Source organism: Callospermophilus lateralis, chromosome 2, assembly GCF_048772815.1.
Source record: "Callospermophilus lateralis isolate mCalLat2 chromosome 2, mCalLat2.hap1, whole genome shotgun sequence".
In the NCBI taxonomy this organism is placed as follows: domain Eukaryota; kingdom Metazoa; phylum Chordata; class Mammalia; order Rodentia; family Sciuridae; genus Callospermophilus; species Callospermophilus lateralis.
Window position 1 is genome coordinate 61,567,155 of NC_135306.1, and position 111,281 is coordinate 61,678,435.

At 36.9% G+C, this 111,281-nt stretch overlaps 1 protein-coding gene and 2 pseudogenes across 2 annotated transcripts; all 3 read right to left on the reverse strand.

The window, feature by feature from the left end:
* Nucleotides 1-3,846: 3,846 nt before the first annotated feature.
* LOC143386159 (acidic leucine-rich nuclear phosphoprotein 32 family member E pseudogene) lies at nucleotides 3,847-5,851 on the reverse strand (annotated as a pseudogene).
* Nucleotides 5,852-35,911: 30,060 nt separating this feature from the next.
* Nucleotides 35,912-37,266, reverse strand: LOC143386169 (fumarate hydratase, mitochondrial-like; annotated as a pseudogene).
* A 10,195-nt stretch (nucleotides 37,267-47,461) lies between these two features.
* Il33 (interleukin 33) lies at nucleotides 47,462-93,081 on the reverse strand. 2 transcript variants are annotated; one of them, XM_076843430.2, is made up of 9 exons: nucleotides 93,013-93,066; nucleotides 62,409-62,497; nucleotides 58,996-59,104; nucleotides 53,032-53,157; nucleotides 52,438-52,560; nucleotides 50,797-50,904; nucleotides 50,203-50,253; nucleotides 49,182-49,279; nucleotides 47,462-47,731 (listed from the first exon to the last, which is right to left on the reverse strand). In XM_076843430.2, exons 3-9 carry the CDS (start codon nucleotides 59,090-59,092, stop codon nucleotides 47,540-47,542), a joined length of 795 nt encoding a protein of 264 aa, XP_076699545.1. In that variant the 5' UTR covers nucleotides 59,093-59,104; nucleotides 62,409-62,497; nucleotides 93,013-93,066; the 3' UTR covers nucleotides 47,462-47,539. The 2 variants fall into 2 exon arrangements, with proteins under 2 accessions (XP_076699545.1, XP_076699546.1); XM_076843431.2 differs by lacking the exon at nucleotides 62,409-62,497 and having other exon boundaries at nucleotides 93,013-93,081.
* Nucleotides 93,082-111,281: the final 18,200 nt, after the last annotated feature.

Below are 111,281 nucleotides of genomic sequence, written 5' to 3' on the forward strand. Positions count from 1 at the left end.
CAGCAAAACAACGATGGTAAAAATTTTATCTCTGTGAACAATGCCTCTGAGTGCCAGAATCCTACATTCTGGTATTTATTTGACATCTGCATACAGAGATGTTACGCATCTCAAAATCAGTTTATCCAAATTGGAGCACTTGTTCTGTGAATCTGTTCCCTTCCATGATTTTACAATTTAATACACTGTATCTTTGTGTATTCAGATGCTTGAGCCAGAAACCTTAGGGATTCCCAAATCCTTTCATCGCTTACTTCTTCTTCTTCTTCTTCCTTTTTTTAAAACTTTTTTGGCTATAGAGGGATACACAATATCTTTGTTTATTAATTTATTTTTTATGTGGTGCTGAGGATGGAACCAGATCTTCACACTTGCTAGGCAAGCATTCTACCACAGAGCTACTGCCACAGCCCCCATCCCTTACTGCTTAATCTAGTGTACCAATCAGGAAATTTCCAAGGATTTGGAGAGTGTCTCCCACTTATGAAATAAAATCATACATTTAAATAGTTTACGATGGTTTTCAGAAAGCATTTGCAGTTAGGTGGAGCTTTGAATGTATGTTAGTGACTCTTATTTTCAAAACTAAAAATTGAGATAAATAGATTAAAGGTGTAACTTCAAAATTATCAAAATTATATCAATATTATGAGTATTATAAGTTACAGGTAATATAATGGAAGAGCTTCATGTTAATATAGTTATTTAATCCATTTAAAATGTTTTTTGCAAACCAAATATGCAGTCTTTCATTTAATACTTTGGTAAAATACTTCATATAGTTAGCCAAACACCTTTACATATATTATCTCATTTGAGACATTCAAAAGGGACATATAGGCTAAAATGAGTTCTTTCTCATTTTACAAACTAGGTAGGAAAAGCAAGGCTCAGAGTAGTTAATGATTTACTACTCTGTATTGGGACCAATACAGTGAACCCTATTTTTCAGATTCTAAGACTGATTTTATACTGTTATAGCACTCTGTGAAATAACAATTTTGCTACTGTCCTTTTAATAATGGTTTTTAACATATATTTTCAAATATTCATGATGAATGTCTGAAATTTATCCAAACTGTATTATTAGATCATCCCTAAGACCAACAGTTGGCTCATGACAACTAGTTATAGCATAACTGAGGTAGGAGTTAAGGGGCTGTGATTTAATAAAAGTAAATATTTGGACTTCTTCCTTGGTTCCTTGTACACAACTTCTAAAACCCTTGACTTCTCTGGACTGATAAAGAAGTAGTTTCTGTATGCTGATGAAATAACTGGTGGCTGGGTTGTGGGGACTAGTTAGCTTCAGATAGCCAGAAAGAGTAAGTCATAATTAGAGGGCTAGCACCTTAAGAGCTCTCTTCCTCTCTCCTTCCCCTCTATCACTGGAAAGAGGAGAGGATCTGGAGATCAAGTGAATCACCAATGGCCAAATATTTAACAACTCATACCTTTGCAATGGAATTTCCACAAAGACTCCTAAATTAGACAATTTGAAGAGCCTCCAGGTTGGTGAAGACATGGAGGTGCTGGTAGAAAGATTTCCCAGAGAGGACAAGCAAGTTCTGTGCCCCTTACCCCCTCCTGTTGCCCTGTGCATCTCTTCCATTTAATGATTCCTGAGTTGTAAAAAATTCCTGTCCTTTTTTTAAAAAAAAATATCTTTCCTTACTCATTTATTTTTTATGTGGTGCTGAGGATCAAACCCAGTGCCTCATATGTGTGAGGCAAGCATTCCACCCCTGAGCCACAGTTCCAGCCCCAATTCCTGTCCTTTTAAAAAATTCTTATTTTAATTTTTTGAGATAGGATCTTTCTATGTTGACTAGGGTTGTTTTGAACTTATAAGCTCAAGTGATCCTGCTGCCACCACTTCTGGAGTAACTGGGACTACAGGCATATGACACCATGCCCTGCTCTGAGTTGTATCCTTTATAATAAAATGGTAATAACAAGTAAATTGTCTTTCCTGAGTTCTGTGAGTCATTTCAGCAAAGTATGGAAACTGAGGAGGGGGTTGTGGGAACTCCTGAAATTAGCAATGCTTCAGTCAGAATTACTGGCGAGCCTGGGACTTCTACTTAGAAAAATTATACATACTGATAGGATTGATATTCAAAACATTTGGGAAGTCAACTTAAAAATTTGACTTGAACTTATTAAATTATCAACTGGCAATAATTCTGACTTTTGAGGAATACTGATGCTGCTTCCCTGCTTCATCCTCCTATTTTTCAGTCTACTAATATGGTCTTACATGTTGTCAACCAAGCAAGGTTTATGGTAAGAAGATTTTGCTTCATAACACTACCAATAACAATATTCATTTCTCAGAAGATTCTCAATTTTTCAACTTTGTTTAAAAATCAGGTCTGAAAAGGTGGTTGAGGTGTAAGACTAAAGGTTTTCTGGGTATCTAAAAGTTCTCAACTTTCCTTTAGGATGGAAAGAGGGGAATAAAACAAAAAGAAAAGGTGATCATAAAGAAATTGCTGAGAGGAGAAAGAATGGACACCTAAAACAGAACAAAATAAACAATTGTTGGCATGTCATGATCTCCAGCATGAAGAAAGGGCTCACTTGCATGTCTTTGCAATTAGCAAAGAAATTTTTCCTTCAAAAATAAAATCAATCACCATAAAATCCCTGAACTATACAACTGACTAGAATTTTCCCCAAATCCACAAACTGTGTTGCTTAAATAGAACTTTTATTATTCTGTTTCTACTTTCCAACTTAATTCATGTAATTAAAAAGGCACCCAAGGGCTGGGATTGTGGCTCAGCGGTAGAGCACTCGCCTAGCACTGGCGGGACCCAGGTTCAATCCTCAGCACCACATAAAAATAAAGACATTGAGTTGTGTCCATCTACACACACACACACACACAAAAAAAAAAAAAAAAAAAAAAAGCACCCAAATACCCTTAGCCATGGAAAAAAGTCAATGTCTTCAAACTAAAGATCCATGGATCTCCTCTAAGAAAATAATCAACTTATTCATGAGACTATTGTCATTTCATATTAGAGCTGAATGTAATTTCAGTTAATTTATAATAAGTTAAAAATCATGTGACTGGGCTGGGTATGGTAGTGCATGCCTGTAATTCCAGCAATTCAGGAGGCTGAGGCAGAAGGATCAAAAGTTCAAAGCCAGCCTTAGCAACTTAGTGAGGCCCTAAGCAACAATGGTGAGACCCTGTCTAAAAAAAAAAAAAAAAAAAAGAAAAGAAAAAAGGGCTGGGGTATGTTGTTCATGGTTAAGTGCCCCTGAGTTCAACATGGTATGTGTGTGTGTGTGTGTGTGTGTGTGTGTATAATAATCTCATGACTGAAATACACCAAACTTCATCATGTAAAAGCAATTATGTTTTAATTATTTAAATTTAATTATTTAAATTACTAATACAATGAGTGAATTAGAAAAAATTAGATTCTAAATAAATTGCTAGAGAATAAAATTTTATTTTTTAGATATATTTTGTGGCAAAATATTCTGTAAAAACATCTCTAGCGACACAATAAAATTTTAGCACCAAAAATAGTAATGTTATAATTCAGTAGGAATAATACATTTTTAAAAAAATTTTCTTTATTTTTTTATTTTTAGTTAACTATACATTGCAGTAGAATATATTTTGGCAGAATATACATACATAGAATATAACTTATTCTATTTAGGTTTCCACTCTTGTGATTATACATGATATGGAGTTACCCTGGTCATGTATACAAACACAAGCCTAGGAAAATTATGACGAATTAATTGTATTGTCTTTGCTATCGCCCCCCCCCACCTTCCCTTTTGTTTCCCTTTGTCTAATCCAATGGATGAGAATTTCTTAATGGGGGGAGTGTCAGTGAAATTTTTTCTTTAAATACAATATGATCATTAACAAGCTAGTAAATCTTAATTGGAATGATTAAGATAGCAAAATCATACTTTGCCTATGAAAAGTTATGCCTAATCTTTTGTAGGGATAGCTACCATATATGAAGAAGCAAAGATGCAGTTACTTTCTTGCACACCCAGGAATGTTAAGGAATCTGGTCTTAGAATGAGCCAGTCATCTTCTTCCTCTCCATCATCTTTAACATCTCATTTCCTCTTTTCCCCTGAAAACCTTCTTCCTCTTCTTCCTCCTCTTCCCCTTCTTCAGCATAGTCATAATCATCTTCATTCTAAATTTCTTCTTTCATCAAGTATGAGAGGCCCACTTCCATTTCTCCCTCTCTCAGCTCTGAATCTGCTTTGTCTTCCTCCTTTTCTTCCTATTCTTCCTCCTCTCCCTCATGTCCTTCAGGTGGACCAGCTTCATCTTCCTTTTTATCTCCATCATCTTTATTTCTATCCTCCTTCTCCTCTTCAGAATTTGGTGCTTCTTTATTCTTCTGATCAAATCCATTAAACTATATGTTTTGTTTCAACAGTTCACAAATACTTTCTCCATAATCTTCCAGGTTTCTGATCTCTCAATTAAACAAGTCAAGACTTTTCAAAATGTTAAGATTTTGCAGAGCTTCCAATGTAGTAAGCTCTTTTATTTTGTTTCCACTCAGATTGAGATAAGTAAAATCTGGACATTTTTCTGTGAGGATTTTCAAGCCTCATATATTTTCAACTTTCAAAGTTTATTTAAGCTGGGAAGTTGGGCCAGTGAACTTAATTTCATATTAGCCACATTTAGAACTCTAATTCTTCAGAAGTGGCATTCAGAACTTCAGTTTCTCCACTGACACACAGGACATTATCAAGAACTAACTGTCACCTTCTCTGAGGCTCTGTTCCTTAACTCCCTATTCATGTCCTCTTCCTGCTTTTCTGCTACTACTCCCTTTCCTGCCTTTCCCACTACCTCCCAACCTTAAAATTTTAAAATCTTTGGGAATGAATGAAAAGAAAGACAAATGCCCACTACCACCAGATAGGTGTGGGGAAAGAAAGAAGAATGACAAAGGAGTACAAGGAGTTGGGACTTTAACTCAGCCGCCACCACCTCCTTGTCCACACACCCACGGATGCATACATGTACATGCATATGCGTGCGCGCATACACACACACACACACACACACACACACACACCCCAAGAGTTCCTCCTGGCTTTGCATTTATATATATGTAACTTTTATGTGTGTGGTGGTGGTGCTGGGGATTGAACCCAAGGCCTTATGCTAAGCATGTGCTCTACTACTGAGCTATATCCCTAGCCTTTACATATTTTTAAACTTTTGAGATAGGGCCCAGGTGGGCCTTGAACTTGAGATTTTCCTAGTCCCTCCCAAGTAGCTGGGATTATAGGTATGTGCCACCACACCTAATGACAAATACAATTTTGTGTCAAGAGTAATAGCTGTGAAGTGGCTAACAGAACTGGGTCTACAAATCATGGACCTAATTTATAGATCATAAAATTTTTAGGGTTCTTCAGTTTAATTCCATTTGAGAATGGAAAATTATCCCATTAGCTGAGAAAATTATCCCATTATCTCTCACAGTTTTGATGTTCATTAATTATTTGTTGAATGAATGAATGAAATGTTTTGCCTAAGGTCTCACAGAGGTAGATTCTGCACCAGAACTTAACTTCATGCTGAGCTTGGTGCTTATTCTTCTGTGCTGATATACCTTGCTATACTTTGGATTTTGAATATCCTCCAAAGGCCCATGTATTAATTGCTTGGTCCATAGGGTGGAGCTATTTGAGATGGTAGTACTTTTAAGAAGTGAGCTTAGTGGGAGGTCTTTTAGTCACTGGGGGGTGTGCCCTTGAAGGGGACTCCAGCCCCTTTATCTCTATCTCTTTTCCTGCTTGGATCATGATTAGGTGAGCAGTTTTGTTCCACCATGTGTTCCCACCATGATGTAGATAGCCCAGGCTTGTCCTTGGTTTCTGACAGGAGGCTTTCTCAATAACAATGATTGGGATTTGGTGAGACAGGATCTCCAAAAATTGCTGAGAGATCAGGGTCCGGACAGTGTCCCGATTGCTACCTTCTCCTTATGGAGATTGGTTAAGGACGCTCTCCTAACTGATAATGTAAAAATTAAGGAACAACTTGCCAAGTGCGAGCAAGTCCTCAATGAGGTTCAGGAGGAGCAGATGGCCGCGTCTCTGAAGGACGAAAGTCCCTCAGAAGACCTGAATGGTAAGACCAAAAGGCGCCTTCGGGCCCCAGCTTCGATAAAGGACGATGAGGATCTTAGTTCCCTCTCTGAGGAGGAGGAAGAACTAGAAAAGGAGATAGAAGAACTAGAGGGTCGATTGAGGAAATCAAGATTGAAAGGTCCTACGGCCCCGATTACTGCTGTGCCTCCTCCTTATAACCCCGATTGGGACGAGGACAACCCCAGAATGCGGGGAGGGCGGGGGGGGGGGGGGGGGGGGGTTCAGTGGCAGCCTAAGACAGCCCAAACTTTTCCAGTGATTTAAAGCCTGGATGCCGATGGACAACCAGCCAGAGCGCATGTTCCTTTAGCCTTTAAGGATATTAAACAACTAAAGGAGGCAGTTACTAATTATGGACCCCATGCCCCCTTTACGTTGACTCTCTTTGAGTCTTTCTCTGCCAATCAACTGACACCTAGTGATTGGCAACAGCTATGCAGGGCTGTGTTGTTGGGAGGGGATTTTTTGCTGTGGAAAAGTGAAAATCAAGAGAGGTGTTGCGAGCTAGCCTGAGTCAATCAGGACGCCGGCTTCCCACGGCGTAACATAGAAATGTTAACAGGCTCGGGACAATATGCTGTCATAGATCAGCAAATTAATTATGATCCTGGGGTCTACAGCAGCCGTTCAGGCCTGGAAGGCTCTACCTGTTTCAAATGCTGAAACAAAAATTTCAAAAATTGCTCAAGGACCCTCTGAGCCTTATTCTGACTTCATTGCCCGATTGATGCAGGTGGCAGGAAAAATATTCCCTAATTTGGAACAAGCCATGCCGGTCATTAAACAATTGGCTCTTGAAAATGCAAATTCCTATTGCCAAAATGCCATTAAATCTTCCAGAGCAAAGAGTATTGATGACATGATTCGAGCTTGTAAGGATATCGATGGAGCTCACATTACTGGACAGGTCCTGGCCACTGCCCTTAAGACAGGGTTGTCAGGGTTTAGTGGTAAGGGGGCCCGGTCAAAAGGCTGTTTCCGATGTGGAAAGGAAGGACACATTAAACGAGATTGTCCCGAAGGTGGTGAGGGGAAATGTAGGGAAACACCTGGCCTTTGTCCCCGATGCCAAAAAGGAGACCATTGGGGCAGTGAGTGTCGATTCAAATTTGACGCTCAAGGCAATCTGATCCAGTCGGGAAATGGAGTCAGGGGCCGCTCCGGGCCCGGAAGCCAGAGTGTACGAGGCGGCCCAGAGACAGGGCAATGTTCCGGGGAGTGGGTGACTTCGTCACCTTCCTCAGACCAACCCCTTTCTATCTGGGAGCTTCCAAGGGGAACGCCGGGGAGTGCAGGACTGGACCTCAGTTCCACCTCCCAAGCAATACTGACTCCGCAGATGGGTCCCCAGACCCTGCCGACTGGAGCCTTTGGCCCTTTGCCGGAGGGAACTGTGGGACTGATACTGGGAAGGGGCAGCACTCTACATAAAGGGCTCAGAATTCTTACAGGTGTTGTTGATGGTGATTACCACGGGGAGTTAAAAATTGTTGCCGAGGCTACCCAAGGGATCGTTATTATTCCTCCCGGAGAACGCATAGCACAATTATTGCTGCTGCCGGCGGCGCCCCTACCCAGCCACGCCCTACAGGCAGCCCGGGGTAATGGCAGTTTTGGTTCTACCGGCACCCCTCAAACCTTTTGGGTAGCACACTTGGACTCCCGACCACAGTTAACCATTAAAATACAGGGTAAAATCTTCAAGGGGATATTATATACAGGAGCTGATGTCTCTGTTATTTCTAAGAGACAATGGCCATCTGCTTGGCCTCTCCAAGATCCCTCAGCTATATTACAGGGTATTGGGCAGACGAGACCAGAAAAAAGTGCCTCCTTTCTAAAATGGGGAGATAAGGAAGGACACAGTGGCTACTTTCAGCCTTACGTAGTGGCTGGACTCCCCACAAACCTTTGGGGGAGGGACCTGCTTCAACAAATGGGAGCTATCCTTACTACTCAAACCCTAAAAGAAAATAATAAAATTGTTAATGATATGATGCTAGACATGGGATGGCTTCCCGGAAAGGGACTGGGGAAGAAACATGAGGGGAGGGCAACACCTGTGGATCCTACAGAGGAAATCACCCGAAGTGGTGGGGACCGGAGGGGGCTAGGAAATTTTTCCTAGGGGCCACTGAAGTGCGGCCACGTCCTCTATCTATCACTTGGGTATCAGATGACCCTGTGTGGATAGAACAGTGGCCCCTAACCAAGGACAAGTTATAGGCTGCAACCCTTCTAGTCCAGGAACAGCTTAGGATGGGACATGTGGTGCCCTCCACTTCTCCCTGGAATACCCCTATCTTTGTCATAAAAAAGGGATCTGGGAAATGGAGACTCCTCCAGGATCTGCGGGCCATTAACAGCACAATGCAGTCCATGGGACCTTTGCAGCCAGGACTACCCTTCCCCACAGCTATCCCTAAAGATTGGCATCTCATTATTTTGGATCTAAAAGATTGTTTTTTCTCTATTCCTTTGGCCCCCCAGGATCGCAAACGTTTTGCTTTTTCTTTACCATCAACAAACTTTAGGGAACTCTACCAGCGGTTTGAATAGACCGTCTTACCTCAGGGAATGGCTAATAGTCCTACCATGTGTCAATACTTTGTAGCAAAAATTCTGCAGCCCTTTAGGCAGCAATTCCCACAGTTTTACCTCGTCCATTATATGGATGATATACTGTTGGCAGGCCCTGATAGAAGGAAACTTTTTCGATCTTATGAAGTCCTCCAGTCCCTATTAAAAGGGGCCAGGCTGATCATAGCCCCAGAAAAGGTACAGATTCAATATCCTTATAGCTACCTAGGGTATACTATTAACAAGGTAGGGATTACTCCCCAGAGGCCTCAATTTCAGGTAAATAAGCTTAGGACCCTACATCAATGGCAGACGTTTCTGGGGGAAATCCAATGGCTGCGACCATCCCTCCATGTTCCTACTGGTGACCTTAAACCCCTGTATGACCTCTTGAAAGGGGACCCTTCTCCCACCTCCCCATGTGAACCCACTCCAGAGGCCTTGAAAGCTCTCAGGTTAATAGAAACAGCCCTACAAGGAATGCAGGTGACACAGGTGGACTATTCTCAGTCCTTGCTGTTCATCGTCTTACCGTCAAAACTCACCTCGACTGGGGTCTTTTGGCAGACTGGTCCTATTTATTGGGTTCACTTACCTGCATCCCCCTCCTGGGTCTTGATACCTTTCCATGATCTGGTAATACAATTAGTTTGGAAAGCAAAATATCTAGGAGATGCCTTGTTTGGGAAAACCTTTGATGTTCTCATATTACCATATAATCAAGACATTCTTTCTAAATTAAGACAGGAACATGATCTCTAGTGTCTCTTCTTCTGTAGTTTCATGGGACAGGTTGACAATCACTACCCTAAAAGCAGGCTCCTTGAAAGTCTAAAGACATGTCCAATAATTTTCCCAAAGATCCTAAAACAGGACCCTATTCCAGGCGCACAAACCGTCTTCACCGACGGGGCCAAAAATGGATTTGCTGTCGTCTCAGATGGAACCCGGGTCATCCACGAAAAGGTGGCTGATTGCTCAGCCCAAAAGGTGGAAGTTGCAGCCTTGATATTGGCCTTACAGACCTACAATTCAGTGCCCCTTAACGTTTTCACAGACAGTCTCTATATTGCCAGGCTTGCCTCCACAATTGAGACAGCACCCCATATCGGAAGACAATCTACTATTATGGACCAACTACAGACAGTACAGCTTCTTATATGGGCTAGGGCAGACCCCCTCTTCATAGGCCACATTAGAAGTCATTCTGGGCTTCCAGGTCCTCTGGCGGCGGGCAACGCCATGGCGGACACTGCCACACATGCCACTAACCTTGTATATACAATAACTAAGTATGATAAGGCCCTACAACTTCATAATAAATTCCACCTAAACGCACAATCCTTACGCTTCCGCTCAGGATGTTCCCAGGATCAAGCTTTAAAAATTGTCTCCCTATGCCCTACTTGTGCACCTTTTATCCATTCCCCTTCTCTGGGAGTCAACCCAAGGGGCCTTTAGCCAAACGACATCTGGCAAACTGATGTAACTCATATTCCTAGTTTTGGAAAGTTGTCCTTTGTACATGTCAGTATAGACACATTTTTCTGGGTTTATCTCCGCTACTTTACATTCAGGAGAAAAGGCTAAAGATGTGATCCAACACTATGTTAAAACCTTTGCCTCTATGGGGAACCCACGATGTATAAAAACAGATAATGGCCCAGCTTATACTAGTCAAACATTCCAAAAATTTTGCTCACAATGGGAAATCATACATAAGACAGGAATCCCATATAACCCCCAAGGACAAGCCATTGTTGAACGGGCCCATCAACATCTTAAAACCTATTTGCAAAAAACAAAAGGGGGGGAGATATACCAGAGTTGTCAGGGACCACATGCACTGTTAAATATAACTCTATTCACTTTAAATTTTTTGCTCACTGACGCCGAAGGCCGTACAGCGGCGCAGCGTCACTTCTCCTCTCCCACCATGCAAAAGGCACAGATAAGGTGGAAGGATCTATCTACAGGAAAGTGGCAACCCCCTGCTCCACTCTTGGCTAGAGTGAGAGGAGCTGTATGTGTCTTCCCTCCAGGGACGGAAAAACCCATTTGGGTCCCGGAACGCTGCACGAGACCGGTGGACGCAGACTCGGGAAGGAGCGACGACCCTGGGACTTCAGGTTCGGCCATTTTCGCTTCTCCAAAGGAGTGACAGAATGAGTTTTGCGGGTTGGATCTTCCTTATAACAGTCCTGGTATGCAGGCCTGTGGATGCAGGAATGGGTCCCCCACCAGGTAATATCTACCAGCATCTTTTTGGGACCCCCTGCGAGTGCAGGGGAGGGATTTGGAATCAGGCCCCCAGTAGCTGGATTCAGACGGCCGATTGTGTTACTGAGGTAGCATACCTCCGGGCTGAAACTCACGCACAAATTGGGGGATTTCACCACCCTAAGTGGGTATGCGTGAGGAAGCCGAAAATTATCCCCCCTGGCCCTGCAAATATCCTCAGCAACTGCTCCACAACTTGCACTTACACCTCAGCAGTCCATGTCTCTTGCTGAGACGGCCTTGATTTGTGTACACAAGGGACGACAGTATTTTGAGGCCATATTGACCAAGACCCGGTCGGGGGAGGGGGTGGGAGTGACTTTTCACTTGGCCGTTTCTTTTCGGCCAAGGGGGAGTTGAATCTAAACTTCAGTCGGCTGGGTGCCAGGGTCAAGTTGGTAAGCCCTCCTGTTGGCCCACTAGAGCCCCCACAGGGATCTCTGATGGGGGGGGGGGTGGCACTGATTCTGTTAAACATCTTCAAATCATCAGGCTTTTGAAACCACAGGTCCCTGACCTCATATACCACCCCTTGGTGCTGCCTAAGTCTCAGCTCCCAGATCTGGATGCCAATACGTGGGATATCTTAAAAACCACCTTTTTCTTACTTAACAACTCTGATCCCACGCTTGCTAGTGACTGCTGGCTCTGCATGACAACAGGGGTGGTCATGCCCGTGCCGGTTCCTATCAATGTCACCATATCTGGTGATGAGACCTGCCAGCCCGGGCTGCCTTTCAAGGTCCAACCTATGGGCACTTTTACAGAATGTCTCCTGGGTATGATGCAAAACAACACCTATGATGTTGATCTTGGAGTGACTTCCTTTGGAAACTGGTCAATCTCAATAGCCAAGAACTATTCCTCACCCACTCCAGCCCTCTGTCCCCCTAATGGCACTGTTTTTATGTGTGGTGGGAACTCTGCCTTCCCCCGACTCCCTGCCAACTGGACAGGTGGCTGTGTTCTCGCCTTGCTCCTCCCTGATATAACCATTGTCCCTGGGGATGAGCCCTTACCTATTCCCAGTCTAGACACCCTAGTAAAAAGCCACAGGCGAGCTATACAGGCTTTACAACTACTCGCCATGCTTGGGATAACAGCTGCTGTAGGTACAGGCACGGTGGGGCTGGGTACAGCAATACATTCTTACCGCTGTCTATCTCAGCACCTTATAGATGATGTGCAGACCCTGTCCGGCACCATTAGGGATCTACAAGACCAGATTGATTCTTTGGCAGAAGTAGTCCTTCAGAATAGGCGAGGCCTAGATCTGCTGACCGCCAATCAGGGAGGGATTTGCTTAGCCTTGGGAGAAAGATGCTGCTTCTATGCCAATAAATCGGGCATAGTTTGCACTAAAATCAAGGAGCTTCAAGAAGACCTAGAGAAAAGGAGAAAAGAATTATTCGAGAGCCCTCTCTGGACTGGGATGAATGGGTTCCTGCCCTACCTTCTTCCCCTCCTGGGGCCCTTACTGGGTCTTCTTTTGATTGCAACCTTGGGACCTTGTGTTGCAAATAGGATAACTCAATTCATTAAGGACCAGATTAACATTTTAACCTCCAAGCCAATACAGGTTCACTACCAACGCCTGGAGATGGACGACTCCGCCCACGAGGTGTACTTATGACCCATCCGGAGATGAGATGTAACTGGACAGGAGCCAATACCCGAGCCCTCCTATGTATGCCTGCTTTTGCCCAGGTCCCTAATTACCCTGCCGACTTGGTGCCGTCATCCCAGACCCTTACGTTCAGAAAGCTCCCTGGTCATAGCTATCCCACTGGCAAAGATGATGACTGGGATCCGCAGTTGTGTCCTGCTGGCCATGACATTCCTAACTAAAAAGTGTCCGTTTACATAGGACAAGAGCTGATCTTGTAGTACCCAGTGATGGGCAACTTCCACGCTTGCACTGCAACCTAAGCCAGGGGAATGGGGCCTCCCCAGAGACTGGTAAGCAGTGCAGGGGCGGTGGACAACCTAAGACAGGGGCTACTTGATTCCCTTTGACATGCAAAAAAAAAAAAAAACAAAAAAACAAAAAAGGGGGACTTGCTGGTAGCAGGCCTTCCCTGGCCCCTGGGGCCCAGCCCCCAGTTCCTTGTTCTGCATGTCAAAGTGGCCAGCTCACAGGGTCGTGACGCAGGTTTGCAGTTTCCTGTTTATCTGCCTCAGACATATGTGCCTCTTTGGGAACATCTTGGCCTTCTCGGAGCTTCCTGTTAAGGGACGGTCGCGGTAACCCAAGAGTAGCAGATGTTACTCCTCCCCCGTTTTGGGTAAAATTTCCACTGCCGTTATAGAAGGTATATAAGGGAACAAACTTTGACAATAAAGTGCACACGCTTCCTCCTGGATGAAGAACCTTGGTGTCCTGTGTATTTCTTAACCTCGCCGTCCCTGGCCGGACTCGGCTCCCATAGCCGGACGCGGCATATGTGTATTTTTAATCACTCATGGTGCTAGTCTAACTGATTAGTCTTTAGATTAGCCTCATTCTAATAGCACTTATTATTAACCTGTTTTCCTCTCACTATGCCACTTGCTATTATGTTTAGATGTAAACATAATAGAACCCCTAGGAGAGTGATTTTTTATAGAGTGATTTTGTTAGAACCCCTAGGAGAGTGATTTTTTATACTATTACTTCTCTCTCTAACCTTGTCAGGAAATAGAAGTGGGCTTTTTACAAGTGAATAGTCATTATGTGTTTAGTGATAAATTGAAACTTACCATAGTAATTTGAGTATGACAGGTGATGGCTTACAATGAGTTGAAATTCTGGTGTGATCCTATTGGTATCTCATGGAAAAGAAGAATTAAAAGTATGCTTCTGGGATGATAGTCTCAGAGCTGTCAACTAACATCCTGTTATGGGCCAGGCTTTATGAGCAATTACCAAGCAGACTCCATTTTACCCTGAACTCCATCTTATGTAAGAAATGCTTCTCCCACAGGAACACCCCACTTCTATGTCCATCAGCAGTTGCTTAGCATAGCATGTTTGGCAACACAAACTGTCAATTCTTATACAATGTAAAATTATTTTCTTTTTGTTCCCATTTTTCTTGGACAATGTACCCTGTCAGAGAATTATTGTCTAGATGATAGAAACCATTCTTTAACTTGTACTCAACTAGGGTCACTTTGACCCACTTTCCTTTCTGCTTATGATTTTAGATCTCATGATGTTTTTTCATGATGTTGAATCATAGCAACAGCCACTTATGATTAATGCAGTTTTGAAATATAAAGGTGTACTCTTAAGTGCTCTAACCTTCGGAGAGGTTCAAAGAATATAGTCTTGCAGCCTTCCCCTTGGCCCACCAGCTGGTGAATAAAGATGGTTCTGGCTCCTGCTTTAAGATCAACTTTGTGATCTATTACAACCTCACAATAACAATCCCAAGAGTACATTCTTTGTTGATAAAGTTACGTCTCACTCTACTGCATCTGAGGTCTTTTGGATGCACCATGGAAACCATCATATTACCTCATAGGCCTCATTATTATTCAGGATTTCCCCTGCCTCCTGCCCTCCTCTACTCACTCCCTTACTTCCTTCTTCATAAGTACTCCTGTGAATGAATATACCTTTCTCAAACATAAGTGATAATCCTTAGATGTTAGTGATAGCTAGGGAATTTAAATCAAATTGTTTTAAAAGGCACAAATTAGTCAAATTGCTTTGTAACATATACAAATAATAGGAAACTAGGTATATGTATGCAGTTTTGAATGACTCATTCAGTCTACATTCTATTTCTCCTGAGTTGCACAGAATTTCATGTAATTTAGATGCCTATTTGAAAAATTTAAGTCACCATTAATTGGGGGATCATTATTATTATTAGAATGGCAAGTTTGGGCAGAAAGTCAACTTCATTGAAAATTGATATTGAAAAAAAAAGAGAACAGGGTTTAAAACTAAATAGAAGAATGTGTCACTTAATGATGGGGTTGAGTTTGAGAAATGAATTATGATGTTATCTTACCATTGTGTGAACATTATAGAGTATGTTCACATAAACTAAGCCACTATGATGTGCTTAGGCAATGTAATCTTCTGGGACTCTGTCATATATATGATCTGTGGTTGACTAAAACATCATTATGTAGTGTTTGACTATAGTCAGTTTAAGAAGAGATTTGATCAATAAACTGAGTTCACTTTCAAAACTCAGTCAAGCATAAGCTTAGACTGTTTTTCAGGTGACAACACTAAGAACATGAGAAGCAGTATTGTCTACAGGTTTAGTGCACACATTCTGGCTTCAAATCCCACTTCAACTCCTTACTATCAGTTGTCTTAGGCAAATTACTCAATATGTCTGCACCTCAGTTTTTAAATTTTATTTTGTGATCTATAAAAGGGAAGATGTTTTGGTCATATGTTGATATATAACAAGCCATTCAAACTTAATGATTTAAAACCATAACAATGATAATTTCATTTTCTTATGACTCTGTGATTTGGATTGGTATTGGAGAGGAATACTTTTCTATGATCCATGGAGGGGTGACTTGAAGGCTGGGGATGATTTGATAGCTGGCATCATGTGAAGACTCAGTCACTAGCATAGTATGTTAGGTGGTGAATGCTGGCTGCTGGCCAGCACCTCAGCTGGGGTTGTAGACTGGGACACCTACATGTGGGTTCTCTATGTGATCTTAGCTCCCTTACAGTATGGTGGCTGGGCTGCAAGTGTAGCATGCCAAGAAGGCAAGGCAGAAGTGCATGGTGTTTTTATGATCAAGCCTTGGAAGTCATGTAGAACCATATCTCTGAACTGTCTTGTTCTAGGCAATCACAAAGATCTGCCAGGCTCAAGGAGAGAGTAGATAGACTCCACCATTCTGAAGGAGGGAGGAGGCATCAATGGTATGTTATAAGAAGAGCACATTAGATGAAAAATACTATCATGGTGGTGTTTAGAAGATATAATCTGCCACAGTCTTTACTTTGGTTATGGCAATTCATATCCTTCCATAATACAGCCTACCTTCCTTATTCTTGCGTTTTGTATCTACAGATTCAACCATGAATTGAAATATTCAGAAAAAATCATGTCTACTGAACATGTACAAATATTTTGATAATTATTCCCTAAATACAGCTTGCCAACTATTTACATAGCACTCACATTGTATTAGGCATTTTAAGTAAGTAATCTAGAGATGATTTAAAGTATACTAGAGGGTAGGTGGGGATGTAGCTCTTGCCTAACAAGCATGAGGCCTGGGTTCAGTTTGCAGCACTGCATAAAGAAAGGAGGGAATAAGGGAGAGAGGAAGAGAGGAAAGGAAGGATAAAAGTATACAGGAGGATGTGCATTGTTATGCTCGAATTCGGGACCCCCAAAGACCACCAGAGACCCAAAATCGATGTAAGCAGCAAAGAGGTGTTTATTGTGAGCTAGCTCGGTCCTCCGCGCACACACACAGCAACTGGTGACGCTGAGAGGCCCCGAGCCCAGGGTTTGCAGCAGTTTTATACATTCTTTAGAGAGGGCAGGGACTTCACATACATCATAGCATCCCTTAGTAAATCATCACACTCCGTGGGAAAATCAAATAACAACTCTAAAACATGATTAGCACATTCACTGGCGGGAACAAGTTGGGAAGGGGTGATTGGTCAGTACAAAAGGGGTATTCGTTTGAACTGATTGGTTTGAGCCAAGAGGGGTGTATGTGCTGAACTACATAGTTTCCCAACTTGTTATCAACCACCATAAACCACTGGCATCCCAGGTATTTCCCTGTCTCATGCTGATTGGTGGCTGCTAGGGGCCTGCTATGGATCCCCACCTAGCCTGACTGAGTCAGGGACACCTGGCACAGCAGATCTTTCTTGTTATTTGTAGATAAACAACTCAGCAGGGTGGAAATGTGCTTAGGAGTGCTCTGTGGGTCTTTCCAAGGACTGAGGTCATGTCCCTTTCTTGGACAGGCTTTGCTCTGAGATAGAGGCTGGTTTTTCATGCATAGGTTATCTGAAAATATCATGTCATTTTATAAAAGTGACTTGAGTACAAATTTTTATATCACCCAAAAGAGACCAAGATCTTTTTATCTAAATCAGATCAGGTGCAGATGTGACTCTTCACTGTAGATCTTCAGGTGAAACTATGACTATCATTCTTCTACATTTCTAGACCTGTGAACTAAATTGACAAGTTATTTGCCTTTCCCTGCCCAACACCCAGCAGGAGAAGGTTAACTACTAGGGATACTTTTCATTTAAAAAGTGGGAAAGGAGGATTCACATGGCAAATTCAAAGAGAGAAAGCAGGATGCATTTAACATACTAGGCCACAGCAATTCTGAAATCCAAATGGGTATAGGGTATCATATTCTCTATTAAGGCTCAAAATATTGCTTAGGAGCTGATTAACATGACCTCTTTCTTTTACTCTCTGAGATATTGGTTCTGCCTTCTGAATAATCTTTTTTTTTTTTTTCAGAAAGTATTGCCTGTGTTCACATAAAGCCATTTTCTCAAATGTTTCTTGCCTGTAGAAAATGGGTCCAAAGGCTTTTTTCATGTTGTATTATTAATTTTCAGTCCAAACTGAAAAATTCTTTAAAAATGTTGCAAGTTTCTTTGTGTATCAACAATCTACTACATAAGTAAAGTCATCTTTCAAATTTCTTTGAGATAAGACCTTCTCTGCCTTGGGCTTACTAAGGCTGTTATGAGACATCATTCTTAAGTTTCTTAGAAGGCCCTTGTCTATATGAAAGTCCCTCTCTCTCTCTCTCTCTCTCCCTCTCCTTCCCCCCTCCCCCTCCCTCCACTCATGTCCCCAGCTTCTTTCCTCTGCCATACTCTTCCACCACCGTGTTCTGCCTCACCTTGGATCCAGAGCAATGCAGTTAGTCATCTGTGGACTAAGACCTCTGAGATGTGTCTGCAGCAGACCCCAGGAACTCACCACCAATTTCTTTCTGGGTTTGCAAATTCGAAGAATGAAATCCACGGACAACATGGAAGGCAAGAGTGAAGAGGGCAAGATTTATTTAAGTGAGATGAAAAGAAATAGAGCTCCCACAGAGCCCTAGGTTTGAGCCTTCCTGAAACCTCTATTTGGATCAGCAATCACTTCCATTTTCCCCCACTGCTCTGGAACAAAGGCTTGGATGGAATGTTTGGAATGTTTCTACAGATTATTTTCTTGGAGTGATCTTTACATTTAAAAAAAAAGAAAGAAAAAAAAAAGAAAATCCAATATTTTCATGTTGAAAGTCCAGTCTCTAAAACAAACTATATCTTTCAGGTCTTTACTAAATGGCTTAAAATTCACTCATGGATAAAGCAATGTAGTTCAGTATATCAGTGTCCTTAAAGGAATAGTGTGATATGTGTACCCTTTAGTTTGTTGAGTTACTCATGGTAAAAAAAAAAAAAATGATGACATGAAAATCTTCTTGAATACTGTTTGAATTCAGTTGGTGTTTAGAACCATGTATTAAGGTTTATCTTGGTATTCTTTAGTAAAATAGAATGTCTGGAAGAAATGAATCAACACCTATTGGAGCTTAGTGTGGACAAAAAGAAAAAAAGAGATTAAGAGTAAATGTTGAGTGTACTAGTTCAGAGCCCAAAATTTAAACTGCAATGATAAATTCCTAAATTACCTAGCATTTGTCAATGTGCTCTGAACTGTGATGGAGTTGTGCTGAATCATGAATACTGTGTTACCTAATCCCTTCTGCAACAAAAGCTTCTTATGGTAATGCTTAGCATAGCAAAGAGTTCAGTTGGTTGTGGTCTTATCTGTTAAAATCTAACTGGCAGCTGGGTGTGGTGGCACATGCCTGTAATTCCAGTGACTCATAAGGTGGAGACAGGAGGATAATTCAAGGCAGGCCTCTGCAACTTAAAGAGACCCTGTCTCAAAAAAACAAAAATAAGCATGCAAAACCCCCCAAAATGGCTGGGGATTTAGCTCAGTGGCATAACAACCTTAAGCCCAATCCCTAGTATTGGAAAAAAATAACTCACACATCACAAACCTCCGGCACAATGTGAAGGAACCCTTGTTTTTAAGCGCAGAATGAAAGTTGTGGTAACTGTGTCTGGCAGATTGTCTATAACTTCTAATCTTGATAGTTGTCTTATTGCAATTTTAGACTGGTCCAGACTTAGGATTCTCAAAGACAAAGAACATATAAATAAAGGGGATGGAGAGTAATGGTGAAAGACCCTCCGACTCCCTGACCAAGGAAGAATGCACGAGACACTGGCTGCAAAAAACATGAGGCAATTTATTGATACACAGGCGCCTGCGGGTGCTCAGCAAAACCTCAGCCGGAGCTTTGGTGAACTGGCACACCGGGCTTTGGGGTACAGGTCTTTTATAGGATAAAGGGGCAGGTAAGCAACAGGTTTCTTATTGGTTATTTTGAACCCAGCATATAGATTACCTAAAGGGCAAAGTTGTTCTTCACTTTATGTTATCAGTTCCTATTTGCCTAAGAATGCCCTGGGACCTAGTTTTTTGTTCTTTTCCAACCATCCTGTTCTTTCACAACTGGCTACCCTTAACTGATTATCAGATAAACATCTCCGGTGTTTGCGTAGGTCTGCAACATGCCCTGATGGTTTTGCAATTGGGCCTGGGGTTACTGGACTAGGGTCTTTCATTGGGCTTAAGGATAAAGATGTTTCCTAGTTAATAGAGGTTTTCTCTCTCTCTTTCTTTTTTTTTTTTATAATGACCATATTTAGAAGCTTCTTAGAATAGTTACACATTTTGAGTAAAGTAACTCTTAACTAAGATCAATATTGGGACAAAGAGCAAAGGGGTAAAAGAAGACACAAGGATACAGAGGGAGGGTCCATGCCTTTCTTGGATTGCTCTATGTACTGCCTTTGGGTGAGAAAAAAAAGTTCTTGAAGGAAATAGAGTTCAAAGATCTCTAGGAGCATAGAATGAAGCCCAAATTTCATTGATCTTTCTTCAGAGGACTGTGTGTATAAGTAGTCTTGGGAGCTCATTAAAATACAGATTCAGATTCAGATTCTGTAGAACTAGGATGAGGTATGAATTTCTCTTTTTTTTTTTTTTTTTTTTTTTTGTACTGGGGATTGAACTCAGAGGCACTTGACTACTGAGCCACATGCCCAGCCCTATTTTGTATTTTATTTAGAAACAGGGTCTCATTGAGTTGCTTAGTACCTCACTTTTGCTGAGGCTGGCTTTGAACTTGAGATCCTCTTGTCTCAGTCTCCTGAGCTGCTGGGATTATAGGCAGAGACCACCATGCTGGGTGAATTTCTAAACTAGCTTTAAACTAGCTTTCAGGTGAATATGAATGCTGCAGATCTAAGAATCATTTTTGAGTAGCAAGTTTCTAAGAGAATTATAAATATTAACACATTTAGTCTTCAAAACAACCTGATGGTGTAGTTACAAGTATCCCCAGTTTATACAGAAGAAAGATTACATTAAACCACTTACGGCCACCGCTAGCCAGAAGAAAGTGATGCAGGGCCTGAGCAGCAGCTTGAACAGTAATGTGGATTTACAGTTTCCCCATAGGAACCAGCTGAGACACCTGAAGTCCTGGACACTAGCAGCACCCAGCGGAGCTGAGCACCTGGCAAGGGGGCAGGCAGACCATACCTGAGGACACCACCAAAACTTGCACTTGGACTAGGAACTACAAGGGTGACCATTATTCAGCTGTCTCCTTTTTGATTACCTTAACTTCTGGGTCTATCAAGGTATACTTTATGATTGTCAATAATGGCAAAAAGATAAGAGGATCCAAGATGGTGGAATAGAGGATGTACTGTTTCTCTGGCTGCTGTGTGGAATTAAACCAAGAAAACATTCAGGCAGTGTCTCCACAAGGTCACACCTAGACAGAATACAACATCTCAGAACATACGACCTGACCCCTGTACAGCGGATTTTCACAGAAACCATCAGAGCCTCTGTGTTCCTGTAAGACTCCGGACTCCGGACCCACAGCCCGAGCAGTGCTAGCGCACACAGCTCTCAAGCAGCATACCAGAGTCACCTAGTCAGCTGTCCTTTGCTCCCACTCAGGCCACATGGCTGCAATCTAGCCACAGCACAAAGCCATCCCAGCTCACCAGACACCCCAGAGCTGGAAACAGACTGACTACATCTTGGAAAACTTCTCTCGCCATTTTTTGGTGGGTATGGCTATCAGCGTGGACCTCCATTTGAACAGGTACCTGGTTTCCAACTTCCTACCCCTCCTGCCTCCCCAGCTGTGATTATTTGGCACAGTGACTACCCAGTACAAAAACCACTCTCAGCTGAGCAAAACGGGGAGCAGAGTGTGACCAAGGCACCGCCCACCTGGTGCGAGTCTGAGGATGAGAGGTCCTGCAATTGGGACCTGATAAGCAAAGGAGGGGAGGGGTCTAAAAAACCTAAAATGAATCAGAGAGACCATGACTGGGAAGCTCCAGGCAAGAGAGGAGATGATACAGGGGGAGGGGGCTCAAGTCTTCTCACCCTGGTTACCTATACCACCCTGAGGACAGAGACTTCAGCTTAAAATAGACAACTCCACTTACTGGAAGAGAAGAGAAGCAGAAAGGAAATGGAATTCTAAGAGTTTTTTTTTTTTTTAATCCTTCTTCTTCCTCCTCTACCCTTCTATCCTCTGGCTCACACAACCACAACATATGTGAAACCAAGGACTTTACATGAAATAGAACTCTGATAACTGAGTCACCTGAATAATATAATATAGAGGAATAGCATAAGCCCCCCACTTTCCTTATTCTCTTTTTTCCTCTCTTTCCCTTTTTTCTTCTTCTTTCACCCTCCAAATTTTACTATTTTAACATCCTGTAATTTTCTAAATACATATGTGTTTGTTTTTATGTACTCTACTGTCCTCCCACGTACTTGTCTACCCTAAATTACCTTCTGTCATTCTCCTGCTTCTAACTCTGTTTGTTAGAGATCTCCTTCAAATTTCCTAAGTTATATTAACCCCATACCCTCACATCTTTCCCCCTTAGCATATTGTTCTATGCCTGAACCCCAGTTCACTGTCCGCCACCAGAAACTGTATACCTATTATGAAACTACTGATTATATTTTAAGTAATAATTGAATCCAACATTTCTGGACATTGCGACTAACTAAGAATGTCTTAAAAATAATAATTTATTCATAGGTGATGTACTGTTGATATTAGGATCTGTTAACACTGTCCTTCCCCACAAAGGAGGAATCTTGGAAACTTACAAGAGCACTACAAATATATAGGGTAAAAACAATAACACACCAGTCCCACAGAGCTGGGAAAAAAGAAACGCGAGCAGCATAAAAAGACAAAGGAAGAAAGAACCACAAACAAATCAAGATAACACATCATTAGAAGAACTGACAGCTACAGCAGAAAAAAAATTACAGATAAAGATTTCAGGATATACATGAATAAAATGTTTTGCGATCTCAAAGAAGACATTAAACAACAAATACAGGCAGTGAAAGATCACTTTAACAATGAGCTACATAAACAAATCCAAGAAACAAAAGATCAACTCAACAGGGAGATAGAGGTTATACAAAAAACAAACAAACAAACAAACAAACAAGCAAAAAACCCCAGAAATCCTTGAAATGAAAGAAATAATAAACCAAATTAAAAACTCAAATGAGAGCATCACCAACAGAGTAGACCCCTCAGAAGACAGGTCATCAGATAATGAAGATAAAGTGTATCATCTTGAAAAGAACATTGACAGCACAGCAAAAATGATAAGAAACCATGAGCAGAACGTCCAAGAAATATGGGATAGCATAAAAAGACCAAATTTAAGAGTTATTGGGATAGAGAAAGGCATAGAGGTCCAAACCAAAGGAATAAGCAATCTGTTCAATGAAATAATATCATAAAACTTTCCAGACATGAAGAATGAAATGGAAATCCAAATCCAAGAAGCCTATAGGATGCCAAATGTGCAAAATCACAACAGATACACACCAAGACATTATAATGAAAATGCCCAACATAGAGAATAAGGAGAGAATTTTAAAAGCCACAAGAGAAAGGAATCAGATTACATATAGGGGTAAACCAATGAGGATAACAGCAGATTTTTCAACACAGACCCTGAAAGCTAGAAGATCTTGGAAAAACATATTTCAAACTCTGAAAGATAATGGGTGCCAACCAAGAATCTTGTATCCAGCAAAATTAAGCTTCAAATTTGAAGATGAAATAAAAACCTTCCATGATAAACAAAAGTTAAAAGAATTTACAGCTAGAAAACTGGCACTACAAAACATCCTTGGCAAAATATTACATGAAGAAGAAATGAAAAACAACAATGAAAACCAGCAGAGGGAGGTAGCACACTAAAGGAAAAACTAATCAAAGAGTTAATCAAATTAAGTTAATCAAATTAAGTTAAATAACAAAAATAAACAAATATGGCTGGAAATACAAACCATGTCTCAATAGTAACCCTAAATAATAATGGCTTAAACTCACCAATCAAAAGACATATGCTAGCAGATTGGATTAAAAAAAGATTCAACAATATGCTGCCTACAGGAGACTCATCTGTTAGGAAAAGACATACACAGACTGAAAATGAAAGGTTGGGAAAAATCATATCACTCACATGGACTATGAAAGCAAGCAGGTGTTTCCAAACTCATATCAAATAAAGTGGACTTCAAGCCAAAGGGAAACATACACCAACAAGACACAACAATCATAAATATATATGCCCCAAACAATGGTGTGACTATGTTCATCAAACAAAATCTTCTAAAGTTCAAGAGTCAAATTGACCTCAACACAATAATCTTGGGTGACTTTAAGACACCTCTATCACCACTGGATAGATCTTCCAAAGAAAAGTTGAAAAAGGAAACTAAAGAACTCAGTAACACAATCAATAACTTAGACTTAACTGACATATATAGAATATTTCAACATGCATCAAGTGGATACACTTTCTTCTCAGCAGCACATGGATCCTTCTCTAAAATAGATCATATACTATGCCACAAAACAACTCTTAGCAAATACAAAAAAGTAGAGATACTACCATGCATTTTATCAGATCATAATGGAATGAAATTGGAAATCAGTGAAGAATAAAAAATAAAAATTTCTCCATCATCTGGAGACTATATACTACTGAATGAACAATGGGTTACAGATGACATCAAGGAGGAGATTAAAAAATTCATAGAGGTAAATGAGAACACAGACACAACATATCAAAATCTCTGGGTCACTATGAAAGTAATACTAAGAGGAAAATTCATCGCATGGAGTTCATTCCTTAAAAGAAGAAAAAGTCAACAAATAAATGACCTCACACTACATCTCAAAGACCCAAAAAAAAGAAGAACAAATTAGCAGCAAAAGCAGTATAAGGCAAGAAATAATTAAAATTAGAGCAGAAATCAATGAAATAGAAACAAAAGAAACAATTGAAAAAAAATTGACAAAACTAAAAGTTGGTTCTTTGAATAAATAAAGTTGACAGAAGAGAAGGAGAGAGAGAACTCAAATTACCAGCATATGTGATGAAAAAGGCAATATCACAACAGACACTACAGAAATATAGAAGATAATTAGAAATTATTTTGAAACCTTATACTTCAATAAAATAGAAGACATTGAAGGCATCGACAAATTTCTTAAGTCATATGATCTGCCCAGATTGAGTCAGGAAGATATACACAACTTGAATAGACCAATATCAAGTGAGGAAATAGAAGAACCCATCAAAAGACTACCAACCAAGAAAAGCCCAGGACCGGATGGATACACAGCTGAGTTCTACAAGACCTTTGAAGAGAACTTATAACAATACTCTTCAATTTATTTCAGGAAATAGAAAAAGAGGGAGCACTTCCAAACTCATTCTGTGAGGCCAATGTCACCCTGATTCCAAAACCAAACAAAGCCACTTCAAAGAAAGAGAACTTCAGACCAATATCTCTAATGAACATAGATGCAAAAATTCTCAATACAATTCTGGCAAATTGAATACAAAAACATATCAAAAAGATTGTGCACCATGATCAAGTGGGATTCATCCCAGGGATGCAAGTTTGGTTCAACATACAGATATTGATAAATGTAATTCATCACATTAATAGACTTAAAGATAAGAATCAAGGGATCATCTCGATAGATGCACAAAAAGCATTTGACAAAATACAGCACCCCTTTGCTCAAAATACTAGAAAAACTAGGGATAACAGGAATATATCTCAACATTGTAAAGGCTACCTATGCTAAGCCTCAGGCCAACATCATTCTAAATGGAGAAAAATTGAAGGCATTCCCTCTAAAATCTGGAACAAGACAGGGATGCACTCTTTAACCACTTCTATTTAACATAGTTCTTGAAACACTGGCCAGAGCAATTAGACAGACAAAAGAAATTAAAGGGATATGTATAAGAAAAGAAGAACTTAAATTAGCTCTATTTGCTGATGATACGATTCTATACCTAGAAGACCCAAAAAACTCCACCAGAAAACTTCTAGAACTAGTAAATGAATTCAGCAAAGTGACAGAATATAAAATCAACACCTATAAGTCAAAGATATTTCTGTATATCAGTGATAAATCCTCTGAGAAGGAAATGAGGAAAACAACCTCATTCACAATATCCTCCAAAAAATATAAGATACTTGGGAATCAACTTAACAAAATAGGTGAAAGATCTATACAATGAAAACTACAGAATCCTAAAGAAAGAAAGAAATCAAAGAAGACCTTAGAAGATGGAAGGATCTACCTAGCTCTTGGATAAGCAGAATTAATATTATCAAAATAACCATACTACCAAAAGCATTATACAGATTTAATGCAATTCCAATAAAAATACCAATGGCATTCCTCATAGAAATAGAAAAAGCAATCATGAAATTTATTTGGAAAAATAAGAGATCCAGAATAGCTAAAGCAATCCTTAGCAGGAAGAGTGAAGCATGTGGCATTACTATATAAGACCTTAAATTATACTACAGAGCAATAGTAACAAAAACAGCATGGTATTGGCACCAAAATAGGCCGGTAGACCAATGGTACAGAATAGAAGACACAGAGACTAACCCACAAAATTACAATTATCTTATATTAGACAAAGGCACCAAAAACATACATTGAAGAAAAGACAATCTCTTCAAGCTGTGTGGCTCTAATCCCATGGCTTCACACATCATTCTACTGAGGACTCTGGAAGCCCATGGCCAACTTCTGTCTGACCTCCTAGGCTTTCTTTGAAATCTCAGTGGAGACTGTCGTGACCTCATAGCTTCTGCATTCTGTGTACCTGAAAAACCCATACCATATGGACATCACCACCATATTTTTTTATATATTTGTTGATTGGTTGTGTATCACTTTCTGAGAAGTGTCTGTTTAGTTTCTTGGCCCATTTATTGATTGTTTTTTTTTTTTTTTGTGTGTGTGTGTGTTTAGCTTTTTGAGTTCTTTATATACCCTAGATATTAGTGCTCTATCTGATGTGCAAGTGGTAAAATTTTGCTCCAAAGCTGTAAGGTCTCTATTCACCTCACTGATTATTTCTTTTGCTGAAAAGAAGCTTTTTAGTTTGAATCAATTCCATTTATTAATTCTTCATTTTAATTCTTGTGCTATATATAGGAGTCTTATTAACGAAGTTGGGACCTAATCTGACATGATGGAGATTTGGGCCTACTTTTTCTTCTATTAGATGCAGGGTCTCTGGTTTATTTCCTAGGTCCTTAATCCACTTTGAGTTGAGTTTTGTGCATGGTGAGAGATAGGGGTTTAATTTCATTTTGTTGCACATGGATTTCCAGTTTTCCCAGCACCATTTGTTACAGAGGTTGTCTTTAATATATGTTTTTGGCACCTTTGTCTAATATAAGATAATTAAAATTTTGTGGGTTAGTCTCTGAGTTCTCTATTCTGTACCTTTGGTATACCAGTCTGTTTTGGTGCCAATACCATGTTGTTTTTGTTACTATTGCTCTGTGATATAGTTTAAGTTCTTCTATAGTGATGCCACCTGCTTAACTCTTGCTGCTAAGAGTCTAAATGACCATAATTTCATGATTGCTTTTTCTATATGACTAAATGACTAAGGTTTTTCAGGTACACAGAATGCAGAAGCTATGAGGTCACTACAGTCTCCACTGAGATTTCAAAGAAATCTTTAGCTATTCTGGGTCTCTTATTTTTCCTGATGAATTTCATGATTGCTTTTTATATTTCTATGAGGAATGCCATTTAGATTTTGATTGGAGTTGCATTAAATCTGTAAAATGCTTCTGGTAGTATGGTCATTTAGACAATATTAATTCTGCCTACCCAAGAACAAGGGAGATCTTTCTATCTTCTAAGGTCTTCTTCAATTTCTTTCATTAGCATTCTGTAGTTTTCATTGTAGGAGTCTTTCACCTATTTCATTAGGTTGATTCCCAAGTATTTTGTTTTTTTGTTGAGGGTATTGTAAAAGAGGTGGTTTTCCTAGTTTCTCCTTCAGAGAATTTGTCACTGATATACATAAATGACTTTGATTTATGGGTGTTGATTGTGTATCCTGCTGCTTCACTGAATTCATTTATTAGTTCTAGAAGTTTTCTGGTGGAATTTTTTGGGTTTTCTAGGTATAGAATCATATCATTGGCAAACAGTGCTAATTTGAGTTCTTCTTTTCCTATGTGTATCCCTTTAATTTCTTTCATCTAATTTCTGTGGCCATTGTTTCAAATACATTGTTAAATAGAAGTGGTGAAAGAGGGCATCCCTATCTTGTTCCAGTTTTTAGAGGGAATGCTCTCAATTTTCTCCATTTAGAATGATGTTGGTCTGGGGCTTAGCATAGATAGCTTTTATAATGTTGAGATATGTCCAGGTTATCCCTAGTTTTTCTAGTGTTTTGAACATGAAGGGGTGCTGTATTTTATCGAATGCCATTCCTGCATCTATTGAGATGATCATATGATTCTTATCTTTAAATCTATTGATGTGATGAATTACATCTATTGATTTCCGTATGTTGAACCAACCTTGCATCCTTGGGATGAACCTCACTTGATTGTGGTGCACTCTCTTTTTGATTCGATTTTTTTGTATTCGATTTGCCAAAATTATATTGAGAATTTTTGCATCGATGTTCATTAGAGATATGGGTTTGAAGTTTTCTTTCTTTGATGTGTCTTTGTCTGGTTTTGGAATCAGGGAGATATTGGCTTCACAGAATGAGTTTTGAAGTGCTCCTTTTTTTTCTATTTCTGAAATAAATTGAAGAGTATTGGTATTAGTTCTTCTTTGAAGGTCTTGTAGAATTTGGCTGGTCTTTTCTTGGTTGGTAGACTTTTGATGGCATCTGCTATTTCGTCACTTGAAATTGATCTGTTTAAGTTGTATATCATCCTGATTCAATTTTGAGAAATCATATGACTCTAGAAGTTTGTCAATGCCTTAGATATTTTCTATTTTATTGGAGTACAAGTTTTCAAAATAATTTCTAATTGTCTTCTGTATTTCAGTATTGTGTTTCATGATATTTCTTTTTTTATCATTTTATAATTTGGGTTCTCTCTCTCTCTCTCTCTCTCTCTCTCTCTCTCTCTCTCTCTCTCTTCATTAGCATGGCTAAGGGTCTGTCAATTTTGTTTATTTTTTCAAATAACCAATTTTTGTTCTGTCAATTTTTTCAACTGTTTCTTTTGTTTCAGTTTCATTGAATTCAGCTCCGATTTTAATTATTTCCTGTCATCTACTGCTTTTGGTGTTGATTTGTTTTTATTTTTCTAGGGCTTTCATATGTAATGATAGGTCATTCATTTGTTGACTTTTTCTTCTTTTAAGGAATGAATTACATGCAATGAACTTTCCTCTTAGTACTGCCTTCATAATGTCCCAAAGATTTTGATACATTGTATCCTTGTTCTCATTCACCTCTAAGAATTTTTTGATCTCCTCCTTGATGTTTTAGTAACCCATTGTTCACTCAGTTGCATATTATTTAGTCTCCATGTGTTGGAGTGGCTTTTATTTTTTATTTTATTCGTGATTTCTAATTTCATTCTAATATGATGTGATAGAATGCAGAGGAGTATCTCTACTTTTCTATATTTGCTAAGATTTGCTTTGTGGCATAATATATGTTGTATTTTAGAGAAGGATCCATGTGCTGCTGAAAGTGTATTCTCTCATTGAAGGATAAAATATTTTATATATGTCAGTTATACTAAGTTATTGATTGTATTATTGAGTTCTATAGTTTCTTTGTTCAGCATTTCTTTGTACAATCTATCCAGTGGTGAAAGAGGTGTGCTAAAGTTACCCAGAATTATTGTGTTGTGGTCTATTTGACTCTTGAACCTGAGAAGAGTTTGATGAATGTAGATAATCCATTGTTTGGGGCATATAAATTTATTATTGTTATGCCTTGTTGATGAATGGTTCCCTTAAGCAGTATGAAATATCCTTCTTTATCTCTTTTGATTAACTTTGGCTTGAATCTCCTTTTTTTGATAAGAGAATGGAAAACCCTGCTTGCTTTCACTGTCCATGTGAGTAGTATGATTTTCCCAAACTTTTCACCTTCAGTCTGTGGATGTCTTTCTCTATGAGATGAGTCTCTTGGAGGCAGTGTGTTGTTGGGTCTTTTTTAAAAATCCAACCTTCTAGCCTATGTCTTTTGATTGGTATGTTTAGGCTATTAACATTCAAGGTTATTATTGAGGCAAGATTTGTATTCGAAGCCATTTTTGTTTATTTTTGGCACTTGACTAGATTTCTCCTTTGATTAGTTTTTTATTTAGTGTAATACCTCCCTTTGCTGATTTTCATTGTTGGTTTTCAATTCCTCTTCATGTAATATTTTGCCAAGGATGTTCTGTAGTGCAGGTTTTCTAGTTGTAATTTTTTTAACTTTTGTTTATCTTGGAAGGTTTTTATTTCATCATCAAATCTAAAGCTTAGTTTTTCTGGATATAAGATTTTTGGTTGGTGTCCATTTTCTTTCAGAGCTGTATATATATTGTTACAGGATTTCTAGCTTTTAGGATCTGGGTTGAAAAGTCTGCACAGAATTTAATTGGTTTCTCCCTATTTGCAATCTGATTTCTTTCTCTTGTGGCTTTTAAAATACATAAAACAAACACACATATATATTGAGAAAAATACAAAATGTTAAAATAGTAGAAATTTGTGGGAAAAAAGAAGAAAAGTATATACAACACAGCTGTAATATACTATTCAGATGTCCTAGTCCTCAAAATCCTAATTCATGCAAAATACTTGATTTCATATATGTTGGGGATGTGAAGGTGGGAAAATAGAGAGGGAGAGGGGGAAAAAAGAAAAAAAAATTTGAAGGAAGAAACAGGATTGTTTTGGTTGGCAATCTGTGTCTTTCCTGCTTCCCTTCTCATTTAATAGGTGGGGTCATCTGTTGCTAGGTGGTATTTCCACCCTCAGGGTGGTGAAGTTAACCAGGGTGTCAGTGTGCAGGGGTAGTAGCTGCTGGGGAGTGGAAGGGAGTTAGAAACTGGGCATCTGGCCAGCCAGAGTTCCAAAACTGGGAGTTGCCCCTCACTAAAGATGGTGATAAAGGTGGCCCAAGATGGAGGCGACTGCTTTCAGTGGTGGGCTATTGGGTTGTGTGGGGGGAGCTGAGCGATGGCATTGGAAGATGAGTTCAGAGATGAGCTTGTGCAGTGTGTGTCTGTTGGCTGACTTCAGAGCCTGTGTGATGTTCTTGGGTGCAGGTAGGCTACCACTCGAAGGGGACTATCTCTGCTGCTCTAGCGTCCCAAGATGGTGGCAACCAAGGGATTACCCATGTTGGTAGATGGGGGTCCACATGGGAGTGGTGGTGGGAGTTCCTGCATGTAGGAAGCTGCCAGGTGTCCTGTATGGGAATGATATTGATGATTTCTGCTTGGGTGGGTGGCTGAAAGTTCTGCGTGGGTATTGATGGTGCCCTCTTGGGTACCCAATAGTCCTGTGTGGGCCAGTAGTTTGGAGACCCACTCTGAGATCTGGAGCCCTGGATGAGCATGGTGGCCGTGATTCCTACACAGGAGCAGGAATATTGCTCGCAGAGAAGCAGTACTTGAGTCCCAGGTCATGGAGTAACTCAGAATGCTGCCTCCCTTTGTCCTGCCATCTTGGGTCCTCAGCCCAAAAGTTTTTGAAATGTCTGAGGTCTATTTCCTATTGCCTTGATGGTTAATATCAATGCTGATGTCTTTAGCAAGCAGTTGCTCAGGCACATCCTCCTCCATCTAGGAATGTTCCCCCCAAAGCTCATGTGTTAGGCAATGCAGCAGCATTCAGAAGTGAAAATATTGGATTATGAGAGCTATAACCTCATCAGTGGATTAATCTACTTGGTGGGTTAATATTGTACCACTAGGTGATAACTGTAGATATGGGTGTGTCTGTGCCTATGACCTTGGGGACTGTATCTTGTCCCTGCCCGCTCCACTCTCTCTCTCTTTCTCTCCCTCTTCCTGGTTGCCATGGGTGGTGTGCTTTTATCTGTTCTGCCCTTCCACCATGATGTTCTGACCCACCTCAGGCCCAGAGCAATGGAGTCATCAGGCTATGCCTGAACCTCTGAAACTGTGAGCCCCAAATGAATATTCTTTCTCAAAGTAGTTCTTGTTGGGTATTTTGGTGGCAGGTGGAATGGACACGGCATGGATGACAGACAACACAACTGACCAACCCATCCCTCAAATATCAAATATGCTTTGTTTGATCTTTACATTGGCAGGCTGTGGCTTTTACAGATCTGTTCTGTTTCCTTTTATTCTTAAGTTTCATCGTAAATCTCACTAATAGCCAGTAACAGCCATGTAGCAGTCCGAATGCTTTGCTGTTTAGAAATTTCTTCTATCAGATAAACTTGTCCATCAGTCTTAAATTTAGCTTTTCATAAAGACTGGAAGACATCAAAACAGTTAATTAAGTTCTTGTCCACTTCATAACAAGGATGACCTTTTCTCCAATTTCCAGAAGATCCTCATTTCTATCAGAGACTAGTTCCCTAATCCCTTTGCCTTCTGAGCCCTCACCAGAATTGCCTGAAATGCTTCACTTAAAGCACTTAGGTTATTTCTATCCTGCTCTTCCAAAATCTTTCAACATTTTTCTGTTATTCAGTTCCAAAGCCACTTACACATTTTTCAGTATAGTTATATCAACAAACTCATTCTCAGGACTAGTTTTCTATCAATTAATTTTCTTTTGTTTTAATTAAAAATACTCGAGATTCAATAATTTGTAAAGAAAAGAGGTTTATTTATGAAGCTGCTGGTTTTAGAGGTTTAAGAGCATGGTTCTGGCTTCTGCTTGGCTGTTGTGAGGACTTTATAGTACATGGAAACACAGTGGTGGGAATACATATGGAAGGTCATATGGTGAGACAGGAAGCCAGAGTGGAGAAGGGCCATTTTTGCTCTTTTTATAGCAACTCACTCTCATGAGAACTAACTCATTCCACAAGACCAATATTAATCCATTCTGTAATGCCCTCAATAACCTAAGCATCTTCACTAGGCCCTACCTCCTAAAGGTTCCACCAACTCTGAATACTACTACATTAGAAAGCAAACTTTCAACACATGAAATTTTGGGGGCAAACTCAAACCATATCCAAATTATAGCAGTAAGATATATTTATAGAGGTTGAGGCATGGGTAAGTTTTTTATTGGCTTTAATTTTTGTTATTTTTATTAGGAAGAAATTTGTGTAAGCAACTTGGATATAACATTCATTGGTCTTAGAGACTTAAGGTAAGAGTTGGCATCAGCTGATTGTTTGAGATGACATTGATGGACAAATGTTCTATTGAGAGCATATTATCTGAATTGCTGTAGTCTTTTTTTTTTAATTAATTTTTATTGTAGGTTGTTCAAAACATTACATAGTTCTTGATATATCATATTTCACACTTTGATTCAAGTTGGATATGAGCTCCCATTTTACCCCATATACAGATTGCAGAATCACATCAGTTGCAGAACCATTGATTTACATATTGCCATTCTGGTGTCTGTTGTATTCTGCTGCCTTTCCTATCCTCTACTATCCCCCCTCCCCCCTCCCCTCCCCTCTTCTCTCTCTACCCCCTCTACTGTAGTTCATTTCTCCCCCTTATATTTTTCCTCCTTTTTCCTCACTTCCTCTTGTATGTAATTTTGTATACCCCTGAGGGTCTCCTTCCATTTACATGCAATTTCCCTTCTCTCTCCCATTCCCTCCCACCTCTCATCCCTGTTTAATGTTAATCTTCTTCTCATGCTCTTTGTCCCTACTCTGTTCTTAGTTACTCTCCTTATATCAAAGAAGACATTTGGCATTTGTTTTTAAGGGATTGGCTAGCTTCACTTAGCATAATCTGCTCTAATGCCATCCATTTCCCTCCAAATTCTATGATTTTGTCATTTCTTAATGCAGAGTAATACTCCATTGTGTATAAATGCCACATTTTTTTTATCCATTCGTCTATTGAAGGGCACCTAGGTTGGTTCCACAGTCTTGCTATTGTGAATTGTGCTGCTATGAACATGGATGTAGCAGTGTCCCTATAGTGTGCTCTTTTTAGGTCTTTAGGGAATAGACCGAGTAGGGGAATAGCTGGATCAAATGGTGGTTCCATTCCAAGCTTTCCAAGAAATCTCCATACTGCTTTCCAAATTGGCCGCACCAATTTGCAGTCCCACCAGCAATGTACAAGAGTACCCTTTTCCCCACATCCTCGCCAGCACTTGTTGCTGTTTGACTTCCTAATGGCTGCCAATCTTACTGGAGTAAGATGGTATCTTAGGGTGGTTTTGATTTGCATTTCTCTGACTGCTAGAGATGGTGAGCATTTTTTCATATACTTGTTGATTGATTGTATGTCCTCCTCTGAGAAATTTCTGTTCAGGTCCTTGGCCCATTTGCTGTAGTCTTAAAGAAGGTTAAAATACAATTTGTTACAGAAATATATGTGAATGTGAGGCATGCAAAGCATGGGGTGTGTATAGACTGAGAAGGAATTTCTTATCAGTCTTTATAAAGTCCTTGAGAATTTCTTCTCTCAGGTAGGCAGGTATGAGTTCTTTCTCTTCATTAATACCTGGCTCTAATTTTGTCTCATTCTGGCAAGAATGATTTATCTTGGTGTCAACAACTTTCACAATTGTTTTTTCCTTTTAAATTGCAGAGCAGTATTCTGTTGGGCTGATACATCACATTTTGTTTATCATTCACCAGTCGATGTACATTTTAGTTGTTTCCAGTTTCAGGTTATTAGCAATAACGCTACTATGCCTTTGCATACCAGTATTAACGTGGAAATGTTATCTTGAGTAAATGCTTCAGAGTATAATTTCTGGGTTGTATTTTTTATTTTATGAGAACTGGTAGCCAAGTGTAGTGGTGAATGCCTCAGGAAACTGAGGCAGGAGGATTGCAAATTCACATCCAACCCCAGCAACTTAGTGAGACTCTATCTCAGAAAAAAAAAGGCCTGGGGATGTGGGTCAGTAGTTAAGTGCCCCTGCCCCTGGTTAAATCTCTGGTATTAAAAAAAAAAAAAAAAGAAAAAAAAGAAAGAAAAAAAAGAAATTGCTAAACTGTTTTCAAAGTGACTAAACAATTTGCATTCCCTCTAACAATATAGTAGACTTACAGCTGCTCTTCATCTGTACCAGCACTCTTGATATTGCCTGTATTTTAAATTTTGTTCATTATGATCATATATAATAGTATGTTATTGTGGATTTAATGTGCATTTCCTTGATGACTGATGACATTATCATTTTTCCTTGTAATTGTTAATCATCTGTATGTTTTACTTAGTACTGGTTCAAATCTTTTATCTCTCTTTTTTAAATTGGGTTATTTGTCTTATTGTGTTGTAAGAATTCTTTGTTAGTTATTCTGAATACAAGTCCTTTACCAGGTAGATGTTTTCTCAATACTTTATCTAGTCTGAGGCTTACTTTTTCATTTTCTTGGTGTTTTTTGAGGAACAGAAGTTTTTAATTTTTATAACATACAGTAAAGTTTTTTCTTTCATGGTTGGTACTTTTTCTGTTCTAATTAATCTTTTCCTAACCTAAGGTTATCTAGTCTTTTCTCTTATGTTTTCTTTGAGAAGTTTTATAGTTGAGCTCTTACATTCAGATCAAGGGTCTTTTCAAATTAATTTTTATAAAAAAAGTGACATAAGGGCAGAGGTTAAATTTTTTTCTCCTCATCTCCTCTCCCTTCTCTCCACCCCTCTCCTCTCCTTTCCTTTCATTTCTTCCATTGTTCAGGAACTTTTTGTTGAAAAAACATTCTTTCTCTACTGATTTATTAATATGATTATGTGGTTTATAAGTCAATTTGATTTTATCATAGTACAAAAATAAAGTTAGCATAATTTGAAAAAAAATCAACCATATATAGTTGGATCTATTTCTATAATCTCTTTTGTGTTCCACTGATATGTATGTCTGACTTTAAGCCAATTTTACATTGTCTCGGTAACTGTAGCTTTATGCTAGTCTTGAAATTAGGAAGCGTGAGATTTCTAATGCTCCTTAAAGATTTTTTTGGGGGGAACTCTTCTAGGTCCTTGGAATTTCAATATAAAATTTTGAATTAGCTTGTCAATTTATATATTTTAAAAAAGCTGCTGTGATTTTGATAGGGATATACTAAACATAGATAAATTTGGCAGAAACTGATATCTTAACAATATTGATTCTCCTATCATACATGCTGTATTTTTTTAATTACATGTTTATTTTTATTATAAATTTATTTCAATCCCTTTGGATTCAGCATGTCCTTAGGCTTTACCCACTCATCAAACTGCTCTGCTGTGAGATAGCTAAGTCAATAGCAGTTTCATTTAAGGTTCATCTTTTTTGTGTGTGTAGTCCCCAACACAGTTTTCTGTGATGGAAACTGAACATCCCCCTGCCACCTGGCTGAGTGTAATACATTTTTAATCATCATTGGTTTGAAAAAATTCATCTCAAAATGTCCATTGCTGTCTCCAACAGTAACAGTGACAAGATTCCCCATGACTTGGGCTACAAACATGGTCATAGTTCATCTTGTCTGGCATGATACTGCTTCGTGGTTCATTTTCAGGCAAGGTCAGTTCTCCTAGGCCAGACTGAGGACCAGAAGCCAGAAAACGAGTATCATTTTCTATCTTCATCAGAGTGTATGCAGTAGTGTTTATGGCTCCACTGACCTCCGCTAAAGCATCATGAGCAGCCAGAGCTTCAAATTTATTTGGAGCAGTATCAAAAGGTAAGCCTGTGAGTGTAGCCACTTTTGCAGCAACCTTTTCTGCAAGGCTATTTTAATATTTAAACCAGAGCCAACAGCAGTGCCTCCAGTTGCTAGACATAGATTCTTGACATTCTAGCTTTTATTCTGGCTATGCATATTGTACCTATTGAACATAACCACTAAATTCCTGCCTAAGGGTAAGTGGAACATCCTGAGCATGAGTACACCCAAATATAATGATCTGTGCAAACTCTTTGGATTTTTGCATTGAAAGCATCATGTAGCTTCTGCAGTTCTGGTAACAGTACTTCATGAACTTCTACTGCAGCTACAAGTTGTATTACTGTGGGAAAAGTATCATTGAGCTCTGGCTTTTATTATCATCGTTATTGGGATGTACAGGGTTCTTGCCACTAAGCTCACCTCCTAACATTTCAATTGCTCTATTACTAATAACTTTACATTTATATTTATATTCATATTTGTATGGGTTCCTGATCCAGTCTGTCATACCGCAAGGGGAAAATGATCATTTAATTTGCCTTCAGCTACCTTATCTGCTGCCTTCATTATTGCATTAACAAGCTTTGGATCAAACCATAATCCTGATTTAATTGAGCAGCCGCTCACTTCAAGATGCCAAAAGCTTTAAAAACTGGGGTCAGATGAAGTCTGCTACTTCTAGGCTTACTAGCCTATCCTACAATCCTGCCTTGACTATTTTTCATACTCTGGTTGGGCTCCATTAGGATATGTAATGTATTTTATTAACCCTTTTCACATATTAAAATCTTGGCATACATTCTCTCATACCTCCAATCTTAAAGTTCTTTGTAGATCTTATGTCTGGGTGCCAAAATACTTATCATTTGGGACCTTCAGTTCACCAAAGTGTCATATTCAATTCAGAAGGAATTTTGGCTTGCCATTCAAGCCATGTTCAGGGGCCCAAGTGGGAGGACAGCCACATCACTCACAGGAGCTAAGACAGCAGCTAGAATAAGCAGGAAGCCACTAGATCGTGCAAAGAAGCAGAGTTTCATATATCCATGTTCTGTATCTTTTCATTTATTTAGATATTAAATTTTTCCCAGAAATACTTCACAATTTTATTGTATTTTGTTAAATGTATTCCTGAGTATTTTGTTTGATTCTATTTTATATGACATTTCCCCACATTTTAATTTTTAATGTTTTTACTAGTATATGAGAATTTTATATTTTGCCCCTGTATCTTGTGATCTTGTTAAAATTATAAATTTTAACAATTTTTTTGGTTGATTCTTTGGAACTTCCTATGAATAGCATCACGTCATCCAAAAAACAAAGGTAGTTTTACTTCTTTCTGTAACTATATGAATTTTATTTATTTTTCTTACTAATTGTACTGGCTAATATCTCCAGTATAATGTTTAAATAAAAGTGGTGAGAACAGACATGTTTGTTAATGTTCCTGGGGGAGCATATTCAGCATTTAAGAATTTAAGATGAGGTTAAATCTGTTTTGAGTAGATATTTTTGTTATATTGAGGAAGATTCCATCTATTTCTAGTTTGCTGAGAGTTAGGGTTAATCCTGAAACTATATTAAATTTTATAAATATTTTTATGTTTATTTATGGAGATTATATTCTTTTTCCTTTTTATTCTGTTGATATGGTGAATTGCAAGGATTTGAATATGGGGCCAACTTCACATACGGGAAATAAATTGCACTTCAAGATGCAATTTATTTCTTTTTATCTGTTGCTGGTTTCAATTTACTAATATTTTGTTAAAACTTTTCAAATTGAGGTTCAAGAAGGATATTTCCTGGCAAGTTTTATGGTTTTGAAGAATCTTTGTCTGTTTTTGCTATTGGGGAATTGCTGTCAACATAAAATAAATTGGTAAGTGTTATCCCATTTTCTATTTTATGGAAGAGTTTTTATAAAATTTGTATCATTTCTTCTTTAGTTATTTGATAGATTTCATCAATGAAGCCATCTGGAACTGGAGTTTTATTGTGGCAAAATTTTAACTATGAATATAATTTCTTTAATAGACATATGACAATTTAGGTTATTTGTTTCTCTTTGAGTAAGATTTGGTAATTAATTATTTAAAGAAATTTATCCATTTCAATTAAACTATCTAATGTATTGGCAAAACATGTTCAAAATATTCTCCTGTCCTAGGGGATCTCTAGTGATGTCTTCATTCCTGATACTGATATTTTGTTCCTGTGTATTCTTGGTCATTTGGTGACAGTTTTATTTGTTTTTTGTTTGTTCATTTGGTCCTGGGGCTTGAACCTATGGGCTTGTGTATGCTAGCTAGGCAAGAGCTGCTACTGAAATATATGCCCAGCCCTTTTTTGTAATCAAAAAAATTTTTTGAGATAGGGTCTTGCTAATTACTCAGGCTAGCTTTGAACCTCAGGTTTATCAGTTTTAATGAGCTACTAAAGAGCAAGTTTTTATTTTCTCTTCTTTTCTTTTTGTTGTTGTTTTCTATGTCACTAATTTCTCCCATTATATCTCCCATTCTTCTTGCTTTATTATTTGTGTTTTATTTTTTGCTAGTTGTTAAGATGGAAATTAAAAAGCATCTATTAGAAATCTTTCTAAAATAACTATTTAATATAAATTTCCCTCTAAACAGTGCTTTAGCTGTGTTCCACTAATTTTGATTCATTTTATTTTCATTGAAATAAAAAAAATATTTTTCAATTTCTATTGTGTTTTCTTCTCTAACTTGATAGCTATTTAAAAGTGTTACATTTAATTTCCAAATAGTTTTCTCTTATTGATTTCTCATTCAATTCCAATATGTTCAGAGAACATATTTAAGATATTTTGAATTCTTTTTTATTTCTTTTTGGTGAATGTACATGAAAATAATATATATTTCTCTATTGTGAGCAAAGTGTTCTATAAATGTCCACTGGGTTGATTTAGTTGATAGTGTTGTCAAAAATCTATATCTGTAATGATTTTTTTTGGCCTGATTGCTCTGTCAGATACTGACAGAGGTGTATCTCAACTATGATTGTGACTGTTCTGTCATTTTCCCTAAGTGTGCCTTTTCTGCCTCAGAAGTACCAGGATGGGTCCTGTAATAGAGCAAACACTTGCCAGGCCATTAAATATAAGTCTCCTTCTCTGAATTACTCCCAAAATTTATCCAGATTTTATAATTTTATGCTCACTTTTGGTATCCAAGAGATGAAGGGAATATGATTGTTTCTTTACAAATTTAGTATTCCTCAAGAAGATGACTTTTCCATCCCTTTCCTGTCCTCTTTTCATGTTAGGGGAGAGATGGTTGTTCCAATTAGCAGAATTTCAAATATTGGGTACTTTACTTTTTTTTTTTAAATTTCTAATAGTGGGGCCTTGGTGAGAATTCCAGGGGAAAATAGGAAAAATTCTGTTAAATAAATTGAACTTTAAAGAAACTGAATTACTAAATGAGTTTATACTGTTCTCCTTGAAATTCTTTGCAAAAATAAAAAAATTCTTTGCTATAATTACTTATACTGCTCACTGAGGGAAAAACTGTTTAGCCAAACTGATGTTGTTACAGCTGAGGCTCATTCCAAAATTCCAAAGTGTTTGTTTAATGTTACAGAGTGATCATTTTTTCAATAGAGCAAAGGCCAGCATGCAAAAGCCAGTATTGCACAAGGAAAGCATATCATGTTATCAACATCAAAGTGGAGGAAAATATTTAGTTTCTTGCTTGAGTTTAACTTTATAAGATGTATCTGTTTGAGGATTCATTCAGCAGCAATGTTCTGATTTGCAGGAACATCTGCCAGTCCCTTTGAGCCTATGTAACACAAAACTTTGCAATTTTTGTTTTCTTGTGACTTTTGGAGAATATTTCCTTGAGGAAAATAATAAAAATAAAAATACATATTGGACATTAAATTATAAATGCAGGTGGAAGGAGAGAAATAGGATTTATATGATGGATCCTAAAATAGGCCAGGTACTGTGGTAGGTGCTTACAACCATTTCCTTATTTCATCATCTCAATACCCCTAAGTGATATATTAGCCCCATTTTATAGCCCCATTTTCAGAGCATTACAAGATCCCCTGATTGGCAGAAATTGAGATTAGAACCCAGATCTCTCTAGTACCAAAGTTCATATCCTTTGCTGTACATTATGTGCTGTCATTTATAAGGTGGTCAAACACAAAAGTAACCCACATTTCATGGCTGTTTTTATCTATTAGTTCAGTGGTTTCTAGAATGGCCCTGATTAAGAGTGGTTAGCAGTTGAATCCACAAAATGTCATCTTTCTTTTTAGATTCATTTTGTTAGGGAAGCTTTGATCATGCCATGTTCTTTAAGCAGACCCTGAGTATTTTACTTTAGATAACTTTCGTATTATACAGTGTTGACATCACTTTGGACTCTAGCCTTTTCAGATGTTAGACTCAATTTGCCAGGAATGAACAGTGAGCAACTTTGGACCTTCTACCTAGATAATGAGGAAGGACTAGGAAAGTTTAAGATCAACAGTAAGGTTGATCAGATAGTAGGAACAAGAAAGCTAGTTGAGAGGTTACTGTAGGTGTTAGAATTCAGTGTGATATATTATCAGAGTGCCCAAATGACTTGCTACAAGAGGGAATGAACACTCAAAGTAGTAATCTAATCACTGTTCATGTGATCAGTGACCATACAGTTGTGTGATCTAGGACAGTGATTTCTGAAATCAGAATCTCTGTGGCTAGGGCCCAGAAAGTTGTATATGAAAAAGCTTTCCAGATGATTCTCATGCATGTTCATGTTTGAGAACCTCTGAACTAGAGGAGCAGAACAGCAAGTAGCAGGAAGGAGCAAACCAGAGTCATTGGTAGTTTGACTGACTGCCTCAAATATTTAATAAAAAAGTATTGAAAGTGCGAGACCACTGAGTTAGGTGCTGGTAATACAGAGATAAAGAGATAGAGTGTCTCTGGTGATGGGATAAAGAAAAGAATGCATTGGATTCAGGTTGTATTGAACTTGATGAATCGAAGCGGTGGTGTTCTACAGTCAATTGAAAGTCCAACTGGACTGAAAAGAGATCTGGCCTACAGAGTTAACAGTCCATAATTGTGTGAGGAACTAAAACCCTGGGATCTGACTGTCCTGGGTGGAAGCGAGTAGGTGTGGCAATGTGGAATGAGAAAAAGGTCAAAAGTCTGAGATTCCTTGATGTCCTGTTAACTACTTCCTCTCCAATCAACAGTACACTGATATCTGTTCTTCTGTTCACACCTTTAGTGAAGGCAGATCTCCTGCCCTAAATAGTATGAGATAGTTGCACACAGGATACCCAAAACTGGTCTGTTTCTTCTTGGGTTAACCTTGGTAGTTTGTGCCTTTCAATGAATTTGTCTGTTTTTATTAAAGTTGTCAAATTTATTGTTGTAGCATTGTTTATAATGTTCCATTTTTATATGTTTAATACTTTTAGATGGGTACAAACAAAAACCTTTACAACTACAGATGTCAATTCTTTTATTACTGATAATGGTAATTTTTTTTCATGGTCAGTCTGGCCAAAGGTTTATAAATTTTATTGATTTTTCCAAGATCCAGTTTTTGGTTTTTCTAATTGTTTTTCTGACCCATGTAATATTAATAAATTATTGCATAAGTTTTTGGTTATCCCATTTACCATTCACATATCATGGAATATTTGCACTTTTATCCTGTGCTCTTTTGAGGAAATATAGGTATTTTTTCATTTTTACTATTAGTAGTTTTATGTTTATAATTTAATATTTGATACATATTGCTTTGGTCTCAATATTTGGGTCTCCCCACTGCAAATTCTTAGTTTGAAATTCTAACCCCCAAGGTAATGGTGTTAGAAAGTGAGACCTTTGAGAAGTGATTAGGTCATGAGGGCAGGGTCCTTATGATTGTGATTAGTCTCCTTAAGAAAGAAACCAGAGGGGTGGCTAACCTCTTTGGTCATGTGAAGACTTCTTCAGATACTAAATATGCCAGTGCAGATCTTAGACTTTAAGCTGCTAGACTGAGAAAAATAAATTTCTATTGTCTATAAGTTACTCAATTTATGGTATTTTGTTGAAGCAAGCTGAATAAAGTATGACACATATGAAAACATATATTACATTTGTAGGTCAAGAAATATAGTCAAATACCTATGAGATTTATATGTTATAAATTGTCAGATCTCATCCATTCTGATTTATTCTCTCCACTTTGAGAGGATACCAAAGTAGAGGCATACATTCTTTTTAAAGTTTTAATTGTACCTAAGAAAAATTTTTCTCAGTACCAATCAAGTTTGCCTAGATTCTAAGCTAACATTCACTAAGTGCTTGCTATGTGCAATGTAGTTTCTATTAGTGTCCTAAGAATCAGGTGTCAAAATCATCTTTTCTATTGATGAAATTTACTTTAAGCTTCATTGCACAGAAAACCCAGCACTAGCTTAAGCAGACATGGGTTTATTTTTTTCTCTTAACAAAAAGTCTGCAGTTAGTATTTCAAAAATAGTATGGCAGCTCAACAATGTTACATGTGACCTGTTTTTTATGGTAAGTTTCCCAGGAACAGATTCTGTGTTAAGGGTTTTTGAACTTGTGATTTATTACTAAGGTAGTGCTTTCAAGAAAAACTAGGGAAATTAGGGCAAGAGAGGCCAATCTATGTAGCCTTTAAGCAAGGAAATAATCTTATGCTAAAATCCAGCAGAAGTAGCTTCAGTATGAACTCAAGGAGGGAAGTTCTGAGTGAATGCTTGGTAAGGTTGGTGGGAGAAATATAAACTCAGACACTCATATCTTTCTGTGCAAGAGGGCAAAGCATCATTTATACCATCAGGCCTGTCCTTGTGAGAAGAACTGCAAATGCTGGATATTGAAAGTACACAGAAGATGGTGGTGGTGAAGATGTGTGGTATTCACAGAAATGTCATCAAAGGATCTAGTGTAAATGAATCCAAGGAGACTTGGACAGAGCATCAATACTGTCTGCTATACCAGAGTTATATCTTTCACTCTGCCATTTTTTAATGTATAGGTCTTTGTTCCCCCTCATCATCACCTCCTGATCAGAAGGTAGTTATTGTACATTCAGTTTCATATCTATGGCCCTGGTACGAAGATGGGATGCTGAAAAGGGACATATCAGTCGAACATGTCCCTTAAAAAAGTTCTTCTCAAACACTTATCCTGCTTATATTTTACTGTCTGGAACTATATCAAATGGTTACCGTAGACATCTGGAATGGGTTGTTTTTAGTTGGGTAAACGACTAACTGGAACAAAATGAAGTTCCACTGGTAAGCAAGTAGGGTAGAGTAGATAACTAGAAGATTTGGTACATATCCATTTTACAGAGAAACAAAAGTTTCATACCTTGTTGAAGACACACCACCTGTAAGTGGTAAGCCAAGCCTATGTTTTGAATAAAGTGGGCAGTGATTCATGCATTCTGTTTATGATAATGTCCTGTAGGATAGGCTAAAAACTGTGATTGGGTGTGGACATGTGTTACTTCTTATTGACACCTCAACAAGAAATAGCTCATTGATTTTGTCTCTACCAGCTGGCTTTCTTTCGTCTCTTCCACCCAATATTTAGATTTAGCTTGAATCTTGACTATTAATGGAATTGGAACAACTGAATTTACCCTTTTTGCTCAAGATTTAAGAAACCTGCTTAACATGACTTTGAGAATAGATATATAAACAAATCAGGTGGATACTAGGGTACAGGGGTAGAGAATTCAGTCCTGTTTCTTTCCTTGATGACAGACTCTCACTGATTTCTGTCACCTTGTATGATTATGTACTGCAGAGTTGGAATTTTAATATATACTATATATGTACATTATACAAGTTTCATATGGACAAGGAGAATAGCTTAGATATATTCTATACTTTCACAATGTTCAGTGTATATGGTATGTAATTAATTAGTTACTAATAGGAGTGAGATTTCTGGTCTGTACAGGTCATAGTATGAGAGAAGAAGGGATTTGGGGACAAGTCTGACCCAATCTCCACTAGACCATCTCATTTGAAGATTTCACTGTTCACCTTGAAATTTCTTATATGAAGCACTAAGATTGAAATTGTTATTTCTGATTTGTTTTGTTCTGTGTAAGTAGAGATTATGAATCCATCATCCTAGACTTAATTCAAGGTGCTACATTCTAATTAAATTAGCAATTTCCTTTCCAAGTGTCCCCTTCAAATTCAACTCTTAATTACTTCCCCCCCATTCTAAATGACTTCACTCATTCAAATGAAATTTTCTTGACCATATTTCAAGTGTTATGGTTTAGATATGAGGAATCCCTCAAAAGGTCATGTGTGAGACAAAACAAGAAAGCTTAGAGGTGAAATGATTGGGTTATGAGGACCTTAACTTAATCAGTGCAATAATCCACTTGAATGGATTAACTGGGTGGCAACTGTGGGCAGATAGGATGTGGCTGAGAAGGTAGGTCACTGGGGATGTGCCTTAGGGATATATGTTTTGTCCCTGATGAGTAGACCTGTCTTCTTCTTGATTTCCATGTCTTAAGAAGCCTTCTTCTGCCAGACCCTTTTGCCTTGGTGTTCTGCCTCACCTTGGACTCAGAACAACGGAGTTAGCTGTCTATGAGCTGAGACCTCCGAAACCATAAGCCAAAGTAAACCTTTTTCCTCTTCTAAATTGTTTTTGTTGGGTCTTTTGGTCACAGTGACAAAAAGCTGACTAAAATATCAAGGTATCCAAAAATACATAGAAACTTACAAAATATAAATAAGAGAGGAAAAGAAGTTTTGACATAATTATCATTTCTGATACAGTTAAATGGACACATTCTGTCTGGTAATGTATACTATGGGTCATCCAAAAAAAAATACAAGTAAGTAACAATACCTTGAATATTTTAATTAAATAACATTGATTATGATAATGGTGGAAAATATTTTTTAAAAAGAAAAAACAAAATCAGATAGCTGACTTAAAAGATATCTAAATAAGGAGTCATAAATCTCAGATTAAGTTCTAATGAAGGTATGTGTTAGCTGTTTGATCTTGGGTAAAAATCATCTAACATTTTTGTAAGGGCTTCTCTACCAGGCACTGAGAAGACAAAAGCAAAAGTCTTACTTGACTTTGAATTAGCAAAAATATCAGTAAATATTTGACTTTCTCTAGAAACCAACATTGATAAATTAGGGTGTGCTTACTTTCACTTAAGAATTTCAGAATATTCACCAGGTGTAGTGGCACACGCCTATAATCCCAGTGGGTCAGGAAGCTGAGGCAGGAGGTTTTCGAGTTTAAAGCCAGCCTCAGCAACTTATCTGGCCCTAAGAAACTCAGTGAGACCATGTTTATAAATAAAATACGAAAAATGGCTAGGGATGTGACTCAGTGGTTACGCACCCTTGGGTTCAATCCCCAGAACCAAAAGAAAAAGAAAAAAAATAGAATATTGAGTTGTTTTATGATAAAATCTTTATAGCCATGCATTCTTTTAAAAAGTACAGTTTTATTCAGGATTACAAACAGTATAATGGACATATTTAGTTTATAATTATTTTAAGTATATCATACAGATGCACACAATGTTTACTATTTTTTGAAGGAAATGATATAGGTTATTTTATTTTTGTCTTTATGGTAAAGTTTTAACAAATTATGAAACAATGATATATTATTCTACAGTTGCATAATTTTTATACAATGATTCTCAGCATCTTTTATCTTATACCCATTAGGTTCCAATGAATTAGAAATTTCAAAGTCCACTTTCAGCAAAGGTTACATGTCATCAATTTTCTATTATTATTATTTGCCATTAATTATAAGCCATGCTATGGAAAATTATAATAGAAATTGCTAAAGATTGAAATAAGCAAAAACCATTCATTTACTAGTTCAAAATGTTATTATATGATCATTAATTTTAGTACCTTAGTAACAGTAAAACACAAAGATGTTCAGTGAACAATTTTGCCATCAGTAGGCAAAAGTTCTACAGTATTAGGTACCGTATGTAAAAATTCTACATTGTCAGGTACACAAAGCAGAATAAAGGTAAGCATGAAGAGTTCAGATGAAATGGAAATGAACATGGGGGTAGTGGTGCCAAAGGATACCTTGGTTAAGATAACTGAAGAAGGGACAGAGTTAAATGAATATTCTATCCGAGCAGAGTCATTGAGAAGCTAAACAACAAAAAGACCTGCTGTGTTCATGGAAAGCAAGGATTAGAAGAAATTTTATCCAAGGTGATGAGCATATCAAAAGTCATAGATCTTGGAAGGTAGGATGCATAAATGTGAATGGCAGCCAGTTATTGAAATTTTAATGTTAATTTTGTGTCTTTTTTTGGGTCTTAGTAAATTAGAGGATTTCTGGTTTCATTATAGTATTTGGATCCCATGCTACTCGAATGCCCTAACCATTCTACTATAACAGTATTTTAAGAAAATGTTTCAGTTTGTTAGATATTACTAATAATTTCAATTACATGTGTGAACTGAAATTTGTTTTCTAATGTAGGAAGGCCTTGTTTAAAGTTAACTCTCTATATAAAAATTATTTCATATTAAATCAGAATTTAAGAAATGAAACAGGTAAAATTGTTCATTTTATCAATACTGAATTTGTTTTTCTTAAGTTTCAAATTATCCTTTCCTTTATATTACTTGCCTAAGCATGTAGGCATTTGAAGTGCCATAACTCTTCACAAAAAGAGCCAATCTGAGTGTTACCTAGGGCATTTATAAAACTCAGTGTTTTATTCTAATGGATAAATAGTAAGTCTATGCAGTATTTATTCTTTTTATTAACAGCTCTAGTGTTTGAATCTATTGTTTGGAATAAAAGAAAACCATGTATCTCTTTAAAATGGATCCCTATTTAAAGAGCAACTTGAGTTATGGACTCTTCTCTAAAGAGATCTAAACTCTAAATGTGGAAATTCTTTCTGGACTGGATCTAGAAAAAAGTAAATGTTAGCCTATATCTCTTCAAAAAGCAGATCTTTTTACCAAAACCTTGTTTTATAAACTCATAATTTTGTTGAATATGTAGTGATACAAAGAAAAAGAAAACAACTGAAGGATTAGAAAAAATATTTGTACACATAGTAAATAAAACATTCCACAGCATTCTAAGCTATTTCCCCTAGATATTGCCTGTCTCTTTCACTCTTGTCCTCCAGTGGTACCATTTGGGTTGCCCAAACCAGATCCTGCAGGTCTCTGTTACATTAAGGAGAGCTTAAACATGATATTATCACTAGTCTGATTCTTTCCTTCCACCAGAGCAAGCTGATTATCTTTGACTCCTATATACATTCCACGATTACTCTTACATTCGAATGAAACAAAATCAGAGGATTCCTTATGAAGGACAAAGAAGGCCTGGTCTGGCAATGGAGTTTTACACTTTTGCAGCTGGGGAAACAAGAGAAAAAGCAACCAATATGTGAGTCAAAGGTCCAGAATCAACTTTCCCTTCATATGTTAGAACCTGAAGGGGAATAATAATCTATAACTTGGTATTTCCAGCAAGCCTGCTTACTGAGAAAGGAGGTGGGGCAGATGAGTAGAGGGTAAAGTAGTGGGTGGTATGATTTAATTTGATTCACTGATGGATAGCATACTTAGAGAGGCAATATGACTCAGAATGACTGAATCTGAAAGCAATAGTTCTGGACTTGTACCCTTGGTTTGTAATATACGCTAAGACTTGGGTATGTTGCTTTTCTCTTAAACTTCAATGTTTTAGTCTAGCCAGTTTTCTAGATCAGTTAATTCTCATCTAGATGTATGAATAATATAAATAATTTTTATTTTAAATCACTAAGTTTGGGGGATAGTTTGTTATTCAGTAATAGCTGAAATATAAGTCTATGATGTAATATAATAGCTCCATCATAGATGTAACTGTAAGGATTAGATGAGATAGTACTTAGCAAGTGCTTGGTATTTAATAGCTCAGATGAGTTACTTCTTATTATTGAATAGTTATATAAGCTAGACACTGTGTTATATACATTTAGGGATATTTTGTTATAGAAAATGCCAGTTACTGACCACTACTTATGTTAATACCTTATATAACTGTATTAGTTAGCTTTATAAATTTGTGTATTTATGTAATTTATCTTCTGTATTATACTTTCATGTTCCTGTCCTTGCTTCTACCTTTGGTTTATTTGCTCTTCAAGATATTTATAGTTCCTTGTCATGACCAATATAATATTGCCTTTTACTAAGTAAACAATATGCAGTGAATCCTATGAGAATGTAGATCATTTCACTATCCATAAATCTTGACATGGAAATGTGTGCTGCATCTCCAGCCACCAGACTTGGAATGTAAGAATATTTTACAAAAAACATTTCCTAGAAGAACATAATTCCTAAAGTCAAATAAAAAGAAACTGAGATAAACCTGTATAGCAGTGCTTCTCAAACCTTAATGAAATTGTGCATCTCCTAGAGATTTTTTTTTCGTGTGTGTGTGTGTGTGTGTGCGCGCGCGTGCTGGGGATTGAACCAAGGGCCTTGTGCATGCAAAGCAAGCACTCTACTGACTGAGCTTATCCCCAGTCATAAAAATTTGTTAAAATGATAATCCTGATTCATTCCTTGGAGGGTTTGAACTCCTGCATTTCTAACAAGCACTCAGGTGATTCTGTGCTGCTGGGAGATTCCAGATTTTTAGCAACAAGGTCACATATACTTTTCTCCTTCCCCTACTGCAGAAGCAAGTCATTAGTAGTGCCCATTTTATTTACAATGCCACAAACAAAATTCCTTCTTCAAAATATCCCAATACCCAAATATACACACATGGATAGAGTTAATCACCACAATTATATAATCATGTATCTATTACCTCCACAGACTGCGCCTTGTTGTTGGCATGAAGCAAGATGTCTCTGTCTTTTGTAGGACTCAGGTTTACCATCAACATCTTACCATCGACACCATCACCTTACAATTAAAATGATAATTAGTAAGGTAATGCAGTTTTCAACTAGCTAGATTTAACTATTCTATCATGTATATATACTTCAAAAATTCATGTTGTACATAACAAATACACAGGTTCATTTGTCATTAATTATAAAATTAATAATAAGAAAGAAGATAAATTTTAACTTTATAAAGACTTGAAACTCATTTTTAATTTAAGTCTTTTTAACACCCAGAAAAAGAGTCCAAGATATCAAATAAAATAACTACTTCATTCACTTAAAGATATTTGCACCCAAATGAAAGTAAAAGAGTCATTATTAAATAAGAAGAGGGTTCTTCTGAATTTCTCAAAGGAGAGAGGTTGGTATTTAAAAAATATGTTTTCCAACTGAAGAATTGTGATTCATGGGCACTTCTCTGGGCATCAGCTTCCCTGTCTGCCTGTAAAGCTACAGGGCTTTACATGGTTGTCTCCTAATATCTACTTCCTTTTATATATAATAATAAAAGATTTCCTAGCCTGCTTCTCATGGTTTCATGCAGCAATGGACTAAGTTCTTAGGTGTAACTTCTAGTTATACATTCATTTTCCTCTCACTGATTGGACATTGCCATCGTAGCTAGGAATATTGAACCATGTAGCTGCTGATAGAACCACAGTGTAGAAGCTGTGTGTCTGGACAAACTTTGAGCAGAACTACCATTCCAGTCCTGGGTAAGACAGATTTTTATTAAATTCAGCCAAACCTTTATCCTAAGTATTAATCTAGAAAATTAATGCGATGGAATAAATCCTCTAAGAATATAAGATTTTATTTTGAGCATGGGTTGGAGAGAGCTTTTTGAAACAATCTTCCTTTCCCATGGAGTATTTTGGATTTATCTTTACTACAAACTTAAGAATTTCAGCACTACAAATACCTAAGCCTCCAAATTACCTGATTCGCTCGAGGGGTATGGAGACTCATAGTAGCGCAGTAATACCTTGTCTGAAAGAGAATGCATAAGATCACTTTTGTGAGATACATTTTATCAAAAGGTTTCAGTTCCATCATATTCATAACATCAGAGAATATCCTCGCCTTTTTATTATGCATCAACAAAAGCAAACATTTCTTGGTTCTGAGAAGGTCTTAAAATTTGCTCTGATAAATTCAACACAGTTATTATTAAATATTTATGATGTTGATAGCAGTGGTATATTCCTTTTGTTAAAGATTATAATTTATTGATATTAATAAGGCTAGAAAGATCTAGTGGGTAATTTAGCAATAGCAAATACATGTGGCTCCTCCTTCCATAGTTCACAACACGTATACTCTTAATATCTATATTCTTGCATTAAGTAATCCTAATTAAACTTCTGAATCTTTCCTCAACGTAGCGATGTTCAGGTGTCCACTGACAATGTATTAGAATGAGCAAATATGACTAAATCTATTTGCTGTATCTAAATTAATCCATTGTTGATGGTTTGGTAGATTTATTTTTTTAATCATCATTGCATAATTTTAGATAAGAAAATATTCTACCTTTTTCTTGATCTTTTGGCTGGTCTTCAACATTGGTCACATAATTTCCATCCTCCCAAATAAAACGAACATGTTGATTGTTGTATGTACTCAGGGAAGCGCAAGATTCTGTGAAAAAAGAAACTCCTATAACAAGTGAAATTCTTGTTTCCATGGGAAATAAAACTTGTTCTTGGGAATAAAACTTGTCACCATGAATAATTCTTTTGACAAACTGTTTTTTGAAGTGTGTCCTCAAAATGTTTTTTACTTTGCAATTTGAGCTACATTTTGTCATTAGTTGTGAATACATGAAAGCCTTTGGCACAAAGCTTTATGTAGCTCAAAGGCTGAGGTGTAACACCTGGATGGGATTAAAAGTGCTTAGTCTCCTGAATAAATGCTGTAGGAGCACCTAGAATGTTTATGGGAGGGTTTGGTGGGGAGAAAGAAGCTGAAAAAGTGATGGGAATTGCTGAAGAAACCTTCATTTTTTGGTTTCCCATGGTCTAGGGAACTGTGGGAAAGAAGGGACTTTATTTTGATAGACATAGGTAAATGAATGCCCATCTACAAAATGTGGTTACTTAGAGACTTTTATAGGGGAATTCAGATATAATCACAGTTCTCTCCTTTAAGCTAAATAACAGAGATACTTAGAGCAATATTCCTAACATTTGTTAATGTCACAGCACACATAGAAAATGATAATATACTTTTATATACCTTTATTTTATTTATTTTTATGTGGTGCTAAGGATTGAACCCAGGGCTTCTTATGTGCTAGGCGAGTGCTCTACCACTAAGCCATAACCCTAGCCAGAAAATGATAATATTTTTAAAGCATGCAGGGATAAACTGGTTCAGATTTAGGGGGTACTGATATAGGGCCTGCAGGGGGAAAAATCACTGTAAATTCTTTATGTAACAGAATTATACTAAAAAATATACAAAATATAAAAGAGATTGCTAAAAATTGAATTTATCTGTGAACTTCTAAAGCAAAGTGATTTAAAGATCCTTAGTGAGAAACTTCAGTATTACTTTTGTGAACTTAATATGTTTTTATCAGGAATAATGCTTTAAGTGGCAACATGTAATTACTTATCAAATTTCCTGAATGATGATTCATTCACTTCTTCCCCCAACCTGCTTTGGTGCTGGGTATTGGACCAGGGCCTTGCACATGCTAGACAAGTACTCTATCACTAAGCTACACCCCTAGTCCCTCTTCACTTCCTGATAGTTACCAGCAATTTGAATTTATGTGCAAGTAAGTGATAAAAGTGAAAACCATTGTAACTTTAAAATATATTATGTTGAAATTATATTTCAGAAAATAATAGATCTTCCTTTCCTTTCATGGACAAAATGTTGAATTTGGGGGAATAATAGACCTTTTTCTTTCAAAGGACTTTGTATTTCCAGTGGGAATAACATATATAGGATTCCAAATAATGACAAGCATCTCAAAATCATGATGATGTGCTAACTATAGAATACACAAGCATTGTTAGATCAGTTACACCTGTTTGGATACCACTAAATGGCCATATCGGCATCAAACAGAGGTTCCTGATACATATGAAAACAAATTTGGAGCTGCCTACTTGTGTCTTACCTCCCTCTTCCCCCCAACACCACCCCTATGACCCATCACACCTCTGATACTTGATGTGTCAAGTGTTCTAGTATTTTCTTGGATCCTAGCTATTTCAAAGATGGAGTGCTCCATAGCAGGTTGATAGGCAGCAAATAACTGATGTATTTCTTTGTGCTTTCCACCTGTAGGTCAGAAGTTGAACAGGAATGGACCATCAGTCCTCATTCTGCACACATGCCATTTCCTTTTGATGATTCTAAGTCTGCTTGCTGACAGTGGTAAATGATCCCAGGACTTTGGACACCCCATGGTCTGATGGGATTAATACCTCCTGACGTATTTATACCCTAGCAGAGCACACTAGGAGGGAGAAAACTGATCACCTATGGTCTCAACACTCCAAAAGCAATCACTTAGCCCTCTAGTTTGCCCCTTTAAATAAAATTACTTAGAAATATTATAAACCTATTTATATATAATCTTATATCCTTTATTTTTACTTAATATTATAACCGTATATCCCTCATACTGTTAAAAACTCTTTATATGCCCCTTTACTCTTTTGGGTGAGGAAGAAATTTATGTATTTAAATGTGGTAAGTGAAGGCAAATAGACACCCATTGCTGTTGCCATGAAACATAGTTTCCCTTACCTGTTTTTTGTGAACAATGTTTGGTGACTTCTTTCCTGAAGTAACAGGCCTTCTTTTTTATAGTAAGGCCAGAGCGTAGCTTCATACAATACACATGGCAGATTTCTTTGGTCTTCTGTTGGGATTCTAAACAATGAAAAATTGTTATGTTTTACTGTGTTCATCTTTATCTTTTTGCAAACCCTAAGTTCAGCAGATGAAAGCAAGTATAGATCCACTGTATTTTACCAGAAACTCTTGGAGCCAATTGTGTTTTAAAATTCAGAGTTTTTTTTAGATTTTGCTGGGAGCCATTAGCCAAGTAGGTATGACAATTTCCTTGCCAGCGTACCCCCATGTTTCTTTAGTGGAAGGACTCGTGGAAATAGGACATTTTGCAGCGACATTGCATGTAAGGTGACCTTGCTCAAGGACCAGGGCGGATCCGTTTTTAGGGTGTTCCCAGTTTAGGATAATCCGAGTTTAGGGCGTTCCCGTTTAGAATAGGGTGTATCCTGCTGCCTGAGTTCCCCTTGAGTTCTCACGGGATTCAGAATATATTTGGGAGACAGAAGCCCAGTGGAGGTGTGAATTTGGGCAGAGAACGTGGATTTCCCCAGAGCGTGTTTGTAGACGGCTGGTGTGAGATCGGGAATAAAGAATTGCTGTTTGAATCTACAAGCTGTGTGGAGACTCGTGATTTGTGCCCAGCCAGACTGCAGCAAGATTTTAGCATTGTAATATAGAATATATATTATCCATATGTAGTACCTTTAATGGGCTGGTGTAGCACTGTTTAGTCAAAAATTAATTAATCTTAGAGTGAAATATTGGAAAATTTACAAAAAGTAAAATAAAGTTATTCAGATTGGGACTTAATGGACAAATGAATTCAGATCATATGTTGCTGCCAAATGAATTATGAAAAATTTTAGGTTTTTAGAAAACATTTTGGTTTTCAGAATTCCATATGAGGAATTACAAGCCAACATGTAATAAACATAAATCTTTGCCTGAGAGGAGATACATATGGCTATGTGAAATCTGAGATCTAAAATAGATCTACTTATATAAAATACACTTAATAATTTTGCAGGGATAGCTACATTCTATGAAGGTTATTGACACTAAAATAACTAACATCTTCTAAGTGTCAACATGGGCCAAGTACTGTGCTAATCATTTTACATATTTCACTTAATTCTTCATAATAATCTTGCAAGTTAGACATTATTATCCCAGTTTTGTAGGTGATAATCTGAGGCTTTTAGGAGTCATGTAAAATTGTCCAAATTTACAAGGCTGATGAGAAGTTGTGACTGAGGTGTGTCTAATATAAAAACAACTTTTCTCACCCTACCTCCATTTAAGAAAATGCTACACTGCTGTTTGAGGTACTAACAAAGTGCAAATTCAAATCTTAAAAAATTGAAGTAGAAAAGTTAATCATTATTCAGTAAGTCTTACTTAATTTGGCCAAATTAAAAAAAAAATCAGTTGGAAATTGGAAATCCTAACAACTTCCCAGAGTTACATAGAGTGAAAACTAAAACATGAATCAGGCCAGTTGCCATGGCACATGCCTGTAATCCCAGCAGCTCAGGAGACTGAGACAGGATGATTGTGAGTTCAAAACCAGCTGCATCAACAGCAAGTTGCTAAGGAACTCAGTGAGACCCCTCTCTCTAAATAAAATTCAAAAAAGGGCTATGAATGTGGCCAGTGGTTGAGTGCTCCTGCGAGTTCAATCCCCAGTACCCCCCGCCCCCCCCCAAAAAAAAAAAAAACAAACATGAGTCAGATGATCTCAATTTTCAACATTATATAGTAAATGAACCATCAAACAATTTATACTATATAGTTAAATTTCAATTATTCACAGTAATTCAGAAAAGAAAATAATTTTAACTTTGGGAGCCAGTCAAAGATATTTTTCAATTTTCTAGAAGATTTGCCTTTCTAGTAGAATGCTTTTAAAGACCTGTGAGTATTTTCACCTGTTTAAACAAGGAATTGGCCACTCCACCATGGAACTCCCTGACTTCTCTTGACAATTCAAAAATATCAGCTACAGTATCTCACATTTATAAAGTACTTTTATAGTTACAAAAATAATTTACAAAGTTAAGTAGTGCCAGAGCCAGCATTGTACTTGCTCTCCTGATAATTTAATACAATACTTTATTAACTACACTACATCATGCCTTCAGAGTTTAGAGGCTTAAGACCACACCAAAAAATCTGTTTATTCCTTATATGCTTCTCTTTATGTAATATTTGGCATCACATGGGAACATGGTAGTCATCTCTAATATTGAATGTAGACTCTAGGGAAAAAGAAAGGGTCTTGGTTAATTTGAAGTAAGGGTCATGACATGTACAAGTATTGTGGAGGTAAAAGAAGAAAAGGGGTTAGGAAGAGAGTTAAATGTATGAATGTGTGGAGCTAACATCTAGTGGGACATTCACTGGTTATAATTCATGGGGAATGTGACTACATTTGAAGTATTATAAATACTTTACATTGAAAGAATTTGGGAGAAGTTATACTTTGGTGCTCTGGGCAGCTGAAAGTGTGAGGGTCGTGTGAGGGAGTGTTCTACTGGTGTCAGGGAACCAGCTCAAATCTACAGAAGGGCTATTACCAATTCCTGTGTCTCCATCCTGCCTGCTCTCTGAGGGTAGAGTCTTAGTGTGACTTTTAAGAAATTCTCATAGCTAATATCATCATTGTAACAGCATGAGTTCCCTAAGGCAATTCTAGTGAGTACATAGGAAGAGGCCTGGAAATCTTTCTGTAGTTTTGGTGCCATGGTTGACAGATTTGAAAAACTTCATCTTTCCTCAAATACCTATTTCACTATGTTTTTTTTTCTCATTGCTTCCTAATCTTGATCTCTGTGGCATTTAACTCTGGAGACCACTTCCTTTCTTGAGTCCCTCTTCCCTTATTGCTATGTGACTAAGTACACTGGTTCCCTGTGTTTCTTTCTAATCAGTTTACCTCTGTCTCCTTGTTAGTTCTTCCTCTGCCTAAAATGTCAGTGTACCATATGGTTTTCTCCTTTGCCTCTCTCTCTCTAAACTTTCTTTCCAGGCAATCTTGCTTGCTCCAGTGACTTCAAACATCTGCTTAATGGCTGATGATTCTGCAAACTGTAGCTCTATCTTTTGTCTTTCTCCTGAACTTTCTTCACAGGGCATTTGGAATTAGCTACCTTCAAGCATTTCTGTCTCTATCTATGTATGTCCTCAGGAATGAAATTATGGACATCTTTACCTGATAACCTATAGCTACCTCAAGCTAAAATATGCCAGTAATGATGATGAGGATGAGGTTGATTATAAAAATAAAACATCTTTATCTTTCTCTACCCTCAATATATTTCTCCTGAATCCCCTCTCTTAAAAAATAGTACAACTGTCTACCATTATCTGATCAATTCTTAAATCAGAAAGGTGAGAATCAGAAAGTTAGTATCTCTTTCTTTCTTTCCATCCTTCAATTTAGTCAATATGTCATTAAAGCTTATCAATTTCACCTTCCACATATATCTGGATTGTAGTTCTTCCTCTCCATTTTGTTGTCTTAGGTCAGGCCTTCATCATCAGTCCTCTAGATGATACAGTAGACCTCTAATCAGTTTCCATTTCTCTCTTGACACTCATTCTATTTTCACACATCATTCCCCAGTTAAACATTTTCAGTGATTTCCTCTAGCCCACAGTATAATCTGAAGTTCCTTCACTAACAGAAAAATCTTATATGAATAGATTTAAACTAAAAGGGTTGATCTCTACCTAGTCCTGACTAACTGTGTCATGCAGGAATATGGGCCCAGTATTTATAGATCTTTAGATTTTTTGAGAGAACCTATACATATAGATTCTCATGAAAAGTTCCTAATTTTGAAAAGTTGTCTCAATTAAAAATAATACTGTTCAGGCCAATAAATGCTTCTGTAGGCTGTATATGTCCATGAATGAAGGAGGCGAGCTTGTTAGGAAGAGAAAGTACTGATGGATGCTGGGGAACAGAAGCAGGAGAGGAGAAGGACCTGACTTTGGGGAATATCTTCCTAGAAACTGGAAAGGGGAGAAGTTTAGAGAGGGTGTTTCCTCCAGGTCATGAAGTTTTCTAACATGTTGGCATCAGAGGTGAAATTTTCCAGGGGTGAACTAATGTGTGACTGACTGTGGATGGATATTGAGTTTTATTGCTTGTGAATTGTGAATTGTGTCATATCCAGGTAAACCAAGGGAGTTTGAGAAGGAAATGAAGTAGTGTGTGTGTGTGTATGTGTGTGTGTGTGTGTTTTCTTTGTGGCTTGAGGGCTCAGAGCAGAATTATTTAGAAAAATAACGTGACATTTCTTGCACTTTTGAGTTTTGAGAAATGGTTCAGATCTGACATAAATTGCATAGGTCTCTGTTGAATTTTTTTTTTACCAAGTGTTTAAATACCTATTATTGCAGTATGGTACTGAGTTGATATTATTAGAAAGGAAATTTTCTTAAGGGATGATAAAAATGTGTTGTATTGCAAAGTCATATTTTGGGATTATCTTTATCACTGTCCTCTGGTGCAGATAAGTAGTTCCTGAACTCATAAAAGAGGAGTTACAGTTTAACTTTGGTATTAATACCAGAAATTCTAATAAACCCTACTCCCTCATTCCTATATCTGTAAAGAATCCTTATTTCCTGGGATACAAAAAATACTTTCTTTATTAAGAAGGAATTTGGGGACATGGAGTAACTGTTTCTGTACAAAGCATTTCAATTCAGTAAAGTGATTTAATAATGATTTTTTTGCCAAAACTAGTGTCAAATTAGTGTTTTCCCTGGTTACCAAAAAATAGTGTGCATGGGCCAGACCCTCATGGAGGACAGAAATGATATTCCTTAACACTGTTGTCTCTTCTAGCCTTAAAGGTGTTAATGGAAAGGGTGAGGAGCATAAAGGATAATGATATGCCAGTTGCTGTTATCATTCCTTGTCCTCTGTTTTTTTCTCCAGCCCACCAGGGTTCTGTTAACTCTCTTATGTTACTGTTTCCATGTGAAAAAATGAGTGTATAAATTTACATGATTCCTTCTTAGGTAGATAATTTTTTTAATATATATGTTTTCGTTGTAGGTGAACACAATACCTTTATTTTATTTGTATGTGATGCTGAGGATCGAACCCAGGGCTCAACACATGCTAGGCGAGCACTCTACCCCTGAGCCACAACCCCAGCCCTTAGGTAGATAATTTTAAGGGTTAAATAGGCATAGAGCCTTTCTATCTCAGAGATGTGGCTATTATTTGACTATATTTCCTTTTTATCTTATTCCAAACTCTCTTAGTTTTTTAAAAATATTTTTTAGTTATAGATGGATGCAATATCTTTGTTTTGTTTGTTCATTTTTATGTGGTGCTGAGGATTGAACTCACTGCTTCAAATGTGTGAGGCAAGTGCTCTGCCACTGAGCCACAACCCCAGCCCCTAAACTCTCTTAGTTTTAACTACATAAACATATGAGTTTCATTTGGTCGATTCTGCTTCATCTGAGAGCTGGATTACTCAAATATCTTCACTTGTTATTCTCTCCTTCATCAGTATTTGCAAGTCAAAACCACATGGTACACCAATTGTCTTCAGTATTTGTTGAATGGAAATAGATTAATTTAGAATTTTGTTTTTTAATTAGGAAAAGGTTTGGGGATTTGGTGGCAAAAGGTGTAGGGACAATAATAGGATCAACATAGAAGGCTATAATTTGTATTATTCATAAGTTTAAATTATCTGGGCCATTCCTATCTCATGATGTATTAAATAAGCAAAAGTTGGCTGTCATATCTATGAGCCATCCTTTTTAAAATTTTAATTCTTTTATTCTTAGAAGCTTTTGGCAAGGTAACATGTAATCATTGGAATAATAAAGATTTGACACCAGATAAAAATAGTGTAATATAATCAAGAATGCTTAAGTCCTTACCTCTTATCTTGCAGGGTTTTACCAAGGTTCTATCTGCTGTGCTGCTCAGCTTTGCTGAGGAGATTTTGGGGGTTGAATACTTCATTTTAGGCTTCATTCTTTCAGATTTCTGTTGAATTAAGATATAATATTAGTTCAACTTTCTTAATTTGAAAATAATCAAGAACCATGACTAACTCAATATAAAAATTGATAACCACATCTTTAAAATTAAGTAAAATTTGAACAAGTATTCTAAATATACTTTTATACTGGAATATAGCCATAGAACAGAGAGAACTGCAAAGAAATTTAAACTTTAGTTATGTTTATTATTAGTGGTAATACCAGTATTGAAATTCTGAGATTGTTTAGTTATACTGTAGTACAGAAAAAATAGAAGACATATTGATGCTATATGGTTTTCATTGTAGGGGAAAGGAGATACAAATATAAAATTAAAGAAGCCCAAGAAAAAAAACCTATAAATGTTAAAATTTAATCAATAAACCAACTCCCAGCAATAAATGTGTGCCCATATCTTAGTTTCTAAATATTTCTGCCAGAAGAAATCTCAAGATCTACTCCAGATCTGGGACTGGGAAAATAGTAGTAAACATGGAATATTCTTTGTACCAGAAAGCATTATTGTTTCAAAAGCATACATGAGCTGCTTTGAAGTGTTTCCCACTGGCCAAATTTGGCACTATTTGAATATCAAAAAGAATAATGATGATAATTGACTATTCAACTCTGTGAATATTTCAACAAAATCAACATATGTGCATTAAAATAGGTTGGAAGTCACAATCTAGATAACACACACACACATACACACACATGCACACACACACACACATATATATATATATATCTTATATATACTTCTGTATATATGAAATATATTTTTTCAAACACTTTAATCATTCACCTATTACTTTTACCAAAAGAATAGAGCTCTAAAAACATAATTGTTTCAAAAGTTACCAAAAGCTGTATATTCATTGCTTAATTTGTTTTCATAAGTGACCCACATCTGGAATGATGGTACTTGATGGGTTAATAAGAAACCCACAAATATATGGCATTTCTTGACAATGAATGAATAGAAAGGGATCTATTCATTACAGAAGGAATGATAAAACTAGAAAAATCACCGTCTTGCAGCTTCCAACTTAATACTTAGTTCAGGAAAGGATTATCAATGGATGTTGTACCTTGAACAAGCTGGATTGCATTGTCATATTGAAAGAATATGGAATTCTTCATCATAAATTGTGGAAAGCTTTTTATTCTTTCAATATGATACTACAAGCTGGCTTCATAATCAAGGTATGGCAGTATTGTGGTTTCTGGAAGAATAGGACTTCTCCAGTTAACTTTGCCTGAAATTCTGCCAATGATTATTGATTTTTTTTAAAGCATTGAACTCCTATTTTGTTACATTTTTTAAAAACCCACAAATTAGCTAAGAAGTGGGTATAATTTAAACCTTTTCTAAATTTCAGGTGAATCAGCTCTTCTAGCTGAGTAAGAGAGGAGTTTCTGGGTTAGAGGATTCTTTAGAGGATAAACATCATATACCTTTGTTTTTGTCTGTAGATAACTCTACACAGGTTGAAATTCCAAATTATCTTCTCTAGGTGGAGCTAGAATCTTATATGCAAGTTGCTTATTTATAGTCAGTCCCCTTGAGCAAAATCCTCAAAGGAAGACTCCCTCTTATGCCCCTCAATTTTGTCTTGGAGTGGATATTATTCTTACACTGCTTGAGGACATCAGATAAATCCTACTTCTTTCTCTGATTCTCCCACCTTTATTGATCGAGAATGCTGAGAAGCAGAGAACCTTATACATCATTTCACTGAGCCCCTCACCTTACAAATGAGTAGATTGAGATTCTGGAAAATGCCTTGGGTAGGCTCACAAAAACAGCTGCGAGCATAATCTAGTCTATTGACTATCATCATAATGTGAGCACTTCTCCATTCTGTCTCCTTCCATCCCCATCCTATGGCCCCTCCCTCTTCAAAATGTAGTGGGGGTAGTCAGGGGAAAGAACTGGGAATTTCACTTAAAACACCCAGCTTTTCTTCCAATTTCTTTGAAATAATAAATTTCTGAATATGGGATGTGAAACTGAAGAAGCTGTATCTATACTCAAAATCCTGCAGACTGTTTGACCTTGGCTGAATAAAACATCCTGATTGTAGAAATATGGGAATTTTGTAGTTTGAAAGCCAAAATTATCTTGGGCTATCTTAGATCATTTAGATAAGTAGTCATTCACTTTTAACCTCTGTATCTGACCTAATATGCTCACCACTATTATGTAAACTTTGCAGACTATGTTGTTAAGCTTAGAAGACCTCTAGCCAAAGCTAAGAATGCTATAACATAATGATATCCATAGGAAAGATATCCCTGCTTTGCTATGGCCTGCCTACCTAACACCGACATTGATTCATTTGTTGAATGTATTAGTTTGTAAAACTCTTTGTTCTTTGGCTGTAAAGTTTATGTAACCTCTTTCACTTTGGAACATGTCATTTCGGGTAATCTGGGCCATGTTCACTCACATTTGGCTCAGAATAAATGTCTTATTTCCTTTTAAATAGGGTTGAATTTTACATTAACAGTAGCTAATTTATGACATAATACATGGAATAGTACAGGTTAGGTAATCCTATTATAGTTAAATTTTAAATTACACAGAAAATAGTTGAAATAGTATCCTGCACAGAGTAGGTATTGAGGTCACACTTTACTAACATGAAGACTGCATCGCTATGATAATTTTTGTTTTCTCTTTTATCCAAAGCTACACATGCCCTGGGGAAAAATTATCCTGGTCATTAAAAAAATTTGCATTTTCAAATAAAACTTTGTGTTCCAATCTGTATCCTATCTCAGAGAACCAGAACCCACATTAGTATCATGAAGATGTTGGTAGTCCTTCATTTAAGAAAATCAATAGCTATCTTTATTGACCTAACTGTTTTCAGTAATTAGTTGATATCATAACATTTTTTCCCACCATTATTATTTCTCTGGACTAGCGAGAGAACACATTTGGAAGAATTCTATTCTAAATTATTATTAGCTTGCATAGTTGAACAAGAAGCTGGAAAACACTGCATTTATGATGAACACAGAGAAAGTCAATACCTTTTTAGAGTTACACAAACCAAAGTATAATCCAGAAATATTTTCAAATGCTGTTCTGAAAAATAACCTACAAATCTTTTACTTTGCTAAGTATAACTATTTTCATACTATTTTCACTTTCTTCAGACTCAAATTTGCTTTCTTTATTCTCTTTTTTTATGTTAGTATTTCAGAACATATTGCAATATAAACATCATAGGTTCTTTTTTGCTGCTTTTTCCAGTAACAGACAACAAATATTCTTGCACACTGGTTATAATACTCACCTAAATCGTAAATGTGAAGGGCTTCTCTCAGCTGATGTGGTTTCCTGTAGTCAGCACTTGGTAATAGTTAACGAAGTTACATTCCAATTCTACTTAAATATACACACACACATGGATTATGCAATATTAGGTGACAGCATTTGATGAATGAGGCAAAGCAAATAGAGCTGGTTGAATTAATTACAATGTGTGGGAATATATCTTTTTCCTACAGCCAAATCCTATAGAGAGCTTTCAGATTATTGTAGCTATAGCACTTCCAAAGAGTTATGCTTAATTAATTATTAATTTTTATAACCTCCAATATGTGAACTCTAGGTAGTGTTTCTTCTGGAATATAGAATATACAAGGGCACAGACAGTTTAATTGCCTTTCTATTTTCTATAGAAAGTTGAAAACAAGTAATTTTTTTCTAACTACAAAAATGATGTATTTGTACTTGAAAAATGTATAAATAACAGGAAATCATATATGCTGTGAATCTTGACATTTGTTTTTCAATGTTAACATATATACAACTATTTTTAGATAAAAAAATAGTGCCATACTGCAGATATTTTATAAGCTGTTTTTTTCTGTTTTTCTACTAACAATATATCATGAGCATTTCCACATGTCACAAATGTTCTTTTAAAAGTAACATTCTAAATAACCTTCAATCATATAAATATTTTAACTAGTCCTTTCTTGATTAACATGTTGGCAAGTTCAGGCTTTTCTTTTCTTTCCTTCCTTCTGTCTATCCATCCATTCCTTTGTTTCTTTTTTCTCCTAACATCAGTGTTGCAACCACTAGTGTGTGTGTGTGTGTGTGTGTGTGTGTGTGTGTGAGAGAGAGAGAGAGAGAGAGAGAGAGAGAGAGAGAGAGAGAGATTCTTGGAAAATATTTTTTTTTAAAATTTTAATTTGTAGGTGGACACAATACCTTTATTTTATTCATTTACTTTTATGTGATGCTGAGGAATGAACCTAGTGCCTCAGACATGCCAGGAAAGTGTTCTATCACTGAGCTATAACCATAGCCCCTTGGAAAATATTTTTAAGTTCATTGTTAGAATAAATTCCTAATCAGAGAATTGCTAGATTAAAGGGTACATAGTTTGATAGATGTTACCTAATTGACTTATAAAATTTGTATTGGTTTATATTTTGTCAACAGTTCAGTAGAGTGTTCTTTTCCCCATCCCTGAAGAAGCAATGGATGCCATCACCTTTAACATGTTTACCTTTCTAAAGAGTAGAAAATATCTTATAGTTTTGAATTTTATTTGTTATTTAGTGAAGTTGAACATTTAAAAAAATATGTGTTGTCTATTTCTGAAAATTATTCATAGGACTCTTTTTAAATCAAGAAATTAAATTCTTGCCCATGGTATATGTTAGAATATTTTCCCCAGTGCCATTTATCTTCAGACTTTGTTAGTGACATGTTTTGTCCATAAATGTTTTCAGATTTTATATGAAAATATTTAATCAATTTAACCAAGTGAGAAACATCATTTAGAGTATGTTTTATGAATATAATTTTTTTTTACTGTGGGAAACACCATCCAAAGAAAGGAAATAAGGAGAAGAAAGGAAAGAAGACCAGACAGGTGGCCAATTAAAATATCCCAGGCAAAATGCAGTGAGAACAGTTAGGACAACATTAGTTGGACTAATAAGAAGGCATTAAAGGTGAATGAGTGCTGCAAGCACTTCATAGAGTCTTTGGTACGAGAAAGGGCTTCGTATTTCCCAGTTCCAGCTCCACTGAGTCAGATAGCTGCTTAACAATTAAGCCAGGATTAGAACCTAGATTCTCCTCCTGGCTCAGGGATATGTCCATCACAGTGTCTCCATAGCTTTTTTTGTATGAGGATGTGCCAGCTATGGACTGAGTAAAAGGGAAATCAGGGTAGTGAAGGGATGTGAAGGTGGGGCCAGTGGTTAATGACTCAGGTGAGGAATTCATGGGTAGAAACAGGAAGGAAGTGAGTTAGATACGGGGCACATAGAGTTTTGAGGTACTTTGAAAGAACTATTAGGAAATTTCAGCAGGGGGCTGGAATTGGGTTGGAGGAGACTAGAATTAACTATAAGGATTTGCTCTTCAAATGTGAAAGCATGATAGTTGCTGGTGTGGGAACAAATGAGATTGGCTTGGCTAAGTGTGGAACAGGAAGAGAAAGCTGTGGAGAGATGGAACTCTGGAGATCTTACATTTGAAGGATAAAGATAGGAAAAGGAGTCAGAAAAGAAAACCAGAAAGAGAAGCAGAGAAATGAAGAGATGAAGGGAGAACACTGTCTCAAAACAACAGAAATAACTGGCATCGAGTGGTAGAGCTATGATGGGAATCACAAAACAACTACAGTAGACTGTCTAGACAGGAGGAGGAGGAAGTGAAACTTTTTCAAGAAGTATGCAAATAGAGAAAAAAAATGAGAGAGAGAGAAAAAAAAAAGGAAGGTATCGAGAGAGAATAGTGTGGAGCATGGGAGATTCTGCTTACTAGCTAGATATCTTGAGAGAGTTATTTGATGTTTCTAAAGCCACAGTTTCATAAAGATTTAATGCAATTCCTATTAAAATTCCATGATGTTCTTCATAGAAATAGAAAAATTCATTTGAAAAAATAAAAGGCCCAGAATAGCCAAAGCAATCCTTAGCAAAAAAAGTGATGCAGGAGGCATCACAATACCAAACCTTAAATTATACTACAGAGCTACAGTAAAAACAAAACAAAACAAAAAAAAAAAAAAAAAAAAAAAAAAAAACCCAGCATGGTATTGGCAAAAAAACCAACACAAAGACCAATGGAACAGAATAGAAGGCACAGAGTCATACCAACATAAATGCAGTTATCTCATACTAGACACAGGTGTCATTAATATACATTGGAGGCAAGTGTTAGAGTCTAAATTGATAAGGGAAAGAGGCACCCCAGTGGAACCAAGAGCAGTTAGGGCATGTGTTGATAGAAGCCCAGGAACTCTAATCAGAAAGAAGAAAGTTCAAAGGAGGAAAAATTATCAAGAAAAAAATTTCAGCAAAAGGCTATTACTGAATACTTTTCGTTACCAGAGGGTGCATGAATCGACAAGGCAGCTGCCACATGCGCAAGCCAGTCAAGGCACAACAAGGAGTTTCCAAGCAGCGGCAGCTGGCTCCACCCCCCCCCCCCCAGCGGGAAGCCACTGTGAGAGCCCAAATCCAAACCTGACCTGGAGGCACAGTCTCGCAGGCTCTTGCTCCCTGTGCCTGGAAGCAGTTTGAGACTGGGACACTCCCCGGGAGTCTAGGGCTGCCCAGGACGCTGCAGGGGAAGATGCTGCAGGGGAAGACGGCCCTGCGTCCCTGAAGTTTGATCATTTCCAAGGCCAGTAACTACAAAGGTTCTCCCACACCTGGAGGCTGATGAGTAATGAGCACTATTGAGGCTTATTTCAAATGTAAAAAAACCTTGAGATAATGTACTAAATTGTTCAAAAGGTTGTTTTCTTAGTGGAATGCTACAGGATTTTCTTTAGCCATCCGGAGTTCCTGCCTTCGTCCCAGGGCCGATGAAAACAAAGGTGGAAAAATTTACAGTGTTGCTGAGAACCGGACGAAACTTTGGATCAAGCTAGCTGCCTGCAGAACTTACCTGGACTATGATTTAAGCTAGCTGCCTGCAAAATTTACCTGGACTGTAATTTAAGCTATCTGCCTCAGAATTTACCTGGACTGTGATTTAAGCTAGCTGCCTGCAGAACTTACCTGGACTATGATTTACCTGGACTGTGAGTTAATCTATTGAGACACTGCTTTACCTGGACTGAGACAACAAACTGTAATCTACAACAAATTGTAACTCGGTATCTTTGCTAACAGTGTCATTGCTGGTATAATTTTTCCAAGGGCTTCTTGCATGGAGCCATCAATTGGCTTGGTATTGTGACATTTTGTATCCTCCCCTTCTGCTTGTAGCAGATTATTTATGGTATTTGTGTAAAAACCACTATGGTCGTTATTTAAATTAACAAAAGGGGGAAATGTTAGAGTCTGTAAACAAGTCAGGATAGCGCCTGCCAGAGGGAGTGGTTTGTGAAGTAACTCCACCGAGCCATTAAGTGTGGAGATTCCTTATTGGTTGACTGATGTATCTAGTTTATGTTAATTATGTTAATTAAGATAAGCTGTGTGGAATGTATGAATACCGCTCCTGTCCTACAATAAACGGCTCCCACTCCTGCTGTATCAATCTACACAAGTTGTTCGTCACCTCCCCAACACCACCACCACCACCACCACCCCCACCCCCCCCACCCCCCGTTATTTTGCCCAGCCAGACGGGCTGTGGCAGGAAAGGTAGCCTCTTCAACAAATGGTGCTGAGAAAACTAGAAATTCATATGTAGTTGAATGAAATTGAAGTTGTATCTCTCACCCTGCACAAAACTACTCTCAAAATGGATCAAGGACCACAGACTCTGCACCTATTAGAAGAAAAAGTAGGACCAACTTTCCACCATATTGGCTTAAGAACTGACTGCCTTAATAAGGAAGATATGCCTGATTCATTCTATTGTCTTTATATTTCCATTCCTCCCTTCCCTTCATCTTCCTCCTAAAGCATGAGAAATAAAACCAATAATCAAAAAGGAGTACAGTGTCAAACTAAAAGACTTCTTTATAGCAAAGAAAACCATAAAAAATGTGAATAGAAAGCCTACAGAAAAGGAGAAAATCTTTACCACCAGCACCTCAGACAGAGTATTAATCTCTAGCATATACATAGTACTCAAAAAACTTAACACCAAAAATAAACTGAATAACCCAATCAATAAATGACCTAGGGATTGGGGCTGGGGCTCAGTGGTTGCATACTTGCCCTGTATGTGTTAGGCCTTGGGTTTGATTCTCAGCACCACATATAAATACATAGATAAAATAAAGGTCTATCAACAACTAAAATAAATAAATAAATAAATAAATAAATAAATGGCCTAAAGAACTTAACAAGCCACAGAAGAAGAAATACAAATGGTCAAAAATATATATGAAAAAATATTCAATATCTCTAGCAATTAAAGAAATGCAAAACAAAACTACACAGAGATTCCCAGTCAGAATGGCAATATTCAAGAGTAGAAGTAACAATAAATGTTGGCAAGGATGTGGGGGAAAATGTTCACTTATACATTGCTGGTGGAACTGAGCCACTCTGAAAAGCAATATGTAAATTCCTTAGAAATCTTAAAATGAAATCACCGTTTGACCCCACAGAACTATATAAGACTTAAAGTCAGTATACTACAGTGATGCAGCCACTTCAACATTTATAGCAGCTCAATTCACAATAGCTAAGCAATGGAACCAACCTAGGTGCCCTACAACAGATGAATGGATAAAAAACAATGGGGTATATATACACAATGGAATATTATTACTCAGCCATAAAGAACAATGAAATTATGGCATTTGCTGATAAATAAATGGAAATGGAGAATATAACATTAAATGATATAAGCCAATCACAAACAACCAGAGGTGTAGAGAGAGGTGACTTGGACCATGGTCTTTGACTACCTCATAGATGTGGCTGCGCTTTGCACTGGGAATGTTCTATGCAAAGGTGCAGGACAAGATGAGATTGCCCAGTAGTTATGGTAATGCTCTGCCTGAGAAAGTTCTGTGCAAAGGTATAGAACAATAACAGTCTTGACCTTGAGCTCAGACACCAGCTGCCAGGGATAGAGAATTTTGAGCATAACAAGATAACCACAATATCTTGCAATTGCTGCAACATTCAAGCCTGCATAATTTACAAAAACTTTTCCACAAATAATCTCTTGATGATAAATCCTATATAAGAAACATGCTGTGTTAGCTCTGGATCACTGTTCTTCCATCAGAGGTCAGTGTCCCATCTGATTCCACCTTTCTGTTTGTAAATGTTTGTGTGTCTTTCTTAATTCCCCATTGCCCCTTGCCGGTTTTTAGGGTTGGAACAAAGGCAGAATGTTCTCTCTGATTTTATGTGGATGTTAACCACAGGGGATGATTAGAAGTTCATTGGACTAGACAAAGGGAAATGAAGGGAAGGGAGGAATGGAAATATAAAAGGCAATAGAATGAATAGGCATATCTTTTCTATCCATATATATATGAATACATGACCAATGTAACTCCCCATCAGATACAACCACAATAATGGGATTTTTTTTTTTTTTTGGTACCAGGGATTGAACTCAGAAGCACTTAACCACTGAGCCTCATCCCCAGCCCTTTTTTGTATTTTATTTAGAGACAGGGTCTCACTGAGATTCTTAGCACCTCCCTTTTGCTGAGGCTGGCTTTGAACTCACTCTCCTCCTGCCTCAGTCTCCTGAGCTGCTGGGGTTACAGGTATGTACCACTATGTCTGGCAATAATGGGGATCTTAACTGGAACAAGTTTTACTTATTCTATGTATGTATAATGTCAAAATACACTCTACTTTCATGTGTATCTAGAAAGAACAAATGAAAAATAAAACCACAGTTTCTTCATAAGAATGAATTTCTTCATAATAATTTAAGCTCATAAGGTTGTTGTGAGAATCAGATAAGATGTATTTTAAGCAGTTGGCATGGATGATGGCACATAGCAGAAACTCAATACATCTTTTAAAATATTGTTATCATTATTGATTTTTTTGTGATGTGGGACTCTTGGGAATGTTTCAATAAGAAAAGAGTCAGTGAAAAGAGAAAAAAGAATCTATATGATAATCATGGAGGAGATAGATAAGAGAGAAGAATAGTAGATTTTTAAAGGAGGAGTCATCCTACTTGTAGGCAAGAAGGAAAAGTGAGAAGGGAGAAGATATGAAGTTTTAAGGTCTGGGACGCGAACCCGAGGATCTTATAAAATGACATCAATCTTTTTAGTAATGTAAATTGTGAAAGAGAGATGAACAGGAAAATATTTTATTTGAACTTTTGAGAATACTTGGGAAAAAATCTAAAACAGCTCCTTGGAGATTATAAGAAATTAATCACCTAATGAATAGGGAGTTATTGTTCGGTGGTACAGAGTTTCAGTTTTAGAAGAGGGAAAAAAAAGTTTGGAAGTAGATGATAGAGCACTTGCAAAACAATCTGAATATACTAAATGCCATAGAACTATATACTTAAAAATGGTAAATTTTATGTATGTTTTTTCACAATTAAGTGATTTAAAACACAGGAAGAAGTAGAAAGATGGAAGTTTGTGGGTAAATAGGAGAATTCCACTATTCCTAGCTTAGAGATAGAAATGTTCTGGTGAAAATAGTGGTCAGAATGAGGTTTCTGAGAGAGCTGTTAAAGAGTGCTAGAGTCATGAAAACAGTCATTGAAATCTCCAAAGGTGACAACACAGGCAATGATGAAAGGAGGCATTCCCCTCTGATTAACAATGACAAAATGTGTGTGATACATTCCTTTCCAAAATTGCAGATGTATATGGTTGCCTCTTTGACTGGAGAAGGTTTCCAGAAACTTATATTCAGTAAGTACTGAATGCCCATTTTATGCCAGGGACTAGGTATTTCATTAGCATTAATATTATCTCCTACATTTTGTTATTGTTCAGAGATAAATGGCCAAGTAGTAAATTTCTATTTAAGATATAGTTTCTTGATAGATTAAAATCTGTTAGGTTTTTTCCCTAATTTAAAAGTATGTCATTTCTTCTGAAACATTCTCCTCCCATGCACATGAATACTCCTTATCCTCTTCCTCCTGTGGGACACTACATGAAAATTTCATTTGACTTTATCGTGTTATCTACCTCTGAGCAACTTGAAAATAATTTTGAATCACTCACCTTCTTTTATATTTTAGGTAGTGCTCTTTGACTAGTAATTGCCCTCTTTTAATATACTGAACTGCTTAAAAGTGTTAGGTTGGCTGTTGAATTTTCTTTCCTTATTGTGAATTATACTTCAAAAAATTTAAAAAATAAGATTGATTTCCTTTGATGAGTCTTGTCATTAGCATTAATATTATCTCCTACATTTTGTTATTGTTCAGAGATAAATGGCCAATTAATAAGAATTTTTATTAAAAATACATAGTCATTATGGAAAATTTGGATAATACATAAAAGAGGAAGTTTACCCTATAATGCCCAAGAAAGTAGTTAAATGATTTGAAAAGAAACACAACTGGCAATCATTGTAAGAAAATTCTAACCTCCCTGATGTCCTGAGGCCTTTAATAGTGTTAGATTTGAATCTCTTTGTGGTAATGCACAGAGTGCTGCATAACAATAATAAATCAAATACTTTGTCTAGTATTGGTCTAGGTACTAGAGACATAGCCGTGAACAAAGCAAAATATTTCTTGGTCATATAAATATTGTTATATAAATATTAGTGAGCAGTAATAAATTGGGGCAGAAGATAAGGGAGTAGAATAATATTAAGATAGTGTAGTCAGATAAGTTGACACTGAAGACACATCCCAGACATCCAAAGAACACGTGGAAGGGATAGGAAGCAGTTGCTTTCTGAGCAGACAAAATCCAGAGGAAAGGCCCTGAGATGGTCAGAACCTGAAGTATTTAGGGAACCAAGGGGGCCAGAGTGGCTGGATCAGTGGGTTTCGGGGAGAGCTTAATGCAATGGGATTGACAGTGGAAGGGGACAGAAGCTAGGTTGAGCTGACCCTAGAGGCCAGAGGAAGAAGCTTGGATTTTATTTAAAGTGCATGGGAAGCCAAAGAAACATTTCAAGTAAAATGGATGTGATTTGTTTTTTTGTTTTAAATTAGTGTTCTGGCTGCCATGTGAGGAACAGCTGGAGGGCAATAAGAGAGAAGAAATGAAACCAGCCAGGAGTTTGCATTACTTCAGACTATTAATAAATGGTGTTGGTGGTGGTAATGATAGAGGCTACTGTGTTTTTGGTATGTTACATGGGCCAGATGCTTTATCTCTAATTATCATCTTAATCCTGAAGTTTTAATATGATTGTCTCCCTTTTAGAAGTGAGGAACTGATTATGGTGGTTCCTGCCTGCAATCCCACCTACTTGGGAGACTGAGGCAGGAGGGTTGCAAAATTGAGGCCAGCTTGGACAAATTAGCAAGAAAGATCTTGTCTCAAAAAAAAAGAAAAAAGAAAAAAAAAAGAGAAAGAAATAGTGGCTCAGAGAGATTGTCTTGCAAAAGACTATATATATAATAAGAAGCAAAGCTAGAATCTAATATCAAGTTCATCTGGCTCTTTCTTTTAGCTTATGGGGAGGATTGGTAGAATGGGTTGAATTCCTAGGTCTTAAATTTCATTCATCATTTTGTTGAGTTTTCATGCCCTTGCATGTCTTTAAGTTGAATAGCACTTGACATTTATAAACCAATTCTGTGCTTTTCCATGTTTTTTCTGGATGCAATATTATCCAGTCATTTTTATACATTGACACTATGTGCCCCATCAAACTTTATCACCTTATCTCTCCCTTCATAACCTCTACCTTTCAGATGACTAGATTGATTGACCATTCTTCAGTTCCTCATGTGCTTTCATACCTCCATACCTACTGTTCTTGCTAGTGGTGCTTCTTATTATTTGTCTGGGAAGCTTCAACCTAACTCTTGGAGCCTAGTTCAAATATTTCCCTAAAAACCCAAAATGAAATAGACTTTATTGCTTACTGTCTTACTTGCTTACCATAGTCAACTCTGTGTATGTATGTCTGCTCCACTGGACTGCCACCTTCTTGGGAACCAGGGTTGTGCCTCAGTAATATTTATTTTTCTAGAAGTTTCCCATAGAAGGCACTTGGTAAGTCATTCTGTAATTTGGATCAGTCCTTAAAAAATCTCTATAAGTAAGGCAGGCATCACCTACTAAAAATATGTGGGGACTTTGTTCAAATTCCCAAGATCTACAGAGGAATCTACAGAGAAGTGGAGCTGGAACTTTGTGTTGAGCTGAAAGAAATTGACACTACTGTTATTTTTTAAATATTTATTTTTTAGTTGTAGTTGGATACAATACTTTTATTTGATTTATTTATTTTTATTTGGTGCTGAGGATCGAACCCAGGGCCTCGCATGTGCTAGGCGAGTGCTCTACCGCTGAGCCACAACCTCATTCCTGACACTACTATTTTTGAAGTACAGAAATGATGGTTTTATAGGGCTCAGTCTACCAGAACCCAGGTCTTCTTGTTCTTGGATCAATACTCTTTCAGAAGCCTTAAAAGAAGCTGACTTTCTGGCTGGCTTGTGGCTTTTTCAATACACATTGTTTTATTTTCCACTCCATTCCCATCCTCCTCTCCATGTCTTACACATTTGGAAGCCCAGCTTGTGTAGCAGATCAAGTCCTTAGTGATTTTTTAAAAAACAGAAGTAGGATGGCCTCCTTTCCTAAGCTTAGTAAACCTGGGTCTTTTCCTTCCCCTCAGATCCCTTCAGCTTTTGAACTCCGAGTTTCCCCATCTTAAAAAATAACTCAGCTAGAATTGCAAGCCACCAGATATTCTCATAGGAAAACTTCCAGGAAAATGAGTAGTTTATAGTCAAAATTTATAAAGCAAAGAAGAATTCTAGGCACTATGATAAAAGCCCATAGCAGAAACCAACTGTAAAGTCTTCATGTATTAGAATAATCAGAAATGACATAAAAATGACTGATTTTAATATGTATAGATAGTGTTGTAAAAAAGATTGACAAGACAAACAGGGTCCTAGAAATTAAAAAAAAAAATGATATCGAAACTCAACAGAGAATCAGAGACTCTGGAACAGGAGCCCCCTGTGTTTCTCCTTTGCTAGCAAAGCAATAAAACTTTTTCCTTTTTCTCAAAACCGTGTCCTCATTGGTTTTGCATTGGGGACAAGGACCAAGCTTTTGGTAACAAATTGGTGATAACAAAGGGACCCAAGAGCAGCTCCTGCTCTGGTTTTTTAGGGGTAGGTCTGGTACCCTGAGAAAACTGCCTCCCATGCTGAGGATGCAAGTGGCTGGTAAGCTTGTTGAGTCAACTGCTGAAGAATTAGGAGATGGGGGTGAGTTTACCTTGGGCTAAACCAGAGGAACTGTTCATGTGAATAAAGGGAAGGACCTAGCTAACCATCCCAGCAACTGCCAAAGCTCCTTTTGCTTCAGGGAATTCCCACCCTCTCTTCCTTAACTGTACAGATGGTCCATCAATCACTCTATTTTAAGAAAAAGGAAACTGAACACAGTCAATTTGTGACACAGTTGTCCATGTGCATGATCCCTGCCCTATGTATGTGTTATAGTCACCTGCCAACTGCAACCATAGACTTCTGTATTGCTTTGATGCTAAAAACCCTTAACTGTACATGCTCCACCTGATAGAGGACAAGGACTTAAGGCTACTTCCCCCAACTTTGCCTGTGTCCACAAGGAAGCATTTTGGAGATGTTACTGCCCATTTCCTTAGAAATGAAATATAAAAATTTACAGTGGGGAAGTGTAACAGTGGTAATGCATAGAGTGCTGCTTAACAATAACAACAACAATAAAATAAAAATATTTTGTTTAGATACTGGAGATACAGCAGTGAACAAAGCAAAATATTTATGCCTTGAATATAGCCCTTGCTGCTCTTTACTGTGACTTATTTTTCAAATGGACATGTTTCGTTCTCTTCCTCTCTCCCTCCCCTTTCCTAATCTCCCTCCCTAATCTGGGAGGGGGCAGGAATACCTTTTTTCCCCACCCTATGTAGAGTTATTTGCACACACATACCACAGGAATGAAGGAATTCAGACTTTCCAGATGACACCAGGAGATCTTAAAAAAAAAAAATACCATCTCTCAAATTAACAAGTGAATTATAACTCCAGACAGAGAACACGTGGACTTTAATCTTTGAATCACTTCTTTAAGAGGTCCCTGTTCCCCCTGATGAGCAGAATCACAGATTTTGGGACAGGAGCTCCCTGTGTCTCTCCTTTGCTAGCAAAGAAATAAGTTACTTCTTTTTCCTTTTAAAAACCCAAACCCAAACCCAAACCAAAAAAAAAAAAAAAAAAAAAAGCCCCAAACCTCAATGAAGCAGCAGATTTAACATGGGTGAAGAGAGTTGGTTAATGGAAAATACATTTGAAGATTTTTTTAAAATACAATCCAGATACATGTAGAGATGGAAAATATGAAAAATGAGATAGGAGAATTTGGAGGATAAGAATGAGACAGTCTAATGTATATCTACTTTGTAATCATAGAAGGAAATGATAGAATAGAGAAGGAACTATATTTGAAGATATAATGACTGAGAGCTTTCCAGAATTTTAGAAAGATCCCACTCTTCAGATATAAGAATACCAGTGAATTCTAAGCAGGAAAAAGAGAGGAGGGAAAAGGAAAAGGAAAGGATAGGTCTACATTTTGATACATTAATTAGGAAACTGAAGAACATTAAAGAAAAAAGAGAAGGTTGTAATTTCAATCACTAAGAATAATGAATTAGGTGGAGGCAGGAGTATCGCAAGTTCAAAGTCAGCCTCAGCAATGGGGAGGCACTAAACAACTCAGTGAGACCCTGTCTCTAAATAAAATATAAAATAGGGCTGGGGGCCCATGCAGGACTACTGGGTACCCAAGTGGGCACCATCAACACCCACACAGAGCTTTCAGCCACCCACCTGAGCAGAAATGACTGACACCAATTCCATGTGGACCCCCATCTACCAACGTGGGGCTCCCCCGGTCTCTGCATTCTTGGGAATCTGCAGAAGTGGAAATACTATGCCCAGTAGCCTGCCTGCACCCGAGAACTTCACACAGGCTCTGAAGTCAGCCAACAGCCACACACTGTTCGAGCTCATCTCCAATGCCACTGCTCAGTTCCCCACAAACAAGAAGACAGCCCACTGCTGAAAGCACACACCTCCATCTTGGGTCACCTTCATCACCATCTTCAGTGGGGGACAACTTCCAGTTTTGGAACTTCGGCTAGCCAGGTACCTAGTTTCTAACCCCACCCCCCACCCCCAGCAGCTGCTGCCCCTGCATAGTGACACCCTAGTTAACCTCACCCCCCTGAGGGCAGAGACACCAGCTAACAACAGACAACCTCACCTATTGGATGAGAAGGGAAGCAGGAAAGACAGGAATTGCCAACCAAAACAATCCTGTTTCTTCCTTCAAGATTTTTTTTTTCTTTTTTTCCCCCCTCTCCTGCTCTATTCTCCCACGCTTGCATCCCCAACATATGTGAAACCAAGTACTTTGCATGAATTAGTATTTTGAGGACTGGGATGTCTGAATAGTATATTAAAGTTGTGTTGTATATTCCTTGTTTTTCTTTTATCCCACCAATTTCTACAATTTTAATATATTTTATATATATGTGTGTGTGTTTGTTTTATGCACTCTACTATCTTCTCACTTACTTGTCTACCCAAAATTAATTCCTCTCCCTTCTCCTGCTACTAATTTTCCTCTTTACATTTCTTCTTCACACTTCCTAAGATATACCAACTCAATATCCTCACTCCCTACCTCCTCAGCATATCATCCTACTTCTCACCCCTGGTTCTTTGTCCACCATCAGAAACTGTAAACCCTTTTACAAACCTACTAAGTATATTGTAGATAATAATTGAATTCACCATTTCTGCACATTGTGAACAAACTGTAAACATCTTAATAGCAAATGTTTGTTTTTAGGGTGTATACAGTTTATATTGGGATCTGATAACATTGTCTGTAACCTCAAAGGAGAGGTATTGGATCCCTATAGGGGCACTATAAGCTTATTGGGTAAAAACATTAATGCCTTGGATCCGCAGAGCTATAAGGGAAGATACACAAGCAATATGAAAATACAAGGGAAGAAAGTGCCTCAAACAAATCAAGATACCACATTATTGGAATCTATGGCCAGCACAGCAGAAGAAACTACAGAGAAGGAGTTCTAGGTGCACATGATTAAGATGTTCTCTAAATTAGAGGGTAATATAAGATAGAAAATACAGACAGCAAATGATCATTTCAACAAAGAACTACATAAACAAATACTGGAAGCAAAAGATTATTTCAATAGTGAGACAGAAGTTCTTAAAAAAAAACAAACAGAAATCCTTAAAATGAAAGAAAAGGTAAATCAAATTAAAAGTTCAATTGAAAGCCTCACCAATAGATTAGACCACTTAGAAGTCAGGACCTCAGATAATGAAGACAAAATATGTAATCTTGAAAAGAATGTAGACAACACAGTGAAAATGATAAGAAACCACGAGTAGAGCATTCAAGAAATATGGGATGGCAAAAAATGACCAAATTTATTGAGTTATTGCAATAGAGGAGGGAACAGAGTTCCAAATCAAAGGAATGAGCAATATATTCAATGAAATAATATCAGAAAAAATTCCAAACATGAAAAATCAATTGGAAAAAACAAATTCAAAAGGCTTATAGGATGCCAAATATACAAAATCACAACAGATCCACAGAGGCAAATCATAATGAACATGACTAACATAGAGAATAGGGGGAGAATTTTAAAAGCCACAAGAGAAAGCAATCAGATTATATATAGTAGGAAAACAATTAGATTCTGTGCAGACTTTTCAACCCAGACTCTGAAAGCTAGAAGATCCTGGAACAACATATACCAAGCTCTGAAAGAAAATGGATGCCAATCAAGAATCTTATATCCAGCAAAATTAAGCTTTATATTTGATGATGAAATAAAAAACCTTCCATGATAAACAAAAGTTAAAAGAATTTACAACTAGAAAACCTGCATTACAGAACATCCTTGGCAAAATATTCCATGAAGAGGAATTGAAAATTAGCAATGTAAATCAGCAAAGGAAGGTATTACACTAAAGGAAAAACTAATCAAAGGAGAAACCTAGTCAAGTACTAAAACTAAACAAAAGTGGCTGGGAATACAAATCTTGTCTCAATAATAACCCTGAATGTTGATAGCCTAAACACACCAAAAAGACATAGACTAGAAGGTTGGATTAAAAAAAAAAAAAAAGACCCAACAATATGCTGTCTCCAAAAGACTCATCTAATAGGAAAAAATAATCCACAGACTGAAGGTGAAAGGTTGGAAAAAATCATACCACTCACATGGACTGTGAAAGCAAGCAGTGCTTTCCATCCTCATATCAAATAAAGTAGACTTCAAGCCAAAGTTAATCAAAAGCGATTAAGAAGGATATTTCATACTATTTAAGGGAACCATTCATCAACAAGACATAACAATAGTAAATTTATATGTTCCATATAAATTTATATGTTCCATATAAATTTACATCTACATTCATCAAACAAACTCTTCTCAGGTTCAAGAGGCAAATAGACCACAATACAATAATTCTGGGTGACTTTAACACACCTCTTTCACCACTGGATAGATTGTATGAAAAAAAACTGAACAGAAACTATGCAACTGAATAATATAATCAATAACTTAGATTAACTAACATAAATAAAATATTTCATCCTTCAATGAGAGAAAACACTTTCTTCTCAGCAGCACATGGATCCTTCTCTAAAACAGACCATATATTATGCCACAAAGCAAATCTTAGCAAATGTAAAAAAAATAAAGGTACTATCCTGCATTCATAATGGCATGAAATTAGAAATTAATGATAAAATAAAAATAAAAGCCACTCCAACACCTGAAGACTAAATAATATGCTACCGAATCGAACAATTGGTTGTAAAAGACATCAAGGAGGAAATTAAAAAATTCTTAGAGGTGAATGAGAACAAGGATACAATGTATCAAAATCTCTGGGACCCTATGGGCAATACTATGAGCAAAGTTCATTGCACAGAAGTCATTCCTTAAAAGAAGAAAAAGTTAACAAAATAAATGACCTTCATTACATATGAAAGCCCTAGAAAAAGAAGAACAAATCAACACCAAAAGCAGTAGAAGACAGGAAATAATTAAAATCAGAGCTGAAATCAATGAAATTAAAACAAAAGAAACAGTTGAAAAATTGACAAAACAAAAAGTTGATTCTTTGAAAAAAAATGAAAGTAGAAAACCCTTCGCCGTGCTAATGAAGAGAAGGAGAGAAAAAACTTAAATTGCTAACATACATGATGAAAAAGGAAATATACAGTAGACACTATAGAAATACAGAAGATGATTAGAAATTATTTTGAAAACTTGTACTCCAATAAATTGGAAAATATCAAAGGCATTAACAAATTTGTAGAGTCATATGATTTCCCCAAATCGAATCAGGATGATATACACAATTTAAACAGATCAATTTCAAGTGATGAAATAGCAGATTCCATCAGAAGCCTACCAATCAAGAAAAGACCAGGACTGAATGTATACACAGCTAAGTTCTACAAGACCTTCAAAGAAAAACTAATACCAATGCTCTGCAATTTATTTCAGGAAATCGAAAAAGAGAGAGCACTTCCAAACTCATTCTGTGAGGCCAATATCACCCTGATTCCAAAACCAGACAAAGACACATCAAAGAAAGAACACTTCCGATCAATATCTCTAATGAACATAGATGCAAAAATTCTCAATTCAATTCTGGCAAATAAAATACAAAAACATCAAAAAGAGAGTGCACCACGATCAAGTGTGGTTCATCCCAAGGATGCAAGGTTGGTTGAACATATGGAAATCAAAAAATGTAATTCATCACATCAATAGACTTAAAAATAAGAACCATATGATCATTTCAATAGATGCAAAAAAAAATTCGATAAAATACAGCACCGCTTCATGTTCAAAACACTAGAAAAACTAGGGATAACCTGGACATATCTCAACATTATAAAAGCTATCTATGCTAAGCCCCAGACCAACATCATTCTAAATGGAGAAAATGAAAGCATTCCCTCTAAAAACTGGAACAAGTCAGGGATGCCCTCTTTCACCACTTCTATTTAACATAGTTCTTGAAACAATGGCCACAGCAATTAGACAGACGAAAGAAATTAAAGGGATACAGAAGAAAAAGAAGAACTCAAATTAGCACTGTTTGCCAACAATGTGATTCTATACCTAGAAGACCCAAAAAATTCCACCAGAAAACTTCTAGAACTAATAAATGAATTCGGTGAAGCAGCAGGATACAAAATCAACACCCATAAATCAAAGGTATTTCTGTATATCAGTGACAAATCCTCTGAAGGAGAAACTAGGAAAACCATCTCTTTTACAATAGCCTCAACAAAAACCCAAAATACTTGGGAATCAACCTAATGAAATAGGTGAAACACCTTTACAATGAAAACTACAGAATGCTAACAAAAGAAATTAAAGAAGAATTTAGAAGATGGGAAGATCTACCTTGTTCTTGGGTAGGCAGAATTAATATTGTCAAAATGACCATACTACCAGAAGCATATATGGTCTGTTTTAGAGAAGGATCCATGTGCTGCTGAGAAGAAAGTGTTTTCTCTCATTGAAGGATGAAATATTTTATATATGTATATATTTAATGCAATTCCAATCAAAATCCCAATGACATTCCTCATAGAAATAGAAAAATCAGTTGTGTAATTCATTTGGAAATATTAGAGACCCTGAATAGCTAAAGCAATCCTTGGTAAGAAGAGTGAAGCAGGTGGCATCACTATACCAGAACTTAAACTATACCACAGAGCAATAGTAACAAAAAGGTCTTGGTAGTGGCACCAAAATAGACTGGTAGACCAATGGTACAGAATAGAGGACTCAGAGACTAATCCACATAATTACAGTTATCTTATACTAGCCAAATGCACCAAAAACACACACTGGAGAAGAGATAGCTTCTTTAACAAATGGAGCTGGGAAAACTGGAAATCCATGTGCAACAAAATAAAATTAAACCCCTATCTCTCACCATGCATAAAACTCAACTTAAAGCAGATCAAGGACCTAGGAATTAAACCAGAGACCCTGTACCTAATATAAAAAAAAAGTAGGCCCAAATCTCTATTATATTAGATTAGGCCCCTACGTCCTGAATAAGACTCTTAAAGTGCAAGCATTAAAATCAAGAATTAATAAATGGGATGGATTCAAACTAAAAAGCTGCTTCTCAGCAAAAGAAAAAATCAATGAGGTGAATAGAAAGCCTATAGCTTGGGAGCAAATATTTATCACTTGCACATCAGATACAGGACTAATCTCTAGGGTATATAAAGAACTCAAAAAGCTAAAAACCAATAAATAAATAAATAACCCAATCAATAAATGGGCCAAGGAACTGAACAGACACTTCTCAGAAGGTGATATACAATTAATCAACAATTATGAAAAAATGTTCAATATCTCTAGCAATTAGAGAAATGAAAATCAAAACTACTCTAAGATTTCATCTTATTCCAGTCAGAATGACAGTATTAAGAATATAGACAACAATAAATGTTGGTGAGGATGTGGGGAAAAAGGCACAATCATACACTGCTGGTGGGGCTGCAAATTGGTGCAGCCAATATGGAAAGCAGTATGGAGATTTCTTGTAAAACTGGGAATGGAACCACCATTTGACCCAGCTATCCCACTCTTCAGTCTCTACCCAAAGTACTTAAGAATAGCATACTGCAGGGACATAGCTACATCAATGTTTATTGCAGCACAATTCACAATGACTAAACTGTGGAACCAATCTAGATGTCCTTCAGTTGATTCCATACCTAGAAGACCCAAAAATTGGATAAAGAAAATGAGGTACATATACACAATGGAATATTACTCAGCAATGAAAGAGAATAAAATTATGGCATTTGCAGGTAAATGGATGGAGTTGGAGAATATATGCTAAGTGAAATTAGCCAATTTCCAAAAAATAAATGTCGAATGTTTTCTCTGATATAAGGAGTCTGATTCATAGTGGAGTTGGGAGGGGGAGCATGGGAAGACTAAATGAAATCTAGATAGAAACACGGGGAGGGAGGGAAAGGGAGGGGGAAGGGGGTAAAAAAGATGGTAGAATCAGATGCACATCATTACCCTAAGTACATGAATGAAGACGAATGGTGTGAATATACTTTGTATACACCTAGAGATATGAAAAATTGTGCTCTCTATGTGTAATATGAATTGTAATTCATTCTGCTGCCACATATAACAAATTAGAATAAAAAATTTAAAAAATGATTAATGTTTGAGGATGTAGATGTGTTAGACCTCATTCAACGATTATACAATGTATGCATGTATCAAATAACAATTACAAAAAGAATAATGAATTAGTCTATTGAGATGAGTAAAAACAATTTTGATAGTACTATGAATGCATGCATGCAGTCTTACAGTAATCCCAGAACCTGTGAAATTAACTACAGATATTTGCAGAACCAATGAAGCATCTCTGTGGTCCATTGAGCACTATTAAAAACTGCAGCGACCTGATGTGGTGGTACACACCTGTAATCCCAGCGACTCAGGAGACTGAGCCAGGAGGATCTCAAGTTCAAATCCAGCCTCAGCAATGGTGAGGCCCTAGGCAACTCACTGAGATCCTGTCTCTAAATAAAATACAAAATAGGGCTGGGGATGTGGCTCAGTGGTTGAGTGTCCATAAGTTCAATCCGTGGTACCCCCCTCAAACAAATACACATCACACACACACACACACACACACACACAAATGAAAAACTGCAGAGATGGCCTCAAACTTCTTATTTTACAGATGAGGAAAGTGATGCTCAGAGCTAGTGAGTGGGTACTTGGGGGAGCCAGGACCAGATCTTGGGTCTTCCAACTCACAAAGCACTAGTGTGACTGCTAGTTTTCTCTACCCTGCTGTTGTTTCTTTAAAACATTAAACAGCAACATAGAAAAAATGTGAGGAAAAGTAGTTTCAGTTTATCTGAGAACTTTTTGGTGCTGTCCTCATGTTTCATGTGTAAAACTTAATAACTCTTTTAATACATTGTTAGTGCAATGTCTCCTCTCTAGAAGAGAAACTGTACACTTTTTTGGATGGAGATAATGGGATACAGCCTTGATTTGTTTCCTTTTAGTTAGTAAGAAAGCATAAGGCTTGAGTAAGAAAGAGTTTTTGAAAATGTGACTCAAACTGAGTCACAGAAAATATTTTGACACAGCATTCTGTAGAAGGTGGCAGAGGAAGAAAAGGTAGGGGAAATCTTACCACATACAAAGGCTTTGCTAAGAAATTCACAGGGGAAAAGCAAGTGCCAAGTCACACTGTGTGGGTACACCTGAGTCACTAGGTTATAAATCAGTTCATAAAACTAGGGATAAATCTGATTTGTTTTGCTTTATTTCAGTGCTTTAGACTTTTATATGATTTTCTTTCTAAAAAAGTTCATACCCTAGACCTGCAATGGAAGGGTACAGAATGCTAATATATCAAATTCTGTCACTTCTGTTTATTCATGAAAAGATAGTATTGTGTTTATATGCATGTATGTATGAAAAATTATTTCTGGATCTTGCCTAATTACCCACAGATATGTCTGTCTGTCTGTCTATCTATCTATCTATCTATATTTTTGCAGTACCAGGGATTGAATCCACTCTGCCATTAAGTTACATCTCCAGCCATTTTTATTTTTTATTTTGAGACAAGATCTCCTTAAGTTGCCAGGCTGGCCTCAAACTTCTGATCATCCTGCGCCTTAGCCTCCAGAGTCTCTGAGATTATGGGCAAGAGCTACTACACTTCATTCTGCAATATGTCTATTTAAATTTATTCACTTGTAGAGCAGCAGGCTGATTGAGTATGCATATTTTTCAAACATAAAGAAAAAGAAATTTGTGTTGTATATCACGGATATATATATTTAGAGTCAGTGAAAGTTGTTCCTTACTTTCATTCCTGGTACACAGAGATTCCAATAAATACTTGAAATATATCCTGTGAGCCAGTGAATTCATTTGAAGCCAACAATAGAAAATAACAAGGAATAACAAGAAGAGTTTCTGAAAGAACAAGGCAGGTATTAATGGAAATGAGAGAAGAAGGATTCTATTCTCTACAGTTAAGAAGGAAGCTTAAAGTACCAGTTGCAATGGCACAACTTTGCATTGGTAGAAGATAAATATACCAACTCTATTTATATATATATATATATATATATTTTTAAAAAATTGTAAGTTTTCTCTTCAATAATGGAGAACAACTGTTGTTTAGCAAAGCATTTGCTAGTTACGTTGTAAAGACTAAAGACAGGTTTCAAAAGTGCACTAAACATTTTATTCTCAGGCTCCTGGCCCCCAACCAGAAGATAAAAATTGAACAAACACACAAAAAACTAACCAGCTAAACTAACCAGTCAGTCAACCAATCAGCCTTTAGCATTTGGGTATCAAATGTACAAACCCTTTATGGTCTGGTTTATGAAATGCTTGTGATAAATTAAACAAAGCAAGTAATTGTCTAATTATATGCTTTTTGAACAATGTAATAATATAAAAAATTCATTAAGGTAAATTATCATTAGTTCATAATGATTCAACAGTAACCTAGTTCAATTTTTTTTAAGTACATTCTATTCAAAAGTCTATAAAAACTCTGTTTTTGATAGGAAGTTGAAAGGTGAAACCTTTTATTTATTTATTTTTTAACTGTAGTAGAATATTTTTAAAAGTATCCCAGTATTCCAGACCATTTTCTTCTGAAACAGAAAAATAATATAATGGTTTCTTTTATTAATGTTTTCTTTTTTATTAATGTTTTCTTCCCTAATTAATTTCGCCCTGCAATTGGAACACAACAAAGGAGTCCCTCAGCTCCAAAATTATAATCCTATAGAAGATCCTTTTTTCTAGTTAGTTAAGTCTGGAAAAACATACAGGTTGTCCCAGACTAACAGATGTATTTCTGGGTTAGGTAAAGAAAATACAACGGCCAGGGATGTGGCTCAGTGATAGATTGCTTGCCTAGCATGTGCGAGACCCCGCGTTCCATCTCAGCACCACAAAGCAAACAACTTCAATAACAACAACAACAAAATCCAGAAAATTCATGCTCCTATCAAAATCCTATGAGAATGAAAAAGCTATCAAGTATTGGCAAGGATTGGGATATATGAAATTCTTATACAACAGAAAGGCATAAAAATGTTCACCAAAAGAAATGCAGTGGGGGGGCTGGGGTTATGGCTCGCACGTGAGAGGCCCTGGGTTCCATTCTAAGTACCATATAAATAAATCAAATAGAGATATTGTGTTCAATTACAACTAAAAAATAAATATTAAAAAAATGCAATGGAATATTTCTAGCAGTTGTAGTCCTCTATCTTTACTTAGGAAATAACCCAAATTGTGATATATACATTTACAGGTATAAGATTTAAAAGCTACGGTTATGTGAAACCACACATATGTATCTCAGAAATATAATGTTGAGCAAAAGAGGCAGGATACCAAAGGGTGTATAATGTATGAACTCATTTATGCGTAGTTCAAAACCTATGGGCAAATGTAATGCCATGCATTGCCTAAGAATGGAAATATGTTCTGAGAAATGAATCATTAGGTGATTTCCTCAATGTGGGAACATCCTAGAGTGTACTTACACAAACCAAGGAGGCTACAACATCACTAGGGATATTATCTTATGGGACCACTGTTTATATGTGATCCATCATTGATTGAAATGTGGTTATGCAGTGTGTGACTATGTAATGTAGGAAAGCATAATAATGGTTATCCTTAAGATAGAGAGTAGTTATTAGAAGGGGGCATGAGGAGGCTTCTGGGGTTCTGTACTCTTCTAATTTCTTCATATGATGACATTGTATGTCCAATTTGTGATAATTCATTAAGCTACACAATTTGTGCAATTTTGTTTAATTTTCTATGTCTATATTCTATGTCAGTAAACTTTGCAGTTTTTTTAAGTTAAGAGAAAGAGAGACTATCAGTGAATTCTAAAATATATTGATTCAAGTGTGGTGGTCAATGAGATTCATTGACAGAATTAAATAAGAAGAATTACACTGAATCTTTAAAGAGTTAAATAATTTAAAACTACTTTTAAAAATAATTAAAGGAGTTTCAACATCTGTGTTTGGAAATGGTCAGACATGAAATAAACACATTCCTTTTTCCTTAGCACTAAATACATACTTCTGATATGCTTGATTAAAGGCTGTTTTCTGCTTTAGTCTTAAAAACACCTCAAATATCCCCTTTGATCTCATTAATTTTCAGTTTTTCTGGACAAAAAACAGCCTTTAGTTCACTTCCTCAGTACTGGTAATTGAACCCAGGAGAGTGATTTATCACTGATGTACATCCCCTGCCCTTTTTATGTTTTATTTTGAGACAGGGTCTCACTAAGTTGCCAAGGATGGCCTCGAACTTGTGACAATCCAGCTGATTCAGCCTCCCACATAGCATGGATCTAAGAGTAACTTTAAAAAGAGTTCAACTGTGCTCTTCAAGGGTGGGCAAGAAGTCTTTGAAAAATAAAAAAAAAGTTGGAATTCTGCAGGAGTTAGATGGTGCTGAGAGTATTAATTAATGTTGTTTTTGAGTATTAATGTTGTTTTTGAGCTATAAATTACTCTTTTCTTTCCCCAAAGAAGAAATATAGATATGTGAAACACATGCAATTCATAGAAATTTTATTTCTACTTACCAACAAAGGGTGTAATAGTAGACATGTGACCTAGATCTGGTCAATGAGACAGAAGGGGAGGTCAGCCTGGGACTTTTGGGAAATGTTTTCTTCTTGAAATAAGAGGCATGTGAGGATTAAGTGCTTTTTGGCCCTTGGGAGAACATAATGCTTATGATCCCTGAGGATGGCAGAGCAAAAAGGATGGGAAAAGCCTGGGTCCTTAATGATGTTCTTGATTCTTTATGTCAACTCTAGGACAGCACCCCCTCTGAACTTTTTGTTAAGTAAGCAACAAGTGATATTATGTTTGTGTGTGTATGTGTGTGTGTGTGTGTGTGTGTGTGTGTGTATTGAAACCAGGGGTGATCTACCACTGAGTTACACCCCAGTCCTTTTTATATTTTATTTTATTTACTTTATTTTTAAATTGACAAACTTGGTAGTTTTAGTGTTTGTGAAAAACAAGTTGTTCTTTATTTTGTTCTCCTCAAAATTTAATTCTTTCCAACAGCCATCACACATTTCTGACAATAAACAAAGAGGGTGAATCTTCAGTTCTGGTTTCTGAGGTACACAAGATAGGAATTGACCTTCTAATTCTCTAAAAATGAGCCTAAATAAGATTTTAGTCTGTTGAGAGTTATGAGCTTGTACAAAAACATTACTTGTGTCTCCCATGAACACAAGTAATGTTTCCATGAACACAAGCAATACACACCCAATAAAAATCTACTCCAAGAGAAGTGATAATTCCCAGAATATCCATGAACACAAGTAATGTTTCCATGAACACAAGCAATACACACCCAATAAAAATCTACTCCAAGAGAAGTGATAATTCCCAAAATATTAAGTGAAAGCCAAAGCCATTATCACATAGCCTAACTTTTTCTACTGAAGTCTTTTCTCTATTGAGGTGTTATTAAAAGAGAAACAAAACAGCAGTTTTCTTTGACTTACTTAGGACTCCTAGACTTTGTTCTTTCTCTAACAACAGTGTCCTTCACTAATAGGGAGCTGCCTTTTTATATTTTATTTTGAGACAAGGTCTCCCTAAGTTGCTGAGGTTGGCTTTGAACTTGCCATCCTCCTACCTCAGACTCCCAAATTGCTGGGATTAGAGGGATGTGCCACTATGTCTGGGAAATAAGTAAAAATTATCATTATGTTTTTAAATTATGTTCAATTTAGTGTTTCACTACTGTAGCTAAAAGCTTATCAAGTGATGCAAATTCTTTTCATTTTTTTGTTTAAGTGTAATCTACACTGACATTTTCTAAAACTTAAAATGAAATGGCAAAAAACTAATATACTCTGGAGGTTGACTTAATAATATACTTAAATAAATATGAAGTTTTACACATTGTAATATTTAAATAATGTTATATTTAAAAAAATTTTTAAAAAATGAATATCCAAATTGATGTATTAAAATCAATAAAAGAATATTATATATGAGCATGATATATCAAAAAATAGAAAAGATTAGCTGAAAATCTTTTTTGTCAGAACAAGATTTTGAAAACTACTTAAGGTAGTAGTAAATAGTTAAAAAAATGCAGATTGCCAATAATAATGCTGTTGTTACTATTTTTACTATTAGTTTACAGACTGCTAATGTAACAGTGTTATTGTTATTTTATTATAAAACAGTAAAACACCTGTTGGACTTGTTTATCAAAAATATTTGTATATAAATTTAGTTATAAAATGATTATGAATATCATATAGTTATAAATCATGCATTAAGTAATTTGGATGAACAAATAGTGACAAAATGAAATGACTTGTAAAGGCTGAAAATCAAACTTCATAAAATCATAAAGGAAGAGAGGGAATGATAAATATTATTGACTCTAGGAGGAAAGAAAGGATGCCACTAGGTAATGGCACAGAGGGGACTTCAAATGTGTTAGTAATATTCTATTTATCATGCTAGATGCTAAAGTGTTAGTAATACTCTATTTACTATGCTAGATGTTAGATACACAGGTATTTGTTTTATTGTTTTTCTTCAGAACTTTCATTTATATTTACATTATGTATATTATCTTTAGTGTATGAAAATATTTCATAATTAAAAGCTTTTAAAAAAGAAAATTAAACTGCAGCTAACATTATATTCATAAAGTAAACTGTTAAGTAGGCTTCCCTATCCTCCACTAACTAAGATAGCTACCAACTAAGAAAACCAATATCAATACTTTCAGAACTAAAGAGAACAATTTGTTACCTGAAAGCAATGTTTAATTGAAAAAAAAAAAAAAAAAACCTTGAGGTAGGTTTTGCTTTGTTTTGTTTTGTTGCAGTACTAAAAATTGAACTCAGAGGCACACTACTGCTGAGCTACATTATTTTCTTTAAATTTTAAGACAGGGTCTCAAGAAATTGCCCAGGCTGGCTTCAAACTTGCCATTCTCCTACCTTATACACGCAAGTAGCTGGGATTATAGGCATGTGCTGCCATACCTGACTATGAAGTGGTTCTAAAAGAACAAATGAACCAGCATAAAGAGGCTTCCATGTGTCAAACTGTCACGGTTTGACTCAAAAGATTAAAAAGAGTTATATCTAATTAAATGATTTAGCTACGACAGTAACAAACTCGTAAGTCCATACTGTTATTCAAAGTAGAACAGAACTTAAAATTGTTTTATGATCAAAGTATTGTTTTGAGTTACCTTTAGCAGTTAATTTTAAGTATATTTTTATGACATGGAAGCCTTTTCTTTTGCAAATGCTATAGTTACTGCTATCATCTTCTACAAGATTTTTCTTAGAAGAAAAATATGCTTATTGAATGGTTTCAGAAACACTGATGTATTAGAACAGTTTGTTAAAAATTCTGTAAAGCTTTGTATATTTCACAATACCTCACTGCCACACCTTTACAAGTTAGCTGGTATTCAGCTGGTAGGCTCCATGGGCTAGGTTAGATGTATGACTGTTCCTTTGTTGTTTTTGTTAATGCAATACCAGCTGTTAAATGTTTTAAACATCACACATGGATAGACCATGGAATTCTTTCACAACTAAATGGGTATACACTAATACACAGCTTTGTGTATTAGATAACTTTTATTTGGTTATTATAAGACATTAATAATAAAGAGTATATAGGCTTTAGTGGAAAGCCTCTATATTGTTTCAGTGCACAGAGAGTTCCTGGCCATTAACTTGAATAAACTAAGACTCAATCCATATCTTGTATATTTCATCCCCATTTAATTTAATCAGAGCTGCATTGTGCAATGGTCATAAAAATACAACTTGAAGATCTAAAAACTTGACCGTCACGCTATGGATAATGGGCTGCTCTAGCTTTTTGCCAAATTGGTATCTTCATCATCTTTTTGTAGAATTGTTCGTAGGCTTAGTTTTGGTTACCCAGCGGCTGAGCTTGAAGTGAAAACTACTAAAATGAAAAGACTCTGTTGATCACCTCTTTTAAAGAGAAAACTAAAAACTTTTTTCTAACTGTTACATCACAATGCAAATGACTTTAATACTACTAAATTTCGGTCTCTCATGGACTAGACAGTACTGAGAAGTCCTGCTTGATATAATGAAGGTAATAATAATTAGGTAGCCAGGGGCTGGGGTTGTGGCTCAGTGGCAGAGCGCTTGCCTAACATGTGTAAGGCAATGAGATCTATTCTCAGCACTGCGTATATAAAGGTCCATTGACAACTAAAAAAAAAAAATTAAAAATTAGCCAGATATAAGCATTACCTATCATAAACTAGGCATAGTACCCTCTAAACTGTAGAACAGTTTATACTCCTGTATGTATTATTAGCATCAATTTTTTTATTTTTAAATTTTTATTTATTTTTAAATATTCATTTTTTAGTTGTATACAATACCTTTATTTTGTTTATTTATTTTTATGTGGTGCTGAGGATTGAACCCAGGGCCTCACACATGCTAGGCGAGCGCTCTACCGCTGAGCCACAACCCCAGCCCCCAATTTATTTTATTAAGGGACACCACATAATAGCAATTATGATTAGGCTTTCACAAAACACACTCTTGAATAAGTAAAGAAAAAATTGCATTCTCTTTAATAAGACATTATTCTATATATCCATTCAGATATGAATTATTTTTCTTTTTTTTAAACTTTGTTTATTCATTTTTATGTGGTGCTGAGGATCAAACCCAGTGCCTCACATGTGCGAGGCAATCACTCTGCCACTAAGCCACAACCCCAGCCCCTGAATCATTTGTCTTATGGAATAAAAATTAGGAAGCTAAAGATTGTCATGAAATTACATCAGAAGGAATGTAACTTTTCCTATGGTTGAGTCTTTATAAAAAGACTAGCATAGTCTTATTGCTCAAGAAAACCTAATACTAGTATTAATAATTTACCAATATGAAGCAGTTATACTGACTATTGATTATGTGTTATTGAATAGGATTGCTAAAGAATATAGATAAGCAGTACATAATGTATGTGTAGCCAGGCCTGGGGGTACACACCTGTAATCCCAGTGACTCAGGAGACTGAGGCAGGTTCAGGGACAGCCTTGTCTACTTAATGATACCCTGTCTCAAAATTTTAAAAAATATAAAAGGCTGGGAATATAACTCAGTAGTAGAGCACCCTTAGGGTTCACTCCTCAGTACTGCAAACACACATGCGCGCGCACACACACACACACACACACACACACACACAAATACAACACCAGGAAGGAGAAATTTTGGAAATAATAAATTCAGGTTTAAGAAAGTTCATGTTTGGGTATAATAAACTCCTAAATGACAACAAGAGGAGAAAAGCTTGTAATTTCATCTTTAAGAAAACAATTTGCTTAAGTAGTATTTCTTAAACAACTGACACTGTTAAGCCAGAAGGCTAAGAAGTTAGAATGCTTGAGATTTGAACATAGCAGACACAAAACTATGAATTTCTGTTGAACTTTTAAAGAAAATATTGAGACTTTGTTAAGAATTCTGTGGGAAATAACGAGAAAAACATTCTTATGATTACTTTTTAGTGCATTCTCATATGTACCACATTGGTGGGGAAATTTTTCACAATCCTTCTTTACTTGTGAGGTATTGCAAATAGAGGCCAAATTAGATATATTTAAAATTCAAATTAGCTTATTTAAAAGTAAAGCTCCAAGAACAAAAAAAAAGAAGAAAAAGAAGGAGGAGGAGGAGGAGGAGGAGGAGGAGGAGGAGGAGGAGGAGGAGGAGGAGGCAGAGAAAAAGAAAAAAGTAAAGCACCAAGCTAAGTTTGTGGGTGGACCCTTCCTGATTCATAGCAACAGGAATGGCAAAGGAAGTTACATAAGAGAATGGTGGCTCACAGTGACCCTTTTCCTCAGATAACAGTGAACACATCCCTGAAAAAAATAAGTGGAAGGTTTTAACATTTTCTCACTATTATTTTTTGCTTTTGAAAATGGTAGAAATTCTGAGTCAAGAAATGGCTTTCCAATATGTATTAGAGACACACTAAATGAAGTAGTTTAAAATTGTTCTTATTTCTTAGTTCTTCTTCCTGTAATGAGACTTCTTCCTAAATTTTAATCTTTGACTTGGAATTGACTAATTTTATCATCTTGTACAATCTTTTCAAATCTCACTTTCTTAATTTCATAAATGGATAAGGTAATATTTATTTCACAGAGGTGCTATGAAGATTAAAAGGGATAATGTGGGATAAGTGGTCAGTGATTGATATTACCTTTCACCACCCCTTCTAACTTGCAGTACCCATGACAACACTTCTCTTGGGTAGGGTTTTGTTTTTGTTGCTTTTTTTTTTTTTTAAACATTTCATCCCAAAATGGAAAAACAAAAATAAATCAAACAGATAAAAAACTTGGGCTCAGGAAAGTTAAATCATACAACTAGTCAATGACAGATAATGGATCTGAGGCCTGTCGGACCCTAAAAATCTGCTTGTACTATTATGTTGTATCCCACTCTTCATTTAAAACATAAACAAAACAAAACAAAATCTTCATATGCATAGCATAATTTAGCAATAATACCAAAAGCAACGTATGCCAGGAGTCTGCTGCTAGAGGAAACTGACTCAAATTTCTGGCTCCCACTTTATCCTCTCTTAATGATAAGGTTATGGCCTCTTTGCACTCAATGGTAGTGCTTTCCCAGCATGCTAGAGGCATAGGTTCTGTTCCTGAGCACTGAAAAACAAATTTCTTTTGTATTCAGATGTCAGCTCCAGAGAATCTGGAGGGAAAACAGAGGTTAGAGTTTTATCATAATTTCCTGATGGCTTTGAACCAAGAATCTTTTTGTATTTATGACAACATTAAACTTTCCTTTCATTATTTAAGGAGTTAAGTTTTTGGCTTTAATATTTCTAAATATCCCTTCTACAAATTGGAATATAAAGAAGGGAAATTTTGGCACTCTTGATTTCCACATGTTTGCCAAAATTTCAAGTTGTTGAATAAATGATACATTAATTTTGATTTTGGCAGTCATACTCACATAAAAAAAAAACTCTTGATATCAGATTTACTGGCATAAATATTCCCAGATATATACTTTTTTCCTTTCGTAATGCCATATTTCCCTATAATAATTTAATTCTTTGACAAAGCTGAACTTTTCACAATTGAAAATCATGCATCTTCCAAGAAGTTAGTTGCAAGCTGTTTCTATAACCCTTGATCAGAAGTGGCAGCTCCCATTTCTCATCTCTTTCCTGACTTTCAGCCTGGACTATTTCATCCCCTAAGTGAAAGTTTGCCTCAAAATTCTTTCCTCTATAAATGCAAAGGGGGAAAAAGTTACATTCTGGCTATGGATATTATAAGCTAAACAGTGATGACAAAGAGATAAACATTTAGGTTGCTGAGAAATTCTATAAAGACTAATCTTTTTAGGTAATTTATTAGTAATTTTACAGATAATCCAGAAGAAAGCAAAATGGAATTATAAGTTAATAGCAATTGTTATCAACTTTTACTTCTATTAGCAATAATAATAACAACAAATCAACCTAATAATTACTTTGCCAAAATAAACAACAGTTCTTCCATGGCTTCTAAGATCTTTCTTTGCAAAACCTGGATAAAATTCTCCCACAATTTGGGTTTCAGTCTTACCTTGTGATTTTGTTTTGATTTCTCCCCTGAACTGCTGCAGTCTTTTCTCTACTCTTCAGAGAGCCTGCAAACTCTTTTTATTACCCAATGTTTGGCAGAGAACCAAATGGCCTTAGAAGGAACATCTGGGGATGAGATTTTAGCCAGTCTTTAATCACATTTAGAGAGTCAATAAAGTTACAATACTGACAGCATCTTAGATTCACTTCCCGGCTCCATCTGACTCGACACCCCATTTCTGAAAGCAGCCACCTTTATCTTGGGACACCTTTGTCGTCATCTTTAGTTGGGGCAAACTAAACTAGCTTGGAACACTGTAAGGATGGCCTTAGGCCTTAGCCTAAGCAACTCCATTTTAAGACTCCATCTTAAAATAAACCTGTAGTTTCACCAGGCAAGCCATAGAGCCCTCTGATATGTCAATCAGGCATAGCCTGATAAAACAAGTCACTTTCCACAACCATGACAAGAGTCTGGGTGAAGTGACATGCCATTTTTCATAACCCTGATAAGAGCCAAAAGGGTATCAAGGCAGAAACCACCAGACCATACGTCCTCTTTCACATGTAAGATGTCAATAAGAAACCTGGTAACAGCTGATAGGGACCCAAAGGGCAAGCAGAAGCTTCCAAATTTTGTATAAATAATTGAACAAGTGAACATTCAGCCAGCTGAAACTGATGTACACAAGCCTGGGAGCCTGATGAGAACCTGGACTGACATCCCAACTCTTCTCATCTGCCTGATCCTCTGCGTCATCCTTACCACTCTCAAACTCTACAGCAGCCTCTTGACTCTGGTGAGAAAAGAACTTCTCCTTATGACCGTCTCCTCAGCCAGCCGTCAACTCACCACAGGAGAATCTTCTATTGGTTTCTGACCTGGTCGCTGTGGTCTGAGTGAGTGTGCATCTGCTGGACTTAAGATCTAGGACTTAAGACTTTAAATCTAGCACTTAAGCTTAGCATGCAGATGGAATGTCTGTAATTGGTCTGTCATGATTAAGTGTGTTTGCAGTGCTTAGAATTAACTTAGAATTGTTTGCTTTGAGTTTATTGTTTATTGCAGTGCCCAGCATTAAGGATTGTCATTCCTTGATTAAGAACCTGTAGAATGAAATTGTATTAAGTGATTTGAGTAAATAAAACATTGAAAAGGGCAGAAGCACGTGGACATTCTTTATCTCACCCCTCAACTGCAGATGTTGCACTTTTGCCCTTGAGGAGAAACACAAGCTGGGGCTTAGAAGAAATATCAAGGTACCGAAAGTCCCCAACTCTCCCCTTCCCTGGCAGCCATTAACCTGGCACAGTGCCTGCTGCTACTCAACCAGAACATAGCTTGCAAAACCAGGTCACAAAACCCAGTTCTGAACTGCCCAAAATAAAATAGCTGTCTGTGACAGGAGTGCAACCCCTAGAGCACAGCCCACAAGACTTCTGGAGAGAAGGTCTTGATTGGGAAGTAGAAAGGGAGGGCATGAGTGAGATACAGTTTAAAGACTAAATTAGAGACCAGGAATTGCAAGGTGTACAGACAATATAAGGAGATAAGACCAGATGTCCACATCACAGGAGTGGGCCCTAAAGGAGATCCTTAGACCAACCCTCCCACCCTAATAAACTTCATCATCCTGAGGATGGAGATGCCAGCAAACAACAGACAACCCCACCTATTGGATGAGAAGGGAAACTAGAAAGATACAAAAACAATCCTTATATCTTTCAAGATTTTTTTTTTCTCTCTCTTCTCTTGTCCTCACATTCCCAACATTTGTGAAATCAAGTACTTTATATGGATGAAGGTACAGAGCACTGAAATGTCTGAACAGTATAGTATAGTGGTATTGTATATTCTTTTATCTCCTATTTTTAAATATTTTGCTTTTCTTAATATTTATATTTGCTTGTTTTGTACTCTTCTATCTTCCCACTTACTTGCCTCCCCCAAATCATTTTTTCTCTCCTGCTACTAACCAACTTCTTTAGATTCTTCTTTCATAATTTCTAAGATCTAATAACTCTATATCCTCACCTCCTAGCCCCTCAACATCTCATCCTACATCTCACCCCCAGTTCTTTGTCCACCATCAGAAGCTGTAGTCCCTTTTGCAAACCTACTATTTATATTGTAGATAACAATTGAACTTACCAGTTCTGTATTTTTTGACAAAACCATATGCATCTTAATAACAGCTATTTGGTTTAAGGTTGTGTATTGTTTGTATTGGGATCTGTTCACACTGTTCTCCCTCTTAAAGGAGAGACATTGGAAACCTGCAGGAACTGTATAAGCCTATAGGGTAAAACTTTAATGCCTTGGATCCACAGTGCTAGAAGGGAAGATACACAAACAACATGAAAAAACAAGGGAAGAAAGTGCCCCCAACAAAGCAAGATATTACATTATTAGAATCCATGGCCAGCACAACAGAAGAAATGACAGAGAAGGAGTTCAGGATACATATAATTAAAATGTTCTATGAATTACAGGATGATATAAGAGAGCAAATCAGGCAGCAAAAGATCATTTTGATGAAGAGCTACATAAGCAAATAGAGGAAACAATATATTTCTTCAATTATAAGAGTTTCTGGAAAAAAACCCCAGAAATCCTTGAAATGAAAGAAACAATAAACCAAATTAAAAGTTCAATAGAAAGCATCACCAACAGATTAGATCACTTGGAAGACAGGACCTCAGATAATGAATACAAAATATACAATCTTGAAAAGAATGTTGACCACACAGTGAAGGTGGTAAGAAACCATGAGCAGAACATTCAAGAATTATGGGATGACATAAAAAGACCAAATTTAAGAGTTATTGGGATAGAGGAAGGCATAGAGTTCCAAACCAAGAAATGAACAATCCATTCAACAAAATATCAGAAAATTTTTCCAAATATGAAGAATTAATTGGGAAATCAAATACAAGAGGCTTACAGGACACCAAATGCACAAAATCACATCAGATCCACACCAAGGCACATTATAATGAAAATTCCTAGCATACAGAATAAGGAGAGAATTTTAAAAGCTACAAGAGAAAGGAATCAGATTAATATAGGGGAAAACCAATAAGGATATCTGCAGATTTTTCAACCTATAACCTGAATGCTAGAAGATCCTGGAACAACATATACCAAACTCTGAAAGAAAATGGATACCAACCAAGAATCTTATTGCCAGCAAAATTAAGGTTTAGATTTGATGATGAAATTAAAAACTTCAATGATAAACAAAAGTTAAAAGAATTTACAACTAGAAAGCCTGCACTACAGAATATCATTGGCAAAATATTCCATGAGGAGGAAACAAAAAACAACAATGAAAATCAGCAAAGGGAGGTATTACACTAAAGGAAATACTAATCAAGTTAAATATCAAAAATAAACAAATATGACTGGGAATACAAATCATGTCTCAATAATGATCTTGAATGTTAATGGCTTAAACTCACCAATCAAAAGACATAGACTGGAAGACTGGATCTAAAAAAAAAAAAAAAAAAAAAAAAAGCCCCAACAATATTCTGCCTTCAAGAGACTCATCTCATAGGAAAAGACATTACAGACTAAAGTTGAAAAGTTGGGGAAAAACATACCATTTACATGGACTGCAGAAACAAACAGGCGTTTCCATCCTCATGTCAAATAAAGTAGACTTCAATCCAAAGTTAATAAAAAGGAATAAAGAAAGACATTTCATACTACTTAAGGGAACCATACATCAACAAGACATAACAATTATAAATATATATGCCCCAAACAATGGAGCATCCACATTCATCAAACAAACTCAAGTTTAAGAGTCAAATAGACCACAACACAATAATTCTGGATGAGTTTAACACATCTCTTTCACCACTGGATAGATCTTTCAAACAAAAGCTAAACAAAGAAACTATAGAACTCAATAATACCATCAATAACTTAGACTTAACTGACATATAGAATATTTCATCCATCAATGTGTGCATACACATTCTTCTCAGCAACATATGGATCCTTCTCTAAAACAGACCATATATTATGCCACATAACAACTCTTAGCAAATACAAGAGAGTAGAGATACTACCCTGCATTCTATCAGATCATAATGGAATGAAATTAGAAATCAATGATAAAATTAAAAAAAAAAGCTACTCCAATACCCAGAGAACAAATAATATGCTATTGAATGAACAATGGGTTGCAAAAGACATCGAAGAGGAGATTAAAAAATTCTTAGAGGTAAATGAGAGCACTGATACAACATATCAAAATTTCTGGAACACTATGACGACAATAGCAAGAGAAAAGTTAATTGCATGGAATTCATTCTGTAAAAGAAGAAAAAGTCAACAAATGGTCATTATCATTACATATAAAACCCCTAGAAAAAGAAGAACAAATCAACACCAAAAGATGATTTCAGAGCTGAAATCGATGAAATTGAAACAAAAGAAACAATTGAAAAAAATTGACAAAACAAAAAGTTGATTCTTTGAAAAAATAAATAAAATCGATAAATCCTTAACCATGCTAATGAAGAGAAGGAGAGAGAAAACTCAAATTACTAACATCTGTGATTAAAAGGAAATATCATGATGGACACTACAGAAATACAGAAGATAATTAGAAATTATTTTGAAAACTTGTACTCCAATAAAATAGAAAATATCAAAGGCATCGACAAATTTCTTGAGTCACATGATTTCCCCAAATTGAATCAGGAAGATATACACAATTTAAACAGATCAATTTCAAGCAATGAAATAGCAGACGCCATCAGAAGCCTACCAACCAAGAAAAGTCAGGGACCAGATGGATACACAGCTGAGTTCTACAAGACCTTCAAAGAAGAACTAATACCAATATTCCTCAAATTATTTCAAATTATTATGAAATAAAAAAGAGGGAACACTTCCAAACTCCTTCTATGAGGCCTATATCACCCTGATTCCAAAACCAGACAAAGAACATCAAAGAAAGAACACTTCAGACCAATACTTCTAATGAACATAGATGCAAAAATTCTCAACAAAATTCTGGCAAATTGAATACAAAAACATATCAAAAGGATAGTGTGCCACAATCAAGTGGGGTTCCTCCCAGGGATGCAAGGTTGATTCAACATACGGAAATCAATAAATGTAATTCATCACATCAATAGATTTAAAGATAAGAATCACATGATCATCACAACAGATGCAAAAAAAGGATTTGATAAAGTACAGTACCCCTTTGTGTGTAAAACACTAGAAAAACTAGGGATAACAGGAACATATCAACATTATAAAATCTATCTATGCTAAGCCCTAGGCCAACATCATTTTAAACGGAGAAGAATTGAAAGCATTCCCTCTAAAAACTGGAACAAGACAGGGATACCTCTTTTACCACTTCTATTTAACATAGTTCTTGAAATTACAGACAGAGTAATTAGATGAAAGAAATTAAAGGGATATGGGTAGGAAAAGAAGAACTTAAAGTATCAGTACTTGCCAACAATATGATTCTATACCTAGAAGATCCAAAAATTCCACCAGAAAACTTCTAGAACAAATAAATGAATTCAGCAAAGTAGCAGGATACAAAATCAACACCCATAAATCAAAGGCATTTTTGTACATCAGTGACAAATTCTCTGAAGAAGAAACTAGGAAAACTACCCCATTTACAATAGCCTCAAAAAAAAAAAAACAAAAACTTGGGAATCACCTTAATGAAATATGTGAAAGACCTCTACATTGAAAACTACAGAACGCTAAAGAAAGAAGTTAAAGAAGTCCTTAGAAGATGGAAAGATCTCCTTTGTTCTTGGATAGGCAGAATTAATCTTGTCAAAATGCCCATGCTACCAGAAGCACTATACTGATGTAATGCAATTCCAATCAAAATCCCAATGACTTCCTCATAGAAATAGGAAAAAAGCAGTCATGAAGTTCATCTGGAAAAATAAGAGACCCAGAATAGCTAAAGCAATCCTTAGCAAGAAGAGTGAAGTAGGTGGCATTACTGTATGAGACTTTATACTATACTACAGAGCAATAGTAACAAAAACAGCATATTATTGGCACCAAAATAGAGTTGTAGACCAGTAGTACAGAATACAAACCCATCTAAATACAAAAGTGCAAAAAAAAAAAAAAAAAAAAAAATTGGAGGATGGCCTCTTCAACAAATGGTGCTGGGAAAACTGGAAATCCTTATGCAACAAATGAAATTAAACCCTTATCTCTCGCCATGCACAAAACTCAACTCAAAATGAGTTAAGGACCTAGGAATTAAACCAGAGACCCCTGCGCTTCATAGAAGAAAAAGTAGGCCCAAATCTTCATTATGTCAGATAGGCCCTGATTTTCTTAATAAGACTCCTATAGCACAAGAAATAAAATCAAGAATTAATAAATGGGATGGAATCAAACTAAAAAGCTTCTTCTCAGCAAAAGAAATAATCAGTGAGGTGAATAGAGAGCTTAACAAATGGAAGCAATTTTTTACCACATGCATATCAGCTAGATCACTAATCTCTAGACTATATAAGAACTCAAAAATCTTAATACCAAAAAAATAAATAACCCAATCAATAAATGGGCCAAGGAACTGAACAGACACTTCTCAGAAGGTGATATACAATCAACAAATATGAAAAAATGTTCAACATCTCTAGTAATTAGAGAAATACAAATCAAAACTACTCTTAAGATTTCATCTCACTTCAGTCAGAATGGTAGTTATTAAGAAGACAAACAACAATAAGTGTTGGCGAGGATGTGAGGAGAAAGGCACACTCATGCACTGCTGGTGCAACCAGTATGGAAAGCAGTATGGAGATTCCTTGGAAAACTGGGAATGGAACCCCCATTTGACCCAGCTATCCCTCTCCTAGGTCTATACTCAAAGGACTTAAAAGCAGCATACTACAGGAACACAGCCACATCAGTGTTTATGGCAGCACAATTCACAATAGCTAAATTGTGGAACCAACATAGATGCCCTTCAATAGATAAATGGATAAAGAAACTGGTATATATATATATATATATATATATATATATATATATATATATATATATATATATATATATATATACATACACACACACACACACACACACACACACACACAGACCCACACACACACAATGGAATATTACTCAGCATTAAAAGAGAATAAAATCATGACATTTGCTGGTAAATGGATGGAGTTGGAGAATATTATGCTAAGTGAAGTTAGCCAATCCCCAAAAAAACAAATGCTGAATGTTTTCTCTGACATATGGATACTGATTCTTAATGGGGACTGGAGGATAGAGAAAAGGGGAAGGAGGGGAAGGAAGGTGGCAGGGGGGTAGGAAAGATGATGGAATGAGATGGACATCATTACCCCAAGTACATGAATGAAAACACAAATCATGTCACATGAAAATTTGTGTTCTATATGTGTGCTATGAATTGAAATGCATTCTGCTGTCATACATAATGAATTAGAATAAATAAATAACTTTTTAAAAAATTATGTGGCTATCTGTGGATTCTTGATCCACAGTGATGTGCTTTCTCAATGCCTTCATAAGTTTCTCCAGGAAGGTTTCAGGGTTTCCCCTGAGGGCCTTAATGGATTTCAGCTATCTTAGAGTAATTAATAGGCTCCTGAGACCTTCAAGAACCAGAGCCTGAAAATGGTTTTTTTTTTTTTTCCAATCATCTGGTTCATCATTTAGATTCCATTTAGGATCATTCCTAAGAACTACCTATGCCCCAGATGGATCATTAGATTTACTCCTAGTCTGTGTTGTGGGGGCATGGCTGAGATGCAGATCATCTCCAAAATACTCAACTGACTTCTTTTCAATAGAGGTCAAAGTTTGGTTAAGCAGTAACATAATGTTCTTTCAGGTAAGATTGAACACCTGACATAAGTTTTGGAATACCTCAATGTATTTATCCGGATACTCTGAGAACATTCCTAAGTCCATCTTTATTTGCCTCAGGTCTTGAAGGGAAAAAGGGACATGGACCTTGGTTGGCCTCAATTCCCCTTCTGGCATTTCCGGAAGTGGCAGTATGTTTTGTTCTCCTCTGGAGTGGATGATGAGGGTCCTGAATAGGGAGGATATGAGGGATATTAGCGGGGCTTAGTAGGGGCTGGGAATATTTGGGATTTCTCTGATTTTTCTACCCTGGCAGGTGTCTTCTTAGATTTCTCTTCCATCAAGGCAGCAACCATATCTGGGTCTAGCTTACACTGCTGACATAATTTGGAGTTCTCCTTCAGAGCAAAAAGAGCCTGAATTAGGGGACCTCAGACCATTTTCTTTCTTCTTACAAAGCAAACTAAGCAGCAAGATAGTATTAAAGTTTATACTTCCCTCTGGTGGCCATGATTCTCCATTGGAGAGTTTGTATTGAGGTCGTTCCTGACAGTAAAAGAAAATCAGGTGCTTTTTCATGCATCTATGGATCAAACTTGACCCAGTGTTTTAGTAGGCAGGCTAGTGGTGAACCTGGCACTACCTTTGAGGAAGCTCCAATCTAGATGAGAAAAATCAGAACTCAGGTGCCTGCACCAGAAGAATTGCCCACTCTCAGAGAGATGAACGAGCATCTTGGCGGTTGGCAATCCCGCCTGTTTCACTCTACGTGACTTGCTGGATTTATTGTTGCCTTACCAGCTAAATTCCTCAGGTCTTTGGTTTTTGCATGACAAAGACCCTGGTGGAGCCAGACTTGGTGGAACTTACTGATCTCCCGTGGCCAGATATGATGGCTGATAATTAAATGTCAGTGTATGAATTCCTCTGCTTTCTATGCCCATAAAATTGGTGGGCCTAGTACGTATGAACTCTCCTTCTTTCAAGCAAGGTCTGAGGAGACTATGTAAATCCAGAGTCATCAAGGACAAAGGGTCATTTTAAAGGAGTTTTTCATCTACAATCTGGATCCCAGGAGTCCTGGAAGGACAAAGAGGACAAGTTGTCTCAGAGGACCTTCTGTCTTCTTCATGGAGAAATTTGAGGAAGAATTTAACAGACTCTGAGCCCGGTGGGATTGGAGATATTTGGAAAGATTGAGTTTAGCTTCCTTTGAGGCAGGGATGTGTGAGAATGTGCCTCCCTAGATCCCTAAAGAACAAAAAGGGTTGGGTGCGTCTCCTTCCCTTATAGGCAAAAGAATTGGGGATGCACAGCGGGGCACAGAAACAACAACAAGGATGTCTTTGGCAAATCTGTAGCCCTTCAATATGTGGAAGAGGGAGCCCAAACCTGCCCTTAAAACCACTCTGCAGAATATGTACCTCTTTCTGTGGATAGACTTTTAGCTATGAGGGAAGTACTCAGGAGGATTGAGTATGAGGGAGGAGGTGCAGGCGGCTCATTCAGAGGTGCTAGCATAGCAGAATTTTTGCTCAGTACCATGGTTACCCACCACCATAGGATATCCCAAGGGACTGTGGGGAAGTGGTGACAGAGGAGGGGCCTTTGAGAGTCACTAAAAAGTAGCCTCAGTCAGAATCTTGCAGTTGCTTTTCAACTTCACCCAAATTCTCTCATCCAAAGGCAGGGCCAGAGTCAGGGGCTACTGTCTGCTTGCTTCAGGCACACCGTGAGCCAGGTTAGAAAAGTTGGAAATGACTCTGTAGTGCTCAATGTGCCTTACCCACATGGCAGGTGATTGGGAACTATAGAAACTAAAGAAACCTATCACCTAAGACATGAGACTGGTAGGTGTGCAAATCATTTTTAAGTGGCTGACAGATGCCTGGTTTTTCTTCAAAGGATAGTGAAGGCAAAGAATGTAAGATGCAAATGACTTTCCTTGGTGGGTGTTGGGGATCCTGGATGAGCCCTCAAGGTGTCACCAGCAGGAGTCAGGATCAGGTTAGTGTTCCACAGAGTTAAAGAATGAATACCGTGAATGCCACCAAGGTAAGCAAGTGAGCAGGAATTTTATTTAAAAGGAAAGTGAGAAAAAAGACTCAGAACTCCTAGCACAGTGTGCCTGGGAAGGGCAAGAAAGCTGTTTACATCTTATACCATTCCCTCTTTTAAAAACATGTAAGGAGATATTGTAAGCTCCTCTTGATTAGTTTTTGATATTTCAAGTGTCCCATGGAGGGTGCAGGCTGGATTATGGATTGCGTAGTCACTTTCTGGGAGATGGAAACTTACACCCTTTGAGAAGCAGAAACTGTTTTATTTTCTATAAAATGAAAATTTATTATTTTTACATATGTATATTTTATTTGTTCTTTCTAGATATGCATGACAGTAGAATATTTTTTGACATTTATACATACATGGAATATAACTTCTGTGGTTGTAGATGATGAGGCATTACATTGGTTGTATATAAACATAGGAAAGTTATGTCCAATTAATTCTACTGTTTTTCCTATTCCTGACCCCCCTCCCTTTTCTTCACTCCCCTTTGTCTAATCCAATGAGTTTCTATTAAGTTCCTTATTGTGTGACAGCATCTGCATAACAGAGAGAACATTTGGCCTTTGTTTTTTGGGGGGTTGGCTTATTTCACTTAGCATGATAGTCTCCAATTCCATTCATTACCTGCAAATGCCATGATTTCATTCTTCTTTATGGCTGAGTAATATTCCACAGGAATTGTTTTATAACATGTCATCAGGGCATGTTAAAATGGCTGTCTTGTGATTGTCCTTTTGTCAGCCTTTACTGTCTCTTCCCTATTCTCCATGGCCTATCCTTTTCTATCTCATTAAGGTTGTTAAATCCAGGGGAAATAGAAAATGAGATAACGATAGGTGGCTGGGAAAGAAAGGACTGTGATGGGTCTCCTTTGGAAAAAACAACTGGGGAAGTGAGGAACATTGAAATCTGTTACCAGTTTAAAGTTGTTTTCTTTTCTGTGTATTAATTCCCTTTTATCATTTCCCAACTGAGCAATCATTTGCTTATAAGCCATGGTGTTGTATCTGTAAGGAATGAAGGAAGAAGGCTATGTCTACCTTTTGAATAGAGTTTAATCCCCAGCACCAGAATTTTTTTTTTTTTTTACAGAGTTAAAACTTTCAGAAGAGAATATAAAGGGTAAATCCTCCTGACCTTTCATTTGGTAATAGATTTTTAGATACGAGCAACAATAAACATAAGTTGAAAAAGTAGAGAAGTTGGACTTTATTAAAATTAGAATAGTTGTCATTCAAGGACACTATCAAGAAAGTGAAAAAACAGCCCACAGAAGGTGACAAAATATTTGTAAATCGTATATATGATAAAGGTCTATTATACACAATAAATAAGGATCTCTTAAAACTCAAAAACAAAAAGATATATAATTCGATTTTAAAATGGATGATGGAGTTGAATAGAAGTTTCTCTAAAGGTATACAAGTGGCCAAGAAACACATGAAAAGATGTTTAAGGTCATTAGTCACTGGGACAATGCAAATCAAAACACAAGGATATACTACTTTGCAGCCACTAGGATGGCCATAATTTTTTTTTTTTTAAAGAAAAGATTAAGTATTGTTGAGGATGTAGAGACTATGGAACCCTTACATGTTCTGATGAAAATGTAAAATGCACTGATGTTTCTCAAAAAAATCATACATAGAATTATTGTATGACTCAACAATTCCACCCCTAAATATATATAAAAAAAACTGAAAATAGGTATTAAAATTTGGACCTGAGTCACAGTAGCACCATTTGTAGTAGCCAAATTGTGAAATTTACCAAAAAGTCCACTAACTGATGAATGAATGAACAGAATTTGGTATGGCCATGTAATGGAATTTTATTTATCAAGTCATAAAAAAACCCAAAGTACTGATATTTGCTACAACATGGATAATATGAAAACATGCTGAGTGAAAGGAACCAGAACCCCCCACCCCCAAAACAAAGTAATTTGTAAAATTTAATTTATATGCAGTATCTAGAATAGGTCAGTTTATAGGAACAGAAAGCAATTTAATGATTGCCAAGGGCTGGCATGGAAAGAGAATGACTGGTTTATACATATGGAATTTCCTTTTGGGAGGATAAAGATTATTTGGTATTTGAGAGGAAAAGAAACAGAGGGATGAAAGGAAGACATTCTTTGAATGTCTACCTTCCCCACAGAATATCATTAGTGCATTACAAAGCCTCATGGCCCAATTCTAAAAATTTTTACTTGGCTTTTTTTAAAACTATGCTTTCTTTAACTCTTCAGAAAAATAAATAGTAAAACCTTGTTAGAGGTTTACACACTAGCATATAGTATGTAAAGGTAAAGGAGACAGCTTTGGAGAGGGTAACCTGCTGGTGCCCCTCATTCCCCTTATTCATCATCACTGGGCAGACTTCATCCTACTGAATTGTGGATTTGGATAGAGAGAAGCCTGACCAGCAGACTACTTATCCAGGGAGATTGTTAAGCTAATGTTTAATTTTCTTCCCAACCTCTTTGCTAGTTCCGCCTTTCTTCTGGCCAGGAAGGAAAGCACTGCTTGTGTAATGAATGGTGTCAAGGTTTAGAACTGTGAAGTCTCTTGATAAGCCTGGAATTTGTTTTTGTGGAAATAACTGACAAAGGTCAAGTTCCCTCTCAGTTCTGCCTGGAGAGATAATCCACTGTGTCTTACTGATTCAGAAATAGGATGCATTTGGTGCAAGATGCCTTATTTCTCCTACAGTTAGATCTCAGACAGCTTGGAACAGAATTTTCTCCATCTGACAAATTTGATTTGGCTTTTTGGTCCTCAAACTTTTCCTAGTAGCAGAAACCTTTTCTCAGAAAAAATCTTGACACTGTATTCATATATGTCAATATTTAGATGGAGAGCTCCTGCAGCTGAAGAAGAGGTTGAAGGAAGATCAGTGTTCCTTAAATTCACCTAGTCATGGGAGGCCTCAAGACTATAGGGTTCTTCAGAAGAGATTTGAAAAGCACCGATCTGCAGAAATGTCCTGCCATGTTTCATATCTGAGAAATGTGCATGTTCTAAGAGAGATGATAGCCTTCAATATTTCATCCCCAGAAAGTTATGACAGGTGTCTAACTCAGACCAAGAGAGAATATGCAGGCTGGATGGTACCAAACAGATTCCTCCTTGGAATGCAGCTGAACTGAGTATAATGAGACGTGAAAGTTCGTAGTCTGGCTTTGGGCACAGTTTTGTGCCAGCCTGCGGTTGTTCTTTTCATCCTGATCTGTTGCTGGGGAAGTTATGTTGAGCACCTTCATCTTCACAATGGGACACACCCTATACTTTCCCTACTTGATTTGTTTGCCCATTCCACCCTGCTCTTGATTATTTGCTCAATCCATCCCCCATGCAGAGTAATTTCCAATTGCCCAGGCTCATGATCATATTCCATTTTGCCTTGTACACAAGGCTCTATTGTTTGACAGATTGACCTGTGAGTACCATTTTAATGTAAGTGATGTTTTATAGAGTCTGCAAATATTCTTATTTTTCAATAACAAGGTAAGTAGTCTTATCTTTGTGGTTTACAATGAGGGAGAGTGGTTTAGGCAGAAGCTATTTTTAAGCAGGTGCTAAGCTACTTCACAATCAGTAGTTTTAGTTCCAGTAATCCCAGGAGTGTGCCTCCCAAGGCTCCTTATTTCCTCAATCTCCTAAAAACAAAATAGGAGGCATTACTTTTTCTACAGCTGCCATAGTAAATTACTACAAACCTAGTGGGTAAAAAAAACATATATTTGTGATCCAAACATTTCTAAAGGCCAGAAGTCCCACACCAGGCTCATCAGACTCAGATCAAGCTATTGGCAGGGCTGCGTTTCTTTCAAGGGTGTGCTGCTTCCTGTGGCCAAGAGTCTTAAAGAAGGAGCAGAGGGTGAGCCTAGGGGGCATAAGCTATAGGAAGGGACTATCTGGCAGCAGCTACAGATACAATACAGGAAATAAGCTAACCCACAGTGACCTGGTAAAAAAGAAGACCAGAGGAAAAAATGCTCTAACCTCACTCTTATCTGATATGCCCCAAGAGTGGCTGACCCTTCAACCTTCAGGATCCCTGGATGAGAAGACAGACATGTGAAGCAGACCAGCATTGTCCCCAGACATGCAGCCAAACCACAGAGCCACAGGTGTGTCATCTACCCTGACCCTTTGCATAACATAAGAAAGAAACAGATATTTATTCTAACAATCTGAGGTTATTGTTTATGCAGCACCACTCAGTATAAGCTCACTAAATCCCACCATTTTGCCCAAGAGCAGATTTTCCTGTTTGGGCAACCTAGAAAGTTTCTGTGGATATAGAACTGAGATGAGGAAGGTGGAGAGTAGGCCTATAGGAACACACAGAAGGCATTCAGTGCAAAGGCCAAGGATTAGTTGTTTAAGGATGCTGCTCTCAGAAGTCATGTTTCTCTGAGGGCTAGAAATCTAGCTAGAATACAAGCTGGTGGCATAATCCCTGAGTCACTGGTGTCCTCCAAGGATGACACTGCCTCCTGGAATAAATATCTGATATCTGATGGTGGCTTCTTTTTTTTTTTTTTTTTTGGTACCGGGGATTGAACTCAGGGGCACTCAATCACTGGGCCACATCCCCAGCCCTATTTTATATTTTATTTAGAGACAGGGTCTTACTGAGTTGCTTAGTGCCTCACCATTGCTGAGGCTGGCTTAGAACTCATGATCCTCCTGTATTAGCTGCTGGGATTACAGGTGTGCACCACCATACCTGGCTCCTTTTTTCTCAATGTCCTCTGTGCCTAGCATCTGCTCATAGGAGATGTAATAAAGATGGAGGTGTTACAGATCAATGGAACAGAATAGAAGACACAGAGACAAACCCACACAGATATAGTCATCTGATTCTTGGCAAAGGTGCCAAAAACATACATTGGATAAAAGACAATCTTTTTAACAAAAGGTGCTGGGAAAACTGGTTATCTATATGTAGAAGAATGACACTAAATCCTTATTTCTTATGTACAAAGTCATCTCAAAATAGATTGAAGACAGAAATTTGACCAGAAAATATGCAACTCCTAGGAGAAAAAACAAGGGTCAACACTCAATATATAGGCACAGGCAACAACTTTCTCAACAGGACCCCTAAAACTCAGGAAATAATGCTAAGAGTTAATAAAAGGGACAGCTTCAAGTTAAAAAGCTTCTGCACAGCAAAGAAAACAATTAAGAATGTAAAGAGAGATCTGTAGAATGGGAGAAAATCTTCTGACAGAGGATTAATATCCAGAATATAAAGAACTCAAAAAATTTAATACAACCCCACCCCCAATAACTCAATTAATAAATGGGCAAATGAACTAAACAGATACTTCTCAAAAGAAGAAATACAAATGGCCAACAAATATATGAAAAGTGTTCAGCATCATTGGCAATTAGGAAAATGCAAATAAAAAATACACTAAGATTTCATCTCACTTCAGTCAGAATGGCAACCATCGAGAATACAAACAATAACAAATGCTGGAGTGGAAGTAGAGAAAAAGGAACGCTCTTATACCATTAATAGGATTGTAAATTAGTACAATCACTATGGAAACTTTTGGAGGTTCCTCAAAAGACTAGGCATGGAAACACCATATAACCCAGATATACCACTCCTTGGTATTTATCCTAAAGAATTAAAGTCATCATACTACAGCAAAACAAGCACACCCATGTTTGTTGCAGTATAATTCACAATACCAAACTATGGAACCAGCCTAGGTGTCCATCAGTGAATGAATGCATAAAGAAAATGTGATATATGTACACAATGGAGTTTTATTCAGTCATAAAGAAAAATGAAATTATGTCATTTGCAGGAAAATGGATGGAACCTGAGAACATTATGTTAAGCAAAATAAGGCCAGATCAGGGCCAAATGTTTTCACTCATATATGGAAACTAGGGAGGAAGAAAGGTGGGATGAAATCTCATGAAAATTGAAAGGAGATCAGTAGAGGAAAGGGGCGGGAAGGGAGAAGGGGGAAATACTGGGAATGATACTGGTCAAATTATAGTGTTACATTGTGTGCATGTACAGATAGATAACAAATCCTACAATTCTGTACAACTAAAATACACCAATAAAAAATGAAGAAAAAACTGTAGGTGTTGACCTCAGTGCACATGGAAACATGTATTTCTGACTTACTAGTTTCACAGAATTATATTACACAATTTCTCTCTTCCTTTACCACACCATATAAAATTCTCTGAGATTAATCTCTTTAAAAATTAATTTGAAAGGTTCTTTTTCCAGTTGTCAAAGTACTTGTTGAACTGAGTATGGTCTAACTTGAACAATTTTTCTACTCAGATATCTACTATAATATAGAGTCCCTAGCTCTTGGGATCCTTATTCTCTTCTATTTCTATAAAACCCAAGACTATTTCAAGGCCTCTTTAGTGGCAAACAATAGAAGCCAAAAACCCAGGGTTTAATCAAGTTAAAGGATCTGAAATTTAACCCTGAAACCCTGCATTAGGCATCACTTATTTGTTCTTCTAATTTTCTCTTTAAAAAAAATAAGTTTTATTGTGTATTTTAAGGTAATACAACATGATGTTATTGAATACACATAGAGAGTAAAAAGGTTACTATAATGAAGCAAATTAACATATACATTACCTCACAGAGTTACCCTTTTTATTTTGTTTTTATGATAAGAGCAGCTAAAATTAACTTATTTAGCAGAAGTGCCCTACACAGTACAGTTTTAATACCTGTAGCTTTCATGTTGCATATAAGATATCTAGACCTATTCATCCCACATGTCTTCTACTTGGTATCCTCTGAACTATATCTACCTATTTCCTCCCCAATCCTCTCCTGGTAATCACTGTTTTGTTCTTTACCTCTGTATACTTGATTCTTTAAAAAAGATTCAACGTATAAATGAGATTATATAGTATATTTCTTTCTCTGTGTCTGGCCTATTTCACTTAGCATAATGTTCTCCAGGCATCTCTGTTGTAGCAAATGACAAAATCTTGTTCTTTTAAAGCTGAATAATATTCCATTGTACATGTATATCTTTATCCATTTATCTACAAATATATACTCAGGTTGTTTCCATATCTTGGCTATTATGGATAATGCTGCAATGAACATGGGCGTACAGATCTCTTTATGAGGTGGTTTATACCCAGAAGAGGGATACTGGGTCATATACTAGTCCTATTTTTAATTAGTTTAGGAACCTTCATATTGTTTTACATAATGATTATACCAATATACAGTCCCACCAACAGTGTACAAGAGGTCCCTTTTCTCCATATCCTTGCCAACATTTATTATCTTTTGACTTTTTGAAAATGTGGTAATACCTTCCAGTGGTTTTAATTTGAATTTACTTGATGATTAATGATGTTGAGCACCTTAGAGCTCATATAATTCAATGGTAGAAAGCCACCAATTTTAAAAATAGGTGAAAGACTCAAGTAGACGTATCTCTCTTCTAATTTTCTCTTGACTTAAAGCTGCTTTCGGATAATTTGACCTTGTGTAAGGGCTCAATAATGAAATTATGGAAAATGCAGACTCACAGTTATGTTCTCTTGCAAGATATTTTAGCAAATTAATGTACTGGCTTTTAATCATTATATTATAGGGAATGGGAATTTCTGCTCCCATTGGTGCTTCAGTAAAGTCCAGTGTTTGGTTTCCTTTTCATATATAATCTAGAAGCTCCTTGGTGAACTGGATAGTATTCATATTTGTATTCTCCAAGTTATGCACTATTTTTTAGGCCTCTTCTCCCTCTTGCCTAGGCATTCTGTGCCTAATCGATTTTGGACACATGCTGGACATTCCTGAGCACTACTTGCCTTTGGGCATCTAACATTTAAAGTGACAGCTGTCACCATAATTGTATGTTTTTCTTGGGATATGTTCAGCTGCTCTAGTGCAAGTGCCAAGCATACAGAGAACTGGATTTAACCAGAGTTGGAATTGTTGGGTGAGAATGATAAAACGAAAAGGAATTGAGTGATATTTGTAAAGAAATAAGAGTGATCAAGGAATGTAAACGAGGTAAGAGGGAAAGTGAGAACATAGTTGAAATGATGAACAGTGCTAAGATGGTAAGAACAGTGAACTGAAGGTCCTGGTGAGGTTAAAGACTTGTTGGAATAGGATAAGCTAGAGAGAGGTTGTGATGATCAGACAGTGGTAAGCTTGAACTAGAGATTTTGTTAATGGTTCAATAATTGTTCTCAGATGTGAATTTGGGAATGAATAACAACAGTGGGTTGGAAGACAAGTGCATTGGAAGTGAAGAGGTTGAGAAGCTAAGACCTGGATATTGCTTGGATTAGCTTCATGAA

Excerpts from the sequence above, each read along its gene's own strand:
- Il33 (XM_076843431.2), bottom strand. The coding sequence starts at position 59,092 with ATGAAGCCTAAAATGAAGTATTCAACCCCCAAAATCTCCTCAGCAAAG. Across the intron at positions 50,254-50,796 it reads GCCAAAAGATCAAGAAAAAG|ACAAGGTATTACTGCGCTAC; the intron begins GTAGAATATTTT and ends ATTCTCTTTCAG. Across the intron at positions 47,732-49,181 it reads ACAAGGCGCAGTCTGTGGAG|CTGCAAAAGTGTAAAACTCC; the intron begins GTAATAGATACA and ends TTGTTTCCCCAG.